This window comes from Salvia splendens, chromosome 13, assembly GCF_004379255.2.
Source record: "Salvia splendens isolate huo1 chromosome 13, SspV2, whole genome shotgun sequence".
In the NCBI taxonomy this organism is placed as follows: domain Eukaryota; kingdom Viridiplantae; phylum Streptophyta; class Magnoliopsida; order Lamiales; family Lamiaceae; genus Salvia; species Salvia splendens.
Window position 1 is genome coordinate 23,395,343 of NC_056044.1, and position 144,179 is coordinate 23,539,521.

At 38.9% G+C, this 144,179-nt stretch overlaps 11 protein-coding genes, 1 long non-coding RNA gene and 1 pseudogene across 14 annotated transcripts in view; 5 read left to right on the forward strand and 8 right to left on the reverse strand.

Moving 5' to 3' along the window:
• Positions 1-8,269: 8,269 nt before the first annotated feature.
• On the reverse strand, positions 8,270-9,099 carry LOC121760729. Its single transcript, XM_042156355.1, has 2 exons — positions 8,950-9,099; positions 8,270-8,842 (listed from the first exon to the last, which is right to left on the reverse strand). The coding sequence occupies exons 1-2, from the start codon at positions 9,097-9,099 to the stop codon at positions 8,270-8,272; spliced, it is 723 nt and encodes a 240-aa protein (XP_042012289.1).
• An 11,476-nt stretch (positions 9,100-20,575) lies between these two features.
• Positions 20,576-22,363, reverse strand: LOC121761853. Its single transcript, XR_006042112.1, has 3 exons — positions 21,037-22,363; positions 20,863-20,941; positions 20,576-20,610 (listed from the first exon to the last, which is right to left on the reverse strand). It is a non-coding gene; the product is annotated as an uncharacterized LOC121761853 (long non-coding RNA).
• A 13,543-nt stretch (positions 22,364-35,906) lies between these two features.
• Positions 35,907-36,590, reverse strand: LOC121760731 (putative disease resistance protein RGA4). The gene is made up of 2 exons (XM_042156356.1): positions 36,503-36,590; positions 35,907-36,433 (listed from the first exon to the last, which is right to left on the reverse strand). The coding sequence occupies exons 1-2, from the start codon at positions 36,588-36,590 to the stop codon at positions 35,907-35,909; spliced, it is 615 nt and encodes a 204-aa protein (XP_042012290.1).
• Positions 36,591-39,225: 2,635 nt separating this feature from the next.
• Positions 39,226-41,372, reverse strand: LOC121760732 (annotated as a pseudogene).
• Positions 41,373-54,401: 13,029 nt separating this feature from the next.
• LOC121762373 (isocitrate dehydrogenase [NAD] regulatory subunit 1, mitochondrial-like) lies at positions 54,402-57,906 on the reverse strand. Of its 2 annotated transcripts, none has more exons than XM_042158239.1 (4): positions 57,267-57,906; positions 56,012-56,251; positions 55,278-55,356; positions 54,402-55,025 (listed from the first exon to the last, which is right to left on the reverse strand). In XM_042158239.1, the coding sequence occupies exons 1-4, from the start codon at positions 57,750-57,752 to the stop codon at positions 54,751-54,753; spliced, it is 1,080 nt and encodes a 359-aa protein (XP_042014173.1). In that variant the 5' UTR covers positions 57,753-57,906; the 3' UTR covers positions 54,402-54,750. The 2 variants fall into 2 exon arrangements, with proteins under 2 accessions (XP_042014173.1, XP_042014172.1); XM_042158238.1 differs by having other exon boundaries at positions 57,237-57,904.
• Positions 57,907-79,233: 21,327 nt separating this feature from the next.
• Positions 79,234-80,052, forward strand: LOC121760733 (zinc finger protein ZAT3-like). The gene has a single exon (XM_042156357.1). It carries the CDS (start codon positions 79,234-79,236, stop codon positions 80,050-80,052), a length of 819 nt encoding a protein of 272 aa, XP_042012291.1.
• A 4,140-nt stretch (positions 80,053-84,192) lies between these two features.
• LOC121762712 (protein NLP2-like) lies at positions 84,193-88,274 on the forward strand. The gene is made up of 5 exons (XM_042158675.1): positions 84,193-84,516; positions 84,698-85,669; positions 86,077-86,124; positions 86,207-87,119; positions 87,257-88,274. The coding sequence occupies exons 2-5, from the start codon at positions 84,899-84,901 to the stop codon at positions 88,123-88,125; spliced, it is 2,601 nt and encodes an 866-aa protein (XP_042014609.1). The 5' UTR covers positions 84,193-84,516; positions 84,698-84,898; the 3' UTR covers positions 88,126-88,274.
• Positions 88,275-88,443: 169 nt separating this feature from the next.
• Positions 88,444-90,259, reverse strand: LOC121760188 (probable serine/threonine-protein kinase PIX13). Its single transcript, XM_042155824.1, has 6 exons — positions 90,086-90,259; positions 89,743-90,026; positions 89,541-89,676; positions 89,326-89,468; positions 89,128-89,251; positions 88,444-89,047 (listed from the first exon to the last, which is right to left on the reverse strand). The coding sequence occupies exons 1-6, from the start codon at positions 90,150-90,152 to the stop codon at positions 88,608-88,610; spliced, it is 1,194 nt and encodes a 397-aa protein (XP_042011758.1). The 5' UTR covers positions 90,153-90,259; the 3' UTR covers positions 88,444-88,607.
• Positions 90,260-94,611: 4,352 nt separating this feature from the next.
• LOC121759962 (transport and Golgi organization protein 2 homolog) lies at positions 94,612-96,266 on the forward strand. Its single transcript, XM_042155546.1, has 5 exons — positions 94,612-94,757; positions 94,842-95,025; positions 95,138-95,344; positions 95,753-95,941; positions 96,024-96,266. Exons 1-5 carry the CDS (start codon positions 94,675-94,677, stop codon positions 96,165-96,167), a joined length of 807 nt encoding a protein of 268 aa, XP_042011480.1. The 5' UTR covers positions 94,612-94,674; the 3' UTR covers positions 96,168-96,266.
• A 3,731-nt stretch (positions 96,267-99,997) lies between these two features.
• On the reverse strand, positions 99,998-107,582 carry LOC121762392 (protein NUCLEOLAR COMPLEX ASSOCIATED 4-like). Of its 2 annotated transcripts, none has more exons than XM_042158264.1 (16): positions 107,292-107,582; positions 106,473-106,929; positions 106,296-106,388; positions 106,086-106,162; positions 105,739-105,791; positions 105,572-105,620; positions 104,803-104,897; positions 104,191-104,219; positions 103,991-104,092; positions 103,393-103,451; positions 103,135-103,309; positions 102,069-102,242; positions 101,487-101,628; positions 100,710-100,767; positions 100,493-100,598; positions 99,998-100,389 (listed from the first exon to the last, which is right to left on the reverse strand). In XM_042158264.1, exons 2-16 carry the CDS (start codon positions 106,833-106,835, stop codon positions 100,243-100,245), a joined length of 1,722 nt encoding a protein of 573 aa, XP_042014198.1. In that variant the 5' UTR covers positions 106,836-106,929; positions 107,292-107,582; the 3' UTR covers positions 99,998-100,242. The 2 variants fall into 2 exon arrangements, with proteins under 2 accessions (XP_042014198.1, XP_042014197.1); XM_042158263.1 differs by having other exon boundaries at positions 107,289-107,582.
• A 17,579-nt stretch (positions 107,583-125,161) lies between these two features.
• Positions 125,162-130,055, reverse strand: LOC121760734. The gene is made up of 3 exons (XM_042156359.1): positions 129,351-130,055; positions 125,407-125,784; positions 125,162-125,248 (listed from the first exon to the last, which is right to left on the reverse strand). Exons 1-3 carry the CDS (start codon positions 130,053-130,055, stop codon positions 125,162-125,164), a joined length of 1,170 nt encoding a protein of 389 aa, XP_042012293.1.
• Positions 130,056-139,285: 9,230 nt separating this feature from the next.
• LOC121760735 lies at positions 139,286-140,507 on the forward strand. The gene is made up of 2 exons (XM_042156360.1): positions 139,286-139,657; positions 139,998-140,507. The coding sequence occupies exons 1-2, from the start codon at positions 139,286-139,288 to the stop codon at positions 140,505-140,507; spliced, it is 882 nt and encodes a 293-aa protein (XP_042012294.1).
• Positions 140,508-143,178: 2,671 nt separating this feature from the next.
• The window catches only part of LOC121760736 (B3 domain-containing protein REM10-like), a 2,639-nt gene continuing 1,638 nt past the window's right edge, over positions 143,179-144,179 (forward strand). Inside the window, exons 1-3 of the mRNA XM_042156361.1 lie at positions 143,179-143,265; positions 143,348-143,636; positions 143,699-144,119. Of these exons, the coding sequence (XP_042012295.1) occupies positions 143,179-143,265; positions 143,348-143,636; positions 143,699-144,119 (797 nt within the window). The remainder of the gene's footprint in view (positions 143,266-143,347; positions 143,637-143,698; positions 144,120-144,179) is intronic.

Genomic DNA, 144,179 nt, shown 5'->3' on the forward strand with positions numbered 1-144,179 from the left:
GGGTACTATCTTGCCGACGACATCTACCCGAAGTGGCCAACCTTCATGAAGACGTGCAACAGGCCTGTGAACGCAAAGCAGGCTCTTTTTGCGAAGAAGCAGGAGGCTGCTCGCAAGGATGTGGAGCGGGCGTTCGGGGTTCTCCAAACGCGCTTCAACATTATCAAAGCCCCGTCTCGTACGTGGTTCATGGAGAGCATGGTCGACATCATGTACACGTGCATAATCTTGCACAACATGATTGTCCAAGACGAAGGACCCGAGGCGGGAAATTGGTTCGATCCTGAAGCCCCCGGAAGCTCAACCGCAAGTAGTCCGCCTCGCAGTGGAGTGCATCCGTCTATACAAGAACGGTTGTCTATTCGGGCAAGGACACGTGACTCTACCGCCCACGCCCAACTCCAAAATGATCTAATTGAGCACATTTGGGCAAAATTTGGCAACCGGTAGACGCACATCATCGCCGGTAGAAATTAAATTATGTATTTTTCATTTTTAGGATTTTTAATTATGTTTTTCTTTTAATTTTTTTAAGAATTTAATGTTGTAATTTTATTTTATTTAATGAAATGTGTTTTTATTAATTGAATTTGTTGGAAATAAAAATAAAAAATGAAAATGAATGAATAGTAATTTAAGAGATGGTTAAGGGGCAAATAAGAGATGAAGGGTTGCAGGTGTATGTCCATTAGTTAAGAGATGGAGTAAAAAGTACAGTGGGACCCAAGAATAGTAATTTAAGAGACGTTTAAGGGACAGATAAGTGATAGTGTTGCGGATGGCCTAACTTATTCAAGAATAGTGACGTTCAGTCTCTTGATCTTTTGACTTTGGATTGATTGTGGAATATCATTGAGAAACTGGTATTCGCTTTATCAAATGATTTTCTGCGATTATTTATAATATGGAATGAGTCAATCATCCGAACATCAAATAAGAAGAGTTTCCATTTTTTTCAAATGAATAATTTGAAGATCTATTAATTCTAACAACAAATTGCAAAGTTGATAATTCAAACCTTTCCATCTATTCACTTTTTAAAATATCTAACATTAGTGGAGAATGGATTACAATTATATAATATTCTCATAGTTCCTAATTTTTTAATATGAGATAGTACTTGAACCCAATTTAGAGTTCATCATTCAAACATTTCCATTCACTTTCTAAAATATCTCATATTAATGGAATAGGGATTACACTTATATAATATTTACATATTTTTTAATTTTTCAATATGAGATAGGTTGAACACAACTTAGAGTTGATCATTCTAACCTTTCAATTCACTTTCTAAAAATATAGTCTCATTTGTAGATGAAACGAGTTTTAATGAGTAATTGGTAAAACAAGAAGAGGAGGAGAAAAAGTTGGTAAAGTAAAAGAGATAAGGAGAAAAGGTGAATAAAGTATGAGAGATAGAGAAAAAGTAGAAAAAGTATGAGATAGAAATATTTCATATTAAGAAATGTGACTAATTTTCGTAGACATCTTAAAATGGCAAAATGAGACTATTTTTTCGTGAATGGAAGAAAGTATTAATGGAGTAGGGATTACAATTATATAATATTCACATATTTTCTAATTTTTTAATGGAGTATGAGAATGTTTTGAACCCAACTTAATAAAGATAATTTTACAAGGTTTTTGTCCTCTTTTGGAATGGTATTTTTAAGATTAAATATTTAAGTTTGATGAGTAAGATTTATCACATCCTCAAGGAGCAAATATATGGGATGAAAAGAAAAAAAAAATATTAGTTGTAGTTACTTATATATAAGAAAAAATCAATGTTTAAGTATGTCCTAGTAAAAGTATATTTAAAGTCGTTCAAAAGAAAAAAAAATACGCACTGATAAGTAATTGTATATTTGAACACTAGATGGAAATAGATAAGCTTGAAGTATAATTTCAGATAAATCAATATTTTTAAAGTCGTTCAAAAAGAACCAAAAAATGGACACCTTATCTCCCACTATATAAAGGTTGAATCTTTCTTCTTTCTAACACGATATCGCAAAGATATTCAGTACTAGTAATTAAAGTTATAAAATAAAGTTCTACATTTGAAGAGTTAGTTCAGAAGTTTGAATTCCAAAAGGATAAAACTATTCATGATTAAATTTTGATAATTTTATAGGTGTATCCACAGTAAAATCATTGTCAACATTATTTCGAAATTGAATTCAATCATCCAAGCTGCTTTTTTACATCCAGATATGCCATCACTGGAAAAGTTCATGAAATTATGACATTTTGCTTTTGCCAAGAATCAATTCACAAATTATTAAGAGTGATCATGCCTAACATGAAAAGCATCAATTTTCTTGAATTCGAAAAAAAGAACTAGAGTATTTTCATGATCAATCGATCAGGATAAGAAATGTGGTTTTCTTGTGTTTCAAAAATCTCAATGATTATGTTGGAAGTTGCTAAGAAAGATATTTAACCTAGATGTAAAACGTTAGATAGAATTTGAATAAAAAGAATGTAAAAAAAAAAGAAGAGGAGCATAATTAACATTTCATTTTTGGTTGAATAGCATAGCATTAAAGTTGAGGATTCCTGCAATCTGTCACAATTAAAGCAGCATAAATTTTATTTATGACACAAGATCACCAACTCAAATCTTTCAAAAATAGTTTCAATATTTATTTGTTTAAAATTAATAATCGTTTGTTCAAATATTCGACAATGGTTAATTGGCAGATAGCTTTTGGGGTCCTTCAGTAATGTACTGTCTACTGAAGCAAAGACATGAGATAAAATAAATAAAAAATAAAGTATAATTTGCAATCTCTAAGTATATATGAGTAAATTCTTTTTTATATCAGATAAAAATGGACACGACAGATAGGCAGGAAAGTGAGTTGAAAATGATGAATTACAGTGTGAAAAAGAAAAGAAAAATGAACACATGCATTAATATATTGAAATAAAAATCGGTTAAGTTAAGAGAATAATACTACTCTCTCCGGCCCACAAAAGTATGCATTTTTACATTTTTAGTTTGTCTCACAAGAGTATGCACTTTCTAATTTTGGGTTATTTACCCTCTGATAAAGTGAGACTCATTCTTCACTAACGATGTTTTGGTTACTTTTACAATTGATATCTCTATTACTTTACCAATTGTGCATTAAAATCTATATTCAATAAAAAATACTCCCTCCGCCCCGTGCTACTCGCACGTTTGCTTTTCGGCTCGTCACAAAGTCCTTACACTATTTATAATTTAAGTTAGAATTAATGCATTTAATTAATATGTTAGTTTAAGTTAAGAGCTCTTTTATTAAGTGATGTCTCATTACACCTAAAATTCTTTTTTAATTACACAAAAAAATCAATCCCAAATTTACGGACTAAAATGAAAAGTGCGAGTAGCATGGGACGGAGGGAGTACGTAGTTTTGTGAGACGGAGGAGTAGTATACATAATTTGTGATGGGTAAGTTTGTAATTCCATGGGGATACATACTAAAGTGAGATAAAAGGGGTTGAGAATATCCAAGAAGTAAAGTAGTGAGTATTTTAGTTCCCCCACCATTCTCACATTTCTAATCATAATGTCCTTTTAGGAATTTGAGAAAGATTAATAAAGTGCATTATATCCACAATACTTTTCTGCTTTTTAATTTTTTATTATTTGATCATAATGTTCGTAAGGATAGCATTAAAGCTAAGGCTTGAGTGATTCAATTGATGTTCATATAATTCCCAGTGCGTAGCCGTCCGTACGAGACATACATTCACAGTTTGTAATTCACCATTACTTAATTAGGACGTATTTCACATTTTGATTAGATTTATTCATAACAATTTATTTAAGATGGGCCAGTGTGCATCGCAGTGGTTTGGATAGAACGAATTCAAGGTTGTAATAAGCCCTTAATAAACGCCTCGAAACAATAATGTCAAATTATATAAGGCATTAAATTTTAAAAAAACAAGACCTATTTATAAGGGTGTAATCTGTCATCTATACTAATATAGGGCGGGACTTGGAAAGAGGCGAAAACGCGATTAGAATGCGGATCAAGTTATATGGAATGATAACCGAACCGGTCGGATCAGTTAGCAAATTGTCGTTGCCACTTAATCACTGCAGTCTTGCTCTCGCTCTTTCTTCCTTGCCAAAGTAATTTATAAACTCCCAATTTTGCACAACTTTAACAGTAAAGCGGCAAGTTCGGGGTCGATCCCACAGAGAAGTTGGTGTGTCGAGTATGTGAGTAGTGAACAGGGGGGTTGGCTGCTGCCACGCTTTAACTAGGGAGTTTTTAACTATTGTCTTTACTCTAGGCATAATTTAACTAGCTAGCTTGATCAATGGAACTTTAACTACTGGGTCAAGTGAATTGCAGTTAACAGCAGAAAAATAAATGCGAGAATGTAAACGAAAATAACTTTGATTAAACTAAAAACTGAGTACAGCGTGAAATTTAAACTAAGCTAAGACTTCGGAAGCTAAGAAAGCGGTAAGAACTGAGAAGAATCTCAGTGGGAAACTTAAGATAACGCTAACAGAAATGAGTATTCTGCAGCGCTCCCTTCGGTCGCCCTTTTAACTAAGCTATCTAAGCTAAGCTAGAGAACTGAACTAAACTAAGCTAGAGAGCTGAACTAAACTAAGCTAGAGAGCTGAACTACGCTAGATAACTAAGCTAAGCTAAACTAGACGGAAAGTAAAGTGTCGGATCCCCTCTTTGTGATGGCACACCCTCTATTTATAAGCTCGATTCGGCCTCCAGCTGGATAATGATCTTGACAGGGAATATTCGCTCGTACTGAGAATGAGCGACTCATTGATTGCTACGTGCCATTTCTTCTAGAATGACGACGCTTTTGAGCAACATATTCCTGACCCAGCTCCGTCCTTGCGTCTCATAAGCTAGCACGTGTCCCATTCTAGAACGTCGTCCTTGATAACAGAATGGTGCGCCATATCCAGCTCATTTCCTCACGTGTTCTTCTTCTAGAAGCCAGCGGTCCCCGCCTAACTGCTTGATCACTCCCCCCTGATCAACTCCCCGATTCTTGGCCTTTTATCGCCTTTTGTACTTGCTTGATTTGTTCGGCCTTGCTGCCTTTGTCAAGTGGTATTTCTGCACATTTAACACTTGTTTTGCGCGATAAACCGATCAAGTAGCATACAATTTAGTCTTAAACCGATGCATGAAATGAACCTTATCAAACTGCTCACACTTAAAATATACTTGTCCTCAAGTATAAAGAAAACGAAAAAAAGATAACGCAAATTTCAGGCATGGTTTACTTATTTCACAAGTAAAAGAAAAAACGAAGAGAGAAACAAGACCTTAAGATAAAAACACGTATTCACATGCATGCATTAGACCGGATAATTTTCCGACAATCATACCCGAGGCCGAGGTCAATCCATTTGCAAGTAGCTTGTGTTCCTTCTCTTTCGCTTTTGCTTGATCAAGGTGTCAGCTTGTCAAGACTGCTCAATTTAAAAACCACTGTTGGATTCACTCAGTCACTCATTTCTCACCAGAGATGTTAGGACTGTTCACTCGGTGTTGCCATAAATTTAATACTTTGAATCGGACTGCACACGATAGTCCTTAAGGTCTTTGTTTTGGGTTGTAACGGGGCTCAAGGGTAGTAACATATTAGGGTAGGGTCCTAGGGGTTCTAAGTTCAAAAATAAAATTTTAAAAGAAAAATCACGTGAGTCGAAAAGCCAAAGATTTGACTAAACTCGCTGGACCAGATTTGGGATATTTATTTCTTCCTCTTCTTGATGCTCCTTCTCAGTCAAATTTCGACCTTTAGCCTTATAACTTTCGGCTTTTTTTTTACTTTTGATTTTCTGGGTCATGTTACAACTATTTCCTGCCCCTTTCTTTTTCTCAAACCTTTTCTTCATTCCTAATTTTTTTATATGATCAACCCGACTGTCTAACTTGATCAACCCGGCTACCCTTTATTTTGAACATTCTATCGCCATCCCCTTTTGTTATATTTCATTTCTTTGACCCTTTTTTCTCACGTGATGTAAAGCGTAAAATTTGGTTTTAAGGCTTCAAAGAATGGGTAAAAGTGTATGGGCTCAACGTGGTTAACTAAGGGGTGCCTTGTTAGTGAGGCGGGTTTGTGGAACAAAGGAAAAGAAACGGCTCAAGTGGTTAAGTCCTAATGCCTTTAGTCCTTACTACTTGTGCAATTTTCATCTCAATACTAAAAGTCAGCCTCTCGTAAAAATATCTTTTGTAAAAATAGTAGAAAGTGTTCTACTTTTGGCTTATAACTCACATATAGAGAGGCTTCACAGTTGGTTTAGAAATTGAGCGTTTCCATCATACTTGCGTCGTTCAAATTGATCAAGTTTTTGTAATCAAGTTTTTACATGCGAGCATAATGAATCATTTTTCTAACTCTTCCAAAAGGTAATCAAGTCTTCCATTTATCCAATTTCATGTATATTGCCTAATTTATTACTAACTGGAATTTGTTATTTTTGAAAAAAATTAGCATGTATGATTCTATTGTAACTAACCCGTCCCTCCTCCCTACTGTATATGAACTCGTCCTCGAGGGACTGGATGCAGTGGAAAAAAGGGTTAGGCACAGGCAACGGCACAACAAACAAGGGAAACTTCTCACACTTAGACCAGACACTGGGCTAAGTGTGAGACAGTGCCAGCGATCAACGCATGCTAACAAATAAAAAAATATACAAATAGGCAAAACAGACAACAACTTCCATAAACTTCTCACACTTAGTCCATACACAGGACTAAGTGTGAGAACGGAGTCAAAAACACAATTTACACAAAGAAACAGAGTTAAGGGTAATACTACTGCCTTCTAGATGGTTGAATCAGGGGATGTTGCACGCCTTCCTTATTGCCTCCATTACACAGGCCTTCCTTATTGCCTCCAAGGCATTCGCGCTTATCGGAGCTCTTCCTCCTTGGTATTTTTATTCTTTTTCTCCTTCGCACGGGGAAGCATGCTGGCAGCGTTAGTAAGCCCCATACCTTGGTTGGTATGGTGGCCCATTTTAGGAGAAGGAAGGATACTTTCTTCCCCCTTCCTCTTGCTCCCTTCCTCTGCTCTCACATGGTTGCTCTCCACAGTCTTACTTGTTTCAATGACTGCTCCGGTCCCTTGGTTTTCTCCTCATCCGCTTGCTGCCTTGAACCATCAGCTTCAGGAAACAACTGGTTCATTGTCTGGTGGCGCGTCCTTCTCGGGATGGAGTCTTCCTTTATAGTCGAAGAAAGGTTAAATTCTGCCTCCTTTCGTCCTAGAAGGAAATCACTAGGAAGAGGCAGCCCTTCTGTTGGTGGTGGCGGAGCAGGGTCCTTAGACTGAGAAATTCTTAGGCGAGCTTTTAGGGCAGTGTAAATCTCCACGGGCTCAACGCCGGTGGGAAAACTTCTGAGTACGGAGTCCACACGCCTTATGTCAGCCGGGTCCACATATTGGAGCGGGCCGATGAATCTAGGAGGCAATAATGGGGTTCTGGTGGTTGGTGGACTGGATGGTAACAAGGACCACTGATTATAACTGTTGATGCCTGCTCCTGAAGAAAACGAGGATGTATTGGATGTCTCGAGTTGATTGCCCTGCATTTCTTTCTGATTATGTTTGCTGGTGATTTGAATTTGGAGATAATTAGATGAGGATAACACAAAGGTTCTGAAGGTAGTTGATGGAAAGTGAGATCCGGAAGACCCTTTTTATATTGCAGCCCCGACTGTTGAGATTCCTGCCTGTTTGAGATCTCTGCATTTGTTCAGATTTGTGCGACTCTTCACGTGCAGGCGCACCTTTTTAGAGTGCCAGGTGGCAAAGCTTCTCCGATACGCTTCCTTCCTCTCTCCAGGACGTCCTTTCATTTCAACAGTCGGCACCGCCTGACACCTCTCAAATTACTGCGCACGTCTTATCATCACCTGTTCTTATCAACTCAATCACTGCACCACCAATTAAATTCAAATTGAATTGATCACATGGATCATTAAATCCCGATGACAACTCACATAATTCCACTTAATCAGTTTCTTTCCTCCACGTCCGACTTTTGATTAACTAAGAAAAACTTAACACACTAAAAAAACTATTTACACTAACAAGGATTTGACCGGGTTTCCTTGGAATGTCACTTGATCATATTAAGAGATTTAGAATCTGTCGCTTGATCAAGCAGACTATCCATGAATACCCCGATCACTCCTTCTACCTGTTTACTGACATGAGCTAGGCATTAGTAGTGAAATGTCGTTCACTACAAAAGCCTACATTCCGTTCCTACCGGGTAACTCGCTTTTCTCCAAACTGTCGGTCCTTCCTGCGAACTTTGCCCTTTTTGGTGCAAGTTGCTCCCAGCTTCTCTGTTTACTTTGATCAATCATCCTTTCCTGGCAGATCCGCTGTCCTTCAGACTTCGACTTGATCAGATGCAGGTGCCCTTCGGGGAACTTGTCTGGAATGGCTTCCTTATTTTCTTTTTGCAGAATTCGGCGCAGGTGACTCGCCTCTATGTTTTCACATCCTTTCCTATCAACTGCTTCCCACTCAAACTCCTGTAGAAGGAGTAACCATCTGATCAAATGCGGGTTTGATCTCCTCTTCGACGATAGGTATTTGATGGCCGCCTGATTTGTATACACTATCACTTTGGAACCAAATAGGTGCTGCCTGAACTCCCCAAATGCAAAGACTACTAATAGCATTTCTTTTTCGGTCACATCATAGTTCCTTTGCGCCTGACCCAATGTTTTTGATGCGTAGAGGACAACATAACTTTTCCCCTGGATTTTCTGACTTAGTATTGCTCTCACAGCACAGTTACTAGTCTCACACATCACCTCAAAGGAGTGATTCCAGTCAGGGCCACGTATTATAGAATAACTCATCAATCGATCTTTCAGAAATGGGAACACGGCCTTGCAGACATCAGAAAATTTAAACTTACGTCATCTTGGAGAAGCTTCGTCAGGATCTGGGCTCTCCCGGCGAAATCCTTGATGAGTCCTCCATGGGCCTCAGCGTGCCTTAACAAGGCTCTGATCTCCTCCTGGTTAATAGGGTACGGAAGTTTTGCCACATGTGTGTGCCTTGCCATGACTGTTCGAGGGTCCGACCAGTTTGAACTTCGCTTCTTGGACATCAGCTGGGGTTGATGTTCGAAGAGTAGTTCTTCCTATTTTTGCAATCTTGGTTCGACTGGTTTGTGATCTGTCTGGCTGGACAGGTTCTTGAAAGCCATCGGCGATGCTGGTACGGAAAGTAGTTGATTTGTAAGCGAGGGATCCTTCTTCAGCATTCCTTTTAATGGGGCAGCTTGGTCAGGTGGTTTTTCGACCCTTCTTGGTTGAGTAATATCTCTTGCCTCGGCTGGTTGTGACGGCTGACAAAATTTCATAATTGCCCTTCTAATGGCTTGATCATCCATTGCTCCAGTCATTGTCGTATCAAACCATTCTGCTGCCTCTCTCTTGAGCTGTTCACCTTCAGCGGAACCAGAGGGTGTCTCTTTGAAGGATTCCTTTTTCGAATACTTCTGTTTCCGAGGGCTGATAGCGTCTACTATTTGTATGCTCTCTCTGTCCTGTGGCCTTCTTGCAGCTTCATTAATGTCAACTGTAAGTCGCTCTCCTTTAAACTCCAGATTAATTGTCACATGGTGGACGTCAATGACTGTGTTGGCGGTGGATAGGAAAGGTCTCCCCAAAAGGATTCCAATAGACTCCTCCGCTCCTGGTTCCGTCATTTTTATAACAAAGAAGTCGGCGGGATATATAAATCTGTTCACCTTTACGATTTCATCTTCCAGAACTCCATCGGGGTAAATGCAACACCCGTCTGCTAGCTGTATTTCCATATTGGTTTTGACGAGCTTAGCATTCTCCAGTTTCTTGTATATAGAATATGGCATAATATTGATGGAAGCCCCTAGGTCGCACATTGCGTGCTCTATTTGAATGTTTCTGATGGAAATTGGGAGCGTAAATACCCCTGGGTCAGTTCTCTTGGGGGGGAGATCACCAGATTGGATCATACCGGTCACTTTTTCTGCTTCGACCCTCCTCCTCTTTTCAGCGCCTTGTTCACAAATGTTAGACTCTTCTTTCGCTTTGATTTGATCAAGGGCGCTGGATTCAAGGCTTTTATTAAGACTGGTCCTGGGTGCTGGAAAACTTGCAGTCGAGCTCTGATAAACTCCTTCTGATTTCAGATAGACTGTGTTGACATTCTCTCGCTCTGCTGGAGGTTGCACTGTAGCCGGAATCTTTCCTTCATTACCTTTCAGCTCGCACAGTGACATGGCGACCTGAGATAACTACTTCGTAAGCATTTCCAATGCAGCTCTCTGTTCTCTCTGGGCTTCCTGTATTTCTCGCACAGCATCATGGGGTTGGTGTGGGATCATCATATCCCCTGGACCTTCATTTTGCTGCCTATTATTTCTCTGATTAAATCGGCCTCCCCCATGGCCTTGCTGGTAGAAACCGGAGGGTCCATACTCTCCTGGTCGGTCTTGGGAAAGATGATTTTGTTGGTTTTCTTGGAAATATTGTGGGTTCCCTTGATTTTGCTGGTTTCCTTTGTGGTACTGCGGAACATAACTCACCATTTGATTACTTGGTTGCCTTCCCTGGTTGCTATACTGAGGGGTTTGGTGTTGGTACCCCCATTCTCCTTCCTGTTGTCGGCCTGACCAGCTAAGCTGTCCTCCACTTGACCAGTTCCCTTGAGGTCCACTTGACCAACCTGCATTCTATTCCCTCCAGTGTTTGGTCTATCCAGGATTCGAGCTGGCCAGTTGGACTGCCCGTTAGAGGGCTGTACCTGTTGTGTAGCGGTTAGTTGTGGTTGGCTTTGATTCTGATCAGTCCATCTGAAGTTGGGGTGGTCCTTCCATGGAGCATCTCTCTGCTTTCCCCTGGATCCAGTTGCCATTTGTGTTCCAGTGGCATACGGCGTTTACTTGCTCTACCTCAGGGGGAAACTCGCAGTAATAGTAGTGATGCTCTTCTGGCGGTGGAGGCTGCAGCACATACTGTGTCTCCTTCGGTGCAGGCGGTGGCGGCGGTCTCGTTTTTTCTACTGCTTCCAGTAGTTTCTTCTCCATCTGCTCGAATCGAGCCTCCAGCTTTTCATCGTTGCGTGCCTCTGCTGCGTGCACTGCTCCTCTCTTGTACTGCCCTCGAGATGTTTCGTACGACCGCTTAGCCTCAATCAGCCTCTCCAAAATATTCTTAGCTTGGCTAGAAAGGGTTTTTGAGAAATCCCCTTGTGCTGCGAGGTTGAGGTCGTTCTTGCTCTCCACAGTGAGTCCGCCATAGAAGATCGAGTAGATCTCCTTCTCTCCCAGCTTGTGGTTAGGGAATGCTTGAAGCAGCCCTTGGAACCTATCCCAGTACTGGCCGAGGGGCTCGTCATACTCCTGTCTGACTTATGTAATTTCCCTTTTCAGGGCACTTGTTTTCGATGCTGGAAAGAAACGATCGAGGAATATCATGCGGAATTTGGCCCAAGTCCTGATGGATCCTTCTGGCAGCCTAGACAGCCAGACACCCGCGTCCCCCTTCAAAACGAAGGGAATAGCCTTAAGCCTGTAATCTTCGGATGTGGATCAAGCTGGCACGGGCTGAATATCACAGTATCGACAGAATTCCTCCAGAAAAGCATACGGACACTCCTTCGAAAGGCCGTAGAAGTGAGACAAAACGGCCAGTACTCCTGATTTGATTGCGATGGTACGCATCCCAGGAGTAGCGGCGATGGCATGTGTGGGCTCTCTCTCATCATGAGCGTGTAGAAAGCCGATTCCCGAGTCGTCAGGGACAAGGGCCATTTTTACTTCTGCTTGTTCAGGTGGTGGTGGGTTTGTGTTATGCTCGGTGGCTGCTGCTGCTTGTGCGACTCTGTAACGAGTGGTCACTACGCCGGCTTCCTGGATTCTCCACTGAGTGTTAGTTCTTCTGTATATAAAGGGATGACTCCAGTAATCTCCTTGGTGGTACCTTCTCATCAAAAGCAGGAAAAACAAATGAGAAAAGAAAAAAATAAAACTATTTACTCCTACGCACTACACACAAACATAAAATAATCTGTCATCTATACTAATATTTGTGATGGGTAAGTTTGTAATTCCATGGGAATACATACTAAAGTGAGATAAAAGGGGTTGAGAATATCCAAGAAGTAAAGTAGTGAGTATTTTAGTTCCCCCACCATTCTCACATTTCTAATCATAATGTTCTTTTAGGAATTTGAGAAAGATTAATAAAATGCATTATATCCACAATACTTTTCTGCTTTTTAATTTTTTATTATTTGATCATAATGTTCGTAAGGATAGCATTAAAGCTAAGGCTTGAGTGATTCAATTGCTGTTCATATAATTCCCAGTGCGTAGCCGTCCGTACGAGACATACATTCACAGTTTGTAATTCACCATTACTTAATTAGGACGTATTTCACATTTTGATTAGATTTATTCATAACAATTTATTTAAGATGGGCCAGTGTGCATCGCAGTGGTTTGGATAGAACGAATTCAAGGTTGTAATAAGCCCTTAATAAACGCCTCGAAACAATAATGTCAAATTATATAAGGCATTAAATTTTAAAAATACAAGACCTATTGATAAGGGTGTAATCTGTCATCTATACTAATATATGGCGGGACATATATGGCGGGACTTAGAAAGAGGCGAAAACGCGATTAGAATGCGGATCAAGTTATATGGAATGATAACCGAACCGGTCGGATCAGTTAGCAAATTTTCGTTGCCACTTAATCACTGCAGTCTTGCTCTCGCTCTTTCTTCCTTGCCAAAGTAATTTATAAACTCCCAATTTTACACAACTTTAACAGTAAAGCGGCAAGTTCGGGGTCGATCCCACAGAGAAGTTGATGTGTCGAGTGTGTGAGAAGTGAACAGGGGGGTTGGCTGCTGCCACGCTTTAACTTGGGAGTTTTTAACTATTATCTTTACTCTAGGCATAATTTAACTAGCTGGCTTGATCAATGGAACTTTAACTACTGGGTCAAGTGAATTGCAGTTAACAGCAGAAAAGTAAATGCGAGAATGTAACCGAAAATAACTTTGATTAAACTAAAAACTGAGTATAGCGTGAAATTTAAACTGAGCTAACACTTCGGAAGCTAAGAAAGCGGTAAGAACTGAGAAAAATCTCTGCGGGAAACTTAAGATAACGCTAACAGAAATGAGTATTCTGCAGCGCTCCCTTCGGTCGCTCTTTTAACTAAGCTATCTAAGCTAAGCTAGAGAACTGAACTAAACTAAGCTAGAGAGTTGGACTACGCTAGATAACTAAGCTAAGCTAAACTAGATGGAAAGTAAAGTGTCGGATCCCTTCTTTGTGATGGCACACCTTCTATTTATAAGCTCGATTCGTCCTCCAGCTGGATAACGAGACAGGGAATATTCGCTCATGCTGAGAATGAGCGACTCATTGATTGCTACGTGCCCTTTCTTCTAGAATGACGATGCTTTTGAGTAACAGATTCATGACTCAGCCCCGTCCTTGCGTCTCATAAGCTAGCATGTGTCCTCTTCTAGAACGTCGTCCTTGATAACAGAATGGTGCGCTATATCCAGCTCATTTCCTCACGTGTTCTTCTTCTAAAAGCCAGCGGTCCCCGCCTAACTGCTTGATCACTCCCCCCTGATCAACTCTCCGATTCTTGGCCTTTTATCGCCTTTTGTACTTGCTTGATCAGTTCGGCCTTGCTGCTTTTGTCAAGTGGCATTTCTGCACATTTAACACTTGTTTTGCACGATAAACCGATCAAGTAGCATACATTTTACCCTTAAACCGATGCTTGAAATGAGCCTTATCAATATAAAAGGGGAGTTTTGGGAGGTTTTGAATAGTCATTTTAACCCAGGGATGTAAATGCAATTTAAAATATTAAACTACCTTCCTCTTTGAATCCATTTAATTTTTGAATATTTAAGAATTGTGGGCACATTGTAAATATTTATAAGTTATATGTTTATAATTTACGTATTTAAGTGAAGAATGTTAATTCCATTAAATTGGTATAACTATACATTAATATCCACTAAAAGTATCTAAATCATTTAGGCACTTATTTTTGAACAATATGTCATTTGCCTTAATTTAAAGAAAAACGGCAAACTGAATTGAAGTCATTTGGGTAATGGAACAATACAACTCTGTCAATATCAAGAGGAGTTTCTTTCCAATTAATTCGTTTTCTTGAATTTTTATTTTAATGGTGGAACAAATAATCATGCTTGCCAATAATCATGGGTGAAGCCAATAATTATGCGTTGCCTGATTAATTTCTTATTAACTTTTACTTAGTAACTATCATTAATATTTAATAGGGTATATATAATTTAACAAATCATTACTTTTTAACGTAAGAACCTCCAATATTATTTTTAATGCGGCCCTTAAACCCAATTATACTATAATTTCATCCATTTATGATAGCTTCTTTCTACTTTTTATCTATAAATATGTTTCATTTGCTAGCTTCTAGGAGTAATTCATTTCCTCATTACCTTCCTCATCACGAATTCTCTGCAATAATTATACATTTGTATGAGATCATTTTGTATCAATTATGTTAGTTCATATTAATTTTTTTTTTAATGTTAGTTTGGTTTATTTTTTTTATTGGTTTTCTTAAGCGGCTGATTATTAATAATAGTTTGAAGCTATAACATTGCATATTTGTTGCTAACTTTGTCATTTCCACAATTTGATGCAGAGAAAACACCATGCAGAGAAAACACCTAAAGTCAACGAATTGGCGAGAGGAAGCAAAAAAGACGAAGATCATAAACTATCACATTTGTTTTCGCGCATATGCACAAATCATTAATCTGGAGATAAATGAAAGAAAATAAGACATGAGGAGACAATAGGGGATTGGAGTTTGTGTTTCATTAGTATTTATTTTTTCTTTATTTTGCTATTCTTATTATTGTAAAATTAAGATTTGTTTACAAATAAATTTTTTCATGGCTTGTGAACTACTATTATTGTATTTTTCTAATGTTTATATGTGTATTTTTTTTAAGTTCCATCATTTTATATATGTATGGCACTGTCATTGTCCTCATTATATTTTTTAGTTATATATTAAGTATTTTATATCAGTCTAATATTAATAGTATTTTAATATTAAGTATGTAGTATGTTGTAAAAGATGATTTTTTTTCTTTGCTATAGAGATCTATAAGTATAGTAATTAATAAATATTTTTATGTTGATTTAATTTATATTTAATTTAATTTTATATTTATAATTATTTAACATATTGTTTTAAATCTTATGTAATGAGTTTTGAGAATAATTACATGAATGTCATTGATAATATAAAAAGATTTTTCTAATATACTTACTATATTATTAAATTTAGGTATCGAGTTATGTAACCTAAATGAAATATTAATACTATGACTCTTCATCTTTTTCATGATTAACTACCCACTAATAACATTCATTGCCACTTACCCACTAACCTATTAGAGCATCCGCAATGGGCGGACGATGGCACGCCCGATGGCGCGCATCGTCCGCGCCATCCATCGTCCGCACCCATTGCGAGTGCACGCCATAGGGCGCGGACGATAGTCGCGCCCTATACTTCGGTCGCGGAGTATAGCGCGGACGATGGCCACCGTCCGCGCCATCGTCCGCCCCATTGCGGCTGTCGCGGACGATGGCCGCGTACGATGGCCATCGTCCGCCCCATTGTGGAGGTCGCGGACGATCGACCGCGGACGATGGCACGCGGTTTCGTTTTTTTATAAATACCGTTCATTTGTAACATTTCATTTCACGCGATTTCATTTTCGAAACTTACATTTACGTAATTGCTACAAAATGGATTCAAGCCTCAATAGTCCTACGTTTAGCGCAGGGTCGCATTGGCCGGGTACAGAACCCTCAAGAAGTGTACCGACCCCGACGAAGCCGAATATCTCAGGGCGTTACTCGATGAGCTGCGTCGGAAGTTGAGAATTAGTCCGACTTAGTTTTATTTTTTTTTATTAGTTCAATGATGTAACTTTTTTTTATTAAAACTTCGCCGTTTGTTATTTAGACCGTTTTTTATTTACTCGTTACTTGTTATTTGAAAACAGTTAAATTAATTAAACAAAACAATAAAATGATGATGTGGCGCGCCATAGGGCGCACCTTAGGACGCGCCTTAGGGCGCCCCACTGCAGGTGGGGAGGTAGGAGGATAAAACTGCTGACGTGGCGCGCCTTAGGGCGCCCCATTGCTAATGCTCTTAACTTTGGGATTTATATAGTCGTCAATGTTGGGTTACAGACTTACAGTGTAAGTACCGAGGTATTCTTTCAGACTTCTGACCTATGAAATTATAATTAGTATAATAAATGTACAATCATGAGCATTATTGAAAAAAACGTACTATAGTAATTTTTTAATAAAATTCCAACGTGATTAGATTATGAATGACATTAATTTACAATTGCCAACTCATTAATTAGGTTGTGTATTATATTTGACTCGTAATATAACTGCCGTTACTTTATAGTATTTTCCATTAATTTATAACCGTGATTAGATTATGAATGACATTAATTTACAATTGCCAACTCATTAATTAGGTTGTGTATTATATTTGACTCGTAATATAACTGCCGTTACTTTATAGTATTTTCCATTAATTTATAACTGTCAAGAGAGTGGATAATTATGATAATTAATTCATAATCATTTTTTATATTTGTATAGAAACTGCCGGATGTATTTAAATTGTGCTTACGAAATTTTATGAGTTCAAAGTGAAAGATAATTTAATAGTTTCACTTAATTGCGTTTACCTCCTTTGCACAGCATTATTATTCAAAATGTCCCAAAACTCGTCTTTTACATATCTATAAATAGATTGTATTCGTGTATTCTGTTAACCATGATTGAGTTACAAAATTGTATCCGTGGATTCTGTTAAGATTTGAAAATTAATTCTACAATAATTACTTGAACTAATTTATTTTTGAATATAATATTGACGTTAATTGACTATGTATTATTTTAATTTCTTTATTTTGCTATTCTTATTATTGTACTTTTGGGGTTGTTTACAATACTTTTTTTCATAATTTACGAATTAGTATTATTTTATTTACTAATGTTAAGTTTTATTAATATTTATTTTAAAGTTAAGGGTTTAGGATTTAAGTTTCATGGTTTGGGTTTTTACTGTATAAGGTCACTATATTGCAATGAAATGAAGCTCGACTAGGAAGTGTCTCACCAGTGCAATCTTAAATTATAGCTTTTGATAAGCAATATCTTAGAACTCATTCGGAGAAGTGATAATTATACAGTCTTTAGGTTTTTTTTGTTTTGTGTGATGTAAATTTACTTTATTTTTTAGTCTCACGGTCAGAGTCATTTTTTTATTTTATAAAAATAATGTACAGTATTATTTTCCACGTGTTTATATTTTAGCTGAATCTTAACTTCCTTCGTTTGTTTTTACTAAGCAGGCCATATTAAAACTTAAGCTAAAAACAAACGTTTTTATGAAAAAAATGGAGTAATATATAGAGAGTTTAAATGATTCATTTTTCAATTTTAAATTCAAAACGGTTAATTCATATTTTTATAGAACTAAATGTATCATTTTCAAATTCGTTATTAGGTTCAGTTTCAAATTGGTTATTGTTTGTGCTGTCTCTATGCTGAATTAATTGCATAGTTTTGCTTGTTTTGTGTGCATTCATCTTGATGATAATTAAAATTGTGATTTATTAATGAATTTGTATCTTTAACAACGACAGTTTCATATATATGTATAAATGTAATTTACAAGAAAATAATAAATGTACACATCCATTTAGAATTCTTTTACTACAATTGATTGCATATTAATTAGAGAAAATAAGTTTCCATCATTATGGTGCAATTGTACACAAACCGGCCGCATCAATACAAAATCAATTGATTTAAATTCTTTTTTATTACTAATAGATTATAATGTGAAAGGTCAAACAATTTGTAACTCATTTATTAATAATTTAATTTATAACAAATAATTTTAAAATTATTTACATTCTAAAATTAATATTTTAGTTAATTAATTACATTCTAAAATAAATATTTTACATTATTTTAGTCCGTGCATAGCACGGGTGTAATACTAGTCATTATATAAAAAGTGAGTTTTGGTCTTACTTTTGAGTATTTATGAATTTTAAGCTTAAAATTTAAACTTAACCTTAATTACAGAGCTCAATCCCCTATAAATCCATAAAGATTTTTTTGTTCATTTTTGTGCTTAATTAATTCAAGGGTAGTGAATGTCTCTATACCACGTCATATCCATATTTTATATGGTGACTAATTTACCCTAATAGTATCATATTAAATGGATATATATCTAGTTAAGGAAAATTAAATCAAATTAAATACATTTATCTAAATGCATATTCATTAATTAGAGATAAACTTGAATCACGCATTAAAGTTATAAATGAATTTCAAAAAAATTCATATGTATGCATATACTTTTGTCATGTTAATTTAATACGTATTTAAAAAATGTTAATTCAGATTATAAATTTATCATTATAGTAGTATTAATTATCACACCATATAACTAAAATATTATATTTAATTATAAAATAATTTGATAACTTAATATAGTACTACTATTCTTTTATAGCTTGTTATTTTTTTTAAAATATTCTGAAATATACAACAATGATATCACTTATTTTAATATATGAAATAAATAGAAAGTAAAAATTAAAACATTTTTCTTATTCAAATTTGAATTGTATAATAAAATAATATAGTTATTGTGATGAAGGACTTTTTTGCGTTACCGTATTTTTGTGTTATTTTCTATAGCTTTTGTTACATCTAATAATTTTTTAATTTTAATTGACTAGTACTAGTAAGACTCTGTCACTCAAAATAATAATTTAAAGAAATTATACTGCTCCAATCATATATCAAATTTTAATTTATTGCTGATATAGTGAATAAACCAAGAGCTCTAATATTTTTCAAAGAAAAAGAGAAAACATTAACTATATATCTTTAGAATATTAAATATTACATAAATTAAGAATATGTAATTATTTTTTTAATTGAGATCAACACAAAGTTTCAAAAATTAAGAACTTAAAAGATATTAAAATTTTTAATATAAAAAATTAAAATTATGAAACCTCGAAATCAAAGTTGTAAACCTAATTAGTATAAATATATAATATATCAAATTCTAATTTGTTACAAAATATAGTGAATTGAGTCAATAACACTAATATTTTATATAAAAATGAGAAAAATATAGTATTAATTATATATCTCTAAAGTATTAAATAGATGAGTTAGAACATGTGATTTTTTTATCGAGCTTCAACATAATGTTCCAAAAGTAAAGAATTAAAAGAAATAAACATTATAGAAAGTAAAGAATTAAAATTGAAATTATGAAACTCTTAAAATCATAATCTTAAACTTAATTAATACTCTCTCCGTCCCATAAAAGATGTCACACTTGTGGGACGGCATGAGATTTTAGGAGGTTTTGTTTTGTGTGTTAAATAGAGAGAGAAAATATAATTTTTATATTAATGTGAGAGAGAACTTATTCCAAAAATGGAAATGTGACATCTTTTGTGGGACAAACTAAAAGGGAAAGTGTGACATCTATTATGGTACGGAGGGAGTACTTCATATATCACACTATATCAAATTATAATTTGTAGCATATTAACAATTTTTTGAGCTAAAAACTCTAATATTCTATAAAGAAAAATATAAAATATTTAGTATAATATATCTTTCAAATATTAAATAGATGAGTTAAGATAATGCAATTATTTTTTGATCAAGGTTCAACATAATGTTTTAAACCCCATTATGGCATTGCATTATGTCTCTAAATCATTTCTGTTAATTCAATTGCTTAGCTACCAATTGAGTTTGGTTACCTAGATAATAGTAATAAAGAGATACCTAATTAGGAGTGATAAAAGAATGAACAACACTTAAATAATCTGCACTCGAGAAAGGGGATCGTTTGTGAGGGCCTGTGCCTTTTATTTCTTGGAGTTAATCTAAACATATTAGAAGGAGACTTCAATATTAAGGGTAAATCAATGGGGTGAATGCACTCGAGAGAGGGCTCAACCTAGACTAACGACTTTCTTAGTAATCCTAGAGACATAAAATGGGTAATCGGAGTTGTTGAATTAATCGCATGACGTTTCCATTGTAGTTGGATCCAAAACTCTACATTTCTCTTTGTGATACTTTTCTCTTGTGTTAAACTTCGTATTTCTAACTTTTAATTCTCTTTGCTTACTATATGCTCTTAGTAGTGTTAGAACAAAATAAAATCCTTTTCGATTGCTTAGATAGTAGTCAACATTTATTCGTGGTACTTAAGTTGATATAAATTTGTCTATGTGGGACATGATATTCTTGCTTACTAATTACTACATTAGCCCCGTACACTTACAAATATTATTTATGTGAAAATAAGTTAAGGCATGCACATATTATGTGTATTAAAATAAGTTAAGTCTAGCACCTTGCTCAAAAATGGCATGATCAGCCCCTACATTCCCTGAAAAGCATCAAAGACACACCTATTATTCAGGTAATATGGAAGAAATACCACACTAGTTCTATTTTATAAGTGTGCATGACTAACAGTAACTATAAGACATGCAGTGCTCACAAACAACCACCATCAACATGTCAAATCAGAAATATTAGTTCTGTAAACACCCTACCCTCCCTACTTATAACGTGTCTTGCATACATAATTTAAGCACTCAATAACAGAAATTCATAAATTTATTGATAAAATGCCTACCTCCAGGCATGACACCAGTTCCACCAGCAATACCTGCAGCTATATTGGAGACCAGGTTCCCATAGAGATTAGGAGTCACCTACAAATTAGAAAATCAGATTAACAAGCTGCAGCCAACAGACTTAAATGAGAGTGAACTCAGTGAAGGACAGTTAGGATTATACGTGATCTTACCAGTGTGAATTTGAAGAATGTTTGATTGACAATAATTCCTTTTTATCTTCTCAGTCTTTGGAAGCACCTCAAACTCAAACTCAAAACTCAAACTCAAACACAAATCCTTTCGTCTTCTTCTTCAAAATAAAACGAAAAGATAGTGTATGATGTATGTAATCTCGTTGAGAGGAAAAGTAGCGTTCAACTAACCATTTTTGGATAAGTGTGTGCAACTTAGTCTTACAAGTTGATCAACTAAAAAAAAGATTAGCTCCAAACAAGTTGCAATTAAATCGAAATATTACAAGTTCATATCTATTTGACTTTAACTTAAAATTTGAATTCTATCAATTTTTTTGGTGTTTCCAATCACAATACGAAAAACATGCATATTTATTTCTTCATAGACACGACTCACAATCCTAAAGATCATTGCCAGCCAAATGACTCCCAAATGATAATTGGATATTGTCCAAAAGAAGCATCTACTACAAACCATGCATAGAGAGCAGAGGCAGAATCAAAAAGAAAAAGAAAAATCACAAATGATCATCTCATCACACCATATTTTCTGTGGTGGAAAGCATGGAAAAACATTATCCCACTAATATAACATGATGATATTATCATAAATTGGAGTTAGAAAATATAAAATGGGGAAATGAGTTGAGAAAAATACCCACCTTACCAAATTCTAACTCCTTCCATCATTTATAGAGTCATTTTGACTTGACATGACTTTTAAAAAATTATTTGACTATGTGAAAGAAAAATAAATGGAGAAAGTAAGTGGAATGTGACACCCATTTTTAGTAGTTAGTTTTATAATAACTATGTGTGATAAATGTCAGTGGAATATGAGATCCACATGCCAAAAGTGGGAAAAAATATAAGATTTTTTAAATCGTGGACAAAATGGCAAAATGTTTCTTTAATTGATAGACGGAAAGAGTATTTCAAAAGAGTGAAAAAATGTGAAAAATGTATATCATCCATTAATTTCCATCAAAGAAAATACCCCTATAACATAAACATCAATATTAAGAATAGTAAATACTCACCTGCAGGGTTACCTGAATCCAGCAATGTACGTAGTTTCTCTAACGACATCCCTGTATAACACAACAGATGATAAGATGAGATCCAATATTTGTTACTAGTACTCCTTTTGTACCAAATAAGTTGATGAAAAATTTTTGGGCACGGAGAATAAGAAATTGGGTTGAATGATAGGAGAGATAAATAAAGTAGGAGAAATAAGAGAGAGAGATAAAGTATGTGATAAAATAAAGTACAAATGATTGGATATTTTGTTTTGTACTTATAAAAAAAGGAAATTACTTAACTACATATCAAAAAAAAATACTACTCCTACTGAAGATGACTCACTTTCCTTTTTGGTTTGTCCCAACCAAGATGAACTATTACTAAAAATGGAAATACATTTATCTCTACTTTATTTCATCTCTCTTACTTTACTCTCTCCACTTTCACACAAAATAAAGTTGTATAAATTCTCGTGCCGCCTAAGAAATGGGTTATCTTCCTTGGGACGGAGGGAGTATGACTCAACTTAGTTGGTTAGTTGGGATAGATATAGTATTTTATAAAACATAAAACATAAAACATAAAACATTATGCTTATAAAATCCAGCAAACCGGAACATATTTTTTCACTGTAGATTATTTGTGCAGTTTAAATTTGTAAGTTGGTCTACATAAACAAAGAGTAAAATATTTGATTATCTAATATTTAAGGAAAATGTCGTTTCTATAAAAACAAACAAGAAAAGATATTCATACTCTCTGATTTGATATCCGTTAATATCAAAATTTATACTGTTGTCAACTGGGCTGCTTTCGGTTTGTATACGACTGATGAGGCTCGTGTCATGTGTTCTATAGTAAAACTGCCTCAAATTCTATAAACTAACAACCATTTTTAGCCAGGTGTATGTGAAAACCGTCATATTCAGAGGAAGAAACAAATCAGTAGGGCGGACGAACGGATCAAGAAAAGAAGGCAAAAACTGCTGCATTAAGTTGATCAAGTCAAAAATCAAGTGGAGCCAGTAGGAGTTATGCATTGGGAGATAGAGCTAAAGACCCTACCACCAATTGTTAAGGACAGGACCGACATTTCAGAGAGGATGGTACCCTAGGGATCAGAGCCCTACGCCTCTCTATATAAAGGAAGCCCGACACAATAAAAAGAAGAGTCCCAGCCAATAGTGAAAGGGGGGGTCTCATAAGCTTTCTTAGTTAGAATATCTTTAGGAATTCGGCTCTCTTCTAGGGTTGAAATAGGAGCTCTTTTCACTTCATCTTCTTGATTTCGTTGCACACACACTTGGTCTTATTCTAGTTTAGTTAGCTGGTAGTTTGGTGGTAGTTTACTGCACTTTTATCTTTCGGTTCTGTTATTCCACTCCGAGAAGGGGTGATGAAACAATCTACTGCTTTCCTGGTTCGTTTTCTGTTTACTTTTGGTATTATTGGCGCTTTGATGTTTTTGATTTGGTAAATTTGAAGTTATGTCTTCATTTCAGCTGATGTTTTCCGTTTCATGCATGATGTGTCTGATCTGCTTTCGGTTTCCTTTCTATGTCACATGTCTTAGCTTATAAATGTCTTGTTATGTTTCAATTTAGCCAGATCTGATGTTTTATGTTTGAAAGTTTTTAGGATATTTAGATCAAGTAGTTTCTGTTTCGTTTCATGCATGAGTATGAGTTAGTTTTCTTGTTCACGTCATAGCTTAGATTTTAGGAGTAGATTTAATTTTATGAGTTGTTATGGTGTTTCGTCTTCCATAGCTTTTCAGATCTGTTCTTTACTCTGCTTTTTGTTAGCTTGCACCCGCTGATTCTACTTCCGCCCACTCTGTTAGCTTATCCATCACTTTCAATACGAGCCATTCGAGAGCTGGAAAAATAATACGTGTCTCCCATTTCTCTATACCATAGAATGAACAATTTATGGATTTCACATTCCTCAATCCTACTAAGTGGAGACTATTGAGATTTGGCAAACTGCCCAAACATTGGGATTTCTTCACATTTAAAGCAATTCATGAGGCATACCCCAATCAAATTGTTAAGTGGTACATTTCCAACTCCATCTTTCGAGTTCATAATGGAAATCTTTGTCCCTCGAATCCTAGAATCTTTAACTTCTTCAAATTTGAGTGTGGTTGCAATCCTTCCAACACATCCTCGTCATTTGTAGTTTCACCTTCTCTGTTTTGATCCCATCTCAAACACAATCCAATAATTTTGATTTGGCAAATAGACTTGCTTTCTCAGCCTCTTCCTTTTTATCAACTCTTTTAAGCTTAGAAATTTCCAGTTTTCCTTTGAGACCATTCAAATTTCCGAGCTCTTTGATTTTCCATCCATCTTTGTTGCCAACATTAAAATACTCCAGTGTTTGTAGAGAAGTTAATCTACCAATATTTGCAGGCAACTCTATACTATCATTAATATAAAGATGTCTTAAGTTAGTCAAGTACTTCAAAGTACTTGGAAGCTGTCTAAAAAATAATCTATTTGCTCTCAGTGTTTGCAAATGAACGAGTTTACCAATCCAATCCGGAAGACATGCCTTTCCTGATTTGTTAATATCAAGAACTCTCAAATGTATCAACTTCGTGATTGAACTTGGCAAATTCTTAACTTCATAACTTCCAATAGTTAAAACACGAAGACTTTCGATGTAATATCCGAAAAAAAAAATGATGTTTTCTTTTATTTAAGGTTTGAATTTTGTGAATATCTTGGTTAAGATATGTGTGGAAAGTCTTAATTGATTTATATTATTTATGTGTGTGGATATTTAGTTTTTATGATTAATTGAAAAACAAATAAAATCCTAATTAACAATTAAATCTCTCTCTCTCTCTCCCTCTCTCTCTCGGTTTCTCTCCCTCTCCCCACTACTTCCTCAACCTCTCCCCACTCCCACTTAACCGATACACTCTCTCCTTTCCAATCTCTCCCCCACATCGGTTTCTCTCTTTTCTCTCTCGCAATCGTTCTCTCATCACGGTAAGGTTTCTCTCTTTCTCCCTCTCGGTTTTTACCTTTCCTCATTCACCCCCTCTCATCATCCACTTGGATTCTTCAAGGTGTTACGCTCTCTCGTTGTGAATCGGAGTCGGAAGAGGAAGTAAATCGTTCGAACTACGGTTGAACTCTCCGGGAAAGGTAACCCAAGACCCTAACTCGTGATAATTTCGAAAACACATGCATATAGGACGTTTTTGAGTTGTTTAGATGCTGTATAGGACTTGTGGTTATGTGTTGTTGTTGAGCATGTTTTGGTAGTAACTGACAGTGGGTTCCGACCCCTTTGTGACTGAGCAAACGATCCCCTTTTGGTACGAAATTTTAACTGTATAAACTTGGATGTGTCTTCTGCGTGGTGTGTAAATTTCAGCTTCATTGGGTGTCGGTTGATTTTATAATGATTTTTGTAAGTGAACTGCGCTTTTCTGATGGATGTATGTTTTTGGGTGATGTATTTATGTGCAATGGGTGTGAATCTGAGTGTGTGGTCTTTGGGATGTATGTGGGTGTGTTTGGCCAAGAGATGGCTCGGGGAAAACAGCGTTTGGTTCGGGTGGTTTGTGTGTGTTGGCCGAGAGTTTTGGGGTTCGGCCTAGGGCAGTGTTGTGGGGAGTTTTGAAGGTTTGATCTCATGTTTTCGGGTGTGTTTTGGGTTGTGGAATGTGTGTTGTGATTGTCGTATAAGGTTTGAGAATCGTTGGTTGGGGGAAAGTTTGTGTGCACGTGATCGAGCCAGCGGCCGAGACGCCGAGCCAGATGTCGGGCCAGGTGCCGAGCCAGTGCCGAGACAGGTGCCGCGCCAGGTGCCGAGCCAGGCCGAGACACCGAGCCTTTTCCGAACCTTTTCCGAGCCAAGTGAGCCGTTTGCACAAGGAGGGTATACCGGGAGTACGGGTGTTTTGGGTGTGTGTCGTGTGCGTGTCGGGTGCGTGCGTGGTGTGTTTCGGACGTGTGTTTTTGTGTGATTGACTTATAAGATGTTGTTAAGTGTGCGTACGTGTAACGTGCTAGATGTCGAAGTCATCCACGTAGGATTCATGCATTGTCGTTTAAACCCCGTCTTTCCTGATTCTAATTATGATACTTATTTATCTTTCAAAAGGGTGATCTTTTACGAGGAAATTGTGGTTGAAGAAGGAAACTGTTTAAAAGCTAAGCAATCGAGGTGGGCTTTTCTACCCTACTATTTTTGTGGGTTATTTTTACTACGGACGTTGTTCCGGAAATGTTTATGGAGGTGAACTGTTTGTCTTGCCAACTGTTTTGTTTTGAAACCTATCTGAAGTGGTTTACCACATATGTTTAATCGAATTCGGGTCTGTTGGGCTGCGAACCCTCAGGCTAGTGTACACGAGATCGGGAGCCATCTGAGAGCAAGTTGGCCGGTCTAGTTGACCTGGGGTGTGGCCACGCCCCTTGTCACCCGTTGGATCAGATAGTGTATGATGGTGGGAATAAGGGTGGCAATATCTGAAAATGACTGCGCAGTCGAATTTATGAAATATGTTTTAGTGTACTTGGGTTATTTTTCTTACACTTAAAACCCCAAGGTTACACTGATATGGCATGACAAACTATGATTTTGGCGTGTGTCCACTGAGTGCAATAAGTACTCAGCCCTGCATGTTGTTTTCTTAATGTGCAGGTTGAGCGACGATGGGGATGACGGATGTTGAGCAATTAAAGTCAAAATTATGTTTTTACTTTGCCTTTTGGATGGTGTCGTGTCGTCATACCCGGCATTATCTATCTCTTGGTCTGTTCCGCTGCTTTGTAATCCGATACAATGTTTTCATTTAAACTCTGTTTACTTTAACTTTAGAAATGTCGCTACAGTACTTTGTTTTGAAGTGAACTTCCTCTAATTAAACGTTTCGGGTCAAGTATTCTTGTTCTCCCCTTTCTTCCCCGCTTCTTTATTCCTCCCCTAGTCGCGGTCCACCGTACTTCCTATCCTTAGGAAATGCGGGCGTGACAGAGTGGTATCAGAGCCTAGGTTTTCTTTCTGCTCTGGATCCAAGAGTCTTTTTCTGTTTTGAGTAAGTTTTCAAAAGTGTCATTGGCTCAACATCCGACTCATCGCACTCAACCTGAAATGCGGTAATGAAAATTTTGAATTTTTGGAAAGTATATGGAAGTGGAGGAAATTGTGATTTTGGGTTTTGAAAATGATTTTTGGAAAGTAAGTAAATATTGATGCATGTGGAAGGGTACAAAGTGATGTGAAAAGTGGAAATTGTTTGAATTATGAACTGTTATTGTGTGTCGAATGTACATGAAAGCATGTGACTGATGTGTGACGATATGGTGACGTGAATGTTGATGTGAGCTTTTATGTGAGTATGTGTTGGCCTTTTGAATGTTTGAACTTAGACGTGATAGGATTTCACTAGTGCTTCTTGTACCTATAGTAGATAAGGACTTATGGCCTTTGAACACCAACGGGTTGGAGTTAGAACAGCGATACGTCTGCATACACATATCTCTCTCTTCTTCGGTTATGCACCCTGTTTTTATATGCGAGGCGATTGTTTCTGTCTTTCTATAGATGGCGCGTATGTTCCGAACCCCGCGACGGAGTGATCGTGATAGACTTAGGGCACAGAGGGTGCTCAGGGAGTATAGAGTGTACCGGAAGAAGGATCACATACCGTTGATTGAGTTCGTAGCGCACTTCGATACCCTCTGGAGGGCAGCTCAGGAGTTCGGAGTGACAGAGCATGACGGCATTGAGAAGCTAATAGAATTGCTCCCTGACAGCTGGAAGGAGTGGGCTGAAAGAACGGCGAGGAGGTACACGTGGCATGAGCCTGTTACCGATGACATGGTGGGCGACATGGCTGGCTTTCGGAAGGCCGTGTATTGTGCACTGGTAGACTCTCGAGAGGAGCAGCCCCCACAGGATGTGCAAGAAGGGATCGTGTATCAGGACAAGTACGTGAGTATGTACGAGGATGAGCAAGGGTTTGAAGATGACTATGAGGAGGAACCCGAGGAGGCTCCGCAAGGGAACTCCGAGGAGGACGATGACGAAGACCCAGAGGAAGGGCCTATGGATGAGGATGATCGAGTCGTAGTCTAGAAATAGAATAGTTGATGTCTTGTTAGTTTTGTTTTTAGTACGATCTGCTCTTGGGAATCAACGTTTGACCTCCTTTCTTTTAATGAGAATTTGATTTTGATATATATCCTATGTGTTGCATCTTACTACTTGAAGATTATGAGAAAATTTTGAGAAAGTGGTAATTTTGGATGAGAATTGTAGTAACACTTTTTGGATTTTGAATCAGAATGCCGCCAAGACGTGAACGCCGCCCACAACAAGGACCCAACGCTGAGGCACCACCTCCACCCCCGCCTCAGCAAGAAAGATTCATAGTTACGTTCTCCAGGCAGAATCCCCCTAAATTCGATGGACAAGGAGATCCATCAAAAGCTGAAGAGTGGATACGCGGCCTCGAGCGTATTTTCAGGGTCATGGAGTGCACAGATAGGGAGCGCATTGCTTGCGCCACCTTTCAACTATCAGGTGCTGCCGATTACTGGTGGGAGACTCGGCAAAGAACTATGAATCCTGCACGCTTGGAAGCGTTAACATGGGAGGAGTTTAAAATGGAGATTGATAACAAGTATGTCCCAAAGACGTACAGACGGGCCAAGGTGGTAGAATTCCACACGCTGAGCCAAGGCCGAATGACTGTAACTGAGTACGACCGAGCCCTCGCGCAGATGGCACGATATGCGCCCGAGTTGATGGACACCGACGAGAAATGGGCGGTGAAGTTCCGGGCCGGGCTCAAGGATGAGATAAAGGCCGCATTGGCTTGTCGAGGAGAACTCTCCTACTCGGAGATCTTGACTTGTGCACTGGACGTGGAAGATGCACTCCCTAAACCAAAAGTGGTGGCGACAACAAACGCGACACCCCTACAAGCTCAGTCAGGTCATCAAGAGAAGAGGAGGTGGGATGGTGATCAAACTCAGTATGGTGGCAAGAGGCCACAACACATGAAGAACCCACCCTACAATGGCGGGAGACAGAATACCTATCACCCGAGGGCAAACTTCCCGCCAAGGAACCCTCAATGTGGAAGGTGTTTCAAGTATCACACCGGAGAGTGTCGGGACCCCAGGTGCTTCAACTGTGGTGGAAGTGGCCATTACCTCCGAAATTGCCCGAGTAAGAATATGGGAATGAGGCAGAACCAGCTAGGTTTCCGTCCGCAATCTCAGGCACTACCTGCACCTCAACCGCAACAACGCCGCCAAGGACTGCCGTCGCAAGCAAGAGCCTACGCCTTGAAGGGGAAGCAGCCGGCAAACGGGAAAGAAACCTTTGGGCAAGGAAACTTGGCAGGTATGGGCACACTTCTCAACACGCCTATAGTTGTCTTGTTTGATACGGGTGCATCGCATTCCTTTATATCAACTTCTTGTGTGGATACATTAGGATTACCTACTGTTAAGACCGAACCCACTATGAGTGTGACCTCACCTGTGGGCGGGACTATAGATATATCCCGATCTTGTGCGTGTGTGAACTTTGGAATAGGTGAACTCAGTTTGTTGGCTCATAATTTACAAGTAATGACGATGGGTAGCGTAGACATAATCTTGGGTATGGATTGGTTAGCGGAGAACCACGTTACCCTTCATTGTAGAGAAAGGGAAATTTCGTTTGAAACCCCAGGAAAAGAGCCGACGAGGTTTTACGGAATCTCAATGAACCGACGCAAGTCCATTGTCTCCGCGCTGCAAGCCACTACAATGATGAGGAAGGGATGTCCAGCGTACCTTGTTTATTTGAATGGGGAGGAGAAGAAAGACAGGAAGATAGAAGATGTGGCGATAGTGAGTGAATATCCCGATGTCTTCCCCGATGCATTGCCGGGACCCCCACCCGACAGGCAGGTAGAATTCACGATCGATCTGGAGCCCGGATCGGCACCAATATCCAAAGCACCTTATAGGATGGCGCCAAAAGAGTTGGAGGAGCTTAAGGTGCAACTACAAGAGCTACTGGAATTGGGATTCATTAGACCTAGCGTGTCGCCATGGGGAGCACCAGTGTTGTTTGTAAAGAAAAAGGATGGAACGATGAGGATGTGCATCGACTATCGAGAGCTAAACAAACTGACGCTGAAGAACAAGTATCCACTACCAAGGATAGACGACTTGTTTGACCAACTTCGAGGGGCAGGAGTCTTCTCTAAGATGGATTTGAGGTCTGGGTACCATCAGCTGAGGGTTCGGCGAGAAGATGTACCCAAGACGGCTTTTCGAACAAGGTATGGTCATTATGAGTTCGTTGTGATGCCTTTTGGACTGACGAACGCCCCGGCAGTGTTCATGGACCTTATGAACCGCGTGTTCCATCCGTATTTGGATCGGTTTGTTCTAGTTTTCATCGATGATGTGCTCGTTTACTCGAAGAACGTGGAGGAGCACAAAGAGCACTTGAGAACCGTCCTAGCAACTCTAAGGGACGAGAAATTATATGCCAAGTTCAGTAAATGCGAGTTTTGGCTCAAGAAGTGAACTTTCTTGGACATGTAGTAACCTCAGATGGGATTCGTGTAGACCCGGCCAAGGTGGAAGCTGTACAGGAATGGAAGTCACCTTCTACACAAAATGAAATTCGAAGCTTCTTAGGACTGGCAGGCTATTATCGAAGATTCATTGAGGGATTCTCGAAGATAGCAAGGCCAATGACACAACAACTGAAAAAGGGAGTCAAGATGAATTGGACACCAGAATGTGAGGCGAGCTTTCAGTTGTTGAAGGAGAAATTGACCACCGCACCAATTCTAGCTGTGCCGGAGTCAGGGACTGACTATGCGGTGTATACGGATGCGTCGAAGGTGGGACTTGGATGTGTGCTTATGCAGAAGGGGAAAGTGATTGCATATGCATCGAGACAATTGAAGCCCCATGAGCTGAACTATCCGACACATGACTTAGAACTGGCAGCCGTGGTACATGCACTGAAGATCTGGAGACATCATCTCTATGGAGTCCGTTGTGAGATATACACGGACCATAAGAGTCTAAAGTACTTCTTTGAGCAAAAGGAGTTGAACATGCGCCAGCGTAGGTGGCTCGAGTTGGTGAAGGACTACGATTGTGGTATAAACTACCATCCGGGAAAAGCAAACGTAGTGGCCGATGCTCTTAGTAGGAAGTCTCAATCTCAGCTGGCCACCTTTCTTACTACCGAGGAGAGTCTAATCCAAGAGTTCAGTAAGATGCGGTTGGAAGTAGTGAGAATGCCCGAGACTGTGGAAGGAATAGTAGCCACGTTGGTGATGGAATCCGACTTAAGAGCCAGAATTATGGAAGCTCAACGGCGAGATACGTTACTAGAGAAGATTCGCTCGGAAGTGAGGACGGGTGAACCCGGAAACTTTCGTGAGGCAGCGGATAATGGTCTCACATACAAGGGAAGGTTGTGTGTGCCTAAGGATGAAGGCTTGAGGATCGAAATCATGAGAGAAGCACATGAAACCCCATACGCTGCACACCCAGGAAGCACCAAGATGTATCAAGACTTGAAGAGGCAATTTTGGTGGAACGGTATGAAAAAGCATGTTGCAGCTTTTGTGGAGAGATGCCTAGCATGTCAACAAGTAAAGGCGCTACACCAACGGCCCTATGGGAGATTGCAACCCCTCGAAATTCCAGAATGGAAGTGGGAACATATTGCAATGGACTTCGTGATAGGACTGCCAAGATCTCAGCGAGGAAACACTGTGATTTGGGTGGTTATAGATCGTCTCACCAAATCTGCTCATTTTGTACCGGTTCGTGCTACCTATGGATCCAACCAGTTGGCTAAGATATATGTGCGGGAGGTTATACGTCTGCATGGAGTACCAGCGACAATTACATCCGATCGCGATGCCAAATTTACTTCTAGATTTTGGACGAGCCTGCAGCGCGAGTTGGGGACTAAATTGAATTTTAGTACTGCCTTCCACCCACAAACCGATGGGCAGTCAGAGAGAACGATTCAAGCCTTAGAGGATATGCTGCGAGCCGTGGTGCTAGATCGAGGTGTAGGTTGGGAAGAAGTATTGCCATTGGTTGAGTTCGCGTACAACAATAGTTACCAGGCGACTATCAAGATGGCTCCATACGAGGCATTGTATGGAAAGAAGTGTAGATCGCCACTTTATTGGGATGAAGTGGGTGAGAGAAGAATTCTCGGACCAGACTCTATAAAGGAGATGATAGAGATTGTCCGACAAATTCGTGGGAGGATCAAGGAGGCACAGGATCGACAGAAATCATATGCGGATGTTCGAAGGACCGATTTACAATTCGAGGTCGGAGAAAAGGTCTTTCTGAAAGTTTCCCCTTCTAAGGGAATAACTCGTTTTGGAGTGAAAGGAAAGCTAAGACCCCGATTTATCGGTCCGTACGAGATTTTGGATAGAGTCGGCGTGGTAGCATACAGATTGGCCCTACCACCAAGCTTTGGGAATGTGCACAACGTCTTCCATGTGTCACAATTGAGGAAGTACGTGTTTGACCCTGCACACATAGTTCACCAAGAAGAGATGATGGTCCTAAATCCCGATCTAAGTTATGAGGAGAAGCCCGAGGCCATCTTGGATCGAAGGGTGCAAGAATTGAGGAATAAGTCATTTGCTTCGGTGAAAGTGCAGTGGAGGAATCATGGAGTCGAAGAAGCAACATGGGAATCAGAAGATAGGATGAGAGAGAAGTTTCCAGAGCTGTTTGAGTGATCTAGGCAAATTTCGGGACGAAATTTTCTTTTAAGGTGGGAGGAATGTAATATCCGAAAAAAAAAATGATGTTTTCTTTTATTTAAGGTTTGAATTTTGTGAATATCTTGGTTAAGATATGTGTGGAAAGTCTTAATTGATTTATATTATTTATGTGTGTGGATATTTAGTTTTTATGATTAATTGAAAAACAAATAAAATCCTAATTAACAATTAAATCTCTCTCCCTCTCTCTCCCTCTCTCTCTCGGTTTCTCTCCCTCTCCCCACTACTTCCTCAACCTCTCCCCACTCCCACTTAACCGATACACTCTCTCCTTTCCAATCTCTCCCCCACATCGGTTTCTCTCTTTTCTCTCTCGCAATCGTTCTCTCATCACGGTAAGGTTTCTCTCTTTCTCCCTCTCGGTTTTTACCTTTCCTCATTCACCCCCTCTCATCATCCACTTGGATTCTTCAAGGTGTTACGCTCTCTCGTTGTGAATCGGAGTCGGAAGAGGAAGTAAATCGTTCGAACTACGGTTGAACTCTCCGGGAAAGGTAACCCAAGACCCTAACTCGTGATAATTTCGAAAACACATGCATATAGGACGTTTTTGAGTTGTTTAGATGCTGTATAGGACTTGTGGTTATGTGTTGTTGTTGAGCATGTTTTGGTAGTAACTGACAGTGGGTTCCGACCCCTTTGTGACTGAGCAAACGATCCCCTTTTGGTACGAAATTTTAACTGTATAAACTTGGATGTGTCTTCTGCGTGGTGTGTAAATTTCAGCTTCATTGGGTGTCGGTTGATTTTATAATGATTTTTGTAAGTGAACTGCGCTTTTCTGATGGATGTATATTTTTGGGTGATGTATTTATGTGCAATGGGTGTGAATCTGATTGTGTGGTCTTTGGGATGTATGTGGGTGTGTTTGGCCAAGAGATGGCTCGGGGAAAACAGCGTTTGGTTCGGGTGGTTTGTGTGTGTTGGCCGAGAGTTTTGGGGTTCGGCCTAGGGCAGTGTTGTGGGGAGTTTTGAAGGTTTGATCTCATGTTTTCGGGTGTGTTTTGGGTTGTGGAATGTGTGTTGTGATTGTCGTATAAGGTTTGAGAATCGTTGGTTGGGGGAAAGTTTGTGTGCACGTGATCGAGCCAGCGGCCGAGACGCCGAGCCAGATGTCGGGCCAGGTGCCGAGCCAGTGCCGAGACAGGTGCCGCGCCAGGTGCCGAGCCAGGCCGAGACACCGAGCCTTTTCCGAACCTTTTCCGAGCCAAGTGAGCCGTTTGCACAAGGAGGGTATACCGGGAGTACGGGTGTTTTGGGTGTGTGTCGTGTGCGTGTCGGGTGCGTGCGTGGTGTGTTTCGGACGTGTGTTTTTGTGTGATTGACTTATAAGATGTTGTTAAGTGTGCGTACGTGTAACGTGCTAGATGTCGAAGTCATCCACGTAGGATTCATGCATTGTCGTTTAAACCCCGTCTTTCCTGATTCTAATTATGATACTTATTTATCTTTCAAAAGGGTGATCTTTTACGAGGAAATTGTGGTTGAAGAAGGAAACTGTTTAAAAGCTAAGCAATCGAGGTGGGCTTTTCTACCCTACTATTTTTGTGGGTTATTTTTACTACGGACGTTGTTCCGGAAATGTTTATGGAGGTGAACTGTTTGTCTTGCCAACTGTTTTGTTTTGAAACCTATCTGAAGTGGTTTACCACATATGTTTAATCGAATTCGGGTCTGTTGGGCTGCGAACCCTCAGGCTAGTGTACACGAGATCGGGAGCCATCTGAGAGCAAGTTGGCCGGTCTAGTTGACCTGGGGTGTGGCCACGCCCCTTGTCACCCGTTGGATCAGATAGTGTATGATGGTGGGAATAAGGGTGGCAATATCTGAAAATGACTGCGCAGTCGAATTTATGAAATATGTTTTAGTGTACTTGGGTTATTTTTCTTACACTTAAAACCCCAAGGTTACACTGATATGGCATGACAAACTATGATTTTGGCGTGTGTCCACTGAGTGCAATAAGTACTCAGCCCTGCATGTTGTTTTCTTAATGTGCAGGTTGAGCGACGATGGGGATGACGGATGTTGAGCAATTAAAGTCAAAATTGTGTTTTTACTTTGCCTTTTGGATGGTGTCGTGTCGTCATACCCGGCATTATCTATCTCTTGGTCTGTTCCGCTGCTTTGTAATCCGATACAATGTTTTCATTTAAACTCTGTTTACTTTAACTTTAGAAATGTCGCTACAGTACTTTGTTTTGAAGTGAACTTCCTCTAATTAAACGTTTCGGGTCAAGTATTCTTGTTCTCCCCTTTCTTCCCCGCTTCTTTATTCCTCCCCTAGTCGCGGTCCACCGTACTTCCTATCCTTAGGAAATGCGGGCGTGACATTCGAAGTTACCATCGATGTTATCCTTGGACAATAGTGTGCGCGTATATTTTGCGTTTTCTTTGAGAACATTACTCGACTTTTCTTCGAGAAACTTGTATCAAACATGGGTTATGCCATTTGCCTTATGAGACCCGCTTAAAATAGAATATGCAAGATCATGCATCACAAAATATTCCACATTTCCATAATCATCTCTTGTTGCAATTTGCAGTAAAGAGTTGCATAGAAGAATATCTATAAATTTGTCTCCCATAGATTCCATGTCATTGTTTCTATCGGTGGCAAGAAATCTTTCTGCCATCCAATACTCAATCAATTCATGTCTTTTGATTGCACAACCTTTAGGAAAAATTGAACAATATGCAAAACACTTCTTGAGTGATGGTAGAGACAAATTATCAAAGCTCAACTTTAATATCTTTGTGATATAACCTCCTTCATCGCTTGAATGCCAATTCTCTTTGATCAAATGCCATTGTTCTTCATATTTTTTATGGAGTAGTACTCCAATGACTACGCTGGCAGCTAATGTCAAACCTTGACATTTTTGTGCAATCTCAGTCCCAATGGCCTCAAAACCTAAAGGAACTTTCTCTCTTCCAAAGGTTCTTTCTTTAATTATTGACCAACAATCTTCCTTTGATAATCCTTCAAGATTATGTCTATAAAGTGCCCTCACAGTCGAAGCGACCTTCAAAGTTGTCTTCCCCAATCCTCTTCTTTTAGAAGATTAAAGACTTTCCTAGTCAAAGTTGTCTTCCCCAATCCTCCCATTCCCACAATGGCATAGATAGAAGCACGTTCATCGAATGTGATACTATCGGAAAGAATCTCAACTAGTTTTGACACCTCCTCGTCTCTTCCAATAAAAATTGGATCAAGAGTGAATGAGTTAGTTTCAAAATTAGCATCAGGCAAAGTGGGCTCATTGGTGGACTCCAATTTGAGGCCAAGGTCGGCAGCCTCTTTGTTAATGGACTCAAAATTATCATTGATTTGTTGAATTCTAAGAGCCATACTTCGGGAACATGAATAATTAACGCATGGTGAGAAGCATGATAGTACCTTTTGTTTGATGGGTTGGATGGGTAGTATGGGCTTGATTTGTTTGCAAAGTAGATGATAGTTGAACTCATCCAAGACGTTGTCAGCATCGAATGCCACATTTTCAAGCTTCTTGAGCCACATTTTGACAGAACCATCAGGAATGGTACGCATCTCTGCATCATTCAAGAATGCTTGAAGGGTAACCTAATGCTCAGTTAGTTTAGCTGCTTCTTTGTTGAGACCTTGAACAAGTAAGAACCCTTTCTTAGAGTGGTCGATGAGGTTTTGAACTACAACTTGAAGGACGGCGGCTGCAGCTTCTCCCTCCATTCTTTGAGCTGACAAATGTCTGGGAGAGAAGGGTTAGAGTTTAGGAATGGAAATGGATTATTGGTGCAGTGAGAGAGATAGAGAGAGCTTAGGAAACAAAATGGATAAGATGTGAAGGCTGATGAGCTCCCAGTCTTTCATTCCAGACATTCCTTTACTTTTTCATTTTCTTTTGTTTCAAACTCTAGCCGACAATCTAAACTTTAGTTGTCGTTTGATTATCAATGATATTGGACCAAACTTAAGAATTTACATACAATTAACCTTCATTGATATGACTGAAAAAAGTTATTATTAACTTTAATTAAATTCTACTTTCCTCCGTCCATAAAAAATAATTTTATTCACGAATGACAAGAATTTAATGCAAAATTAATGACAACACTCTTTTCGTTCTTACTTTACTTTCTCTTACTCTGTTTTTTTCTACTTTATTCACTTTTTACTCTATTTTCTTTACTTTTTTCTCTCTCTTACTTTTTATATGTCTACTTCGTGCCAAAAAGTTCCGCCCCAACTATGAGAGAATGGAGAAAGTATAAGAGATAAATAAATAAAGCAAATAAATAGAAGAGAAAAACAGAAATATGGCTAAAGGAGAGAGAAAGATAAAATAGTTGATAACAAATTGAGATCAACTTTTCATTTTTAGCATGAGACTAATTTTGATGGACGAATAAAAAAAATGAGACTATTTTTTTAAATGGATGAAATATTAAAAAATACAAAATTTGAATTTTTATTAATAAATACTACTTTCATGCCAGAAAAGTATGAACACTTTAATTTTGAAAACTCAAATACATTACTAATAATGTGGACCCCCACTGTCCACTAACACTACTTTCACTATCATTTCGAGAGATTTCAGAAAAAAAAAAAAAGGGTCTCAATTTGCAGAACTTTCAAAATTTGGGATTAAATTGGCTTACCTTTCGAAATATGGGATCGTGACATGCGAATTTTTCGGAATAAAGGATTTTTGAATTTTTATGTATTTTCCTTTTTTTCTTATTATTTCTCTCACAATATTTACGATTTGAACAAATTATCCCTAATATTTTCACCACAATTTTGATACTCTCTTCGTCCCGCAATAGGAGTCCTACTTAGTTAAGGCACGAGTTTTAGGAAATGCAAAAAAAAATGGGTTGCATAAGTTAGTGGAATATGAGTCTCACTTATATGTATTAGTTTTATATTGAAATGTGGGTGGAATAAGTTGGTGGAATATGGACGGACCAAAATGGCAAAATAGAACTCTTATTGTGGGACGGATGGAGTATTTTTTTATTCCGGCCTCAACGTCTTGGTTGGCGTGGTTCTTGTCAAACAGGCGATGGATCATAGCCCGATGATGAGCCCGGCCCAGGCCCCAGGTGCCCGAGCTGCAACGGCATTGGTCGGGGTCTCCTGCAAGTGCACGCGCTGGAGCGACGGCGATTACGGCTGTCAGACCTACGTCCTGGTCGGGCCGGTTGGGTTATAGCTGCAGCAACTACGGTGGATCAGGGACAAGCTGCCCGATTCCAGTTCAGATAACGGTTCTCCCTCGCCCGCCCTTCTTGAGGATTGTTCGGGTTTGTCTGTTTGTGTTGGATGTACGTGTAATTTGTATTGATTTGATTGTTCTTGGAGAAGACAGAGAGAGATGGTTGTTTTGGTGACTAAAGTGTTGGAATAATTGAGTGAATAATTACATAAAGCTGTCTATGATGATTAACCAAGAAAGACAGAGAAGGAGCAGAACACTGTAGAGCGAAAGTGTACCCTGATCCATAACGAATTGAAAGGCGGAATTGCTTTACAGTGGCTATGGATCTTCCAGACGATTAGAGACCTTCTTCAAAATAGTCTTCCAAGAGAATACAGAGATATGAAACGTTCTTCTGACGTCTGGGGACTATAACCCTAACTTATATTTATATAAAATATAAGCCCCTTTATTTTCTATTCGGTCCCTTATCAAATAAAAAATCTTATATGGTATCTACACTTATTTCCATAACAAATAAATACAATTTAGCCCAAGTTTTAATCTTTATTGGATCATTTTAATTGGCAACTGAAAGATAGCCGTACACATTAAAGATAGTCCAATTAGTCATGTGTGTGAAATGTGTCTAGCGTGTGTAGTTTGTGAAATGTGTGTAGTGTGTGAGGTAAGTGTGTGTGTTGTGTACAGTGAAGCTATTTCACTTTATGACAATTTAGAATTCCAATTTTTTTACTTTTAAAATGAAATTCAAGAATTTCAAGAATTGAAAGATTTGAAATTAGAATTCAATTTCAATTCCATATATTTTCCACCCCTCCAATTCCATTGTACTGAATGTCAAGTGTGTGTGTGTTAGTTAGTGTTTTGCCCCCAACTTGTATGCATGTCAGTGGTAAATATGATATGGAAATAATTGTGAGCAACTAATTAGTCCAACAGTTTGAAACTGAAGAATCAATATCATCTCAAACTTTTTAAAGATGCTGCGTTATTTACATACACTGACCCCTACCCTACCCCCCCCCCCCCCCCAATAAAAAAAAAGGAAAATGAAGAATCAACAATTATTTACACAAAGCAAGAAGATTGGACACTTGTTATCGAAGCATGCTTTCTTCCATGAGTCCAATAGCTTTTTTAGAAGTTAGTTTGGGCATTACCATCATCAGCATATTGTGTTAATGCCAAATCTTGATCATCTTCTGAGAATGCTTCATCACTCACTTCACCTACAAGCAACCCTCCACTTCCTTCCACTTCAGAGCTTTTGCATATGCAAGAGTAAGGGTTCTCGTGGAACGAGCCTCGCCCCACCTCAGCCGCTAGGCTCTCCCATGAAACCAACTTGGACGTCCAAAACACGCGATGAGAACTTGCCCCATCCCATCTTATCCCGATTAAGGAACAATTCGTGTAGCCTTTTCGCGTTGGGTCGGATTGTTGGTTTGTGACCAAAATATCTCCTGCTCAGTATCAACACAAAGGCTGTAAACTACAACAGTTAAAAAAAGCTTGAAATTATTATACTCACAAACATATATAATACCTTCTTCCAGCAAGGATCTTTGCCATGTTTCCATTGTTGTTGGCAACAAAAACATCACTCTCGTCACAGACAAAGAAATCCAATGCAGCCAAGCGAGAGGAGTAAGACGAGAATTGGGCTAATTCTTCCTTGCTGGTGATGCTCTCTTTGGTGTGGAAATTTGGGAACAGAGCTTTCAACGGCGCTAGTGCTTCTTCCCCACCGTATATTTCTTCTGAAGCGACGTATAAGTGGACATCTTCTGCAAAACCCAACGCCCTCAGCATCAGCCCGATTTCCTCAGGAGTTAGTTAGTAGGCATTTTCCTTGCCTTCTTTCTCTTTCCGGATCCTTTGTCTGCAAAAAACATGCCAATGTGTTTAGACATCTTTCCTTAGCTTCTCCAAATCAAGACTGCCTAGAAACCGCGACTCACATGTAAGGTTTTCCACCTCTTTCGCAGCGCGCTTAGCTCTTGCATTTCTTTCTCTCCTCCACCGTAGTAGCAACTAGAGAATGCTAACATATCCGGTTCATATCTGCAGTTTTCAGACAAATATTTCAAACCAGCCAAAGAAAAAGAGAGAAAATGTTGATAAAAGTTTGAACATATATATATACCTCAAATGCAATGCAACAAACTGGTTGCTTTTCATTCTCATTCTATCAACTAATTTCCTTCCCATTTGAAGAATAGGATCAGCAAACCTGAGAGCATGGTAGTTAACCCTGCACCTCAGTTTCTGTAAGTCTTGATCAAGCCAATTAGACAGCCTGTAATCAAACTTTGTAAGCTTCACAGCCTGCACCAAGTCCAATACACAAAATCATTATAGTATATTTTAATTTTGAAGAATGAAACTGGAGATAGAAAAAGGCATACGCGCTTTTTGTTGAACAGAGGCAAGACGCGCGTTTGGTAGCATCTTGCGTCGCATTTCCTAGGAACGCGAGCATCTCTGACGTCCCCTGCCTCTTGGGGTATCTGTTGTACGATCTTGACGTCTTTAGAGAGGTAGACACGAACCAGTCCACGTTGAAGATGTCAGAGAAGTTGCTGGAGTCCTTCCAGAACGAATCTTGGTCGAGCTTAGGCACGACTAGTGTTGCGTTCAAGATGTAGGCAGCAACTACGGCATCTGTTATCTGTCAGGCCAAATGTCTCAAATTCGAATACATATTGGCGCCATCTTTAAATAAAAAATAAATAATGTGTATACCCCTGCTCTTTGTTGATTCATGCCTCCACTAGTTTCGATCAGCAGGTATCTGTTGGGTTCTGTTTTCATTTCTGCAGCTGCAATATGCATAGCTCTCTGCATTAACCATCTCATTTAAGCTTCCATTTCAACTGGAAAAAAAGAGAGAAAAGAATAGAAACCTACTTTGAAAGTTAGTGCTGGCATTGCTGCAGCCATAAAAGAGAACTGAACTGCGCAATTCATGGTCTAAGCTTCTTCCGTTTATCTACGAGGTCATCAAATCCAACAAATACTCACTCACAAATGCCTTGGAATACAATTTTGAACCGAAAATTGAATGTGTGAATATGTTTCAAGTATAACTACGATGGACATACTGAGGTGTTCAAGGGGAGGCGGAGGGAAGAGAGGGATGCGCAGAGAAGGAGCATGCAGCCGCAGGTGGCGGAGAGCAGAGGGAGGAAGCTGTGGCGGCTGCGCTGCCAGCGGCGGCGGATGATGAGATTATTAAAAATGTGTAGTCCGATCAAATTGTTTCTGTGACTTTTCTTGTTCATCATTCTGGGAAGCAATGTTTTGTGGAGATAGAAAATAAGTGATCGGACGCAATGTTTATTTGTAGAATTGGTAAGAAAACTACACAGCAACTGCACAAGGTAGCCATCGTCGGTTGACGACGGTGACTATTTTTTCCCTTCAAGTGGCATCAATATTGTAACTGCAACAAACTTAACCTTAATAACAGGGCTCAATCCCCTCCAAATCCATAAAGGTTAATGTAAACGGGAATTTGGAGAAAGACGTGGAGGCCAATAAGCCTATATGTCTTTGTCTTCTCTTTTTTTCAATGACCATATTTATATGAACTTATTTAAAAAATGGTCATGCTCTAACACTTTCCCAAATTGCAAATTTTATATACTCATATTATGACCTAACTTATTAGTATTATATAGTTACTCTTTCTGTTAGGCAGTTAAGTCGCAAAGTTGAATATTGAAAATTACATTCTTTATTTTTCAGTACTAATTGATAATTAAAGAAGGTCAAGCTTGAGCTAAAACAAAGCAAATTAATGACAATATAAAACACCTAATTTATATTGAAAAAGTCAAATATTAAGAGCATCCACAATGGCGCCGGTCCCGGCGGACGTCCGACCGGCATGCCGGAGTTCCGCGCGGGACGTCCGCCATTGCGCAGAGGTGACACGGATACGGACGTCCGCTGCGGACACCGTAGTTCCGCGTCGTTCCCGGGACGTCTGTCGCGACGTCCTTGCGGACGTCCGCCATTGCGTTGACCCCACGGACGTCCCGATTATATTATATATTTTTTTTAATTCTATAAATATGGCTCGTTGAACTTCATTTCATTCGCACCACTTGTATTAAAGAGTATCTCTCTCTCTCTACGTTTCTTTTATATACCAGAATGGCTGGTAGTGGTAGTGGTAGTGGCTTTGGTGCGGGCGGTAGCGGTGCGGGTGGTAGTGGTGGGAGTATGATGACATAATGAGGCGAATTCATGCACGTGTGCGGGAGGCAGCGGAGAGGGAGATACAGGCGTCCTTGGCGCCGACGGTACCTCGACCCATCCATCGTCGATCTATAGTACCCCGGGACACCTCGCTGCACACCGTCAGTTGTACGAGGATTACTTCGCTCCGGAGCCACGATTTGGGGAGAACATGTTCCGGCGACGTTTTAGGATGCATCGTCCGCTTTAGAGCGTCGATACGGGTATTTCAGGGTGCGGGAGGATGCGGCTGGTAAACCCGACCACACTCCGATTCAGAAGTGCACTGCCGCAATCAGGCAGCAGGCATACGGAGGCGCGGCTGACATGTTCGATGAGTACCTCCACATCGGCGAGACGATTGCCCACGATTGCCTAAAGTATTTTTGTCATGGCGTTAGAGAGATATTCGGGGATAGGTATCTTCGGAAGCATACCCCTGAAGATTGTCAGGCTCTGCTGGATATGCACGGGACTCAGCACGGGTTTCCGGGGATGCTAGGCAGCATAGATTGTATGCATTGGGAGTGGAAGAACTGCCCCGCTGCCTGGAAATGGGTGTACACTACGGGTTTCAAGGGCAAGAATCCCACGATGATCCTTGAAGCGGTAGCTGCATGCCTATTTTGGAGTAGCCGGGTCGAACAACGTCATCAACATCCTCCACTCGTCGCCCCTTTTCAACGACCAGTGCATGGGCGTCGGTTCGACCGTCAATTTCGTCGCCAACGGCAACCAGCACAACATGTGCTATATTTGGATGATGGGATATACCCTATGTGGCCCGTCTTTGTGAAGACGATCAGATGCCCAACAGAAGAAAAGAAGGTATATTTTGCGGGTCGTCAGAAGGCAGCGCACAAGGATGTGGAGCAGGCATTTGGTGTGCTCCAGGCTCGATGGGCGGCAGTGAAGGGTCCATCACGGCTGTGGTATGCTGACAGCATCGCCGATATGATGTACGCATGTATTATCATGCATAACATGATTGTCGAAGATGAAGGTCCAACACTGACGGATTGGACCAATGATGATGTTGATGCTGCGGGTCCAAGCCACGGCGTGGCCATCGGCAATGTACGTATGGGGATACCCCATGACGAGGTCGAGCGAGTCCGTGCATTTGCCGACATGCACCAAAAACAAGACAATATTCGACTCCAGAATGGTATAATTGAAAAAGTACGGCAGCGGAGGGGTCGTCGTTGATGGAATTTGTATTTAGTGAAGTGTACTTTTTTTAGTTTTTTTTTTGTTGAAATGTACCTTTCTTTTTTTATTTAATGAAATTTTTATTCCGTAATCGTAGCGAAATTTTAATTCCGTAAATTGTTTAATTTGGTGAATTTGTGAATTTTTATTATTGTGGGAAGTCCGTCGGGATGTCTTTGGGGATGTCTGCCACTGTGCAGTGGGAAGTCCTTATGACGTGCCAGGAGGTGTTTTTGGGATGTACGCGAGGATGTCCACTAGGACATCCGCACCAATGTGGATGCTCTAATACATATTGTTGGTTGGTTCAAAACATGAACCCCGAGCCAAGCTATAGGGATGATGTGTGATGGGATACGAACTAAACAACTAAACAATAATTGCGAGCCCAATAGCAGTGACGGCCCATCAGCCCAAAACCCAAGAAAGAGTATCAGTTCGGCACAACCAAAGAGTTCGGTCACAGCCTATAGCTCGGTAAAAGCCGACCAATCGAGCTCAACTCTCAGATCGGCAAAAGCTGATCGGCAAAGTTCAGCAGTTCGGTCTCAGTATTCGACCGAACAAGGAGATAGTGGACCCATGCAGGATCTCCACGACCTCCATTACACCCACGATCTATTTAGTGGTATTAAGCAGTTATCAACCCCCCTACCAGGGCTGCAAACCACGATCTTAGTTCGAATGTATAAATAGAACTTAGATCAGATAGACCAGGGTTAAGTTCTCTAGATCCTGAATCTCATATAGCAAATCAGTATTGTAATCTGTAAGCTAGATCAAGCAATACAAATTTGCCCTCTATTCTTCCCGTGGACGTAGATTTACCTCAGTAAATCGAACCACGTAATTTTCAGTGTTGTGATCTTCATTTATTACTTGCATTTATTCCCATCAAAAATTCGCTAAATCATCACTGGCGCCGTCTGTGGGAACACAGAAAACCAAAACTGTGATAAAAGCGAGTTTTTGATCCTCTTCCACCAAAAAATGCGTACCAGATCACATAATACCCATACTTCCGTCCGTGATGAACGTGAGGAAGCTAGTCCAGCCCGTAGGTCTGGAAAACAGCCTCTGGAGAAATCTGCCTCCAGTTCTCACGGTGAAAGAACAAACCACTCAAAAAGTCATCGCACCGAGCCTCCCCAGCAGCTCGATTTGAATGAGGCTGTCAAGTTGTTCTTGGCTGAGAAGCAGGATGAGTTCTTAACATTCCTGCAAAAGAGCCAGAAGCCGGAGAAGAAAACGACGGATTCTCCCTCCCCCTCCAGACATGAAAGTCACTACCGCAGTAGTGTCGTATCTTCCAGGAGAAAGAATCCTCACCACCGATATGTTCCTTCTCCTCCTTGTTACCGAAATCACAGGAGAACTCCATCTCCACCATACCGTAGAGATGTCGGATTCGCTATGTATGGAGCGCTGAAGACTCCATTTTCGGATGATATCACCAGAACTCCGTTGCCACAGAATTACCGAACTCCGTCAGTGACTTATGACGGGTTAGTGGATCCTCATGATTTCCTGGGACGCTATCAGTATAATATGGCGAACCAAGGTCTCAATGAGGTTCATATGTGTAAGCTGTTTCCCGAGCTGCTCATCGGGAACGCAAGAAGGTGGTTTGATAGCCTCCCTCAAGGCAGCATTAGATCTTACAGAGATCTAATGGATGCTTTTCATAGGAGGTTCTTCCAGAAAGCTGAAACCCGAATCACTTCGGCTCAGCTGCTTTCTATACGTCAAGGTCGCGATGAAAAGATTAGCGACTTCATGACAAGATTCCACAAGGAATGCCTACAAGTAGATGATCTCAATGATCTACTTGTCATTTCGGCATTCCAAAATGGAATTCTGCCAGGAGCTCTCTACAGAAAGCTCGTTGAATGCAGTCCGCAAACAGCTCAAGAGATGTGGGACATTGCGGACCAGTTTTCTCGTGCTGATGAGGCAGACCGTCGAAAACGGTCTTTAGACAGCTCTTCCAGAGGAGACAAGAGGAAGCCCGATCATAGCGATCAGGGACATCCTCGCCGAACTCCTTTTGAAAGAATTCAAAGGGCACCGGTACAAGACAGATTGGGACCACGTCTCAATCCTGAGAAACCACCCGCTCAGTTCGTACCATTGAACAAGTCGAGAGCGGAAATTTTCGAACTGCATTCTGATATGTTTGAAAAACCAAAGCCGATGACGAAATCGGCCACGCGCCGAAGTCAGGATAAATATTGCTCCTTCCATCAAGACCACGGTCACGATACCGAGGAGTGCCGAAATTTGGCAGCAGATATTGATGTTCTTGTGAAAGCAGGGACGTTAAAAAAATACCAAAGCAAGCCACCGAAAAAGAATAAGAAACAGAGAAGTGCGAACTGCGCTCCTCAGGATCCTAAAAGGCAACAGGATCCCGAAGACGATGACGAGCCGCAATATGATGGAGTAATCCAGACTATTGACGCTCTCCCAGCCGGGAAGACTAAATCGTCTCTAAAATCAGAGCGCAGAGGCTTCAATCGAGAGGAGCCAACACATAAAAGGCTGAAGAAGGAGGAAGTAATTACATTTTCAGATGCAGATCCCGTCCCGGCCATTTCTCCTTATCAAGACGCTATTGTCATTCAAGCTGGAGTGGCAAACAAACTGATCCACAGAGTGTTTGTGGATACAGGAGCGTCGGTTAGCATTCTTTTTAAAGAATGTTTTGATAAACTGGAAGTGGATCCAGCTCGGCTCAGTCCGGCCCCACTTCCTCTGAAAAGTTTCGCCCAGGAGGACACCCGCCCTGAAGGTATTATCAGCCTTCCGATTACGGTAGGAAGAGCGCCTACTAGCTCCAGTACGGTGATCGAGTTTTTTGTGGTAAAAGCTCGACCCCCGTATAACATTATATTGGGAAGAGACTGGCTCAACACAGTTCGGGCCATTTGCTCTACTTATCACCTCACAATCAAGATCCCCACTAAAGGAGGGATAGCAGTCATCCGAGGTGATCAAAAGAGAGCAAAAGAATGTTTGCAGATTGCGCTTAAAAGTGCCGAACAATCAGATCGGCACCATCAAGCATAGCAATCACAGCAGCCGGAGTCAGAGGCAGGCGAAATGAACGAAGTCACACCGGAGCCGAACTCGATGAAAGTTCAGTTATACGAAGATGATCCATCCAGAACGGTCAAGATCGGTTTCACGGGAACACCTCTACTCCGGGAAAAGACCATCCAGCTCCTCAAAGAGTACAAAGATGTCTTTGCGTGGTCTCTGTTGGACATGACTGGAGTGTCTCCCGAGGTAATTACACATCGGTTAAATATTGATCCTTCAGTCCGGCCTATAAAACAGAAGCAAAGACTCTTTGCGGCAGAAAGAAATCAAGTCATCCATGACGAAGTCCGCCAATTACTGAAAGCGGATGTATTATTTGAAGTAAAATATCCTTCTTGGGTGGCCAATCCTGTGATGATCAAGAAAAAAGAAGGAGGATGGCGGATGTGCATAGATTTTACGGATCTAAATAAGCACTGTCCTAAAGATTGCTACCCCCTTCCCAACATAGATAAAAAAGTAGAAGCTCTGATAGGTTTCGAAATTTTCTGTTTTCTTGATTTGTATAAAGGATACCACCAAGTTTTAATGGATGAGAATGATGCTTCAAAAACGGCTTTCATTACTGACTTCGGTATTTTTGCTTATAAAAAGATGCCATTTGGTTTAAAGAATGCCGGAGCCACATATCAAAGGATGGTAGATAAGCTATTTCGGCACCTGATCGGAAAAGAGGTTGAAGTATATGTTGACGACATAGTTGTTAAAAGCAGAAGCACTTCGGAGTACGAAAACAATCTCAAATCCACTCTCGACGTGCTCAAAAAAGCCAACCTCAAACTCAATCCCCAAAAATGTACCTTTTTGGTAGATTCGGGAAAATTTCTGGGTTGTTGGGTTTCAAAGGAAGGACTCAAGGCAAATCCCCTAAAGGTTCAAGTTGTTCAGAACATGGCAATGCCGAAGTCCATACATGATGTGCAAAGGCTAACTGGATGTCTAGCCGCACTGAATAGATTCCTTTCCCAAGCAGCCGAAAAGCAAATGCCGTTCTTCAATGTTTTGAAGAAGGCACCAAAGTTTGAGTGGGGAGCCGAACAGAAAAAGGCTTTTGACGAACTCAAAAGTTATTTAACCGAACTTCCTACTCTCTCTGCTCCAACAGATGCCGAAGTGATATTCTTATATTTAGCAGCATCAGATCAAACCATTAGCGCGGTGCTTGTACGAGAAGAAGGCCTAAAACAGCGTCCTATCTACTTTACAAGCCGAGCATTAAGAGGTCCCGAAACAAGGTATCAACCTCTGGAAAAAATTGCTCTGGCATTAGTAAATGCAGCAAGGAGACTGCGGCCATATTTCTATGCTCACAAAGTATGCGTCTTAACCGATCTTCCACTTCGGCAAGTTTTGACTAAGCCAGAAGCATCAGGCAGAATTGCCAAGTGGGCCATAGAGTTGGGAGAACATTCAATAGAATATCTACCTCGGAAAGCCATCAAGGGACAAGCCTTGGCAGATTTTCTTGTAGAGGCAAAGTTCGATCAGGCAATCCCTATTATTGCCGAACAGAAAAATCCTACCAATGATGAACTAACACAGCCCCAGAAACCCGAAGTAGAGCCGCCGGACTGTTGGATTGGATTCGTAGATGGAGCTTCGAATAAGACAGGAAGTGGAGCTGGTATTCTACTTATCGCTCCCGACGGACACGAAGTAACTTATTCACTTCGGTTCTTATTCCCAACCACTAATAACGAAGCCGAATACGAAGCCCTTCTTGCCGGACTTCAGTTAGCGCAACGTCTACTTGTCAAATCTCTCAAAATTCATTGTGATTCACAAGTCATAGTGAATCACATGCTGGGTACAAGTGAAGCCCGTGGTGAAAGGATGAAAAAATACTTGGACAAAGCGCAAAGTATTAGCCGAAATTTCTCTTATTTTCGGATAATCCGCATTTCCAGAGCGGGAAATAGCCGAGCAGATACTTTAAGTAAGTTGGCCTCATATCCGAGCTCAAAGGTGGAGGAATTACCGCACAGAAGCATTGATGAAGCTGAAGTACACTCAGTAACCAGTTCACCAAACTGGATGACGCCAATATTAAAGTATCTAGATCAAGGACAACTGCCCGAGGATAAGAGAGAAGCAAGGAAAATCACATGCCGAGCACGTCGGTATGAACTTCATGAAGGAGTCCTATATAGAAAGTCCTACCTTCAACCGTTATTGCGATGTGTAGGACCAGAAGAGACGGATTACATCCTTAGAGAAGTTCATGAAGGATCTTGCGATAGCCACATCGGAGCTAGAGCATTAGCTAAAAAAGTTCTGAGATGGGGATATTATTGGCCAACTTTGGTACAAGAAGCAGTACAGCTAGTTAAGAAATGTACGAAATGCCAAATCCATGCAAATATCCCAAGGACGCCGCAGACTGATCTATGTGCTATGCAAAGCCCTTGGCCTTTTATGCAATGGGGCATAGACATAGTAGGACCACTACCACAAGCTCCCCGGCAAATGAAATTCTTGATCGTTGCCGTGGATTACTTCACAAAGTGGGTGGAGGCTGAACCATTAGCTACGATAACAAGCTCAAAGGCATTAGATTTTGTCTGGAAGAACATAGTTTGCCGATTTGGCATACCCCATATCCTCATTTCAGATAATGGGACTCAGTTTACTGACAAAACATTCAAGAATTGGTGCCAAGAGTTGAATATTCAACAGCGGTTCACTTCAGTCTCTCACCCACAAGCAAACGGACAAACGGAAGTAACAAACCGTACTTTGGTGAAAGGATTAAAAACTCGGTTAGAACAAGCCAAAGGACAATGGGTAGAAAATCTTCCTCAAGTCCTATGGTCTTACCGAACTACACCAAAAACCTCCAACGGTGAAACTCCGTACAGTCTAGTGTACGGCACTGAAGCCGTAATTCCGGTTGAGATCGGCATACCCAGCCCCCGAACCCTTAATTTCTCAACAGAACTGAATGACGACGGACTGAGAGCCGAACTAGATCTTGCCGAAGAAAGAAGAGAATTGGCCTTCATAAAAGAAGCCAAGTACAAGGAGCAAGTAACCCGGTATTATAACCAAAGGGTGAAAAAGCTGCAGTTTCAAGTGGGAGATCTCGTATTGAGAAACAATGAAGTAAGCCGAGCAGAAAAGCTGGGCAAACTTGAACCCACATGGGAAGGTCCGTATCGGGTGTCAGAAGTCCTGGGAAAAGGGTCTTATAAATTAACTCACATGTCAGGAGAACAAGTACCCCGAACATGGCATATTTCCAACCTCAAGAAGTTCTATTTGTAAGAGACAAGGTCCGGTCAGTCTTGTGTCTAGTTCGGTCCTAGGGTTATCTTGCTCACTCATATTCACAACTCCTCTACGAACTTCAGGGCGTTCTTGTCTTGACGTTTCCGGTTGCTCCTGAGTCCGTTGCTGATTTGGAGTAGAATTTTGAGTAAGTGGATTAGAGGTTTGAGTTGGAGTGTGAGCATCTGTTAGCGGGAAACGGCTAAGGAATCTCTCGATTGAGGGACGCCGGGAAAGAATGATGTCGTACAGAGAAGCCAAGCGCCGCAATGATTTCACAACTTGTTGGCAAGCCGAGCTCTCCAGCACATTGTTCTTCCGGAGTACATGAAGCTTCTCCCACAGTTCATCAACTTGATTCTGAACTTCAGATATAGTCATTCCCCCGCGCCCGCAGATGAAATCTTCATATGCAGTCCTCTCAGCGATGACAGTATTCAGCTCGGCCTCCAGATCTTTCTTTATGGACTCTAAGTCCTTATTGTTGGACTCCAGCTCCACTAAACGAGCCAAGAGTTCATCATACTTCATCTGGTCGTCTATAGCTTTTTTCTCAGCTTCATTTAAAGCCAAAGAGTATAGCCGTTTCCAGTGAAGTACCTCCAGCTCCTTAGAGTTAAGAATACGAAGCAGCTATGTCAGTTCGGCATTTCAGTTTACCGAGCAGGCAGTAAACCACAATAGGAGTAAAAGAGATTAAGAAAAGCTATAAGGAAGACACGAGTGTAGAAAGAAGAATTTTTTTCATTCACAAGAAAAAATTTACACAAGGAGGGCTTCAAGGCCATTTTACAAATAGAAAGAAAGAAACTAAACTAAGAGAAGGGAGACGAAATCATACTCCGCCAGTTTCGTCTCCGGCTTCCCTGTGGGTTTCAGCTTCTTTCTCCTTGTCGACCTCGGTCTCAGCCTCGGCCTCCCTCCTCCCTCCCTCCTGCTCGGCGCCCCCATCGCCGATCTGCTGCACCTCTTGCTCGGCGTGCCCATCGCCGGTCTGCTGCACCTCTTGCTCGGCGTGCCCGTCGCCGGTCTGCTGATCCTTCTGCTCGGTCTCCTTGCCGGCCTCATTTTCCTGCTCACCCTCTTCTTTGAAAATTGAAGCGGGTGAAACAGGCCCCAAGGAGGCAAAGATGGCCTCCATGTTCTCGTCACGGTCAGCACGGCAATTACGGACTCGTTCAGCAGAAAGCAGGACCGATGAAGACGCAAGCTCCTCAAGGAGCGGCAGACTCTGGAGACGCGCTGCAATCTCTCGGCCATACAGCGGCAAGACGACTTCGGGTTCCTGCTCAACATTATCGGTCATCAATTTCAGCAGATCACCGATAAGGGCCGAAAATTGATTGCTCAAAAAGAGTTTCTCCGTGTAAACACGGAGAGCCTCCCCCTGAGCAACCACGGCAGCCGCCTCCCTCTGTTTCGACCGCTCTCTCTGGATGATGAGCTGGTCTTTGGCACGCTGGGCTTCATCCTGAGCCGAGATCATAGCGGCCCTTGCCCTCTCAAAGTCTGCCCGAGCCTGTTCGGCCTGGTGACGAGCAGCATTCAAATTCCTCTGCATCTCATCATAATCGCTGGACGCTTTAGAGAGTTCAACTGTGACGAGTTTGCAGAGCATATTGTTCCTCTGAAAATGGAAAAAGGAAAAAGTCAACAGAGGGGCCACAAAAAAAATATAGGAAAGAAGCAAAGCCAGAAAATCAAGAAGAAAATTCACCTCTACAAAGTCCTTTGGCCATAAAAAGGGCTCAGAGATATGTTCCGAAGTGGCCGTAACCACTCCTGATCCATAACCCCCCTGGACAATGTCTCTCTCTGGCACTTTTGGGAGTTTCTGAGTCTTCGCCTTCCCCCTTGCTGAGGTCGATCCCGGCTTTTTTGGATCCGAAGACTGACTCGAAGAGGTCTTCTGCCTCTTCGGATTCTTCTCGGCATCAGACGCCAAGCTGGTGGTTTTCTGTTTCTCCGGCTCCTTTGATTCGGAGGATTTGCGACCAAGCTTGCTTAGCATGTTCACTGCCAAAAAGCAAGAAAACAAAGTTAGTTTTCGCCGCTAAAGCAGTAAAGCATAAAAAAGAAATCCTCACCCTCAGTCTCTTCGTCCGAAGACGAGGAGTCGAACACGAAGTCACCCTTGACGAGCTCAGATTCCAAATACTGTTTCCTAATCATGGGAATCTTATTGAGCCCGCCCTCGAGCTCGTCCAACGGTTCTACCCGAGGATGAGGAATTACGGACTTCGGCCCTCTCCAGGAAAAGTCCGGAGCCGCTGTCCTATTGTAAAAAAAGAAGCAATTTTTCCACATCGGCCATTTGGTTTTACAGAAGGCTCTAAAGGGCTGTAAAGGGATCAAATAAAACCAGGATCCCTTTCTCTTAAACTGAGAGAAATTAAGGATTGCCCTCAGAGACAGATCCTTTTCTAGTCTACGCAGCTCGGCAGCAAAGGCCGATAAGTGCCTCCAAGAATTTGGAGTCACCTGACCTAAAGGAAGTTGGAAAAAATCAAGAAGCTCTACAAAGGCGGGGGGAAGAGGGAAACGAAGCCCGCATTCTAAGCAGGCTTCGTAAACGGTGGCATAACCCTCCGGCGGCGAGTTAGCCCTATGAGTGTCGTCGGGAATCACCACTAACCCCCCAGGAAGAAAATATTTTCTGTGTAAGGATATCACAGTATCCTTACTCAAAATGCTGTGAAAATATTCTACCGTCTTCTCCCCGGACTTTTTCCGGCCAGAAGATCCCTTACCCCCCTTCCTACCACTACCCGATTCAGAAACAGTTTCAGAAGAAGAAGACATGATTCTTACTCTTTGATGGTCGAAAGTCTCTGAAGAAATTCTTGAAGAAGCGGAAGAAAATTTTACGAAAAAGAGAGAGAATGCAGAAGAAATAATCGCAAAAGTGTTCCAATGATGAAGAAAGGAAATATTTATCAGATTCGCAGAGGCGTTTCAAATTCGTCGCACCGTTTCAAATCCCACCTTTTCTGGATTCTCTGGCCGGATTTGCTGTCACATTTAATGCAGACACGTGCAGAGCACGTCCCCTGACGTCAGCCTCCCCCTTACACTTATCCAAAATGCCGAAGTGATTCACTTCGCTTTTCGGGGGGGTGGTGATGGGATACGAACTAAACAACTAAACAATAATTGCGAGCCCAATAGCAGTGACGGCCCATCAGCCCAAAACCCAAGAAAGAGTATCAGTTCGGCACAACCAAAGAGTTCGGTCACAGCCTATAGCTCGGTAAAAGCCGACCAATCGAGCTCAACTCTCAGATCGGCAAAAGCTGATCGGCAAAGTTCAGCAGTTCGGTCTCAGTATTCGACCGAACAAGGAGATAGTGGACCCATGCAGGATCTCCACGACCTCCATTACACCCACGATCTATTTAGTGGTATTAAGCAGTTATCAACCCCCCTACCAGGGCTGCAAACCACGATCTTAGTTCGAATGTATAAATAGAACTTAGATCAGATAGACCAGGGTTAAGTTCTCTAGATCCTGAATCTCATATAGCAAATCAGTATTGTAATCTGTAAGCTAGATCAAGCAATACAAATTTGCCCTCTATTCTTCCCGTGGACGTAGATTTACCTCAGTAAATCGAACCACGTAATTTTCAGTGTTGTGATCTTCATTTATTACTTGCATTTATTCCCATCAAAAATTCGCTAAATCATCAATGTGACAAGAATTCCCTGCAATAAAAAATGTTCTTTCACAAAGTTAAAAATTTATCACTGTGTTTTTCGAAAAAATGATACTTCGTGTTATAAATATAGTATTACGTAAGCACCACTCTTATTTAATGTATATTTATCCTTGTTTATTTTATTTTATAAACTAATATTTTTTATTTTAATATATTAAAAATTAAAATTTCTAATTTCATAAATATCAAATATATTAGACAAAAAAATAACTTCAAAGTGTATAAAAAGTAGTAGGAATTTCTGAAAATGATTCACACGAATGGGAATCTTCAATTTATGAAATAAGATATGGGATTTGAATAAGATTTTTTAATGCAAATTTTATGAAATAGATTTGGAAAGCGAAATCTCCTTCATATAATGTCAAATTTTCGGAAATAGATTTGAGGAAGGTTTATTCTTCTTGAAATTTATGCCAAGTTTCCTTTTAGAAATGAGATAGTTTGTACATTACATTGTACCGTTTTGAGAAAAAAGCCCAGATTGTTGATGAGGATACAGAAGTGGGAGGGAGAAAAAAGTAAAGCAGAGCATGAATACCTAAAATTAGGGTTAAATAAGCGTAACTAATCCTATGAGTACGATCTTCTGCTTGAATAATATCCCCATGAATCTAAGATAATTCTGCAAAATTTCACTATGCTTGCAGAAGTTAATGTTGTGCCAAAACTATAATCTGGGCACAACAAAATAAGCAAAATAGCAAACAATGTTTACAAAACCCATACAAAGTAGAAGCCCGATTATGTCCAAAGCTGAACAGAAAGTCAACCCTGCACAAGATATAACTGTGCAAATATATTACTTTTCCACTAAAAAAGTTAAGCAGCATACATCATTTTCTGCAAATCCCACAAAACGTAAGAATTATAAACTGCACAATTTGGAAATATCATAAAGATTTGGGGCAAGAAGCAACAGGAAGGAACAAAACTCCAGTATATATCTTTGCTTCTTTTATGCCAAAATTGGTATATCCTTCACAAGAAGACTCAGCAATCATTATTATTTTGCTCATTGGGGGCACAAAAATCAATCATATGAAATGTAAATGATCATTACAAGAAGAGTGGCTTCCTGCCAAGCTCTAAATGGTCCACCAATCCCAGGAGATACTCATTCGAGATTAGCAATGACAGTATCCACAACTTCTTGGGTGGTGCTAGTGCCACCAAGATCCTTTGTCCTGTATCCACCTTCTAATATGACACGTTTCACTGCAATTTCTAGTCGATCAGCAAATGAAGGAAATTGCAAGTGCCTCAGCATCATGGCGGAAGAAAGAAGCAATGCTACTGGATTTGCCTTCTTTTGCTCTACTAATTTCTCATTTCCTACATTACCCGCAGAAGCACCTTGCTCAAAAATGGCATGATCAGCCCCTACATTCCCTGAAAAGCATCAAAGACACACCTATTATTCAGGTAATATGGAAGAAATACCACACTAGTTCTATTTTATAAGCGTGCATGACTAACAGTAACTATAAGACATGCAGTGCCCACAAACAACCACCATCAACATGTCAAATCAGAAATATTAGTTCTGTAAACACCCTACCCTCCCTACTTACAACGTGTCTTACATACATAATTTAAGCACTCAATAACAGAAATTCATAAATTTACTGATAAAATGCCTACCTCCAGGCATGACACCAGTTCCACCAGCAATACCTGCAGCTATATTGGAGACCAGGTTCCCATAGAGATTAGGAGTCACCTACAAATTAGAAAATCAGATTAACAAGCTGCAGCCAACAGACTTAAATGAGAGTGAACTCAGTGAAGGACAGTTAGAATTATGCAAACAAAAAATTACATTAAAGAGGACAATATATCATGCTGATCGTAAAGCATACATTAGAATGGTACAGTTAGACCCCAGAACCCAACATCTTTTTCTATACAAAGAAACTACGGAAAATATGATTGAGTTCAAAGATTCCTCCCCCTAAATAAATTTTCCCTCCAACTTAGGTAAATGAAACAGTAAACAAAAGTACAAATGATAGATAACAACAGAAAAGAACTAAGGTTAAAAACTTCAAAATTACGATAGAGGGCCAAGTTTTATTAGTATAGTTTCACTATAGTGTATTCAAAGACACCAGTAAGATACACTTTCTTGTGCAACTAAGCATCTTGACTTCAAGTTATATGTTCCAATTGAAAGTACTATTTCCTAATCTTGCAAGAAAAAGGACACCTCATCTTTGTAACTGTTAATCTGAAAACGTCATGCTAGCAATTTAAACCACAAAAATATAAGGCACCATTTATGTGACTCAGAGAAATATCAAGTACTACTACCATCTGACTCGTCCAAGTGAGATGGTTCAAGTATAAGGAAAAAACGTTTTACTTTAGCTCCTTACCATAACATCAAACTGCTCTGGCTTGGAAACGAGTTGCATGGAGCAGTTATCAACAATCATCTCATTGTACTTGATACTAGGGTACTTGCTAGCTATTTCTCGACAGGATTCCAAAAATAAACCATCTGCCAGTTTCATAATATTTGCTTTATGCACAGCAGTCACCTTCTTGCGGTTGTTGAGATAGGCATACTCAAAAGCATATTTTGCAATTCGTTCAGAACAGAACTTTGTTATCACCTATGATTTGGGATACATCGGAGTGAGAGATCTTTTCAGATAATCAGCTTAACCATGCACAGTCAGATGAAGATTTGAAAACAATATACATAAAAGTCGCAAATGCACCAAAAAATGACTAGACAATATAATTCAAAGTCATATAATAGGAAGCAAAATGCTGCACATTTTACTATATGAAAAGATAGAGGACATGAATAAAATAGATATGAGTAAAGGCCTAAACTGGTCCTGAACATATGTCAATTTTATGATTTTGGTCATATACTTTATCTTTCGAATTTTTGCATCCTGAACATTTCAACTCGGATCACAATTGGTCCCCTACACTAACAATTCCGTCAATTTTTAAATGGTTTTCACCCGATTTTGACCGATTTTTAAACGGTTTAAACCCGAATGGGACTGTTAAAACCATCAAAATCGGTCAAAATCGGGTTAAAACCGTTTAAAAATTAACGGAATTGTTAATGTAGGACCAATTGTGATCCGAGTTGTAATGTTCAGGATGCAAAAATTCAAAAAATAAAGTATATGACCAAAATCATAAAATTGGCATATGTTCAAGACTAGTTTTGACCTTTACTCAGTAGATATTATTAGAATCAGCAATCATATGTAGATTATTGACTCTCAGTTTATGTGATCATCAGCAAACTCAGTACTAGATATACATATTGAAAAAGCATACAATATCCAGAAAATAAAGTGCTAGAACTATGTGAGCAAATGCATAACTAAGGACCAAATTCCATCGTTTAGGGTATGAACTTCTATTTCTACATCCAGATAATAATTGCATTTTGTCATCTATTCCTTGTCGAATGGCATATGATCGTAATAGAACATTCTGACTCTGTCTTCAAACAAGTACGATTTAAAAAGCTTTACTAAAATTAGCAAATTGATTAGCCAAAAAAAAACAGCAAAGCTAAAGAGGAAAAGCAGCAAGTAGCAAAAGAGAAACAAAAAATTCCAAAAAGACCTTCAAGCTTTCAACGACTCCAGGAACAACCTCGTGCTCGAGGCCGGCGTACTCGCCCTCCGTATTCTCCCTAATGACGACGATATCAACGTTCTGGTGGCGAGTGGGAAGCCCCTGAAGGTTAAAGCAGTGCACCAGTGAAGCATAGAGATCGAGCTCCTTCCTGAGCAACACGTTCAGGGAGCTCACGCCTCCACCCACCGGCGTCTTAAGTCCGCCCTTGAGGCAGACTTTATTCTTCTTAATCGACTCAATCAGTTCCGGCGGCACGGTCTTCATATCGCCATGGACATCGTATTTCTCGAAGTAGACCGGCGCGTGCATAGCCTCCATGACCTGCTCGACGGCGCCAGTTACAAGCGGGCCCACGCCGTCCCCGGGTATCAGTGTGACGGGGCGCGGGGTTCCATCGCCGGGTCGGGGCATGTACGTGACGGATCGGGTTGTGGTTGTGGTGGTGGTGGATCCGCCGCCGGAGAGGAGCTTTTTGAAAATTGGAAGTGTTCGCCTCGACATGTTGCTATCAAAAAGTGAAACAAGTTTGGGAAGAGATTTAAATCTGGGTATTAGGGCGACTATTGGAATTGGGGACGAGGCTGCTATGCTGAAGGTGGCTCGTCAACAGGCTGGAGAAACAAAAATCAGAGGGTGAAATCGCGTGGAAAGATATTGGCAAAAAATTTCCCTTTTAGATTTTATTTTACAAAATTTTATTCATAGACCTAATTTAAATTATTTAATGACAAACTATCTTTTGTTTGCACAATATTCGGTAGTGTTGTTGTATAGAGTACTTTTATACTCCTTCCCTCCCTTAAAATTTGGCACCATTTGATTCGGCACAGGTTTTAAGAAATATAATAAAAAATTGGTCGAAAAAGTTAGTGAATGTAGGTCCTACTTTAATATATTAGTTTTAAAATAAAATATGAGTAAGAATGAGTTAGTGGAATGTGAGTTCTACTACCAAAAATGGTAAAAATGAAAGGTGACAAATTTTTAGGGACGCACGAAAAAGGAAATAAGTGACAAATTTTCAAGGACGGGTGGATAAATTCAAAATAATAGAGTTGAATAATAGTGTTTTTATTTTTAAAAACAAATTATTCTTATTACGATAAACAATAAAAAAATTAGATTTCTTCATTATGGTTGGCAGAAAGTAAAGGTTATTTGGAAAAATCATTTCTAGGATTATGATTTCTTGGATTATGATTTCAGATTTCTGATTCTTGGAATATGATTCCAGTAAATATGATTTCTTATTATATGAGAATATTGTGTTTGGAAACATTCAGGATTGTGTTTATATTTCATTTAGTAAATTATAAAATACAGTGCAAAATATGTGACGAAAGATTATTAAAAAACTACTACTCCGTCCCCAAAAATTATGTACTTTGGGTTCGGTACGGGTTTTAATGTAAGATTGATAAAATAAGAGCGATGTAGAGAGAAAAAATAATTAAAATATTGTTAGTGGAGAATATGTCCAACCTTAATAGAGAGAAAGAACTTTTCAAAATTAGAAAGTGCATATTCTTGTGGGACTGACTAGACTTTTCAAAATTAGAAAGTGCATATTTTTGTGGGATGGGCTAAAAAGGAAATAGTGCATATTATTTGGGACGGAAGGAGTACTATTTTAATTAAGAGTGAAAATCTTGTCGAAAAATGCATAAATGATCCCTAAAAAAATTTTATACTATCATTTTTTGTACGATAAGACTAAAATAACCCTAGGCACCACTAGTGTGAATATTTAAAGTTTTGGGGCATTTTGGACCTTTCTACTCTCTTTTTAATTTTTTTCATTTTTTCTTCCATCACTATTTTCTTTTATAAACTCAATTATACTTTCATTTAAATAATATTTGATACTTTATGATTTCAAAAATTTAAATAAGAAACCAAATGTTATAATTATGCTTTATTTATTTTTAAAATTAAATATTATTTATTATACAGTTTAATCTGTATGTTTGCGAAGAAAAAAAATTACATTTAATAGTAACATTTTTTAATATAAATATTAAAGTGGATTATAGAAAATTCTTTGTGGGATTTATTTTTACTTCAAAAATTTACTTAAATTTTTTAAATTTGAGAAGAAAAAATATTATAGTGAATTATAGTAATTTTTATTTAAAATGATACTTAAATATTTAAATGTTACTATACTTAAGTGAAAAATAAATATTTTAATTACGTTAATTAAAATATAGTATAGTGAAAAATATTTTTTAAATATAATAATTAAAATTTAAGTGAATTATATCTAATGTAAATTAAAGCGAACTCTTGCAAGTAACATTTTTTTACTAAAAATATTAAAGTGAACTATAGTCAGTAATTTTTTCATTATAAAGCTTAATCTATACGTTATTCAAGTAATTATTTAAAAAATTTAAGTGAATTAATTCAAAAGAAAATATATTTTGTTGTAAAAGGTGCTTTTATGTATGTCCAAAATAATTGCATGAAGAAGAGGTACCAAAACTGTAATTTCCAGATACCAAAAATGCCCTTAATGGCATTTAGGAGATTTTTCGAATGCAGGTGGGTAAAAAAGACTGTAAGGTACCCAAAATGTAATTTTTAGTGCCCAAATAGACTATAAAAAATTTTAGGGACCATTGATGCATTTTTCGACAAGATCAAGGACTTATTAGTGTAGTTCACTCTTTAATTAATTAGATATAATAAAATCGATGGCGTTACCCATTAAGCAAGAATCAATGGCGTAACCCAATTAATGGAATTAAATTGAGTAACCAAATCCAAGGATCCCATTATAATTTCAGTTTTCATGAGCAATATTTGTCACGCCCGCATTTCCTAAGGATAGGAAGTACGGTGGACCGCGACTAGGGGAGGAACAAAGAAGCGGGGAAGAAAGGGGAGAACAAGAATACTTGACCCGAAAACGTTTAATTAGAGGAAGTTCACTTCAAAACAATGTACTGTAGCGACATTTCTAAAGTTAAAGTAAACAGAGTTTAAATGAAAACATTGTATCAGATTACAAAGCAGCGGAAAAGACCAAGAGATAGATAATGCCGGGTATGACGACACGACACCATCCAAAAGGCAAAGTAAAAACACAATTTTGACTTTAATTGCTCAACATCCGTCATCCCCATCGTCGCTCAACCTGCACATTAAGAAAACAACATGCAGGGCTGAGTACTTATTGCACTCAGTAGACACACGCCAAAATCATAGTTTGTCATGCCATAACAGTGTAACCTTGGGGTTTTAAGTGTAAAGAAAATAACCCAAGTACACTAAAACATATTTCATAAATTCGACTGCGCAGTCATTTTCAGATATTGCCACCCTTATTCCCACCATCATACACTATCTGATCCAACGGGTGACAAGGGGCGTGGCCACACCCCAGGTCAACTAGACCGGCCAACTTGCTCTCAGATGGCTCCCGATCTCGTGTACACTAGCCTGAGGGTTCGCAGCCCAACAGACCCGAATTCGATTAAACATATGTGGTAAACCACTTCAGATAGGTTTCAAAACAAAACAGTTGGCAAGACAAACAGTTCATCTCCATAAACATTTCCGGAACAGCGTCCGTATTAAAGATAACCCACAAAATAGTAGGGTAGAAAAGCCCACCTCAATTGCTTAGCTTTTAAATAGTTCCCTTCTTCAACCACAATTTCCTCGTAAAAGATCACCCTTTTGAAAGATAAATAAATATCATAATTAGAGTCAGGAAAGACGAGGTTTAAACGACAATGCATGAATCCTACGTGGATGACTTCGACATCTAGCACGTTACACGTACGCACACTTAACAACATCTTATAAGTCAATCACACAAAAACACACGTCCGAAACACACCACGCACGCACCCGACACGCATACAACGTACTCAAGACGCGCACACGACACACACGCAACACTCATACCCCCGGCATACCCTCACTGTGCAAACGGCTCACTTGGCTCGGAAAAGGTTCGGAAAAAGGATCGGCGTCTCGGCCTGGCTCGGTGTCTCGGCCGCCTGGCTCGGCACCTCGGCCGGCTGTCTCGCCGCCTGGCTCGGTGTCTCGGCCGACCGTCTCGGCTGCCTGGCTCGGCACCTCGGCCGACTGTCTCGGCCGCCTGGCTCGGCACCTCTGCCGACCGTCTCGGCCGCCTGGCTCGGCACCTCGGCCGACCGTCTCGGCCGCCTGGCTCGGCACTGGCTCGGCGTCTGTCTCGGCATCTGGCTCGGCACCTGGCGCGGCACCTGTCTCGGCATTGGCTCGGCACCTGTCTCGGCATCTGGCTCGGCACCTGGCGCGGCACCTGTCTCGGCACCTGGCGCGGCACCTGTCTCGGCACTGGCTCGGCACCTGGCCAGACATCTGGCTCGGCGTCTCGGCCGCTGGCTCGATCACGTGCACACAAACTTTCCCCCAACCAACGATTCTCAAACCTTATACGACAATCACAACACACATTCCACAACCCAAAACACACCCGAAAACATGAGATCAAACCTTCAAAACTCCCCACAACACTGCCCTAGGCCGAACCCCAAAACTCTCGGCCAACACACACAAACCACCCGAACCAAACGCTGTTTTCCCCGAGCCATCTCTTGGCCAAACACACCCACATACATCCCAAAGACCACACACTCAGATTCACACCCATTGCACATAAATACATCACCCAAAAACATACATCCATCAGAAAAGCGCAGTTCACTTACAAAAATCATTATAAAATCACCAGACCTCCAAAGAAGCTGAAATTTACACACCACACCCAAGACACATCCAAGTTTATACAGTTAAAAATTCGTATCAAAAAGAGATCGTTTGCTCAGTCAAAAAGGGGTCGGAACCCACTGTCAGTTATCACCAAAAACATGTTCAACACAAACACATAGCCACAAAACCTATTCAGCATCTAAACCATCCAAAAACGTCCTACATGCATGTTTTTTTCGAAATTATTAAGAGTTAGGGTCTTGGGTTACCTTTCCCGGATAGTTCAAACGTAGATCAAAAGCTTTCCCTACTCCGCTTCCAAATTCGGTACGAGAGAGATACCTTGACGAAACCAAGAAATAAATGAGAGGGAGTGAGAGGGAAAGAGAACCGAGAGGGAGAAGGAGGGAGAACTTACCGGCGAGAGGACGATAGCGAGAGAGAGAGGAGAGAAAACGATTATGAGGGAGAGATGAGAGAAACCGATAGTGAGAGGGAGAGATGAGAGAAAAGAGAGAGTAACGGTTGTTGTGGGAGTGGGGAGGTTGAGAAATTTGTGGGAGAGGGGGAGGGGTTTTCGAAAAAGAGAGAGGGAGAGGGAGAGGAAAAGAAATTAATTAATTAGGAGTAATTTAACCCATGACTTAATTAATTATCCCCCTTTACAAAAAGCTTAGGTAAATAATATCACATCCACAACAATAAAATAAATCAATTAAGATTTTCCACACCATATATTACACAAAATCATCCATTAAGTAAAAAGAAATAAAAAAAAAAAAAATTATAAACTTTCGGATATTACATTCCTCCCACCTTAACAAAATTTCGTCTCGAAATTTGTCTAGATCACTCAAACAGCTCCGGAAACTTCTCTCTCATCTTATCTTCTAATTCCCATGTTGCTTCTTCGACCCCATGATTCCTCCACCGTACTTTCACCGAAACAATTGACTTATTCCTCAATTCTTGCACCCTTCGATCCAAAATGGCCTCGGGCTTCTCCTCATAACTTAGATCGGGATTTAGGACCATCATCTCTTCTTGGTGAACTATGTGTGCGGGGTCAAACACGTACTTCCTCAATTGTGACACATGGAAGACGTTGTGCACATTCCCAAAGCTTGGTGGTAGGGCCAATCTGTATGCTACCACGCCGACTCTATCCAAAATCTCGTACGGCCCGATAAATCGGGGTCTCAGCTTTCCTTTCACTCCAAAACGAATTATTCCTTTAGAAGGGGAAACTTTCAGAAAGACCTTTTCTCCGACTTCAAATTGTAAATCGGTCCTTCGAACATCCGCATATGATTTCTGTCGATCCTGTGCCTCCTTGATCCTCCCACGGATTTGTCGGACAATCTCTATCATCTCCTCTATAGAGTCTGGTCCGAGAATTCTTCTCTCACCCACTTCATCCCAATAAAGTGGCGATCTACACTTCTTTACATACAATGCCTCGTATGGAGCCATCTTGATAGTCGCCTGGTAACTATTGTTGCACGCGAACTCAACCAATGGCAACACTTCTTCCCAACCTACACCTCGATCTAGCACCACGGCTCGCAGCATATCCTCTAAGGCTTGAATCGTTCTCTCTGACTGCCCATCGGTTTGTGGGTGGAAGGCAGTACTAAAATTCAACTTAGTCCCCAACTCGCGCTGCAGGCCCGTCCAAAACCTAGAGGTAAATTTGGCATCGCGATCGGATGTAATTGTCGCTGGTACTCCATGCAAGCGTATAATCTCCCGCACATATATCTTAGCCAACTCGTTGGATCCATAGGTAGCACGAACCGGTACAAAATGAGCAGATTTGGTGAGGCGATCTATAATCACCCAAATCACAGTGTTTCCTCGCTGGGATTTTGGCAGTCCTGTCACAAAGTCCATTGCAATATGTTCCCATTTCCATTCTGGAATCTCAAGGGGTTGCAATCTCCCATAGGGCCGTTGGTGTAGCGCCTTTACTTGTTGACATGCTAGGCATCTCTCCACAAATGCCGCAACATGCTTTTTCATACCGTTCCACCAAAATTGCCTCTTCATGTCCTGATACATCTTGGTGCTTCCTGGGTGAGCAGCGTATGGGGTTTCATGTGCTTCTCTCATGATTTCGATCCTCAGGCCTTCATCCTTAGGCACACACAACCTTCCCTTGTATGTGAGACCATTATCCGCTGCCTCACGAAAGTTTCCGAGTTCACCCGCCCTCACTTCTGAGCGAATCTTCTCTAATAACGTATCTCGCCGTTGAGTTTCCACAATTCTGGCTCTTAAGTCGGGTTCCATCACCAACGTGGCTACTATTCCTTCCACAGTCTCGGGCATTCTCACTACTTCCAACCGCATCTTACTGAACTCTTGGATTAGACTCTCCTCGATAGTAAGAAAGGTGGCCAGCTGAGATTGAGACTTCCTACTAAGAGCATCGGCCACTACGTTTGCTTTTCCCGGATGGTAGTTTATACCACAATCGTAGTCCTTCACCAACTCGAGCCATCTACGTTGGCGCATGTTCAACTCCTTTTGCTCAAAGAAGTACTTTAGACTCTTATGGTCCGTATATATCTCACAACGGACTCCATAGAGATGATGTCTCCAGATCTTCAGTGCGTGTACCACGGCTGCCAGTTCTAAGTCATGTGTCGGATAGTTCAGCTCATGGGGCTTCAATTGTCTCGATGCATATGCAATCACTTTCCCCTTCTGCATAAGCACACATCCAAGTCCCACCTTCGACGCATCCGTATACACCGCATAGTCAATCCCTGACTCCGGCACAGCTAGAATTGGTGCGGTGGTCAATTTCTCCTTCAACAACTGAAAGCTCGCCTCACATTCTGGTGTCCAATTCATCTTGACTCCCTTTTTCAGTTGTTGTGTCATTGGCCTTGCTATCTTCGAGAATCCCTCAATGAATCTTCGATAATAGCCTGCCAGTCCTAAGAAGCTTCGAATTTCATTTTGTGTAGAAGGTGACTTCCATTCCTGTACAGCTTCCACCTTGGCCGGATCTACACGAATCCCATCTGAGGTTACTACATGTCCAAGAAAGTTCACTTCCTTGAGCCAAAACTCGCATTTACTGAACTTGGCATATAATTTCTCGTCCCTTAGAGTTGCTAGGACGGTTCTCAAGTGCTCTTTGTGCTCCTCCACGTTCTTCGAGTAAACGAGCACATCATCGATGAAAACTAGAACAAACCGATCCAAATACGGATGGAACACGCGGTTCATAAGGTCCATGAACACTGCCGGGGCGTTCGTCAGTCCAAAAGGCATCACAACGAACTCATAATGACCATACCTTGTTCGAAAAGCCGTCTTGGGTACATCTTCTCGCCGAACCCTCAGCTGATGGTACCCAGACCTCAAATCCATCTTAGAGAAGACTCCTGCCCCTCGAAGTTGGTCAAACAAGTCGTCTATCCTTGGTAGTGGATACTTGTTCTTCAGCGTCAGTTTGTTTAGCTCTCGATAGTCGATGCACATCCTCATCGTTCCATCCTTTTTCTTTACAAACAACACTGGTGCTCCCCATGGCGACACGCTAGGTCTAATGAATCCCAATTCCAGTAGCTCTTGTAGTTGCACCTTAAGCTCCTCCAACTCTTTTGGCGCCATCCTATAAGGTGCTTTGGATATTGGTGCCGATCCGGGCTCCAGATCGATCGTGAATTCTACCTGCCTGTCGGGTGGGGGTCCCGGCAATGCATCGGGGAAGACATCGGGATATTCACTCACTATCGCCACATCTTCCATCTTCCTGTCTTTCTTCTCCTCCCCATTCAAATAAACAAGGTACGCTGGACATCCCTTCCTCATCATTGTAGTGGCTTGCAGCGCGGAGACAATGGACTTGCGTCGGTTCATTGAGATTCCGTAAAACTTCGTCGGCTCTTTTCCCGGGGTTTCAAACGAAATTTCCCTTTCTCTACAATGAAGGGTAACGTGGTTCTCTGCTAACCAATCCATACCCAAGATTATGTCTACGCTACCCATCGTCATTACTTGTAAATTATGAGCCAACAAACTGAGTTCACCTATTCCAAAGTTCACACACGCACAAGATCGGGATATATCTATAGTCCCGCCTACAGGTGAGGTCACACTCATAGTGGGTTCGGTCTTAACAGTAGGTAATCCTAATGTATCCACACAAGAAGTTGATATAAAGGAATGCGATGCACCCGTATCAAACAAGACAACTATAGGCGTGTTGAGAAGTGTGCCCATACCTGCCAAGTTTCCTTGCCCAAAGGTTTCTTTCCCGTTTGCCGGCTGCTTCCCCTTCAAGGCGTAGGCTCTTGCTTGCGACGGCAGTCCTTGGCGGCGTTGTTGCGGTTGAGGTGCAGGTAGTGCCTGGGATGGTGGACGGAAGCCTAACTGGTTCTGTCTCGTCCCCGTTCCCATGTTCTTATTTGGGCAACTTCGGAAGTAATGGCCACTTCCACCACAGCTGAAGCATCTAGGGTCTCGACACTCTCCGGTGTGGTACTTGAAGCATCTTCCACATTGAGGGTTCCTCGGCGGAAAGCTTGCCCTCGGGTGGTAGGTATTCTGTCTCCCGCCATTGTAGGGTGGGTTCTTCATGTGTTGTGGCCTCTTGCCACCATACTGAGTTTGATCACCATCCCACCTCCTCTTCTCTTGATGACCTGACTGAGCTTGTAGGGGTGTCACGTTTGTTGTCGCCACCACTTTTGGTTTAGGGAGTGCGTCTTCCACGTCCAGTGCACAAGTCAAGATCTCCGAGTAGGAGAGTTCTCCTCGACAAGCCAATGCGGCCTTTATCTCATCCTTGAGCCCGGCCCGGAACTTCACCGCCCATTTCTCGTCGGTGTCCATCAACTCGGGCGCATATCGTGCCATCTGCGCGAGGGCTCGGTCGTACTCAGTTACAGTCATTCGGCCTTGGCTCAGCGTGTGGAATTCTACCACCTTGGCCCGTCTGTACGTCTTTGGGACATATTTGTTATCAATCTCCACTTTAAACTCCTCCCAAGATAGCGCTTCCAGGCGTGCAGGATTCATAGTCCTTTGCCGAGTCTCCCACCAGTAATCGGCATCACCTGATAGTTGAAAGGTGGCGCAAGCAATGCGCTCCCTATCTGTGCACTCCATGACCCTGAAAATACGCTCGAGGCCGCGTATCCACTCTTCGGCTTTTGAGGGATCTCCCTGTCCATCGAATTTAGGGGGATTCTGCCTGGAGAACGTAACTATGAATCTTTCTTGCTGAGGCGGGGGTGGAGGTGGTGGTGGAGGTGGTGGTGGAGGTGGTGCCTCAGCGTTGGGTCCTTGTTGTGGACGGCGTTCACGTCTTGGCGGCATTCTGATTCAAAATCCAAAAAGTGTTACTACAATTCTCATCCAAAATTACCACTTTCTCCAAATTTTCTCATAATCTTCAAGTAGTAAGATGCAACACATAGGATATATATCAAAATCAAATTCTCATTAAAAGAAAGGAGATCAAACGTTGTTTCCCAAGAGCAGATCGTACTAAAAACAAAACTAACAAGACATCAACTATTCTATTTCTAGACTACGACTCGATCATCCTCATCCATAGGCCCTTCCTCCGGATCTTCGTCATCGTCCTCCTCGGAATTCCCTTGCGGAGCCACCTCGGGTTCCTCCTCGGGATCCTCTTCGGTTTCCTCCTCATAGTCATCTTCAAACCCTTGCTCATCCTCGTACATACTCACGTACTTGTCCTGATACACGATCCCTTCTTGCACATCCTGTGGGGGCTGCTCCTCTCGAGAGTCTACCAGTGCACAATACACGGCCTTCCGAAAGCCAGCCATGTCGCCCACCATGTCATCGGTAACAGGCTCATGCCACGTGTACCTCCTCGCCGTTCTTTCAGCCCACTCCTTCCAGCTGTCAGGGAGCAATTCTGTTAGCTTCTCAATGCCGTCATGCTCTGTCACTCCGAACTCCTGAGCTGCCCTCCAGAGGGTGTCGAAGTGCGCTACGAACTCAATCAACGGTATGTGATCCTTCTTTCGATACACTCTATACTCTCTGAGCACCCTCTGTGCCCTAAGTCTATCACGATCACTCCGTCGCGGGGTTCGGAACATACGCGCCATCTATAGAAAAACAGAAACAATCGCCTCGCATATAAAAACAGGGTGCATAACCGAAGAAGAGAGAGATATGTGTATGCAGACGTATCACTGTTCTAATTCCAAGCCCGCTGGTGTTCAAAGGCCCTAAGTCCTTATCTACTATAGGTCCAAGAAGCACTAGTGAAACCTCTCACGTCTAAGTTCAAACATTCAAAAGGCCAACACATTCACACGTAAAAGCTCACATCAACATTCACGTCATCATAGCATCACACATCAGCCACATGCTTCCATATAAATTCAACACACAAAAACAGTTCATAACTCTCATAATTTCCAACTTTTCACATCACTTTGTACCCTTCCACATGCATCAATATTTACTTACTTTCCAAAAATCATTTTCAAAACCCAAAATCACAATTTCCTCCACTTCCATATACTTTCCAAAAATTCAAAATTTTCATTACCTCATTTCAGGTTGAGTGCGATGAGTCGGATGTTGAGCCAATGTCACTTTTGAAAACTTACTCAAAACAGAAAAAAGACTCTTGAATCCAGAGCAGAAAGAAAACCTGGCTCTGATACCACTCTGTCACGCCCGCATTTCCTAAGGATAGGAAGTACGGTGGACCGCGACTAGGGGAGGAACAAAGAAGCGGGGAAGAAAGGGGAGAACAAGAATACTTGACCCGAAAACGTTTAATTAGAGGAAGTTCACTTCAAAACAATGTACTGTAGCGACATTTCTAAAGTTAAAGTAAACAGAGATTAAATGAAAACATTGTATCAGATTACAAAGCAGCGGAAAAGACCAAGAGATAGATAATGCCGGGTATGACGACACGACACCATCCAAAAGGCAAAGTAAAAACACAATTTTGACTTTAATTGCTCAACATCCGTCATCCCCATCGTCCCTCAACCTGCACATTAAGAAAACAACATGCAGGGCTGAGTACTTATTGCACTCAGTAGACACACGCCAAAATCATAGTTTGTCATGCCATAACAGTGTAACCTTGGGGTTTTAAGTGTAAAGAAAATAACCCAAGTACACTAAAACATATTTCATAAATTCGACTGCGCAGTCATTTTCAGATATTGCCACCCTTATTCCCACCATCATACACTATCTGATCCAACGGGTGACAAGGGGCGTGGCCACACCCCAGGTCAACTAGACCGGCCAACTTGCTCTCAGATGGCTCCCGATCTCGTGTACACTAGCCTGAGGGTTCGCAGCCCAACAGACCCGAATTCGATTAAACATATGTGGTAAACCACTTCAGATAGGTTTCAAAACAAAACAGTTGGCAAGACAAACAGTTCATCTCCATAAACATTTCCGGAACAGCGTCCGTATTAAAGATAACCCACAAAATAGTAGGGTAGAAAAGCCCACCTCAATTGCTTAGCTTTTAAATAGTTCCCTTCTTCAACCACAATTTCCTCGTAAAAGATCACCCTTTTGAAAGATAAATAAATATCATAATTAGAGTCAGGAAAGACGAGGTTTAAACGACAATGCATGAATCCTACGTGGATGACTTCGACATCTAGCACGTTACACGTACGCACACTTAACAACATCTTATAAGTCAATCACACAAAAACACACGTCCGAAACACACCACGCACGCACCCGACACGCATACAACGTACTCAAGACGCGCACACGACACACACGCAACACTCATACCCCCGGCATACCCTCACTGTGCAAACGGCTCACTTGGCTCGGAAAAGGTTTGGAAAAAGGATCGGCGTCTCGGCCTGGCTCGGTGTCTCGGCCGCCTGGCTCGGCACCTCGGTCGGCTGTCTCGCCGCCTGGCTCGGTGTCTCGGCCGACCGTCTCGGCTGCCTGGCTCGGCACCTCGGCCGACTGTCTCGGCCGCCTGGCTCGGCACCTCGGCCGACCGTCTCGGCCGCCTGGCTCGGCACCTCGGCCGACCGTCTCGGCCGCCTGGCTCGGCACCTCGGCCGACCGTCTCGGCCGCCTGGCTCGGCACCTCTGCCGACCGTCTCGGCCGCCTGGCTCGGCACCTCGGCCGACCGTCTCGGCCGCCTGGCTCGGCACTGGCTCGGCGTCTGTCTCGGCATCTGGCTCGGCACCTGGCGCGGCACCTGTCTCGGCATTGGCTCGGCACCTGTCTCGGCATCTGGCTCGGCACCTGGCGCGGCACCTGTCTCGGCACCTGGCGCGGCACCTGTCTCGGCACTGGCTCGGCACCTGGCCAGACATCTGGCTCGGCGTCTCGGCCGCTGGCTCGATCACGTGCACACAAACTTTCCCCCAACCTACGATTCTCAAACCTTATACGACAATCACAACACACATTCCACAACCCAAAACACACCCGAAAACATGAGATCAAACCTTCAAAACTCCCCACAACACTGCCCTAGGCCGAACCCCAAAACTCTCGGCCAACACACACAAACCACCCGAACCAAACGCTGTTTTCCCCGAGCCATCTCTTGGCCAAACACACCCACATACATCCCAAAGACCACACACTCAGATTCACACCCATTGCACATAAATACATCACCCAAAAACATACATCCATCAGAAAAGCGCAGTTCACTTACAAAAATCATTATAAAATCACCAGACCTCCAAAGAAGCTGAAATTTACACACCACACCCAAGACACATCCAAGTTTATACAGTTAAAAATTCGTATCAAAAAGAGATCGTTTGCTCAGTCAAAAAGGGGTCGGAACCCACTGTCAGTTATCACCAAAAACATGTTCAACACAAACACATAGCCACAAAACCTATTCAGCATCTAAACCATCCAAAAACGTCCTACATGCATGTTTTTTTCGAAATTATTAAGAGTTAGGGTCTTGGGTTACCTTTCCCGGATAGTTCAAACGTAGATCAAAAGCTTTCCCTACTCCGCTTCCAAATTCGGTACGAGAGAGATACCTTGACGAAACCAAGAAATAAATGAGAGGGAGTGAGAGGGAAAGAGAACCGAGAGGGAGAAGGAGGGAGAACTTACCGGCGAGAGGACGATAGCGAGAGAGAGAGGAGAGAAAACGATTATGAGGGAGAGATGAGAGAAACCGATAGTGAGAGGGAGAGATGAGAGAAAAGAGAGAGTAACGGTTGTTGTGGGAGTGGGGAGGTTGAGAAATTTGTGGGAGAGGGGGAGGGGTTTTCGAAAAAGAGAGAGGGAGAGGGAGAGGAAAAGAAATTAATTAATTAGGAGTAATTTAACCCATGACTTAATTAATTATCCCCCTTTACAAAAAGCTTAGGTAAATAATATCACATCCACAACAATAAAATAAATCAATTAAGATTTTCCACACCATATATTACACAAAATCATCCATTAAGTAAAAAGAAATAAAAAAAAAATTATAAACTTTCGGATATTACAATATTAAAATCGAGATGACGATGGAATTAGTGAGTAACCAAATCTATTAGTCCATGATGGTTGTGATGATAATGGAGATGAAGATTGGCTATTTGGGAGCAAAGGTAGATTGAAACTCTTTGATATAAATTCGCGATCAAACTGGTTTGCTAAGAAGATAACTGAAACTCTTTAAAAGTCGATGATATTTTTAGTGATGAAGAAACAATAACTACTGTACAAATTAAAACATTTAAAAAAAAGAGGGAACATCACTTTTGGTCCACGAACTTTACCAAAGTATCATTTTAGGTCCGTGAACTTTGAAAATATCATTTTAGGTATGTGAACTTTGAGTTAGTATCATTTGAGGTACTTTTTACTATTTCCAAGTTTTTTTGGACGAAAATACCCTCAATACCTTAAAGTGTATATATTTTTAATAAATTTATCATATACTCATAATTTTTTATAAATATCTTTACAAGATATTTTTGACAAAATTTCTAAATATAATTTGACCTTAAATATTATCACTTACTTTTGTGACATGCAAGTAAAATTGCTTCTTCAATTTTTTATATAAAATTTTTTTAAAATTGAATAAAGAACTTTTCTTTAATAATAAAAAAATTGAATAAAGATCTTTTCTTGCATGTCACAAAATTAAATGATAATATTGAAGGTCAAATTATATTTAGAAAATTTGTCAAAAATATATTGTAAAGATATTTATAAAAGATCTTTATTCAATTTTTTATTATTAAAGAAAGTTCTTTATTCAATTTTTAAAAAAAATTAATATAAAAAATTGAAGAATCAATTTTACTTGCATGTCACAAAATTAAGTGATAATATTTAAGGTCAAATTATATTTAGAAAATTTGTCAAAAATATATTGTAAAGATATTTATAAAAAAATATGAGTATATGATAAATTTATTAAAAATATATACACTTTAAGGTATTGAGGGTATTTTCGTCCAAGAAAACTTGGATATAGTAAAAAGTACCTCAAATGATACTAACTCAAAGTTCACGGACCTAAAATGATATTTTCAAAGTTCACGGACCTAAAATGATACTTTGACAAAATTCGTGGACCAAAAATGATTATATTGACAAAAGAGAAAGTGAAGCATATGAGATTGCCGAGAAAAAAAACAGAGCAATGCGGCAGAATGAAATAAATAAAGAGATCTGGGCTAACAACCGAGAATCAAATTACTTTTCAACATCAGAATCCATGTCAAACAAACATGGCCAAAGGCTAAAATGAATCTATCTTTTTCGAGATGGATACGAAAGAGTTCCAATACTCCCTCCATTCGCGAATAAAAGTCATATTTCTTTCCGGCACGAGTTTTAAGAACTGTTAAAAAAATGAGTACAAAAAAGTTAGTGATATATGACTCTCCAATTGTATATGGAGTAGTAAAATGAAATATTAGTAGGATGAGTGAAATGAGTTAGTGGAATATGTGCATATTACCATTTACATTAAAATGAATCATAAATTCTATTCGTGGATGAACCAAAACAGAAAAACGAGACTCTTATTAGCAGATAGAGGGAACATAGTGTGGCACCCTGCCACAGCAGAAACAAGAAAGAAAATAATTTTTTTCAAGCAAAATAATTACTATATCAAAGAATTAAGAATGAAGTTTAGAATAATGTACTCCCTCCGTTCAATGTTAATAGAGTCATTTTTTTATTTTGAGAAGTTCAAGTTAATTGAGTCATTTCTATTTTTGGCAAAAAGTAATTTTCTTTTTTACTTTATTCTCTCTTCATCTTTCATACTTTATTCTCTCTTACTTTTTCACCATACTTTTTCACCATACTTTTAACACAGTATTCTTAAACTCTGTGCTAAAAAGAATGTCTCTATTAACAAGAAACACAGGGGGTAATATCTACTTAGGGTGGGTATTTAATTTTCCATTCGATGACAGCCGACATTATTCCAGTGTCTTCCACAGAGAATGTTCAATCTGGTTGGCGTTTGAGCATAGAAAAATAGGTCAGCCAAAACTTTGTCAACTCATAGTGCCCCTTAGACCATCCACAACGGGTCTCGCCGGCGTCTCGCGTCTCGTCTCAGCGAGACGAGACCCCGGCGAGACGCGTTGCAGCCTCCATCTCGTCCCGTCTCGTCGCGCGTCTCGTCGCGCGTCTCGCCTCGGCGAGCCACGAGACGAGCTGTCTCGCCACGCGCCTAGGCGACGTGGCGCAGCCCGGCGTCGTGCGTGACGCCCACTCGCCGGCCCGCGAGTGGGCGTCGTCACGTGCTGACGCAATAAATATTTTTTTAAAAAAAAAATTCAAATTTAAATAAAAAAAAAAATTTTGTAACGGTATTATTACCGTTTTTTTGTTTTTTTTATATATTTTTTTTGTTTTTTATTAAATTTTTTACTCTATAAATACTCCTAAACTCATCCTCATTTACACACAACTACACATCTATTCTTCCTATCATCTAAATTTTCTCTCAAATTTTCGCTGAAATTTTCATAACCCAACTCAAGATGTCCGGCGACGGCGAGGGCAACTATGGCGGCTCCGGCTCCGGCGGGTGGGATCTCAACTCATTCGGCGATTGGGAGAACATGATCAACACATCCGGAGGATGATTAGCCCTTCCGATTAGTTTTTTTTTTATTTTGTGTGTTTTTTTATTTTGTGTTTTTTTTAAAATTTTTTTTTTTGTGTGTTTTTTTTATTTTGTGTGTTTTTTTTTGTTTTAATTTTAATGAAGTGTGTTTGTTTAAATTGAATTGGGTTTTAAAAAAAATTATAAATTAAATTGAATGAATAGTAATTAAGAGACGGTATAGAGACGGTTAAGAGACGGAGCGTTGCAGGTTCCGTCTCTTAGTTAAGAGATGGAGGAAAAAAGGACAGTGGGGCCCTCAAATAGTGCTCAAATAGTAGTTAAGAGACAGTTTAAGAGACGGTATAGAGACAGCGTTGTGGATGGCCTTAATCATCTACCAAGGGTTATTCTTCCTATCCAATAATACAAAGATATCTAGTCACTTGAACCAAAAGGTTTTAGTTATTGGTACAAGTTGAACTATAGAACTACTATTCCCTCTGAGTATTTCTTTTCAACACGAAGATTAAGAAAATGATGTGTAATATATTAAATAATAAGATAATAAAGTAATATAGAGGAAGAAGTAAAGAGAATAAAATAAGAGAGAGGAAAAGTAAGTGAGAAGAAATATGTTGACTTTTACTAAAAAGGAAAATGACTCCACTACTATGGAACGTATCAAAATGGTAAAATGACTCCACTACTATGGAACGGAGGGAGTATTAACTAGTAATTCCTCTATTCCATAAGAATATACACCATTTCCTTTTTAGTCCGTTCCACAAAAATATGCATTTTTTCTTTATAGTTCATACCACAAGAATATGCACTCTTTCATTTTTAATCCATCCCACAAAAATTTGTACTTTCTAATTTTAGAAACTCTTTTCTCTTTAATGAGGTATGACTCATTCTCCACTAATAATATATTAATTATTTTTTCTCTTTATACCTCTCTTACTTTACCAATTTTGCATTAAAACTCGTGACGAACTCAAAGTGCATGTTCTTTTGGGATGGTGGAGGACTACTATAAGGTTAGTTTAATGGTTATATATGTGTTAAAACATTGATCGAGACATCGAAGAGAAAGATAACATTGAACTCTTTGAATAAGTGTTATATTTAGAACTTCTAAATTTTGGAAAGATGATTAACTCATTTATTATAGTTGATTGACGGTTTTACTACTTCATCATAGATTCATAGTGGTGTTTTGATGGCAAACACATTTAGAGTTTCTAGACGGTTTTATTCCTTCATCATAGTGGTGTTTTGATGGAAACACATTTAGAGTTTCTCGTACCGATATATTTTATTTCATTTGATTGTCTATAAATTTTAATTTTATTAGATATTTGTACCGATATATTTTATTGGATCTTTTATAAAAAAAAATTTCAAGAAGGACCATTAGATGTGTTTTGCTTTTTTTTATTAAATGAATATAAATTTAAAGGTAGTGTTACAGCGGACTCGAACTTGATACCTCTGGCATCTAACATTAACTATTTTATCATTTGGTCAACATAGGCACACATCTTGATTTATTTTCTTATTTGCCAACATTCTTCCTCAAGCTTATTTGCCAACATTCTTCCTCAAGTTGAGTAATAGGATCACTGATAGTGTGTTACTCAACTTGGAAAGAACGTTTGTAAAACTTTTAAAATTCACGCTTTTAGTTAGAATGTCAACAACTTGAGTTTCAGACGGTATTAAATGGTAACTCCACAATGCTCGATTTTATTTTTCCTTTATCAAATTTCGGTCTCTTTCACTATGTTTGGTCATTTCATGTTGAACACAAGTTAAATTAATGGTATTGTATGATGATTTCTGAAAATACATGAATTAATTTCACGAAATTAATATCTAAACTAGAACGCAAGTTGACAGACAATAAACCAAGTAAAAGGACGGTGCTAAGGATAACAGAATACCTTTTAATCACGATTTTCTTTTCATAAAAGATAGTCTACTACTTAGACCATCCACAACGCGTCTCGCGCCGGGCTCGCGTCTCGTCTCGGAGAGATGAGACCCCCGCGAGACGCATTGCAGCGCCCATCTCGTCTCTATCTCGCGCCCGTCTCGTCGCGTAGCTCGTCTCGGCGAGACACGAGACGAGATGGCTCGTCACGCGCCAGGGACACGTGGCACGTCCCCATGCGTGCGTGACGCCCACTCGCTGGCCCGCGAGTGGGCGTCGTCACTGATGACGCAATAATTCATTTTTTTTTAAAAAAAATCGATTTTTAATTAAATTTTTTTTTTTCAAACGGTAATATTACCGTTAAATTTTTATTTTCATTTTTTTAATTTTTTAATTTTTTTACTCTATAAATAATTCTATTTCATACTCATTTCAAACACAAACACACATCTATTCCTCTCAAATCCTCTCTATCACTCCAATTTCCATCTTCAATCAACTCAAACAAATGGATCCTTTTGAGCAAATGCGTCAATTAATGGAACAATCACTCGAAGAAGATCGACGACGAGAGGCGGAGGAAGCCGCACCACCCCCACGACGCTCCCGGAAGTACATCAATCGGAATCGGGAGGAAGCCGCCGCACGGTTAGTACGCGACTACTTCTGCGATAACCCGATTTGGGGAGATACCTATTTCCGTCGCCGTTTCCGCATGCGGAAACCGCTATTTCTCCACATAGCGAATACTTTGGCGGCCAGGGAGGAGTTCTTCCGAGAAGGGTTCGACGCGGTCGGTCGTCCCAGCCACACGACGCTGCAGAAATGTACTGCAGCCATCCGGCAGCTTGCGACTGGACAAACGGCCGACATATTCGACGAATTTTAATTTTGGCGGAGAAGATTAAATTATGTCATTTTTATTTTTTTAGAATTTTAATTATGTCTTCGTTTTTTTAATGTTAAGTTGTAATGTTGTTTTAATTTTAATAAAGTGTGTTTGTTTAAATTGAATTAGGTTTTAAAAAAATTTATAAATTAAATTGAATGAATAGTAATATAGAGACGGAGCGTTGCAGGTTCCGTCTCTTAGTTAAGAGATGGAGGAAAAAAGGACAGTGGGGCCCTCAAATAGTGCTCAAATAGTAGTTAAGAGACGGTTTAAGAGACGGTATAGAGACAGCGTTGTGGATGAGACGGTTTAAGAGACGGTATAGAGACAGCGTTGTGGATGGCCTTATGTCACTCCACAGGTTGAATTCAACCTCGAATCTTCTAACCAATTCCATGTACTTAAAAGTTTGAATATTACATAGTCAATAAATTGTTTAAGCTTTAAATCTAAGAGAGAAAAAATATCACAGCTTGGGAAATTTCGAATAGCTGAAACTTATTTAAAATTTCAATCCCAACTCTCATATTTATAGGTGAGTTGATCGAATCATATCTTTAATTGGAAACTGAATTATCTCATTCCTTTATTTTCATTTCTATCTCTGATGTATCCAATTGGAGATAGAATTATCCCATTATTTTATTTTCATTTGTATCTATAATGTATATCAAGTATACGTCACACATCTGTATTCTGTACAGATCATCTATTGTGATCTGCTCCTTCACATTTAAAGAGTATTTATTGGGATTGGCTAAGGATCCAAGAATATTACAATGTCTTATTCTAATAGGCTTTTACTTAGTTAGATCAATCTTGTTCTAATTAAAGTCTTTAAGGAATATTAATCAGTGTTAGATTAATACTGATTCAAACTCCAACACTTCAACTTTAAATTTTCAATTTTCATCTACTTTTTTTTATTATTATTATTATTATTATTATTATTTCCTAGTAATACATAAATTCGTTTAGAGACTTTAAAAGTTTAAACTTCAATGATCTAAAAACTTTTCTACGATAATTAAGGGAAGGGATATTTCATTTTCTAAATAATGTTTAGGCATTTTATTGACTTTGAGATATTATAATTGAAAGTGACACAAATTAAAAATAAACTTTGACAAAATTTGGAAGTAAACTACATTATTTTCTATTGTGATTTGTGATGCCACGTAAAGAAGTGCAAAATCAATGTAATATAGATATGAAATTTTAAAAGTATAAAAATACTATAGAAGTTTATTCATTAAAAATATAATTGAATTAAAATTGAATTTAATTTCAAGAAAAAATGGAAACCGGTAGCAACCCGAACACCATGAATATCGGTTATCGGTTAACAGAATAACCGGGAATCGTTTACCCACCCCTATAATGTATATTATATTGAAATAAATTCCAAGTAGTTAGATTTATACACAATACAAACTTGACCAGAATATGTTTCTAGCCAATATCAACACCAGCATAGTTGAGGCACGAGTCAATAAACTAGCTCTTCCGGTATGTTGATTACCGCTACCCAATTTGTCATGGTAGGTATTTAGCATTATATATATGAGACATTGTTAGTTTTTAGCACCATTCAATAAATATCAAATTATCTATTTTTCCTTTTACGCTTTTTCGCATTTTATTTCAATCTCAATTCTCGATCGGTTGATCGACGGACTTTGCTTCTGGTCCTTTCTTTGTTCTACGTGCTTGTATTACTACATTTAATTATTGACGAAAATTTTGTTCACAAAAATATAAATTAAAGCAACTCCATATTTAAGAACTCGAGGCAACTAAATTAACGAGGGCTTCTTTGTAGTTGTTCCTCTGTTATGTAGATTTTCTATAGCATTTGTAAGCAGGTTATAGGAATTTCAGTCTTTTCTCGTTTCTGTAAAATTGGTGTTGTTTTTTTTTGGCGATGTGAAATTGGTGTCATTTAATTGTTAATTAGAGTTTTTTTCTCAAGAATATAAATTCCACGAGCTCACTTTTAGGATTAAAACAAAATCCGATTTAAATCCGTGGTTGTCACTTGTCACGATTGCCTCTTCTATTTAATTCAAAGGTCAAAAAAAAGAAGAAGAAAGATTAGACGAATAGAAGTGGGGGAGGGAGGATCAACAATTAATGATTCTGTTTAATCAATTTCAGCACGTGCTATAACAACCCTCAAAGTCAAACGGTCAAACCCAAATTAAAAAGAAGCAAATTCGAATTCCCGTAGAGAAGAGGGGGGAAATTGTGGAAAGTGATAGATAGAACTTATTAACTGAAACATAACCACTAATCTGAATGTGAGAAGTGGAGAACAAAAATAACCGCCGGCATTACATAATCCCACACTCCCCCATTTCTTACACTTTTTTCGATTCCACAATGGATACCACCAACATCGATAACTACCTCTTCTCCGATTTCCCCCCTCTGACGCTCTCCTCTCTCCACCCTGAGTCCAGCCGCCGCGCCGCCCCCAAAAACCCTAGAAAGAAGCGCACCAAGTTCCTCCGCCTCGGCCACCCGCTTCCCAAGCCCAAACCCTCCAGGAAACCCGACCCCTCCGCCCCCAAAATCACACCCCCATGCACCGAATGCGGCCGCCAGTTCTGGTCCGACAAGGCCCTCTTCGGCCACATGCGCTGCCACCCCGAGCGCCAGTGGCGCGGCATCATCCCGCCACCCACCCTCCGCCGCCCCCCCGACCTCACCGACGACGACTACGAGGTCGCTGCCTGCCTGCTCATGCTCGCCAACGGCCCCCCGGCGCCGGATGACGTGGCGGTGGCGTCCAATTGCGGGCGGTTCGAGTGCTCCAGTTGCAAGAAGGTCTTCGGGTCCCACCAGGCGCTCGGGGGCCACAGAGCAAGCCACAAGAATGTGAAGGGCTGTTATGCAATTACCAAGACTGACGGGGAGGAGGAGGGCTGCTGCTCCAGCGAGATGATGGTGATGATGCTCAGGGATAATTCGAGCAGCAGCGGCCACAAATGCGGCGTTTGTTTTAGGGTTTTCTCGAGCGGTCAAGCTCTGGGCGGGCACATGAGGTGCCACTGGGACAAGGCGGAGGAGCCGTCGTCTACGCTTCGTGATTTTAATCTCAATTTGGCGCTGCCGCTCCAAGATGACGATGATGCGGACGCTTCGTCTTTGCCCTATCCTCCCGCCGGCCTCGCTTTGGATTTGAGGTTAGGGTTTTGAATTGCTGCTAATTCGGTGTTGTATTAGGATATATGTTGTGTTGTGTGTAGCAAATATGAAACCGCTTTTTTAGGTTTTTTGAATCCCCAAATTAGGGTGTTCAATTGGAATGGATATGTGTATAGCTTGATGTCGATATATACAGTTTCGCATATACAGATTTAACAACTTCTTTGTAATTACTGTCTAATCGTTTCTCTTAGATCAAGTTTATATAGTTGATGAATGAGGTATTTTTTGCTGATGAATTTCTTAAATTTCATTGCTTTTTAATTTCTTTTATTATGAGAAAGAACTTAAGTAAAGTAGCTACTCATTAGTATTAGTTAATCTGTAGTTCGAAATCAAGCTACACAAACTTTACTAATTCTTCGAAAACACATGACTGCAAGATTTTGCACATGGTGATACAACTGTCAAGTCTAAATTCAAAATTTGGATTCTTCGAAGAACGTTTGCAGATTGATTACAATCAATTGATTAGCTGATTACAGAGGAAGTTTTGGCCAAATTTGTATTATACCTTTAATGCTTTTAGTAGTAATAAAGTAAATTAAGCTAAAAGATTTTCTCGCCAAATCTTGGTAATCACGTATCGCCTCGGATCTTTTGAATTGTAAATATTATAATAATTCATTTGATCCCATTCAAGATGACCACCTTTCCTTTTTTGTTTGTCCCATTCAAGATGGTCACTTTCTAATTTTAGAAATAACCTCATCTCTCTTCATTAAAATATCCAATTATTTTTTTCATCTCTATTTTATTCCACCTAACAACACTTCTTAAAATCTCGTACCACTCAAGAATATGACCATCTTGAGTGGGACGGATGGAGTAGTTAAATAGCCTTATCCTTCCATCTATATATTCATTATGTGATTCCACCCCATGCTACTCTAAATGCATTCATGTATGCACTCTCTCCTTGATCATTGCTAGAGTAGCCTCCGAAACTTCGAAACATACATTCCTTTTTTATTCAATTTCTCAAATGTACTACACCTTCCGTCCACAAATATAAGAGCACATTTGATCGGACACGAGTTTTAAGAAATGTAGTAAAAATGAGTTGAAAATATTAGTGGAAGGTGGATTCTACTTTTATATAGTACTCCCTCTATCTCATTAAAATGAAACATTTTACTTTTTTTGGATCCCATTAAAAATGAAACTTTTACTAAAATGGAAACAACTCTATCTCTACTTTTTCATCTCTTTTACTTTACCCTCTCTTCATTAACTCACAAAACAACACTACATAAAATCTCGTATTGATTCTCAAATGTTTCAAACTTAATAGGACAGATGGAGTATTAATTTTATAATGAAATGTGAATAAAATAAAATTAGTGAAACGTGGGGTTCAATACCAAAAGTAATAAAAAATAAATGAAAAATTTATTGAAAATGATAAAATGAGAAGTTTATTAAATGGAAGGGGGAGTAGATTTTTTCTCATAATCCTCACTTACAGGTACACCCCCATTTGATCTTTAAAATTTGGTAAGTTAACAATTTTTAATTTTATAATGCATTACACATTTTTTTTCGTCTGTTTCCATTTAATTTGGTGTTAGTGTTTCAATAACTATTATTCTACAGCTTGAGCACAACTATGATATCACATCGTTCATGACCGCATGACATCTAATTATGATGACTAAGATTATGATAACGTGAATGACTAAGCTTATCTTTCCTCTATAATCCCTCCGTCTGTCCACCATTTATAGTCTCATTTTGATATAGCACGAATTTGAAGAAATTGTTTTACTTTATAAAAAATGGGGAAATAAGTTAGTGGAATGTGGATCCACTTTTATATATTAATTTTGAGTGTAACGCATTAGGTAAATGGTAGAGTCCATTTACTTAGAATGAAAAAAAAATACTGGTACTTTAAATTGCGGACACTCCTAAATGGCAAAATGAGACATTATTTCAGGGACGGGGGAGTACTTTACTTGGATTTGTTTATGTGCTAGTATTAGCTATTTTTTCGATTTTTTTGAAGGAGAATCGTCGATTAACAAATTTCACTAACCATGCACAAAATTTGGTGAGTGGCACGAAATCTCATTCTGGATTACATTTCTCGCGACTTACGTAAGTGTTTCACCTTAAGAGAGTCCATTATTCTATCAATATCCAGTTACTCCACTCGTCCTTTGCCCTCATCACTTAACACCCAATACCTTTTCACTATTTCCTTTCATCCTATCTCGTCATTTGATATATCTCATTTTTTATTTTTTTTAATTCTTTCTTATTTTGTATAATTTACAATTCTACATTTATGTATCCCAATTAAATTGACATGTGAAATATTAAAATTTAAAAATTAAGTACAAACTTTCTTGTTTTTTCGAGAGACGCGAGAGATAGAATGTGCTTTTGTAGTTGAGTCTTGTTCTTCGCAGGCAAATCTTTGACATTGATTTTGAAGCACAAATCTTGTAACAATATAGTACTCACATTTTCAAGGCGTTCCTTGATACCCTTGAACTCGTCCAAGACCGCAGTCAGTGGGTATATATATACAATACTATACAGTATACACCTCATTTCAAAACAGCATGAATAATTCTTTATATTCCTTTTTCTAATTCTAATAGAATGTTGCATATTTAAGGGATTCATTTACTTGCATCTTTACACGTCCTTCATCTCGTCCTAATAAAAGAGTGGTGGGGTTCCTTTCTAAACTAGTTGGAACTATTTAAATAACTAGGCTTGAAGATTATGCGTGTGCGAGTTTGTAATGTGTATTATATATTTATATAAGACTATATATAAGGACGAACATTAACTTTTTGGTGTAAAATTAAACTTTGATACGGTGTAGGGAGTGAGTGTATATGGTCATACTTATATAGATACGGTGCAAGATTATGCGTAGATTTGTTTCAATGTAATTTAGTGAATAGTTAAATCTGAAGTATGATTACATTTGGAGGTTTTTTGGAATGTGATTCTATGAGGAGGCAACGTGGACCAATGGACTTCCTTAATCAAATAGTGCGAAAGCTAAATAAAAAATTGTCGCGTAGGAAATTAGTGTTTCCTCGTAAGCAACAAATTAAACCGGAGCTGCTTTTTTCTTAATTTCCACCAACATTGCAAAGTGCGTAACTCGGAAGATTAAATAAAGTGGAAGATTAAGATTACACATAATTCCCATATTAAAATCGATGGTGGTGTGTGTCTATACGTGGAGTGGAGCTGGACGTGACAAACTAATTAACGACTAAGTTAACATTAATTAAGAAAATATAGTATGAGTTACAAGTCTTAGAATAGAGTGTAGCTAGAGTAGTATAAGAATTAGTGAGGTCAAAAGCAATACCATATAAATATGAAATGATATTAATTAATTAAATAATAGTAGTAATACTAATACATAGGGTGTCATGAGACGCGGCTAAGTGGTAAATGGGGACGAGAGGGGGGCGTCTGTTTTGGCCTACCACGCGTTTGAGAGTCATTTTGATGCTTACATTTATTTATTTTTTCATTTATGGGACTACATGTATCTACTATTCCAATCTGACCTTTTAAACCAAGATTCCTTAATTGAGTGGTTGACGTCATGATCGTGAGTAAAAGCACTCTAGTTTGTAAAGCTAAACTTCTCCAGAACTAGATTTTAGTAGTAATAAAATTCCAATTATATAGTACTATTGAGAAAGGGTGGGGCGTTTGATGGAGTGAATTAATTATATAGGGAAAAGAGAATGCAAGTATAATTATAAAGAAGGTGGGTTAATTAGGTATATACACCCTCCCGGAGCCGAAGAAGACGATTAACATTAGAAATAATCCAGTTTCCGCGCGCGCCTCCGTCTACTTAAACATTGTTTTAAATTTTAATTAGGTTAAAACACAACACAATTATGGCGATGTGATTTAAAAATGAGTTGAATATAATGCAGGAGGCGAGATTGCGTAAGCCACATCAATTATTAATATAATACTATTACTAAATTTATTGGCTGGTCCACACCACCTCACCTATCAAGACTTGGCGATCGAATTTGATATGTCCACTATCTTCCTGACGTCACATTAATTAAACTAAAGAATCTTTTCGTATATACAACACACACACACACACACCTGGAGTGGAGATCCAATTGCTAATGCAAACGAACAAATTTGTGTCAGTTCATCCGCCATGATCATCGTTTAAAAAGAGAACTAGTGTTGGTGGGCCCCAAGGCAAACGCATTGCGTCTGAATAAAAAGAGATTCCACGTTCCCCATTTTATTCTTTCGTTTCGTTTCATCTCACTTTTGTGTAGCGCCTCCTCCTCTCCTTTCCACCCTTCACCTCTCAACATTCACTACGTCTCACGAAACTCTGCCCTTTTCCTATTCTCCTTCCTTCTTTTCACACACACACAATTAATGGTCGTGTTTCTCAGCTTTTTGTTGTGGATGGACTCGTTAGAATTATGAGAGGTAACATTATAGTATACACACCCATTTTAATTTCTTTTTGCTCTTTCTTCTCAGCAACCGTCTCACTACTGTTCTTAAATTTAATTTTATACCTATGCATATCTCATTAGATGCTTTTAGTTTAAACCGATCAACATCATTGATTTTATCTAATACGATCATAATGAATTTGTAATTGCAGTTGGAAATAAATTGTCATTGATGATGTTTGGCGCAAGAGTGATCGGTTTTTGGGATATCAAGGAAAACAATCCTCCGTGGAAGAGAATTTTCTTGTTCTTCATATTCAGACTGCTTTTGTGTTTCGGATCCTAAATTCTTTTACTAGTATCACTTTTTCTTGAATATATAGATAGATGAATGAGTATTACTAATATCAATCATGGGAGATGGTGCCCTGTCACCTAATATTTCAGACAGCGCCATAGATTTTGATCTCATACATGAACTCTTGTCCGATGGATTCTGGTTAGAGGCCACTGATGCATCCACAGATTTCAATCATCACCAACAACAATATTTCTCAAAAGCAACTGCAAAATCAATCTTCTTTAGTCACAGAGCTGTTACCTACCCGAAAATGGATGAATCCTCTTCACACAGCCATGGAAAGCAAGCTGCAACATTCCCAGACGAAGAATCCCAAGTGACTGCGCGGTTATGGGTTGGACCGAGACATGATCAGTCTGTAAAGACGAGGTTGGTGCAGGCCATCGACTTCCTTAAAGAGTCGATACGCGACAATGATGTTCTTGTTCAGATCTGGATTCCTGTGAAGAAGCAAGGGAAGCAAGTGCTCACAGCTAGCAACCAGCCGTTTTCACTCAACCCGAGTTGCAAGAATCTTGCAAGCTACAGGGATGCTTCCCTGACCTATCAGTTCGTGGCGGATGAGAGTTGCACAGAGTTTGTTGGCCTGCTTGGCCGCGTGTTCTTGCACAGGTTGCCTGAGTGGACTCCGGATGTACGCTTCTTCAGAAGAGAGGAGTATCCACGTGTCACTCACGCGCAGGAATGCAATGTTGGAGGATCGCTTGCACTCCCAGTGTTGGAGCATGGCAGTGGTATTTGCTTGGGGGTGCTTGAGATAGTCACTACTCATCAGAAACTCGATTTTCATCCTGAGCTACAAAACGTCTGCAAAGCTTTGGAGGTCTTGTTTAGCTCTTCTCGTGTTTTTTTATTACTTTTCTGTGAATGAAGAGTTGGAATCCAATGCATGAGCTTTTGATTTAGGATCTTTCCTACTGGAACCTTCCATTTATATGCAGGAGTATGTTGTTACTGTATTTGTTATTGACGCGTTTATGCTTCTGATATGCATCTCTTCTATTGCATGTTTTCCTATCTACTAAGATGCATTGGTGGTGTAAAATTTTATAGCTTCACAATCATATAGATGGAACCAATAGATATGACCTGTTTTACCGCGTCCCTTTAATGATTTGTAGTGTGTGTGAATATTAATTTCTGATCAGAAGAAAGTTACTCATGAAATATATTGTGATGATAGTGTAGTTTTAGTTAAATCCCTCTATTTCCAATTGTTTTCTTGTGCAGGCTGTTGATTTGAAGAGCTCCAACATTTTGAGTCCTTATAATATTGTGGTAACACACTCTTGTCCTTTACATATTAATACCTCAAAGTCTCTGAACTTGAGAGTTATACTTGATACATGTTGTTTAACAGGAGCACGACGACTCCTACCAGGCCACTCTGGCAGAGATCAGAAATTCCATGAAATTCGCATGCAATGCATACAAACTGCCTTTGGCACAGGTGTGGGCGTCATGTCTTCGCCAGCAAAGAGGTGGTTGCCGCCATTCTGATGAGAACTATGCGCACTGTGTCTCAACCATCGACTCAGCCTGCTACATTGCTGATGCACGAGTTAATCGCTTTCATGAGGCATGTTCACATCACCACTTGCTGAAAGGTCAAGGTGTTGCTGGGAAAGCATTCCTCACCAATCAGTCATGTTTTGCTGAGGACATAACAGCTTTTAGCAAAACGGAATATCCTCTTGCGCATCATGCAAGGGTGTTTGATTTGTGTGCTTGTGCAGCTGTACGCCTGCGAAGTATATGCAACGAGACCACTGATTTTGTGTTGGAGTTCTTCCTGCCACTGGATTGCAAAGGTGCTCGAGATCAAATGCTTATGCTTCACTCCTTCTCCTCTGTTATACAAGAAATGTGCCGGAGTTTGAGAGTGATCACAGATGAAGAGTTGATTCGAGAAACTTCAGGCAGCACCTCAGCCGGTAAACAAGATGACGAGAAGCAACAACACAAGCTGCTTTCTCCTTCCAAGAATTCCTCACATGAAGGAGGTTCTATTTCTTTTAATGATAAACGAGACTGTAAGTTTAAGGTTAACTCCGGTTTTGACTTGCATCATCTTCCAGCAAGTTTAGAACAGAGCCAATTTCAGCAGGATTCTGGACCAGGAACGAGTGTTGAGTCCTTCACTTTTGGGAATAATGCTTATGGTGCTAAAGCAAGCGTAAGGAAACAGAAACGGAGTGACAAGATTATTAGCTTGGAAGTTATTCGACAACATTTTGCTGGGAGCTTAAAAGAAGCAGCTAAAAGCATTGGAGGTACAACAGCTTTTCTTTACCCATGATTAGAGCTTGTTGATGTATCAACCCTGCAGTATTTAGTGATATATGTATTGGCTAGTTTATCGTGTCCTATTGCTTACTAGTTGTCAATATGGCTGCTTTTCCTGTTTCAGTATGCCCAACTACCTTGAAAAGAATATGCAGATATCACGGGATCACACGATGGCCTTCACGAAAGATCAAGAAAGTTGGCCACTCGCTGAGGAAGCTTCAACTCGTGATTGATTCAGTCCAGGATGGTGAGGGTCCCATTCAACTCAGTTCCTTCTACAGCAATGTCCCACAACTTGTGTCGCCAAATGTAGCAGGAACTAGTAATCACTTGTCGACTATAAAGACGAGCCAGCAGGAGAAGAATCCAGCTGAAGGGAACTTGTTGACTGCTGCTACCACTTCTTCCTCCTCTGGCAGTCAAACCTCCAGTTCTAGTTACTGTTGTTCTACTGGTTCGAAGCAATCATCTTTCCACGTCAATGGCTTTATGCCTGAAGATGCTTTATCCACAGAACAGAATGGAGGGGTGTTGAAGAAAGCAAGGAGTGACGCGGAATTGCATGGGAAAGGCCAAGAGAAAACTAAGCTTATGATCAGATCATACAGCCACAAGCTTCTATGTGAAGACCCTGTTGCTATTGGAGCTTCAGCTGTGCCAGTGGATAGCAACCGGGAAAATGACGAGGCTGCTTTTAGAGTAAGAGTTTCTTTTGGGGAAGAAAAGATCCGGCTCAACCTGCAACCACACTGGGACTTTAAGCATCTACGAGAAGAGGTCTTGGCACGCTTCAGCATAGAGAATGTGGCTGATGTTAACTTGAAATATCTTGATGATGATGCTGAGTGGGTGCTTCTTACTTGTGATGATGATCTTGAAGAATGTAGGGATATACACAGATCTTCAAAGAGCCCAACTATTAGGCTGTCTGTAATTCGGACCTGCCATCCCAATCTTGGAAGTTCATTCGGTAGTGATTGGCCATACTAGAGTGGCTTTTGCCATGCATCAAGGTTGTTTGATGTTTTTTATGGAAACCATATGTTTGTTTGTTTTATTTGAAACACCAACTTGTGTAACAATATGTGCAGAATGCTATAAACAAGACATAAATAAATGTTAATTTCCAAGTTTCTACATGATTTTATGTTTCTTTTACAAATTTCAATGGCTTGAGGCATACTAGTATAATTCTATGATAACGGTAGGTCAAAGCCATGGAGATAAATAGACTAACAGCTTGTTCTACATAACTGGATCTTCTAATCAGTGATTCACCATACAACGACTGCTACTGTTCCTCTGTGATTCAAAAAAATGAAGTGTTCATTTGTCTGTAAACTAATCACGATACATGTCCGATAAATAAGGCATTCTCTCTCCTAAGTTTTACAACACCATTCCCTTTGCAAGCTAAAAAAAAGAAGGAAAAAAAGAGCACAAACGAAGAGCACTCTCACTACGCAGAGTAATTAGGCGCGTGGTGGGAGTGGATAGGCTCTATTCACCTCCTGCCTCGGGTGATTTTGGGAACGATACTGCTGGGGCATGCGTCTATCAGAAGCCTGATAACTAGAATGTACTCTAGGCTGTCTAGGCCTCTCTTTAGCAGTTTCAATTTCTTCAAGCGTTTCAACGATATCCTGCATGGAGGGTCTGTTTTTGGGATCACTCTCAATACAATTGAGAGCAAGGTGAGCTATTTGCAATGCAGATCTTGAAGGATATCTCCCTTCCAAATGTGAATCCATCACACCCTTCAACTTCCTTCTGTCTTGCAAACTTGGCTTTATCCAATCAACCAGATTATGCTGTTTTTCTGGGCGATTTGTGTCGAGAGCACGCAGCCCGGTTAGCATTTCTACCAAGACCACACCAAATCCATAGACGTCACTCTTCACATACAAATGCCCTGCACATACATATACAAGAATATGATGAGAAAAATGATGGTTTATCTGTATATGCAAAGATGGGTTCACGATCATCTACCTGTGGCAACATACTCCGGGGCAGCATAGCCATGTGTCCCCATAACCTGTGTGGAAACATGGGACTTGCTTGCTGTCGGACCCAATTTTGCCAGCCCGAAATCAGATAACTTAGCGTGGTACGACTGATCAATGACAACAATATCAGAACACAGTCTCATAGTGATAGGCATGAATGTGAGGTAAGAGAGATTGATACCGAATCGAGTAAAATGTTGGAGGCCTTGAAGTCTCTGTAGATGACTTTTCTATCAGAAGCATGAAGGAAGGCAAGGCCACGAGCTGCACCGATCAATATCTTGAGCCTTGTATCCCACGGCAGTGGCTGAACAGCAGCACCCCCTAAATTATCATCAGTTAGTTTAAACTACAAATTTACAGCAATTAATAAATATTGAAAAGGAATCCGCTTACTTCCGAAAAGATGGTTTTCTAGGCTGCCTTTCTGCATGAATTCATACACAAGCAGTAGTTCTGTATCATCCCAGCAGTAGCCCAACAGCTTAACCAGATTACGATGAGAGAGTTTCCCCAAAAAATTCACCTCCGACTGCATATGGAATCAAAAATTTAATATCAAATTTGGAAATAAATAAGCGAGCTAGCGAAGAAAAACCTGCCACTCTTGAAAGCCCTGGAGGCTTTCAGAATTCAACTTCTTAACAGCAATGACGGTTGATCCGCTTTTGGAGTCGAGCCAGCCTTTGTATACTTTCCCAAATCCACCCTCTCCGACAACTGTATCGTTTCGGAAGTTTCTAGTAGCCGCGCGAAGCTCCGCGAACGTGAAGATCCTCAAAGAGGGGTGCGGCAGCATCTGAGCTACCGGGCTCGGGCTCCCGCCCGCCGCCCAGAACCCGCTGCTGCCGCTAGACGACGTCGTCCCCTGCGATATCGCCACTGCAACACAACATCATTAGCTCTTCACCAAACGGATCATTATAAAAACTCGTACATACCTGAACTAAGTTGGCCGGTGGTTTGGGGGCTTCGATCAACGGTTTTAGAGCTCCAGCATATTCCCATGATGAAAATGCAGATTTTGATGGTGTTTGATCAAATTACCACGCGTCTTCTTTATGAATGGATTAGGCCCTTGGCATGACTTGATGGTATTGCCTCAACAGATCGAGTTTCCTGTTGGTTATCGACAATGGAATGGACGGAGTCATGGGTGTGTATTTATATAAATAAATAAATAAAATATTTAAAAGAAATGTGGAAAAATAAGCTGGTCAGGTCAAAAGTCAATTGCCCAATTTTTCAACCATGGACGGAGTTACGTTTATCTGTTACTTCCATTCCATGAATATCATTCCTAATATGCCAACGCAGTTTTCAATCACTCTCACTTATAAAGTCAAAACTTAACATGTACTATCTTTCATATTTAAAGCAAGCCCAGACTATACCATTCACAAAATATTAATACTATATACACTTTCAAAATCTTTCGAGTAGATTCAGACTTACCAAAACAAATTGTTACTTTTTTAACAGGACTTATTTTCGCTTCCTTTAGTTGATGGTCCAAGCAGTCACTTTTTATTTAAAAAATTGAATTTTAGACGTTGAACTGGATTTTAGCTAATTTGTGTTACTTAATGCGATCAGTTGTACTGATAGAATATTATATACTCCCTCCGTCCCATAGAATTATGTCACTTGGAGTTGGCACGGATTTTAAAGTGTAATTGATAAAGTAAGAGAGAATGAGAAAAAGTAGTTGAAATTGTTTAGATGATGGTAGGGTCCGTTAATGATGAAGTAGAAGTGAAGGAAAAAAGCGACTGTCATAAATGGATATGAACTATTTATATGAGACGGACGAAAAAAATATGAAATATTTCTATAGGACGGAGGGAGTAATATTTTGACGTTAAAATAATTCAATTCACTCAGATTTTGATCTTGTGAGTTCCCCTCAAGTGGAAACTTGTATATTAAGAAATCAAATTTTAATTATTTAGAGTTAAATGTTACTAGCATTTTTGTTGTGAATGTGAGTTCAGTCGACATTGTAACTGTGAGACGCTAAATTCCCCAGAGCTCAAGAAATAGGAAAGGTTCACATTACAAATTATATTTGCGGTGTTTTTCTCCATTGTTTTTGTGGTTTCGCTTTGCGTGGTGCACGGATATTTTGTTGGGTAATATTTAATGCCATGGCGAGTGGAGGAAGAAAGTTGTTTGTTTGTCATTGACTTTGCTAAATATTCAGACAATTCACGTCGTTACATCACTATCCATATCGAAGAGTTGACACTAGGCCTACCACTAAGCTTATTTACAATGTATTTATACAGATAATACATGTGTTTATACAGATACTCTCTCTTCCACATAAAAACTAATACTACAATCTAGTAACTAATGTAAAGCAAATCTAAATACTTTCACTGGCGTCTGGCGTGGTTGGCCGGCTGATCGCAATTAGTAATAATTTCATTGTTGATTATGAATTAGAATTACAAATTAATAATAATTGAAATTTAAGTGTGTAGTTCATTCGAATGTCATTAGACAGTGCTTCTAAATCTACACGAGGACAAAATTACCACAAAAGAGACATGATGTGTGATTTGATATGTAAATTTGAAATGCATTATGCATGCTGAGATAAAATAAAATTATAATAATTGTAACACATATATAGTTTTGTGTACGGACGTGTGCTGCACATTCACCAAATAAATGTAAAAAACGATGAAATTTATTGGAAATACTCAAGTGGTTAGCCCATGCTATGAATTGGTCATATAATAAGGAATGTGACGAAAATGTCAAATTAACATACTTCAAATTTCAAGTCTGCGTGCCTTGCCCCTTGGAATGGTTAGCTACGCCTACGCCACATTAATATTATTTTCCAACAGCATTTATAAGTAGTATTTTTAAACTCCAAAACTTTGACTAAAACATTTTTTTTCGAGATGTATGACTAAACAATTAAATCCATCTTCAAATAATTAGTAATTTTATACATACCCAACCACCCTATGAGGGAGGCGACAGTTGACATTCACCATCATACCATATTAATATATTGGACTATAGACATCAATGTTTGATCCTCATAAAATATCTCTGTTTTAAAGCTAGAAGGTTTAAAATAAGGCTTAGAAGTCCTTCGTCTATAATTGGCATTAATGTCAGAGAGTAATAGAGTTTCTAAGTTAGAAAAGAATATAATTGGATCTTCCATTTCTGCAATATTTTCTTTTATGTCTATGAGCTATTGAAACTAATAAATGTAAAAAAAATGGAAAATCTATTGATATGCTGTGGATATCTTAGTTATAGAGTTGTAGTAAAATAAAATCATTTGCGTGAATTTTCACGGACGAAAAATTGTACCAGCAGTTTATTTTCTGACATGCGATCGATGGCAACAAAATGATGCTATAGAGTAATACAATAGGGATGGGATTACTTGTTCAAAGTAGTAAAATTTAGCTGTTACTACTACATTCCATCAACCTGAATCACTAATTAATTACTTGTGAATTAGTTAGAGTGGCAATTTAATAATTAGAATGTCTTAGTTTTAGAAAGAGCACAGAATACATAATATTGATTTCAAATTTAAATATAGTCTCTAATGGATACTGATTTAGTACTAATAATTACAGTTACTGATCTAGCTATTTTCGCACATTGTACAAAGGAAATTATAAAGTATGGCATTCAAATTTTGGCGACAATAGAACAATGGACAAGTTTGTTTGTTTGTTTTGAGTAAAGAAGATATTGAAAATTATCGAGTTTACTTTGCATTAATTCAAATATTCATTGCAGCTCAAATATTCAGTTATTCTCTTAACTTTCGATGCACTTTCTATAATTTGTTTAATATATTCTTGACTTTATGACATAGAGCCCTAATAAAACGTTTAAATGCTATAGTTAATGCAGACTATTAAAATGTCAACACCGTGGATTATGCTCCCGAGTGCACGGATTTGAGTGCACACTAGGGGTGAGAATTCGGATTTCGGTTCGGTTTTTTGCTCAAACCGAACCAAAACCGAATTTAGTTCAAAACCCAAACCGAACCGAATCGAAAAACCGAAAAACCGAAATCCGAAAAACCGAACTTCAAAAATCGAACAAAACTGAAAAACCCGAAATTTTCTCCGATAAACTGAAAAAAATGGAATATACATTAATATATATAATATTTTATTTTATATATACTAGTAGAATATAATATATATATTATATAAAATTTAATAGAATATATATATAGTGCATATTATATATTAAAAGAATATATATTATACATATGATATAATATATTAAATTAATGGAATAAATATATATAATATTATATTTAAAATATAATTCGGTTTTTCGGTTTTATTTCGCCCGAACCGAAAAACTGAAATTTTTGAATTTTCAAAACTGAACCGAACCGAATTTCAAAATTTCGGTTTGGTTCGGTTCGGGTATTCGGTTTTCGGTTTGTTTGCTCACCCCTAGTGCACACAGTTAAATCTTGAATCTTGGATTATTCATTATTAATTCAGTAACTGGGATTCGATTATCTACTAATTAGGGAAATCATTATGCTAATTGTGATCATTTGTGTATCGCACAAATAATAGTTTCAACTTTATTATTTGTCCACCGTAAATATTTTAGTTACACTCCTTTGGACGTGTATTTTATGGGTTTGGATTCGCTACTATCTATTCAGCCACCAAGAGTGCTATTACATATGCATAAGTAATATTAATGTATTGATATTTTATTAACAACACCCATGTTGTGGCTGAATGCCGGGTAGTGAATCCAAACCCTTACTTCATACATTATCCGTCTTGAAATTGTTTTCATTTTAGTTTTTACTAAGGATCTTTTAAAAGTATAATCTATTAATACTACTCCTATTACTTTTTTTCTTCCTTTCTCTAACCTTATCTAATTTTCTCTCTATATCTCTTATTTTATCAATTTATCTCTCTTACTTTACTAATTATATACTCCAGTCATCCCATAATAGATGACATAATTGGAGAATGACATAAAAGTTTAGGAGATGTTGTTTTGTGTGTTAAGTGGAGAGGGAAAACAATATATTTATATTAATGTGAGAGAAATTTTTTTGCTAAAAATGAAATGTGATATCTTTTGTTTGATAAACTAAAAAGGAAAGTGTGACATTCATTATGAGATGAATGAAGTATTAAAATTCAAACCGTTTCAGAAATTTCTATTTTTCAAAGATGGAAGTAGTAGTTAAAGTTTATATTTTTAATATACATATTTTTTTGAATGAGTAAATTAGGTATAATAAGCATTTTTGTAATTTTATGTTTCCCGGTAAAAAGAGAAATTAGGTATAATCCAGGTTGACGAATTGAATTTGGCTTCACTTTCTTGGTTTAGTGACACGAACTGTGGGTGAGTGAATAATATTTTCCTTGCATACTTTCAACTTTCTGAAATACGAATGCCTAAAATAGGCATAAATAATGGAGTCAACTAATTTGGATAGCAATTTTAATAAAACAAACCCTAATAATTCAGAATTACATCCCCAAATATGTGCATAGCTGCGTTCGCATGGAAAATTCACCCAATCCACCCCCTCATTTTATTGCTCAACAGAGACGAGTACTACGATCGGTCTGCTCATACCACTTAATTTCCACAAATTAATTTCTCTTCTGCTTTCTTCTTCGTTGCTGTTGTAAATTGTGTATATGACAGGCCGACGACGCCGTTGGGGTGGTGGCCGGACGGCTTAATACTCGGCGGAAGAGATGAGCAGGCCGGCGGAACCTGGATGGCTTGCAGCAGGGATGGGAAGCTTGCTTTTCTCACCAACGTCAGGGAACCCTTATCCCGTTCACAACTCAAAAGCAGAGGTGATCTCCCCGTTCGCTTCTTCACGGTAATTCAATTTAATTAATGTTATGTTCAATTTGCTTCAGCTCCATCACAGTTTAATTGAATATTGAATTTTCAATTGGCTATTATTGTTCTAAGACTGCATTCTTTTCCAGAGCGGGAAAAGCCCCAAAGAATTTGGTGAGGAGGTGTTGGCAGATGCTGATGAGTTCAATGGGTTCAATCTAATCGTAGCTGATCTTTGCACAATGAGCATGGTTTATATTACCAATAGGCCTGTGGATGGTGGTCTCTCTATGGAAGAAGTTTCTCCAGGTATTCACGTGCTCTCCAATGCAAAGCTCGACACGCCCTGGCCTAAGGTTACATAGTCCTTTCTTTCTCACTCATGCTTTATTTCTTCTTCAATCCCAACTCTAACAATACATTCTCAGGAGCAAGGTGATGTTTTTAAAATGAATTGCAATAATTTTATTTATTCCATTAGGTCTGACACATGATGGAAGAATGGCTTGTATCAACACTAAACACTTGATTTTAGTGATCTTTGTTTAACTTGAGACACCCATAACATCTGTTTGTGGCTGAAAGATCTTACTTCTTCTAACCTTATTGCCAAGATGTTACAACTGCTGATTGTTTTGCATCACTAATATCTACTGAGACAGCACATAAAACTATTCCTTTACCTGTACATTTCCATTGTATAATGATTTATCCTGTGTATTTTGTGGTAACATGTTTAACGTTCCTTGAGCAATGGCTCGCAGGCTCAAAGATTAAGGCGTGGTTTTGAGGACGTGCTGGTAAAATATTCTGAGACAGAAATCTCACTGAAAGAGATAACTAAAATGGTAATGAACGACACCACTAAGGATGATAGCGAGCTCCCTGGCATTTACTCTCGGGAGTTCGAATACCTCACTAGTTCCATTTTCGTGGAGGCAGACACAGCATCGGTAATACTTTGTGCATATTATTTTGTACTGTGATTTTGGACACTATGAATGCATTAGTTGATAGCACTCAACTCAATCACAGGGACGATATGGTACGCGAAGCACTTCTGCAGTGGTTCTAACAACCGACGGAGCTGTATCCTTCTACGAAACGCACCTAGAAAATGATGCATGGAGGGACCATACAATAAACTTCAGTATCCAAACCGATAAAACTGCACCTTAATTTAGCCAAGCACAAGCTGTCCATATATGATCTTGTTACCCTTCGTTTGTACTATATTAGTTATGGATATGTTTGCCTTTTAATCCATTCATTTCTGCATTTATGTTTGTTCTTTAATTGGTAGCATTAAATCTTGTTGTGGGTTGGTTGCTGAGCAGAGAGAGAAAGGAAACAAGAAACCACAAGAAAAGGATTGATACATCATATGCTTATTCAGATAGTAGTAGTACATAAGAAGGCTAGGTAGAGTGATCAGGCTGCGCATGTAGGGCAGGTGCAGCCCGTGCCGCACCTGCAGTGAGCCTTGCCAGTGCCAGTGCTAGTGCTGGTGCCGGTGATTTTGGTGCAGGTGCAGGGGTTGCAGCCACAGTGTTTCCCGCACGAGCACTTCTTGTGGTCCACGGTGGAGCCCTCTGCTCCTGTGCAGCTACAAGCCGTCCCACCGGGGCACGGCGACAGGCAACCACAGCTCTCATTGCACACCACACCGCTCCCTTTCATGTCCGCCATATTTTTCATTCGTTTAGTGCATGGGTTCGGTAGCGGCATATTATGTTGGTTATTTTAGTGTAATTGGATAAACTTGATTGATCAATATTGTTATAATGATACAACATATAAGTTTGGGAAGTGCGGAGTGCACGCTTATTTGAATTTATTATGATTAGACGGGGTTTGACGGCAGTGCCCCTAAGTAGCGGGGTCCAAGGGCAGAGCTCCTGGTTGGGGTCGAGCTGCCAGGTTTAGCTTGGAAATTTTTTATTTCCATTAAAGTTGCTGTGTAGAAAATTCATCCGGAAATATAATTTCTGATAGACGAAGGACTAATTTGCAATTTTCAAAACCTTTTGAAAAACAATTAAAATCGGTTAATATCCGAAGAGACGCGACGTTTCGTTTCAGACCTCTTCTTATTGATCATTTTCAGTTCAAAGTGGTAAATCACAGAATTAACATACGAAATCTTCAAAACCTTGATTTGATTTGAAAGTGTTGTTCACGTTTTTTAGTATATCCGATTATTCACATTTGAGTAAATTTCTCTTAACATATTATATATATCCCCTACACCGACTTGTAGTCCGAACGTGGCGAAGCAAACTACACTTGTCGCGGACACTGGATACTTAGTCATTCATCTTTTATCTTCATCTTAAATTTGACATTTCTGCAGTCGTGGGCCTGCCGCTTCTTACAAGATTTTGATCCATATGGGTTGATTATACTTTCTGTTTATAATAAAAGTATGTATATGCAGAAGAAGGCCCAACATTATTAGTTTTTGGTCCCCCCACAAATTTCAAACCTCCGCATGTTCAATTTTAAACTAGAATTTATATGACTTGATTCAGTAAACGTCTTTGTTTCTATAACTTGTTTACGATATATATATATATATAATTTAGGACATAAAATGAATGTGAAGTTAGGACATAAAATTAGTCTTTGTTTCTATAACTTGTTTACGTATATATATAATGAATGTGAAGTTAGGACATAAAATTTGGACATCTTGGATAGCCAATTCTATTCCATACTTTGGCCATTTAGTCATAAGGCATCATTAACCCCATCCCCATTTCAGGCCCCAAGTCCCCTCCACGTCATCATTCCCCTATAGTTGCGACCCAAGCCCCAACTGCTCTAACCCTGCAAGCCCCAACTCGAGCCGCAACTAATAAATGACACTATTCACAACTTCAACATATTTGACTCGTAAATGCAATACGTTGAACAATTGAAACCGAGAAAATGCATTGTTCATTAGAAATTCACATTACAAAGACAAAACAAATTAAAAATACAAGTCATAGAAACCCGGGCCACAACCAGTACTTTTTCATTTGTGTTCGAAGGTAGGCGATCATCTCACTGTGCAACTCGAGATCGAACTCCGACATTGTCGAGGCATCCCTCGATGTCAACTCCGTCAGCTGGCCCATCTGCCAGGTAATACTCATCTCCGACATAGAGTCAGAGATCTTATCCAGAGACTGATTGGGCGGCGATGGCGCCATAGCGAAGTTGCTTGCGGTTGCCTTCCCTTTGCTTTCTTCTTTGTCGTCTTTGTTCCCATCGGGCGACTTTGAACGCTAGGAGATGAGACGTCGACGTAGTTCCTGGCAAGCCACATTATCTCTTGCGGACTATACTTCTTCGGCCCCTCATCTTCGCCGACCTTACCCTTGCCCCGCCCTTGAGTGGGCTCCATCTCACTGATCTCGAACTCATCGGTGCTGACCGGCGATGTTACGTCGATGTTGCTACCGACTCCCGGACTAGGCGTCGGTTGCGATGGTGGTGATGCCGGCATGTACCAATTGTTCGCGTTGACGAACTCGTCCATCTGACGTTCATCGCTGTTAAACCAATCCATGGACGCCGAAAGAAAGGGAATAAAAGAGGATTGAAATGGATAATGTACGTAAGAATGGTGCACAATAGTTTTGTATTTATAGACACAAAATCGAAAAAAATGAAATAAAATTTTGGGGACTTGCGGCCCGGCTCGGAGAGCATGCAACGCCGGGCCGAGACTTGCGTTTTGCGGCCCATGCCCGATTAACGCCAGACAGGCCGGATCGCGGGACCGTCACTGGGCCGCAACTGCGGCCCTGGGACCGGCCTGGGGTGGAACTTCCTCCCCTCCAACGCTTAGGACGGGCCGGGACTCCAGTGGCGTATCCAGGATTTTCGATATGGGGGTGCAAAAAAATTAGACTTAAATTTCACAATGTGACTAATCAATTTTGTTCTCTTCGTTATGTTTTCTTAATTATTCTAATATTTAAAATGAAATATGTCTTTATTTTTTACCCAAAACTTTCATTTTAAATAAATAAAAAAATATTTTATAGTGTCACGTAGAGAGTCATTATGCATATGAAATACAAGTATCCATGTTTTGTTACTTAGCAATATTAATTATATTAATATATATAATATAATGAGGAGGCTAATTTTATAAATATTACTTTATGATACTTATTTCAAATTAATAATTAAACCTGAGTTGTTTGTAAAATATTTTACTCTATATTAGTCATATAAGTATCTATTAAAAATAATTAATAAAAATTAAATATGAAAGAATATAAAATTAAGTTAAAAAAGAACAAGTTAGTGGTTAAACTAATAAATGTATGTTAAAAACGAAACAAATAATGAAACTTAAACATGAATGGTGAAGGAGATATCGATTAAAACAAAATTAAATTGATAAAAAGGTCATATGGATTAAAACAAAGTTAATTTGAGAAGATAAACAAAAGAAACAAGGGATGCAGTTGAGAGGGTTAGATCTCGAGTATCTAGTATGGTAGGCGAGCGCATTTTCCACTAGGAAAGAAATCAATTTTGTTAAATTAGTACTACATATAATATTAAACCACGTTTTGGGGGTACAGTTGTACCCCCTTGTTCCCATGTGCATATGCCAGTGCGGGACTCGCGTTTTGCGGTCTGGCCCCTACCGTTAATGATGCTCTAAAAGCTCTATTTTTTAGTAATAAGCTTTGGTAATTGTATTTCTTTTATTAGATGTTCCATAAGTGGGTAATTTTCTTTTTTTTTGTTAAAACCAAATTCTTCTACCTTATTCTCATTTACTTTATTCTCTCTTTAATCCTCTACGTTATTCTTTTTCCCACTTCGTAAAAACAATAATACATCATTTTTCTTAATTTTTGTACCCAAAAGTGTTACCTCAGTTATGGCAAGACGGAGGAGAGGGAGTACAATAAATCAAAATTAATAGTAGTACAATTAATGTTAAGTGCTTTTTGAGTGCCATATTCCTGGCTGAACTTCATATGCTCTCATTAACTCTCTAAAAGCAAAATAATGGATGTCCATTTCAAAGGTCCACAGAGTTGGAGATTTGAAATTCTTACATCTTGTACAGATACTACATTGGAGATTAGAAATCCTTACATCTCGTATAGAGACTACATTGCTTCATCACATGGTCCTAACTCCTAATCATGCTGGTATATCACTTTCGACTATGAGGTTCAATCATTAAACAAAGGGATAAAAATTTCTTGCTCAGAAATAAACAAATAAAGATAACATTCTATACTGAATCGATCCTTTTCCGTTTTGCAGATGTATCTTGGTGATCGTCTTTGAATGTCCAACCAGGAAAATCCAACTCTGAAAACAGACATGCGGGAGTCATTTTGTAGAATGCCAATGGCACCTGTTTGACCCTTCGCCTAATCTGTAAGGTTTCCAAAACAATTACTAATAATGCCTTTACACCAAAGAAAATAAAATAACGCCCCCGAAGTGATTCAGAAGATCTTGTGAAGCGGATTAATTACCTCATCACCAAATATGGTTGCATATGACCCCGAACTAAAATCGCTTACTGCAATTTCAGGAATTCTGCTTCTTACAGCCAAATCATTCACCACAGACAAAGCGAATCTGATCAAATGAGACGAATACAATAGTCAACAGTAGAAAGAAAGTTGAAGACATGGCCAGGATACAGGCAATAGCAGTAGACAGAAGACAGTGAGTGAATTTAGTGCAGACCTTGACACCGGAGGGCTGTAATGATGACGAAGAGTGTCAATCTCCCAGAGAGAGCTTCCTGCTCAGACATTGCAACAATTACATCAGTTTCCTATTAATAACATAATCAGCTATGAGCGAAATGAAGTACAATTCAGTTCACATCCTCGAAAGGTTTGCTTCAGGGAATAAGCATCACATGGACATTTAGATTAGTGATTAGTTCTGATTTGCATACCATTGCAGAATTGAACTGTAAGAGATTTGTAGTAATGTCACTTAGTTTCTAAGTATATCATAAGTTTTTATCATCTTTAGCTTTAGATTCAATCCATTTCCAAAAATTCATGTCATTTCAAAAGATGACTAAGTTAATAATTGCGCCATAGACTCAATTTACAAGGTGGTCATGTGGCAACATAACACAGCATGAAAAGTGTAACCACCTTGGATATATTGCAGCATCAGAAAGGGTGGTATTAATAGTTTGTTTTTATTGTTCTTATGATGTTGGAATTTTATGTTTTTAGATGGGTGGGATGAGGGCTTGGGGTTTCTTTTTTTCAATTTTTCCTTGGTTGGGGATAAGATAAGATTTTATTGCAGCACTTGAGAACTATGTAAAAATCAGAAACCCCAACTCATTCTCTGAACAAAAGAGAGACATAATTTCATTTAACAAAAGATAATTAGAACAGAAATAAAGAATGGCAATAAGATGAAGAGCAAATAACAGCAGGCATATGTGGCAGTAATGTATATATACAAGCAACACAAATAAAATAGAAAAAAGCTTACTCATAGCATTGGTATTTTTGGGATCATTTTCCTCATTTTTGAAGTGATCCATTCCTGGCTTCTCTTCAAACAAATCCCTGTTCGCGCCATCGGTACTGTTTTTTTCTTCCGAAGTATCTATTGCAGTATCCAGACCTATTTCCTACACAGTGGATGTATTATGCATCACTAAATGGAATTGTCAATAAATTTATGGAATGCACAAGAATGGGCTACATTGAAAAATTCTCTGCTCTTTGCAAGAGTCTAGACATGAGGATGGATTCTAAGGTCAGTATCCTATCATACAAACATGAATGATAGACTAATTACATGCTTTAGCAGTCGAAAGCTTGTATAGGTAGTTGAAAATTTCCAGAGATACTTCATGTCATGGAATGCATACATATCTACGTATTGTTTAAAACTGCTTATAGTACTAAGTTTTCCAGGTTTCTGGCATGTTCATTCAGAAAAGCTATCATACAGTGCACAACGGTTATTGGCTTTCATGGAAAAAAGGTATAAATTACACAAAGTAGAGATCTCCACTGATATATAACAAAAAATGGGTAAACAAAAGGAAAACATGGTTGCTCTTACCCTGTGCACCAGAAAATTAATTGAAGGATGCCTTTGTAGAAGGTTGTGAACCAAAGCAATGATGACGAGTGCTCCTGAAGGTGGAGCAGACAGTGCAAGTCTACTCAATTTCTTGCAGAAAGCAGCAGCAAGATATGCTGGAAGCAGTGATGATTTCAAGCACGAGTCCAGCAGCTGAGGATAACATATTATATAAATTTGAAATTAGCACTATGGAGATGTCTGATAAGAACAACTATATACAAAGAGTACAAAGGCATTAAAATTTTCCATACTTTAAGCACACATGCAAAGCTAGGAACAATTACATTTAATCAACAAAAATTAGAAAAACGGCACAAACTTATAGGCTTTTAAAGTAATTTCATGAGTTCTCAAACATATTAGCTAAAACCTTTTTTTTATCAAAATCCCACCATCTAGACAGCACAAACCATTCTTTACTTTTGATAGCAAAATGGCAATGATTCTAGTGAAAGTATGTGTACCTACTACCTAGTTCATAAGACTTGGACAATTCATCCATGTAGCACATTCTAGTGTCCTTATGTATGCCATGGAGATTTTCATTCCCGTTGTGCAGCCCTTTTTGGTTAAAAATGAATTCGCTAAGTTCTTGAATACTGAAATTCTTAAAAGGATTCGCAGAATAGTCAAAGAGGTTCATATAATCACCTTTACGTAGTTTTTGCTCATCATTACCATGTACTGAAGTCTAAAAGCCATTTTGGGTGGTCACCTCAGCTACATTATTAGGGGACTATCTTATAAACTAAGTTGTTTAATCGAAACATCCTAAATAGTTTCCGCAAGGTATTTTAGTAGATGAACAAAATTATAAAGACAAGGAAGAAAAGGGCAGTAGCTTTGAAAAATTGCTAGTATTAGCATATCAACATTTGATATCTCATATACATGCCTACAACCATTACTCTTCAACATCTCTAAAGATGAGTACAACTTGGCCATAACTACTGTCAAAGAGAAGTTCAAAAACCAGGCAGTGGCTAGCTTAAAAGATTCACATCAAATAAATACAAATTCAATGAGATTGTATATCACTTACCTGGAAGAATTTTGATCTATGTTTTGCCATAAACACAGAGGGTTCCAACAGAGCATAAAGTTTATTATAGAAGTTGGGGTACTCAAGGCCATGCTGTGTCATCAGTATAAACAGGCTGCTGAGAGCCATGACACTCACAACACCACCTATGTCATAGGATCGCGTCAAGAAATCACTGCAGATGAACAACACCACAATATTCATCAAGTATGAGAAATATTGATAAGACAAGACCTGACAAAATTTAGTGTAATTTACCATAGCATGATTGGGTTTGAGAGGTGAGAAATGACAGATTGGTGAAGTGTTACAAGAACCTGTACATGAAGTAAATATATAAGTGGAACTGGGATATCCATTTAAAAAGTAAAAACAAAGAAAATAGTATACAGATTTGGTGGAATTCAGGTCTTAATGTGTTATCGCAATGAATTTATAAAATTAAAATGTAAGAAAATAAATAGACAAAATAGGTTAAAATATAAAAAGATATTTATAGAATGATGTTAACTATTAATAAAACTCATTGAGCATCAATGCATCTTATAAACCAAAATGTTAAAGAGCAATGTATTTGAGATTAAATACTCCCTACGTTCCACAATAATAGAGGCATTTCATTTTACGCACTCATTTTGAAAAAATAATTATAAATAGTTAAAGTGGAGAAAAAGTAAAGTAAGAGAGAGAATATTGTAGATTTTACTCTCTCTCCACTTTAACTATTTAATATCATTTTTTCAAAACGAATGCAGAAAACGAAATGCCTCTAACTGTGGAACAAAGGGAGTATTAAAATGAAAGAATTCAATATAGAGCAGTTCATGGACCCATTGACATTCATACTTAACCTTACCTCTTTGTAAACATCAAGAGGAAGAGGCAAACTGAGGAATGAAATCCATGATTTAGTAAACATCAGTTTCATTTTCTTTGCAACATTTTTGGAAGATAAAACCTGTAAAGTTCCAATATTGGGGATGTTTAGTAGGGAGAAGTGAAACATGTATTTTAAAGATGCATAACCACTGTTCTAAAATTTACCAGAGAACTTACCTTGTCATTGTTTTTCCCAAGTAAAGTTCCTGCTATATGCAGAGAAGAGGAAACAACACTGTTGTTAGCAAAAAGTTCACCAAGATGATTAAGATGCATTGGAAACTTGCAAGTAACTGAAGTGCTTGCAGAGTTAAAATGTGCGAAGTGCACCATGCTCAAAAAGTAAAATGCATTCAATGCTTCTCCTCGATAACAACTCTAATTATCATTAGGAACGTCAAAACCAACAAAATGGGGCAAGTACTAACATAAAAATATCAAAATCTGTTAATTTAACAAGATATTTGTCACAACAATCTTTGTTGGATAGTGAATTGTTACAACCAAATTGGCATATTTTATCTAATAGACTGGCGATTGTTCCATCTTATCAACAGAAGAAGAGGAGTGATGTTTTAACTAACTCTTGCATCCTCATAGTGTTTCGTGCAGTCAAAAAATAGGATATGGCCACCTCAATTCTTAAATCAGAATAAAGAAATCAATGGAAGTAAGAGAAAATTTTCCCATAAATTCAAATGCCAATTTAATGAAAAGTTGCATAGTACTTAAAATACTACGATACATCAACCACAAAACTCAAATGACATGATAAATTAGCAATGTGACCTGAATCGTTCCACATCTCTAACTTCTCCTCTACAGCTTCCAACGGTTGGATGCAGGCTAATAACTTATACATCTTTTGAATGGAAAGCTCAATGCTACATATACAACAGGAAAATAAGTATAAGCACATAAAGAGTTAAGATTATATGAAAATAGAGAAAATGTATCATCAAACACCACCTTTCAGCTATCATATATCTTAATCTAACAGGTGATAAATTTTCTTTATTTTCCAGGAGTATTCTTGAACTAAAATGTAAAACTCTTTATATGTATAAAGTATCAGTATCTTAGAAAATTAATCTTGCATCATATGCAAGTCCTGCAGGTAATGGATTTTCCACAGGTACAGAACCAAAGTTGAAGAGAGTTTTAGCATGTTAACATCTGCTTAAAAGGAGGAGAAACCAGGTTCTATCTTGACTGACAATATTTAATGCTAGACTGCTAGTTGGTGCATGAGCTATGTGGTGCATGGGCATGTTCTTTGTTACTTAGAATTAGCACCTCTTCACTCTGGCCAAGGTTGTAATGAGATATGTGGGGGGAAATAATGTTACTTATAATCACCCTCACTGACTATTGAGCATTTTCTACCAAATTTTAACTTGAGGAAAGGGAAATATCTACAATAGTAACGCTGAGCCATACATCAGTAAATAACTAAATGTTCTATAGAACTGTTCAACACATGTTGAAAATATAATACTACGATTTACCAATTCCAGTCATTTCAGACAACAACTTCCATGAGAAAACATTCACTAACCTTGGTCTTGAAAGCAGATCATTCACATCCTGACTTGCATCTTTGTTTTCTGTCACAGAGAACACAATTATATTAACCGAGAAACAAATATGGCTCTATTAAGGCCATATGATACCACTAGTCCTATGCCCATTGATGAGTATCATAATAGTATAAAGAGAATGGACCTTCTTTCTCCAAAGTCCGAGCCAGCTTTTCAAAGGAACTGCAAGTGACGAGCCTGTACAGTACAATTGTACCATGAAATGAGGTTCATTAGTAAGTATATTCACAGGAGGGGAGGAGAGAAAATGCTCCTAAAAATAGGTGCAACACTTTGAGCAATAACAAAAGCACAGGATTAAAAATGTGGAGCTTCTTCAGCAGTCAGTATAGTGTAAAACAGAATTCCAAATGTGAACATTAATAGCACCATTGGAAGAACTTTAGCTACACATTACATCTTACTTATAATGTTAATCGAGATCATTTGTGCAATTGGTCGAAAGATGTGCTCGAGAAATTTGGAACTTACCTAACATCAACGTAATTGAAATACTTCTCTGATAGCATATCCAGCACAATGTCATCAACATCCAGTTCAGACCGAACCTTCAAGGATAAGACCATTCAAAAGTAAGTATGAATCAACAAACATGGACTTAATATGAATTTCAGATGGATGACAGAAGATTATGAAAAAGAAAACAACCATAAATAGGAAAGAATATGAAACCAAACTTACAATAGCACGGAGAAGCTTGTGATAAATAGCAGTATTGAACTTTCCCGCATTGCCCACTTTCACAAATTCCATTATTGAATCAAGCACAACATCCTGCATAAAACAGATAATCAGTCATGAAAGCATTGTAGAGCTGATAAAGTCTAGGAAAATAAAAAAATTGATGAGTGATTGTACCCGAAGTGCGCCGTCGGATTGGGAGGAGACGACGAGATCAATGAGGGAGTGCGTGAGCTCGTCGAACTTGGAGCGAAGCCACGTGGGGTAAATGAATTCAGGGTCGGGGTTGGGGTCGGAATCGGGATGGCTGGATGAGGAAGAAGGGAGCTTGGGGATGAGAGGAGTAAAGAAGGATTGGAGAGAAAGGAGAGATTCGAGGGCGTATTGTGGCGGGGAGTTGGGGTTGATGAAGGTTAGGAGAAGGGGGAGGTTATTGACGTGAGCTCTAGAGGTAAGTAGCTGCTGTCCCATGGTTTTTAACTCGGATAGACTATGCTTATTTCTCTTCTTTTGCTTCTTCTCCGATGTGACGGACGCCATGGCTGCCGGTTAGGAACTGGTACGCGCCAAGAAAGAGAGAGATGAAAGGGTTTATGGGTTTAGCGGCTTTGTTGATTGTTGTTTAGGAAGGCATCTGTTAGATTGCAAAAAGATAAACAATGAGGAAATATTTATTTAATAAACATGACATTAGCAATTGCTTTATTTTTGAAGGAAAACAGTGCGCATAATGTAGTCAACAGTTGATGAATCTGCATTATTAATGACTCATTTTCTAATTTTCTGATTAAAATTTTCTGATTGCAGCATAGGAGGTGGTTCTGCTTGTAATCCGGCGATGGCTCCGGCAACAGCTCCGGCAAAGGGATAAACATATCAAATTAGCATAAAACTATGTAAAATCTTTCGATTTACATCTTTATGAAACTTTGAATAACTAAATATTAGTTTTAAATTACATGAAATAAAATGAAACATGAAAAAAGATAGTACTACTTCACAGGGGATAAGGCCGTCGACGCGGCTATGCAGGCGGGCCAGAGCAGCGATTGAGGAAGGCGAGGCAGCGGGAGAAGGAAATTATGAAAAAGAGAGAAGCGCCGGCGTCGGGAAATGAGGGAGCTGGCGGGTGAGGCGGCAGGAAGCTGGTGTTCAGCACGACGATGAGCGCGGCGTGAGGTGCCTGAGGCAGTAGGGGAAGAAGAGGATTGGTAGGCACAGCAGCGCGGCTGCAGCAGCAGGGGGAGAGGAGATGTGGAGGCGTAGGTTTAGTGCATTAGGGTAGGAGGCTAATTTGTTGTATATCTATGTTTTTATTTTGGGCTTTTAGTATAATAAATTTTAAAATATGGGCTTTTAATATTTATGCTCCGTAGGATTTAATTTACATTGTTGTGTATTGTCCATATTTTTAAGATTACATTTGTTAGTTAAATACTTCCTCCATTCCATAGTAGTGGGGGCATTTCTTTTCGGCACGGAGATTAAGAAAGTAGAGAGATGAAGAGAGAATAAAGTAAGAGAGAGTAAAGTAAGTGAGAAGAAATGTGTTAACTTTTACTAAAAATGGAAATGACTCCACTACTATGGAATGTACCAAAATGGCAAAATGACTCCACTACTATGGAACGGAGGGAGTATATTAATTTAAGTAAATATGTTGAAATTACTTATAAATAGATACTCCTTATTAAATGTCTCATATTTGATTGATATAAGTTTTGAGAAATATTGTTTGAATTTATAAAGTAAAGAGGGTAGAAAAAGTTATTGGAATGTGAGACTTAATTTTATATATTTGATTCATAATAAATTGTGAGTGGAAAGTAGGATCCACTTACCAAATACCCTCTCTATCCCACGATAGGAGTCACTCTTATTGTTGATACGAGTTTTAAGAAATATAAAGAATAATGAGTTGGAAAAGTGAAAGTGAATAAATAGAATGTGAGTGAAGTGAATAAATAGAATACGGGACATGCTTACCATTTTATAGTAGTATAAAATAAAGTGTGACTCTTATTGTGAGACAAAGGGAGTATAGTAAAAGTGAAATAAAATATTTATTGGCGGACGAACAAAAAATGAAAAAAAATTGAACATTTATTGACGGACGGACGAAATATTTATATTCAAGATATCGGAGTATAATTCATAAATATATTTATATTTAAATTCTAGAAGTAGTATGCATAGTTATAATTGAGTTGATTTCGATTTATTTTACTAGGTAAGATAATCTATACTAATTTAAAGTGCAAGTTTGATGAAAAGTCCTTAATACCCTTTTTCGAGGGAAAGTGGAAAGATGAGGTGTCTTCTATTCAAAAATATTTTTTTAAGGCAAAAATAATTGGACAAATAATAGCCCAATAAAATGCTAACTTCTTGAAGAAGTGTTAAAACTTAAAACACATTTAAATAGTGCACTACCATTAAATTTTTTTTTATAATTAAGTTATTAAATTTATATATTAATTAGCCTTATATTTGAGTTAAATTGGAATTGTGCTAGAGAGTTTAGTTTGTCTTGCATCTATTTAGGTTAAAATTGAGATTTAATCATTTATTGCAATACCTTTCTCCGAATTAATTCACAAGCTAAACGACAACACATATATGTAATGCTTACAATTTCCATCCTATATTTACTCAATTAAAGTTTTTAGTTCTTATATTTTAATTCGCCTCTAATTAAACCATACTACTAAATTTATAGATTAAACTAAGGAATAAGATGACATTATATATATTTAAAACTAAATCTAACTTAGTATAACTTCTTAATATAAAGAGTAGTGTAAATTCACACATTATTCAAAACAAACAAGATGCATAAAATATTATCGTTTTTTAAGTGATAGTAGTAGTAATTTACTTTTTATACGTATATGTGGAGGGAAGTAAGAAATTTATTCTTTCCAATATAAAAAATTTATTTAGTCTTTGGCAATGTATATCAAGTTATGATATAGTCTGAAATTAAAAGAAAGAAATACACAGTCAACTAAAATGTGATTATTGGACAATACATATTTTCTAACTTGACTTCTCAAAGAAGTTTTAAATTTATATGATTTAAATTATTCATATATTTAATGTGGATATGTTTAATATTCCATATATTTTTTTAAAATTAATTTTTTTATAAATTAAGCTATTAAATTTATATATTAATTTACCTTTTATTTGGATTAATGACTTGCATAGGACTTTAAATAAACATCTTTACTCACACATATTTTCTTTATTTGTATATCTTATTCTAATTAATTCATACTCTTTGATCATTACTCACACATCTTATTTTTGTCATTAATTTTATTGTTTTTACTTCACTTAGATTATAAATTAAAATTGCATAAATGTTTCATTCACTGGGGAGTAGTAAATTCTTCATTTTGAGTGGGACAAGATAAGTACATTTATGTTTTATCTCTATACTGCTTTCGATTCTTATTTTCTATATATTTATTGTATTTTATATTCATTATTTGAAACTCTTATGTCCCGTGCATAGCTCGGGTGTTAATACTAGTTTAATTGAAATGCTATAGTCATGGGTACAGATGCCCAGCGGTTCCGGTTCCGGCGGTTAACCGTCCGGTTCCGAACCGGAACCGTGGCAATAATCCTGAACCGGAACCGTCGCAATTCGGGTCGCGGTCCGGTTCAGGTTCAAGATATTTCGAACCGAAACCGTCACCGAACCGGCGGTTCGGGACGGTTCGGAACCGGCGGTTAACCGCGGAACCGTCGGTTCGGGTGCGTATATCGAGGCATGGGGGATGGGGCCGGCAGCGGCAGCTTTTCAGTAGCAAAACCGACGGTTAACCGTGAAAACCGGCGGTTAACCGCCGGTTCAGTGGCTTTCGAGGCGGCGCGGAACACGAGGCGACAATGGCGCAGCTTTTGCAGACGGTTCGTTGACCGAACCGGCGGTTTTATCCCGGAAACCGGCGGTTTTGTCCCGGAAAACGGCGGTTCCGGCGGTTTTCCGCCAAAACCGCCGGTTTTGTGAAATTTCAAATTTTTTTTTTTTCAAATTTCAAATTCGAATTCTTCCATTTTCCCCCTCATTTTTATCTATAAATACCCCCCTCTATCCTCATTTACATTTACCCCACTCTTGTGTTAATAAGAGTTTCTCTCTTCAATCTCCCAATTCTCTCTCTTTGTCTCCAATTTCTCATTTGTGCTATTGTGCTTCCATTTAATTACTCAAGTGCTATTCTTATTAAGCATTGTTATACGCTTTATATTTGTTCTCGTAGTTCTATAAGTTGTCTTTCGTTCTCAATTGCTAAAAAAAAAAATTATTCCATATTTCTACATTTCTACTATATATCAAGATGTCTTCATCCCGAGAAGGTCGTGTTGATAAGGGAAAGGGAAAGTCCAAGAGGCCATCTCGGAGATCCGTTATTGATGAAATTTCTCAAATGAACATGGATGCTTGGCAGGTTAATATTTATTATCTACTAATTTAATTAATTTTGAATTACATTACATTATTGTTCATAATTTTATTTGAAATTTACAATACAAATATTATTTTGTAGACTCGAGAAGAGCAAGATGTGGCACATGCTATTGCTCTTTCTCGCTCTCAATCCCAAGGCGATGCTTATGTTGGTACCGGTAGTGGTGCTCCCGGTCGCGGTGCCTATTCTCAACAAATTCCAACCCCTGTGAATGTTGATGAAGACGATGATGATGATGATGACGAGGAGGAGGGGGAGGAGGTAGAAGAGGTTCAAGAAATGCCACCCCCACCACCACCAAGGAGTCGCCGTGGCCGTAGTCGTGGTCGTGGACACTCTCATCAACCTCCTAGACCAGTTGAACGGTCTTTAAGCTCAAACATCATGGTGAAACATTTCAAGAGGGTACAAAATACTAACGATCCTGACACGTATAATGTGTATTGCAACTATTGCGAAAACGTATACACACTCCGAAAGGGTGGAGGATACGGTACGTTTACCCGTCACATGGAGAAAGCGCATCCGGTCGAGTTTGGTATCGCTCCAACCCAAACTCAACTCAACTTTCAACATGTCGGGACCGGGAGTGGGACGGGTTCATCCCAAACATCAGGTATGTGTAGCAATACTCTTTTGAAATATGATCACAAAAATGCTCTTAATGTGATGTCTAGATTTGTCGTTATGAAACATTTTCCATTCAATGCTTTTGATAACGATGCTTTTGAGTTGAGTATGCGACAAGTTTATAATGCCGCTGCAAGGAAGTTGAGTCGAACTTCTATGACTCGAGCCGTTGTTAGACAATGCATGGAAAAGAAAGCGCAACTAGGTACGTTTATTTTTAACTTAGGGCATAAGGTTTCTATTTGCTCTGATGTGTGGACCGATTGTTTTTGCAAAAACTCCTACATGGGCATCACTGTGCATTTCGTTGATCACAGTTGGACTTTGAACAAACGTTTGATTGCATTTCGTGAATTTCCCGCACCACACACTGCACAAGCAATTGCTCAATTGATCATTCAAGTTTTGAATGAATTTCAATTGATCGATAAAATTTTTTCCATTGGTTTTGACAATGCTAGCGCTAACACTGCTAGTATAGATGAACTAATCAGTGCATGTTCTCCTGTTATTGATGGCAAATATTTTCATGTGCGATGTATTGCCCATATTTTGAATTTGTGTGTTCAAGATGCTATCGATTTGTGGCAAAAGTATGTTGATCCTATTAGAACTGCTGTGAAGTTGATTCATAACAAAGCTCATATTGGTAGAGCTTGGAAGAGATATTGTCATAGCAAGCAATGCAGGTACACCAACTTCAAATTGGATGTTTCAACTCGTTGGAACTCGACGTATGATATGTTGGAGTCGACTTTGAACCACATTGAGTATTTATGTGATTTTTTTAGAACTTGCCCTCATGTGCCTTCTGATTTGCTTTTGATACCCTCTTGTTGGGACCACAGCATGGATTTGTTTCGATTATTCCACGCGTTCAAAAATGCCACTGTTGAGTTATCCGATGTTTATTATCCTACTTCTGTGCGCGTTTTGGAGCATTGCATGTATGTGGCAATTGGTTTTAAAACATGTGTGAAAAATACTCAATTCATTGAGTTGAAGGCTATTTTGTTTTACATGGTTGAAAAATAGTTAAAATATTTTGCTCGTATTCCAAATGTGTTTTTGATTGCAAAATGCTTGGATCCAAAGTGGAAGTTGCATGGTGTTTATAAAATTTTAGACATGTACTATGGTTGTTTGCACGATTTGGATTTTTCACAACTCCGCGAAATGGGCTTGACAAGAGGAGAATGCTTCGAACTAAGTATTCCGGATGTTGATGAAATCAAACTAAGGTTAGATAGTGCACTTCGTTCTCTCTACGCGGAATATGAAATGTGGTATAACACCGCTCACCAGGTACGTGCTCCTCCTAGTCCTTCTACATTTGATTTTGGTGGAGGGGATTTTACCAATGTCATGATCGATCCCGACGTAGTATCACAATTGCAAGATCTATACGGTACTACAACCAATAGGACTAGAGCGACTAGTGAATTAGATATATATTTGGAATCACGCTCTATTTTTCAAGATGCAGGTCCTCCTACTCAACAAATTGACGTACTTAATTGGTGGGGAACACATGACAAAGAGTTCCCGATACTCTCCATCATGGCTAAGGAGATATTCGCCGTTCCCGCTTCCACCGTCGCCGTTGAACAAGCTTTTAGTGTCGGCGGTTGTGTCCTAGACGACAAAAGGAGCAATCTCTCCGCCAAGAACATGGAAGTCACTATGTTACTTAACGATTGGGCAAAGGCGGACATGAGAGCACAAGAGTCGGATTTCGACTTCCGTGTAGAGAGTGATGGTGAAGAATTTTCTTCCGATGGCGATGACGAGGTCAGAAGCGAGAGCACTCAACATTAGCAATGAGTCGACGGGGGGCGGTGAACGGCGAGCACAGCCGACCAAAAAGGTAAGCAAGGTAAGAGAACTACGTGGGCTTTGATTCCTCAATAAAATTGTGGATACGTAGGCACCTCAACTTAAATTTGAAAAGTTTAACTTCGAAAGTTTAAGTTGAGCTCAAGCCCTTTTCAATTATTTTTCCCCCCCATTTTATGTTTTTTTATTTACGTTCCGAGTCCGACGACACTTGTAAATTATATTACATTGTTGTATCACTGTATGTATTGTAATTGTAATGTATCGTTGTTGCGGCTAAGTTGTACTTGAAGATCATTAAAATATATTCCCCATTTGATAAATATCTTATTGGTGAAAAAGTGGGTATCTTTGGGGCAGATGGTACTGGAACACAAATTTATATATGGAATCTGGATGAATGAGGATCAGATTATAGTTTAAAATGGGAAGCTGGGTTAACTGACCGCCAATGAACCCAACTTCCCATTTTAAACTATAATCTGATCCTCATTCATCCAGATTCCATATATAAATTTGTGTTCCAGTACCATCTGCCCCAAAGATACCCACTTTTTTACCAATAAGATATTTATCAAATGGGGAATATATTTTAATGATCTTCAAGTACAACTTAGCCGCATCCTGAATGATCTATGAAAATTCTTCTCGGAATCAACCCTTTTTTCTTGCAAAATATTGCCCATTTTCTAAGCAAACACATATCAGCACGCCATATACACATTGCTGCATTTCTAATAGGGGCAATTTGATCTTCCAAAGCAATCAATGCATCTCGAACACACATAGTCAGAACATTATTCAAGCATCTAGCATGGAAAAATCAGAACAAACTATCTATTAGTGCTAATTTTTTCCATGCTAGATGCTTGAATAATATTCTGACTATGTGTGTTCGAGATGCATTGATTGCTTTGGAAGATCAAATTGCCCCTATTAGAAATGCAGCAATGTGTATATGGCGTGCTGATATGTGTTTGCTTAGAAAATGAGCAACATTTTGCAAGAAAAAAGGGTTGATCCCAAGGTAAGAGAACTACGTGGGCTTTGATTCCTCAATAAAATTGTGGATACGTAGGCAACTCAACTTAAATTTGAAAAGTTTAACTTTGAAAGTTTAAGTTGATCCCAAGCCCTTTTCAATTTTTCCTTTTTCCCCCCCCATTTCATGTTTTTTTTTATTTACCTTCCTAGTTCGACGAGGCGACGACACTTGTAAATTATATTACATTGTTGTATGTTGTTGTATTGTATACTTATGTATTGTAAATTGTAATGTATCGTTGTCCGTTACAACTCAAAATCAATAAAATTTATTTCATTTTCTCCTTATTCGTCTTATTTGTGCTTGAATTATGCATTGTCTTGTTCCGATTTGTTGTATAAAGCCAAATTTCAAATTTAAAAAAAATAAAAAAATAATTGAACCGCGAAACCGCCGGTTCGAAAACCGGAACCGCCAAAACCGCCGAAAACCGGCGGTTCCGAACCGGAACCGGAACCGCCGGTTTTCGAACCGGAACCGGAACCGTGAAATAGCCTCACGGTCCGGTTCCGGTTCCGCCTCCGCCAAAACCGGAACCGGCGGTTCCGAACCGGAACCGCCGGTTTTCGAACCGTGGGCAACACTAGTCATGGGCGGACATGTTAAAAAGAGGAGGATGAAGAGTGAAGACCGATAAAAATAGAATAATATATTATCATTATTCCAGAAACTTATTTAACTGTAAGGTGTCTCCACAAACGTGCAATACACTATTGAATAAGAATGAAAATTATTAATATTTAGTGTAATTAACATATATTATTAACTTTTAAACATCATTATATTATCCTACTCCTCTTTTGTTTAATCTACTTACCTTAGAATTTATTTTTATTATTTGAAAAATCATATGTCTCGTGAAATATGCAATATTTCATTTAGGTTTTGTGGACTAATTTTTACACATATTCTTTTTGTCATTAATTTTATTGTTTTTACTCCACTTGAATCATAAATTAAAATTGTATATAAATAATACATTCATTAAGGAGTAGCAAATTCTTCATTTAGAGTGACAGAAGTTAAGGTCATTTTTTTAAAATCTTCACATTGCTTTGAATTCTTCTTTTATATATTTTTATTATATTTTGTATTTTTTATTTGAAACTCTTATGTCCCGTGCATAGCACGGAGGTTAATACTAGTTACATCTTAAAGGCTCATAAAATATTTCATAAGATATAAGAAATTATAAGATGTGTACAATAAATTTAATCAAACATATATTTCATCTATCTTTATCATTTATGCTCATAGAGTATTTGTCATTTGTTATTAAAAATGAAAAGGAAATATTTTGGTGGTCTTTGTTGTTAATAAATTAAAATAAATGAGACATAACTAACGTTTTAAGTAAGAACTTCTCCAAGCCGAATTAGATCGGGAATCAGACATAATACTTGTTGGCTTGAAGAAAGTGTTAAGATATATTGGTAATACACTTGTCTTGCTTTACTTGATCAATTGGATGAAAATATAAATTATGACTTGTGTGGACGATAGGGCCCATAAGATATATTGTGTGGATGAAAATATAAATTAAGAAGTTTAGTATAGTATTTGTGATTAAGATGAAGAGTAAGATTATGATTAAGATAGAAGAGTAAGATTAGTTTTCAGTTGCAGTGAAAAAGTTTTCATAGTTGCAAGCTGGCAAAGCATCTCCTTTTGAGTTTCCTTATTCAACATAATTAGAAGTAGGGATGTTAATCGGGCCGGTCCATCGGGTTTCGGGTCGGTCCTACTTGGGTTGCGGGCTAATCGGAGTGGACTAATCGGGTTGTGATTTTTTTCGGGTTATAGAAGCTCAATCCTAACCCTAAAATCTCGGGTTTCGGGCTAGCCCAACGGGTTAATCGGTTTACTACCGATAAGATTAACATGCGATCAATCCAATAAATAATGATGAAAATTAGTTCTATTCATAAAGTATAAAATATTTAATTATGATAAATATGAGATATATGCTCAAACCCAATCATAAACATGATCAAATACTAATTTTTGAGATATTTCGTGAAATTTTAATGCACATTTTAAGAATTTAAATATTTTTTAAAGTGAATTTGAAGTTTTTAGTTATTTATTAACTATTATATTAATAAAAATTTAATATATATTTTTTAGGGATTCGAATCGATGTAGGAAATAGGGCTTTGCCCTTTTGCGTTGTTTTCTTTATTTTGTATCCAGTTTTTATCAGGCCCAAATTACATTTTGGGCTGATTTAATCTGAGCTCAAAATAATTAGTTCGATTCTAATTTGTTGAGTGGACCCAAATTACACACTCCAACGTATAAGAGTAGTTAAATAAATGTTTTTCATATTTTTTATTTGAATTGAACAAAATATGAAATTGAGGCCTTTTTAGAACAAGGAGAACTTTTTTTTGTTTAACCATTGTGTCGCATAGATGTTGAAACAACCTATGAGACCAATGGAGGAGACCATCAACGCCAATGTGTAGGTGACTATGATGGCCTGCAAATGGGCTGCGTTAATGTGCTAACTAATTTACAATTATACCCCATGTCCTTAAAAATTTGTCACTTATTTTCATTTGAGTAAAGGTCAAATTGGTCCTGAACATATGCTCATTTTATTATTTTGGTCCGAAACATTATCTTTTGAAATTTTTGGTCCTGCACATTTCAAATCGGATCACAATTGGTCCTCCGTTAACAATTCTATTAATATTTAACGGTCAATGATTTTAATCACAATTTTGACCAACTTAAATAAATTTTAAGTATTTACTCATCAAAATTATTTTTTAAAATAAAATCATAAATTATTTAATCCAAATAATTACATAATTTTTAAATAATTAATTATTTATTCCAACTTAAATAATTTTTAAATAACTAAATTATTTATGATTTTATTTTAAAAATAATTTTGATGATTAAATAATTAAAAATTGTTTAAGTTGGTCAAATTGTGTTTATCATCAAAAAATCATAAATTATTTATTCCAACTTAAACAATTTTTAAATAATTAAATTATTTATGATTTTATTTAAAAATAATAATTTTGATGATTAAATAATTAAAAATTGTTTGAGTTGGTCAAAATTGTGTTTATCATAAAAAATCATTAATTATTTATTCCAGCTTAAACAATTTTTAAATAATTAAATTATTTATGATTGTATTTTAAAAAATAATTTTGATGATTAAATAATTAAAAATTGTTTAATTTGGTCAAAATTGTGATTAAAATCGTTGACCATTAAATATTAACAAAATTGTTAACGGGGGACCAATTGTGATCCGATTTGAAATGTCTATGACCAAAAAATTTAAAAGATAAAGTTTAGGACCAAAATGATAAAATGGCATTTGTTCAGGACCAATTTTGGCCTTTACTCTTAAAATAATAATTAAACTTGATTTTGTAGTAGAATTATCTAGATTTGATAAATATCTAGATATCATATAGAATTCTTTAGAATTATGTAGTAAAACATCTAGATATTATATAGAATTCTTTAGAATTATGTAGTACAATATCTAGATATTTTAGTATAAATATCTAGATATTTTAGGAGAATAGTCTAGATTATAAATATTATTTAAGAAATATCTAGATTTTTATAGAAAAAAATCTAGATATTTAGAATACAAAAGTATTAAGTAGATGATTCTATAATAGGAAGTGGATGCCTATAAATATGGGTAAGTTGTAACATTTTGTATGAGTTGAGAACTTGAGAGAGTTTGAAAAATAAAGTGTCCTTAGTTTTCCCATATTACATTTCATAATTTTTTTAGACAACCTTGGCTCATGACCTTGAAGCCATACACAACTTTTATCTATAACTCCAAAGATAATTTTGCAACATTGACAAAACCAATAAATATATAACAAAGCTGACTGAGTGATAGATATCAAATTTAAGGTGAAAATTAGAGAGAAATGCACCACAAGCACGATCAGGACCCCCACCATACTGCAAATCGCATCCCATTTTGTCCTTTTTTTGCGTTCATGTACAGTAAAGACTCAAATATGGCGTTGCACTGTAGCAAACACAAAATTGCTTTTACAGTTTCTGATATTGCAGTTATATCCCCCTCTGCTAGTGTATTTTTAAATCGAGCAAAAGAAATGCATACCTGGTCCAATTTTGGCGACAAATTGGGAGGAAAAACTCAAGGAGCTTGTTGATAAGTGGTACGCGAGGGCTTCATCGTGGAGGGTTACATGGAACGGACAGTCTTCGTACCAAGTGTCTGGGCCGTCTGGCCAATATGTCGTCAACATGTGCGATTTTACTTGTTCCTGCAGATTGTGGCAGCTAACCGGAATCCCGTGCACGCATGCTATCGCAACAATCAACAAGAATGGCGACGATGTGACGCGATTCGTTTCCCGGTATTATTTGAAGTCAACAATGATCACGCTGTACGAGAATGTCCTCTACCCCATCAATGGGGCAGCCAATTGGTCGAAGAGCACTGCGGATGGTTCAGTGGAATTGGCGCCCCCAAGGTCAAAGCGACAGCGTGGTAGGCCGAAGAAACTGAGACGTGAGGATCCACAGATTCGTCTTCATGCAGATGGATGTGAGTCATTGCGTCGCACATTCGTGATGAAATGTCGTCGGTGCGGTCAACAAGGTCATAATAGGAGGACATGCAGCAATGATCCTCAGACAGATGCCCGTGCTCAGGTTGGGGAGACATCGCGTGAACATATTGACAGTACTTTACCTGAATCGTCAAACAATCCCCAAGGCCAAGCGGTACTATGCAATAAGCATATACAACTATATTATGTAATTGTACACAGTGCTTAAGCTTAAGCATATATACTTACTACACTATTAATTGTTGCAGCCTGATGTTTCGAATCGGAGACCAAGCACTCGGACAAGGACTCAGCCTCAGAGATGCGGCCGCCGCGGTGATCAAGATTGATGGCCTTTACTTAATCTTAAAACGTTGTGTTTGTTTGGGATGGGTGTACAATTTGTGGCAGTGATGATATGAATATGTATGTTTTGTATGGTACAGACTATTTTGTAACATATTAGTATTTTGGTGGAAGTATAGTTCAGTGGAAAAATATCAGGTAAATTTTGGTGGTATTTTGGTGGATAGCGCACTTCGTCGGTTTGTGATTTCAATCATATTTGATAAACTTCATTTGTGATTTCAGTCATAGTCGGATAGTCGGTTAGTATTCATTTGGTATACATGGTTTGTGATTACAGTTATAGTTGTGTAACCTCATGCGTGATTTCAAACATAAATGAAAACAACAAAGCAAAACGTAGTGGATCAGGATCAGGATCAGAAAATGAACGACGGAGTGAACACTACATAGCATTGTTATAACAGTAGAAAAATTGCAATACATAAGAACAAGATTGTGATTTTCAAGCGTCGGAGAGTTGTTGCCATCTGACCAATTTTCACCCCCAACGCGTCACACTCTTCAGTTTTCATACCCAGTTGTAGCTTCAAGTCTTCAAACTCCACGGTTTTCAAGCTTAATTTCTCGTGCAGCACACCTTCGAGTAGAGATTTGCTTCGAAGTTCAGCTTCGAATTGGTCTCGCTCAAGTTTCACTCTCTGAAAATAACTGTCTTGACTTGGGGATAGACTCGCATCAAACCATCGAAAAAACTTGCAGTCATCGTCCTGCATAATAATTTCTCATTAATCTTTATGCCAACTAAATTAATTGACAACACGATCAAAATACATGGTTTTAACCTTCCATATAGGGCAGCGATAGTAACGTCTACCCGGGTTAGCAGCCGTCCTAGATGTAACGAGCTCGGCCTCAAGATCGTGATTACACTTCACAATTTCTGGACGAGGCCAATTCCAATTGAAGCTTGAGCCGAACGATTGAGAAGAAGAAGAAGAAGACATTGCGTAACGACCTGAATTCAGTTCGAGAACACAAAAATCAAATCGACCAAGAATTGCAAAAATAATTTTCAATTTCCCGACAGTAACCATACAACCAAAAAAATCAACCAACAATTGCAAAATAAAATTCAAGCTGAAATCGCCTAAAACCCTCTTTGATACCCTAAATTCAGCAAAATCAAGATGAAATCCCCTAAATTCCAGATCCCGAACGGCTAGCGAAGATATGAAATCCCCTAAATTGCCCGATGCCGAAGAAGTTAAAATCACGTATACTGTTGTGAGGGAAATCAAAATTTGAGTAGAACTTGAAAGGGGTGGATGAAACGAAAATGGAGGGAAGAAATAATGAAACAGGATTGAAAAATATAAATGGAATTATGATTATACAGGTGCTTGACAAGACAGCACCTGCAAATGCAGTCATAGGGGTGCAGCCTAATGCAATCGAAAGGTCTAAACTGCCCTTCAGCCCATTTGGGCATTTTCGTCCGAAAATTGGCAAAATATACACGATTTGTGATTATATGTTTTGTCAGATCCCTGTGGTGGTATTTTTAAAAGTTAGGGGCCTTTGATGTTACAAGGCGAAAAGTCAGGGCCCTTTGGTGCAGTTCACTCATGAAACAAAAGGCAGTTGTTTTGTGGGGCATGTGGTGGTTGGAATAAGATGATTTAGATTATGTAGTTGTTTGTTACCTAGTGAGCTTTGGGTAAATTAAAACATGATGTTAGAAGTGCAGATGGACTGTCTTATGAGTTGGAACATGGTTTTGTTAAACCTCAAATTTTGTGTAACCATGTGCTTCCAACGTCATTTAGTTTAGTAGTAGTAATATTTCTTGATCAAGAAAAGCTGCCCACTATACAAATCTCTGGCACCAAAAGAATATGTTACGTAAAAAAAAAAAAGAAGAATATGTTACGCCCTATTATTTCCAGTCGCGGCTTTTCTTTTGTCAGTCATGACTAATTTTTATTTCGAAATAAATCACTACCGTAAACCATATACTATGTAGGAATGTTTTGATGCCAATTTTTTTTCTAAAGCAAGAAAAAAATAACATGATTGTAAATTATAAATGAATAACCAAAATAAAATAAAAATAAGTAAAGTGATGTTATTACATAAAATTACAACCAAAGTTTGGAATGTACATTCAACTAATTTAAAATGTAAATGTGTACACATAAATGAAGATTTGTGCAATCTTGAAGAGCTAAATATTGAAAGTTCAAGATTCCAAGTGTGTTTTATTCAAGGAATGCTACATTAGTAACAAATGCTCAAACAAATCCCACATCCATACAATGACGATACAAGTAATATAGCATGAAAAAAAAGTAATAGTATTTCAAGATGTAATCAACGCCGTTTATTGGAAGAGAAGAGCAAAAGCTATAGCGACGACGGATGCCAAGCAAGTCGGGACGAAGACGGGGGCGGCAGAGGTAGGGGCCGGAGCTGGAGCTTCAGCGGCGGAGGAACCATTGACGGCGGATATCGCCACCAATACTACGAGCATGTATGCAGCAACCATCATTTTCTTGGCCTCCATTTGTATGTATAGAAAAAAATGTGAAATATATATATCTATGAATGCACACACCAAAGGTGTATAGACTATAGAGAGATGGTGTTGAGATGAAGCAAATTGTGGGTGTTTATATACAGCTCAAAAATGGCCAGCTAGATTCTTCGTTGCTTCATTCAACAGATAATTATGCTAGTACAATTTTCCATGAGACAAGAATAACTATATACAAATAGCAACAAATTATAATTTCTCCTTAAATAATACTACTACAATTTTAAAAAGTCATTTTGACTTGGTAACGAATTATAAGAAATTGTTTAACTTTGTGAAAGAAAGTTTATGAAAAAATTAATAAAATGTAGTACGAGTATTAAATTTATAATAGGCTAGCTTGAGTGAAAAAATTAATGAAATATGAGATTCACGTAACAAAAGTAAAAAGTAGAATTAATTTTTAAATCGTGGATATCCCAAAAAAATAAAATAAATCTTAAAATCAAGAACTGATATTAATTGAAGGTACGCACAGCTGTTTCCACTTATCAAAGCAAAATACCACATAGCATAAGCTGGCAATTTTACCATTGTTTTTGTTCTTTTCCATTTCGCCTTTTCGACTAATTAATTAAAATTTTACTTAAGCATTATACACTTGGCTTTTGCTTTTGTACCTAACGCCACCACAGTCCACGCCACTGCTTTAATTTGTCACCTTACGTTTGAATTTTTATTAATTAGTAGTATTATATTTTTTGTAAATATTATCCTATTAATTTTCAAATTATGTTCATGTGCCAATTTTGGACTATGCCCTAGCTATGATCTGAATTCTGAAAATGTGTTTTTTTCCTTCAAATTTAAAGATGACTTTTCTTTCAAGTTTTACCTCATTTTCTAAAGAAAGACTTAGATGAATATGCTAAGTATTTTGTAAGACTCTTATGAATCCCTCTCTTTTGTGAGATTTATTAATTTCGTTATTGAATAGTTGTTTGCTTAGTCTTAGGATTATTGAAGTAAATGTATGGATTTGGATCCCCTGCTGTGCTGTGCACACAAGGGAGAATAAAAAAAAATTATTATTAAAAAATTGTTTTGTGAGTGTGCACAGCAGTGCTGTGCACCGCAGGGGATCCACCCCCGTAAATGTATACAGCTCTAGCTAGTGTTAGATTTGTGGAGCCAATGTGATATTTGCTTTAGTGAAAATTGTCTAAAATAGTTACTCCTATTTCCATTCATTATTAGATCATCTTAGAGTGAACTGCATGAAAGGTCCCTAACTTTTGAGTTTGTAACACCGGTGACACCTAACAAAAAAACACCACCGCAAGGGTCTAACAAAATATAGAATCACAAATCTTATGCTTTTTGCCATTTTCCAGACGAAAATGCCCAAATGGCTTGAAGGGCAATTTAGTCTCATTATCCCCCAAACCTACATAACTCTGCACACCTACTTTGTGACTACAACCTGATGTGTAAGAGATGTCTAAAATCATACAGGCTATTATTTCCACTTTCCTATTGTTTTTCCACTTTCTTATGATGTTTAACTGCGACTATATTAACTCTCTCTCTCTCTCTATTGATTTCATTCCTCTTACTTCTTCCCTTTCGTTTTCTTCTTCTTCTTCTTCTTCTTCTTCTTCTTCTTCTTCTTCTTCTTCTTCTTCTTCTTCTTCTTCTTCTTCTTCTTCTTCTTCTTCTTCTTCTTCTTCTTCTTCTTCTTCTTCTTCTTCGTCTTGTCAACCCCACGCATCGCCATCCCTAACTCGAGTTAGTGTGATTCTGTTGATTTTTTATATCATGTAACGTATGAGATTTCCCCTTTAGGCTACTCAATTGACAACGCGAATTAGGGGTTTAGGGTTCATAGTCGGGCAACTCAATATAAGATTTTAGGGTTACCGTGCTATGCAAATTTTGAGGGATTTCATTTGAGAGAAAAAAAGTAATTTGTTATTGTTTTTTTTAAGCATATGATTCATATTATTTTGCAATTCTGGTTTGAATTTTGGCAAGTCGGGCAACTAGATTTATGGTTTTAAGGTTACAGTGGTATGCAAATTTTTGGGGATTTCATTTGAGACAGAAATAGTGATTTGTTGTTATTTTTTTAGCATATGATTCATATTATTTTGCAATTTTGGTTGGAATTTTGGCAAGTCAGTCAACTCGATTTATGGTTTTAGGTTTACTGTGCTATGTTTCGTCGAACTTGCAATGGTGATTTGAATTTTGTAATGTTGAATTCAATTCAGGTCTCCTCCTCCTCCTCCTCCTCCTCCTCCTCCTCCTCCTTCTTCTTCTTCTTCTTCTTCTTCTTCTTCTTCTTCTTCTTCTTCTTCTTCTTCTTCTTCTTCTTCTTCTTCTTCTTCTTCTTCTTCTTCTTCTTCTTCTTCTTCTTCTTCTTCTTCTTCTTCTTCTTCTTGTGATATCTAGGACGACTGCTAACCCGGGTAGACGTTACTATCGCTGCGCAATATGGGAGGTTAAAATCATGTATTGTGTTTTCATATTAATTTTTGTTGGCAGGAAGTTTAATGACAAAGTATTCAGCATGAAGATGATTGCAAGTTTTTTTGATGGGTTGATGCGGGTCTATCCCCAAGCCAAGACAGTTACTTTCAAAGAGTGAAACTTGAACGAGACCAATTTGAATCTCAGCTTAGAGCCAAATCGTTAATTGAAGGTGTTCTTGAAGAGAAATTGCGCACGAAAACTGAGGAGTGTGAAGCGTTGAAGTTACAATTGGCCATGAAAACTGACGAGTGTGAAGCTTTGACGATCAAAATTGCTAAAACAACCAAAATGTCCCGAAAGTTTAAAATCACAATCTTGTTGTTATGCATTGTAATTTTTCTACTTTTGTAACAAAGCTATGTAGTGTTGACTCTTTCGTTATCTTGTCATGTTGATTACATTTTCCATTTTCAGATGTCATATGAATATCAATCGAATATCATACGAATATGATACAATCAAACATTAGTCACAATTCAGGCACACAAACTATGCACATAAATCACGAATGACGTATTTGTATGAAATAACATAAATCGCGAATGAAGTATTCAAATTTGTATGAAATAACATAATTCACGAATGAAGTATTCAAATTTGTATGAATAACATAAATCATGAATGAAGTATTCAAATTTGTATGAAATAACACACTATGTACACAACTGAAAAATAACCAACGAAGTACTCCATCACATGAATTTTCATCAAGTACGTGAGTAATTAAACATACATATCACCGCCACCAAAATATTTACCAAAAAACAACCATTCAACATACGGACACCAAAACAAAAACCATCATTCAACATACAGACACCATACTGTTTGACAAAAACCATCTCAAAAACCTCCAAACAAAGACCAAGTTTTTAGAGTAATATGTAACTTTTCCAATGCTGCTTCAGTAAGTAAAGTTGTCAATCTTGATCACCGCGGCGGCCACAACGCTGAGGCTGAGTCATGGCCCTGGTCCGAGTGCTAGGCCCCGGAGCCGAAACATTAGGCTGCAACAAATAATATTATATATGAGAAATCACTTCGTACGAGTAGAGAATATATATGCGGCTACTTAATGAATAGTACCTCTTAGAGTTGAATCGTTTGACGATTCGGGCAAGTTACTCCCATCTGTCAAACGCGACCCACTTTGCTGTGAACTCACCCCAACTTCAGAACGAGCATCTGTCCGAGGATCATTGTTGCATGTCCTCCTGTTAAGACCTTCCTGCCCGCACCGGCGACATCTCATGACGAAGGTTCGTCGCAGTGACTCACCTCCGTTCGCATGAAGACGAATTTGGGGCTCCTCACGCCTCAGTTTCTTCGGTCGTCCACGCTGTCGCTTTGTCCTCGGGGGTGCCAGTTCCAATCCATCATCAGAACTCTTAGGCCAATTGTCCACCCCATTGATTGGGTAAATGACATTCTCGTACATCATCATCACTGTGGACTTTAAATAATTGCGGGAGACGTATCGCGTGACATCATGGCCATTCTTGTTGATTGTAGCGATAGCATGAGTGCACGGGATCCCTGTTAGCTGCCACAGTCTGCAAGAGCATGTAAAATCGCGCACGTTCACAACATATTGACCAGACGACCCTGATACTTGGTACGAAGCCTCTCCATTTCATGTAGCTCTCCATGAATAAGCCCTCGCGTACCACTTATCCACAAGCTCCTTGATAACATGAGGGATTACGTGATCGTAGCTTTTGATCCATTGGCCTCTGATTTGAATCCTTTCCATCTGACTCGTTCAAATGTCCTCCAACATACTGATAATAGCTTTTTCTCGAGCCAATGCAACCTTCGAATTAAATGTCTCACAAATATTGTTGAGGAGCACATCACAACAAGTATGCGGGGAGAAAAATGCATTCACCTATTTTTATTTGGGAGCAACCCCGGAAAGCCACTGATGTGCTTGGGAATACTCAGCCCGCAAAGCATCCATCTTGTCCACATAATGTTCGAGGGTTGTACTTGCGGCAATCTCCCACAACCGGTCTTTGAAATTTTCCCCGACGAATCTCTTCTTGAAATTCTTGTATATGTGTTGAACACAGAAGCGATGCTCGCTCTGTGGGAAATCCTCAAGAATCACTTTTGCAAGACCCTCCAGCCACCGAGTGCAACACAACACAACACAATTACCACATAGTCACACTGATAGTACTGAATGTATTGATAAAATCACCGATAGAGTATTAAACTTTAATCACATCTGAAGTATATATGTAATAGTGAAATAACATAAACCATACTGTAACACCCCGAAAATTTGTGACTTATTTTATTTTATTGATGTGGATGTTGAATGGGAAATGCTTTTATGAAATTGATTTCTATGTGATTATGTTAACGATGTGAAATTAATGGTTGAGAGTTATGTGGAATAATATGATATGTTTTCCAATGGGGGGGATTTAATTAAATGCGACCATGCATAATTATTCTAGCCATTTTATTGGAATTTTCGGCCTTCCTATTTATTGGAAATAATACTTTCTTTCTTGGATTTAATTAATTGCTTTGGGATATTTATCCAAATTAAATCCAATTCAAATCTTTCCTTATGGAACTTTCCATAAATTTCGAACCCTAGCATTTTTCCTTGTGAAATTTTCGAAACCCTTCTATTTATTAGTAGATGGATTTGTTTTGTGGATTTAATTAATTCTTTGTGTTTATCCTTCTTAATTAAATCCAACCATATCTTACCATATCTTGTCAAATCTCTCCATATCCTATTTTAATTAGGATTTGATTCTTTCTTTCCCTATAAATCAAAAGAAACCTAGCCCTAATCTTTATAATACACATTTTTTTTCCTCCCTCTCCTCCCAAACATTTTTTCCCTCTCTTCCTCTCCTTCTCCACCAATCCTTCACCAATTGCTTGTTCTTGCATCATTGTGGAGTTGGAAATTCAAGAGTCATCGAAGAATCGCATCATTCGTCATTCCTACCGATTGTTTTTCAAGAGAAAGGTATACTTTGATTCATCTTTCTCCTTCTTCTCCATTGAAACCTTGTTCTTGATTCCCTCATGCATGTAGTGAGTGTAGGAATCATAGATCGCAAAATTAATCGGTGGGAATTTGTGTTTGCATGAGAACTTTGATGAATATGCGATTTTGAATGAGTTTATGTGAAGTTTGATTTGAATCTTTGGTGAATGATGTGAGTTTATGTGCAAACATGATTATGAGAACCTTTTTAAGCATGATTGTGTGTTATAAGCATGAAAAATTGGTATTTGGATGAATGAAGAAGAAACCCTAATTTTGAATTTGTGAGCCTGAAATCTGTGACGTTCAAACAGCGGTTTCTGATGTGTAATTGACCTATCAAACGATCGAATTTTGACATGAAATTTTTACTGAGTAAACTTCAAGGTGTTTTCTGTCTCTCGTGTGAATTTCAGCCCTTTTTATAGAAAATGGAATTTTTAATAAATTTTTGAAGTTGACTGCGCAAATCTGCCAGAAACTCGTGTTCTCGCCAAGAATTTTTCGTTTTCTGTTTGATCGACCAAATGACCTCCTATTGATGTGATTCTTGAACTATATAACAATTTGAAGTGTCTTCTGAGTCTTGTTAAATTTTCAGCCTTTTTGGGCATTGGATGAATTTATGGTGAATATTTCAAATGAACTGCGCAGTGCTGTCAGAAATTTTATGTTCCGACCAGAGAGTTTAATATTTGATATGACTGCCTAAACGACGTGATTTCAGTGTGAAAATTTGTATGGATGAACTTGAATGTGTCTTCTGTGTTGTGACCAAAATTTAGCTTCATATGAGGTCGGGTGAATTTATAGTGATTTTTTACAAAATGGTCGCGCAGTTCTGCCAGTTTTCTGCCTTGTTAAAATGACACCTAGTTTCAAGTTTAAAAGTATTATATGATGCATGTATGTCCAAGGAACGTGTTTAAATGATGTGATCACGTGTGATAAGTTGAAATGTGTTACGGTGTGTCCTTCCATCTTTGTGACGTATGTTGGGTTGGGAATTTAAGAAAAACGATGAGAGAGAAACGATAGGACATGCATAGTAATATGTTTTTGTGGAAGGCTGACTTGTGTTGTCGTTAACAAGGGTGATTGTGTATTCGTGAACTCGAGGAACGAGAGTTGCCATAAGTTGGATTGTGAATTGTTAAGCGAACGAGGTGGGCTTTCTTTAACTAAACTCTTTTATTTTTCTGAAGTATGATTGTGGAGCTATAAGGGTGGTTTAAAGTGTTATGTCATGCCGTGATTGTTTTGATATTGAGATTGTGCTCGATGCCTAGTTCGTTTGAGCTTGCTCCGTTAGGCTATAGAGCTATGTTGAGATTGTGCTTGATGCCTAGTTTGTGAGTTCGCTCCATTAGGCTATAGGGCTATGATAAACGAATTCGGGTCTGAGTAGGGCCGCAAACCCTATCAGGCTGTGTACACAGGAAAGATCGGGAGCCGTCCTTGCAAGTCGGCCGATCTCGTGGGCGAATAGTGTGGCCACACTTTCGTCGCACTATTGTAAGAGGATGTGAATGATTGATTGTTGAGAAAGTGGGGAGATTGTTTTGCCTGGCCAGGCTATGAAACTGTTTTTGTGATACTCGTGATATTTCTTTAATAAACGTAAAAACTCGAGTTCACTATGGTATGGATGACATAACTTTTATCAAATGTTTTGGCGTGTGTCCACTGAGTATATCAAGTACTCAGCCCTGCATATGTTTTCTTTATGTGCAGGTTGAGCGGGATGTTGCGGCGGATGTTGAGTCGAGCCTTAAGAAATTCTGGATGCGTCGTGCCTTCATACATAGGCGTCTCCCTTTGACTCTCTTGAATACTTGTTTTTTCGCTGCCTTGTTTTGAATTGTTCTTGATAAAGTCTTTCGTTTAGCCCCACACTACTTTATGACATTAATTACCTTGAGATATTAACCCATTGCTTAATTGTTCAATCGATTGAAACTTTTCTTTTGAAGCTCTGTTTAAGATGTTGTCTTTCATTTGTTTCCCCCTCTTCTTCCCCGCTCCTTAGTCCATCCTCTCGTCACGATTTCCCCGTCTTCACTATCCTTAGTGAGGGCGGTTGTGACACATACCTTTTGTTGGTCAGACATAAACACATATCTTGGGCCATTTGCATGCAAGTCAAGGTCATCAGACAAGTATTCCAGAAACCACTTCCACTGGACATAGCTCTCCGCCTCAGTCACAGCCCAAGCAATCGGCCACCAGCCATTGTTGGGATCAATTCCCATTGCTGTCATTAGTTGTCCTTTGTACATTCCTCGCAAGAAACAAGCGTCCAAGAAGATAATTGGTCGACATAACCGCATCCACCCATTTTTCAATGGTCCCAAACAATAATAGAACCTCAGGAATCTCAGCCCTACGACGCCAGAATCCCTCGTATTCTCATAATGTATATGCATGCTAGAATCAGGGTGTGTCCGTTCCAATTCGGCTTTGTAGTAGAACAAGTTCCTGTATTGGGTTGCCGCAGAGCCGAATATGCTGTCCAGTGCGTGCTCTCTTGCCCGATATGCCTTCATCCTACTAATCGTCAACCCAAAATCTTCATCGATACACTGATGTATAGCTGCCAGTGGAATGTGAGGGTTGGCTTTGATCTTCTTCATGTAACGCTCACCTAGCCACTTTGCCGTGAGCCATTTCTGATCCAACACTTGGGAACATGTGTGCGCGTGATCCCATTGCATATTAATCACCACATAATCCTGACCGTTGTGTGTTTCGATCTTCCTCAAGTACACATACCACTCACAACCTTGCCCTTTACACATGGCACGGAGTTTGTCGCCGTCAATATTTTTCACGTGCACCCGCCGTCATTTTTTTTTCACATGCACCCGCCGTCTGGTCATTATTGCATACTCCCTCTAGACACCATAGAAGAAATCTCTATGCTTAAAAACATCACCAGGCTTCCACAATGGAAGCTCATTAGGCAGGAGCTTGAACGGGATATATTTTATACTCCCTCTGTCCCATTAGAAATGAAACGTTTTCCTTTTTGGTCTGTCCCATTAAAAATGAAACGTTTCTAAAAATGGAAACAATACTCTCTCTACTTTTTCTTCTCTCTTACTTTACTCTCTCTTCATTAACTCACAAAACAACACTACATAAAATCTCGTGTCGAAAAGCAAATGTTGCATATTTAATGGGACGAAGGGAGTACCTTTCTTCTTCAAACCCTCCAAATCTTCAAGGTCTTCAATATCTTGTAGCTCGTCCACACTTTCATCCTCGCAAAGTGGGTTCTCTGTCGTGTTCCTCTTTTCCACATAAGGTGAATACTTCCTCCGCCGTTCTCCTCTGCCCCAGTCGGGTCTTCACCTTCCCCCGGCTGGTCTACATTCTCTGGCTCCTGACACGCATGTTGTTGCTGGAAAATGGATTCATAATAGGATGTAAACAACTACTCATCTCGGCACATGTGTGCCAACGAGATAAAATGGTCGATCTCCTCATCTTCATCATCAGTAGGAGGTCCCTCGTTATGGAGATGGCAACCGTCCGGAACATACTCAAATGATGGAATGTATACCTCATCTGGAGGTTCTACTTCCGGTACATCATGTGTTACTTCCGGCACATCAGATACTTCTGCTGTTGGAGCTCCATCTTGCACACGTTCAAATCTTGACATTAGCACTTCATCCAAAATGTCCTCGATGATGGGAACTTCCAACTGCTGTTGACACCAAGGTTCCTCTGAAAATTCCATGCTTGGTTGGTACATATTCTCTTCAACTGCACTTGGCTCTTCCACTGAGTCAGAAACTTGGTCACGTGGATATGCAGGTGAAGGAGTAGGAATTGATAGCTCCGTCGGAGAACTTGTAATACATTGTTCATCTGAAACTGGGGCCCTTGGAACTACAACCTACAATCGACAAAAAGATAAATCACAAATGAATACCAAACATAAAACATAAATCACAAACATAGTTCAAAGTTGTGTAGTAACCTCTGCCACGCGTTCGTGGGTATCTCGTTCAACTACTCTAACTTCTTCAACTTCTTCTTCTGTGGCTTCAACCTCAGGTTGTACATCTGATATAGATTGGGTAAGAATTGATTGCCCCATTGGAGTAGGAAATGATTGCCCAGTTGGAGGACTTGTCATGGAATCAACTGATGACGGTCTTGGAATTGGGACATCCTACAATAGACAAAACATAAAGCATAAATCACAAGAAGACCCAATATTGTAACTCATAAATCACAAACAATACCTTTATCTCTTGCACACATGCATGGACGTCTCCTCGTCCAACAACTCCAACTACTGAATCATTCTCTCCACCCTCAACCTCAACCACAACAGCTTCGGGTTGTGCTCCTTCTGCACTACTACATGATGCAAATGCTTCTATCAAATTCTTATGAGCTGCCTCCTCTTCCCTCTTCCATTGCTGACGTTTGTCTTCTAAACTTTTGGTCAAATACTCTTCAAACTCAACATCCCTAGGGTACTACTCAATCATCAATAATGGTGAGAATGGTTTCCTCTGCTCCTCCTGTTGTTGTCTCTTCCTTTTCGGTTTAGGCTTCAGCACAATTGGTTCAGTTTCGACAATCTCTTCAATGACCACTGCGGATTTTTTACAAGCTTTGCGAAATTTTAGAAACTCCTCCGCTTCTTCCTTTCGCTTCTTGAGTAAGGCGGTCGCCACCGTAATCTCGACGACGTAAATGTGAACTAGCTTTGTGCTAGTAGTCGCGATTTCGAGAAAAGCGGTCAGATGTGGGTCGTCAATAATGGGCAGCAACGGACCTCCTATGTCAACGCCCATACACACTCATCACTATACTTCGGATGAACGTAATAGAACTCGCAGACTATTTTCCTAGCATACCTCAACCTCAACACCATACTGGACAGATGTAAGAGCTCGAATTGGTTAATGTTGCAAAAGTCAAAGAATGTCAAATGACCCCAACATACTTCTTCTGTTCATTGATTTCGAAGATTGAACCACCGTGATGAAAAGCAACGGAAAACCTCCCGGGATGCTCCTCTGATAGGGTTATTAGAAAATTAGAAAAATACCAAAATTAAACCAACAAATACAACATATAAAGTCAAAAAACAGAGCACCAAACGCCACGACATCAAAAGAAATTCCCAAAAAAAAACAATTTTTGGAACCCTAAATCACAGACTGGATCTCTTTGTTGGTGGAATTAAAGTAAACGATTTGTGAAATTGTAAAATACAACTTACTGTATTCCTCATCCGGGACAAAGAAATCCAACTCAGGATCGCGAATGTCCCATGTTTCTGGGTCTACGTCGATTACCTCCGGACCGCGTCTAGGTGCAGCCGCTGGCGGAGGTGGCGGTGGCGGTGGCGGTTGCTTTTTCCACTGTGACGAACTACGGGAGGAGGATGCTCCACAGGAACCAGTTCTGTTTCGTTTTGGCGGCATTGATGAAAATGGCATTAGAAAACCTCCGAAAATAGAGCGAAAATGGAGTGATGGAGTGGAGTGAGATGAGAGAATGAAAAAGAGTGAAAGTGAATTGGAGAGAAGAGAAAATGAAGTGTTTTAATTTTCATAAAATATCAATGCAAGTACATACTAGGTGGCGTATGGGAAGCGAACGGTCTGCATTATTTCGAGGAAGAGAGAGGAGAGAAGACATGACATTTCAGTCATATCATTGGTAGGGTGTCAGCCACAGTGCATGTTGCAGGTGCATGCAGAGCACCTGCATAGGTGTCGTTAGTAAATTGACGAGAATCCCTTTCATGGCCTGAGGATGTTATTGTCCGAAAAAACCTGGTTTGTGATTGTATATTTTGTTAGACCCCTGTGGTGGTTTTTTTTTTGTTAGGGGTCACCGGTGTTACAAACCCAAAAGTTAGGGACCTTTCATGCAGTTCACTCATCATCTTAAATCATTGTTTGACTTCTTGTTTTTATTTTATGTTCTTTTAGTGTCTGCTTGTTTTTTGTATTACACCTTGACGGTGCAGAGCTTACTCCACCAGCGCCGACCATCCCATTTAAATCAGGGCAAAAATATAAGTTGATTCTATGTAGCAAAATAATGGAAAATGAACTACATGCCAAGATAAAAGATAACTATACTAAAAAACCCTCGTCTGAATTAAACCTAATATTTCAAAAATATATTCCCGCACTTGCGCATTTGTTACCTAACCCAACCCCTTGTGATTGTGTATATAATTATTCAATTTCAAACAAATAAAGGTAAAACTGAATAGCCTAAAATCTCCAACTAAACTATGTCTTACCATATAATTAATATCTATTTATTTATGTCAGACCAACATGTTGTGGATTCATATTTTGGTGCAGAATTGTTACTTAGGCGAAAATATACCAGCAAAAAAAATTAAGATTATGCAAAATAGTTGTCCATCTAGTACTTTTTTTATTATTTGCAATAACATAATGAATAGAATAAAATACAGTAATAAAAAAAGAAAGATAAGAAACTAAAATAAGACAAGCATAAAAGATAAAAAATAACATAAGTGAAAACATAAATCATATTAAAAAGCTGAGAGAGAAGATAACAACCTTTTCACTAATGTGAATTTTAGGGATTCAAGAAACATATGTTGATCCGGTACATAACCTTTTAGGAATTTTAGGGATTCAAGAAACACAACTTTTTAGGGATTATGCAAAATAGTTGTCCATCTAGTACTCCCTCCGTCTCATTATAAGTGAAACGCATTCCTTTTCAGTCCGTCCTACTATAAATGAGACATTTCCTTTTATAACAAAAAACAACTCTCTCTCTCTATCTTACTATATCATCTCTAGGGGTGGTGCGGTACGGTATACCGCACCAAGAATGCCATACCGCATACCGTACCTTAAATTGCGGTATGATAAAATGTCATATCTACACCTTACCGAATTTTTCGGTATGACAATTTACGATACCGTTACTATACCGTTTATGCGGTATAACATACCGTATTTCGGTATACCATACCATATTTCGGTATACCGAAATAAGGTATGACATATCATTATACCTGTGGTTCATACCATTGGTTTTAAACTGCAATCACCCATTTCCGTTCTTACTTTTTTGCAATGATCCCAATATGGGCTACCGCTTCTCTTTTTAGGAGTTAGAGGAGGTTTCTCTGTGGAAATTATTTTTAAACTGTATATCGAATGATTTCTCTTTTTGCATTGATCCCAATATGAGATTTAGGGTTTCTAATTTCTATTTCTTAAATTATTGTTAATTTTAAGTATTTATATTAATATATAATTGAAATATATAAATACATATAATCGGTAAATACTTCATTTGTTTATATATACCATATGTTCGGTATAAATTAATAACGGTATGTATGATATCACATAGTCGGTATATACCTCATTTTCGGTACATACCGAATGTGCGGTATACCGCGGTATACGAAAATCTATACATTTACCTTACCGAAGTCTATCGGTAAGGTATCATACCGTACCGCAAATTGCGGTATACCACAAATTCGGTATTTTTCGGTACGGTAAGTGCGGTATTGCGTTATTTCGGTATATTTACCCAGCCTGATTCATCTCTCATACTTTTTCTGTACGGTAACTAAAATTTCAATGTTCCTAAGTCTACCAAGCAAGTGAAGAGTTTTTTAAGCTAATTGACTACTACTAGAAATTCGTGAATGACTATGGGCCACTGGTTCGACCTCCGGTGAATGTTACTTATATGAATCAGGATTAAGTGGAAAACGCCTCTGATTCCCATACCATTTGTTACCAAATATAGAATTCCCGACTATGCGCCTTAGAACAGAAGTGGTCATGGATTGAAGAAACAAATAGTATGGAGTTTTTGAGGGAGAGTGGCAGAAGACACTCCAATGACAATAGAGAGAGAGAGCAGATTAGGTAGAGATATTCTTCATTTTACTATAATCATTGTTGTAATATTTATAAAAAGTTGATATTTTTCCTTGTTTGTTGTCAGACATGTGTTATGCACACATTGTCACAACAAAGATGTATGGAGAAGAGGTCGTGCATAGGAAACATTCTTGTCTTGGTTCAGTTCAGGAGTTCATGGACCATTTGTATCATTTCAAGCGTCCTTCATGTGTTGGAGTTTCGGGTCCATTTGATATCCCATCAAAAGGGTTTGGGGTTGTATGAAAACTGCATTTGATTATGTCAAGAAACATGGATTAGCCCCAGAAACATTTATCAGTGGATGGAAGGCCCATTATATTTAAAATATGAACCTTGTGATGATAACTAGGATTGTGTTGTGAAGATAACCCAATATGAAATAAAATATGTAAGCAAATTTACATTATATGCATTAAAAAAAAACTCTTTATATTGAATTTTTTAATCGTCGAATTTTGGTATAAGATGAAAAAATTTGGGTTAAAGGCTTTGCACACATAAAAATCCATAAAGATGTTGAACAGATGCTGATGCTGCGTAACTGCGTAAGCAACTAGTGACTGGTTCTATTGTGCAAATGAATAAAAAAATGTTAATGTGATAAAAATTACTTTTTTATTTTCTATATTTTAATCTTCCGTTTATTAATTGATAAATTCTTTAAATAAACATTATTAGTGTGTTAAATTTTGTAATTGTTAGAATATTTTGAAAGTTAAACCTGCGTGGAAGTACGAGCCACTTCATGCCATAACCCTTGTTGGTTATGAACGTGAGAGGAGTCAAATAATATATTTGTCAAAATTCATGGGGTCGCAAGTGGGGTTTACAGGTTACTACATAATCTCGAAAGTCTTAGTTGGCCGTGTGTACGTTCCTATGGATACTAGGATTCCAGTTGACGCTTACGGTTCAACTTCAAGCAGGACAAGAAAATGTGAAGTTTGATTGAAGTAAACTTTGTTATTTGTATGCCATATTCATGTCTTCTTTTTTATAATGATCTAATTTTGTTTTGTATATTTATGATCAGAACAGGTTGCAAATTAACATCTCATCTACCCGATGTTTTTTTTACTGTTGTTGCAAGAGAGTTGATAAGATTGAAGTTGCTATCTATTATCATTTTCTCCACTTTAACTATTTATTATTATCATTTTTTTAAAACGACTACAAAAAATATGCCTTTAGTAACGTGTGATATAGTGAGTATTTACTAAATTCTCAATGTTCCTAAGTCTATCATAACCGACTACTATAAGAAACTTGTGAAAGGTTATGGGCCACTGGTTTGACCTCCGGTGAATGTTACCAAACTACTTAAGTTTTTGTGGTAGAACGAGACTCAAGAAGTTTTGATGAACTAAAGAATGTTATGACCTAGACTTAGAGGATGCATTGTTAGTGATTTATTATCGGAAGTATTCATTAGAGCTAACTAACCACATACGAGTAAAAGAAGAAATAGAATAAACATAAAAGATGAAGAATACTACTTCTCTCCGCGAAAAGGAGTCCTATTTCTCCATTTTGGTCCGTCTGCGAATAGGAGTCCCGGTTCAAAACAAATCTGCGGCGTAAATCAATCAAATAAAACTGACCAGTACTGATTCGGTAGTAATCACTCAATTCATCCACATAAAAACATTACTGATACAGAAATGTCAGCAATATATATAGCTATGGTATAGAGAAATTAATCACGTAAATCCTCCCATAAAAACATCGAAAATGAAAACTGATATGGCAAGGAAAATTAGAGTGTAATCGAATGAAACCTGAGCGCCCCAGCTATAGTTTGTATTCTGTATACCGAAGCTGTATATTCGAGTTTCTTAACTGTTGAGGTAAACGAACGGCGGAGATTCGCAGACACTAGTCTGCTAGCCGTCGGATCAGATCTCGTTATGCCTAGGGTTTCTCGCTTAGCAAATTGGCGAGCCATAGGCCCGTTTTATCTTAGTGGACTGGATCTCGTCATTAGACATATATGGGCTTTTGAACAAACTTGTCCTACTACTTATTCTCAATTCGGATCCTGTATTACATATAGCATTATGATATTATATACTCCACTAGCACGTTCCTAGGTAAATTTATAGGATAAAATTGTCAAGTAAATCACGAAAATCAAATTTTAGTTTATCTTTTACTTTTTAAAATTATTGTAAATTATAAATTAGCCCAATATGTATATCAGGCTTCTACCCATCTCGTTCCATGCGTGGTACATCTCCTCTCCCTCACCTCCTTCTCTTCCATCTTCAACTTCCATGAGCGATTTAGCCGCACTCAATCCTGACTCATTGATGACTAAATTCCATGATGACCTGCCATTTTATTTTCGGGTATAGTTATCTTCTCAATAATAAAAATATCTTCTCATTTTTTATTAAAAAAACATATTGTCCCATCAATAGTACTCCACATCAAAGTTTTTTTTAAAGAGATGAAATGTTCCATGGGTTATAAAATACAAGATGCATGACACTTCACAATAGCTATATCTAGGGGCAAACACATGTATAATAAGAGTAGGGCTAAAGCCCTTAATAAAAAAATTTTCTAATTTTTTTTCTTTTGTAAATTTTTCAAGTTTAAAACAAATTATTACTTAAAAGCCCCGATTCAAGTTTAACACAAATTATTACTTTAAAGCTTCGATAAATATTCTAAAATACCTGAAAATATACTTTAAAACAAAATTTAGAAATTTCAACCCTTATCATTATTCATTTCTGCGTCCACCCCCGACTATATCAATGTAAATTTGTAGTGTCCTATAAGGGCCCGAATGGTTTCCATGTTAGCCATAGTTAGTCATGTCTATCTACCCTCCATTCCATGTTTGGTTTCCATGATAGCAATCTTTGTGACCCGCATCAACAATCCCAATACCCGACACGGAGTGAGTTATGGAAAACAAAAAACCAGATAACTCCATCGGCAGTTCATCGTGCGATTGTCCACAATCTACAATTTGAATATTTCGAATTTCAACCAAATTACTTGAATAACCCTTCATTTACACCCTCTCATCTACTACTTCCACATTCATCCGTCAAGTGCAGATCGGCGACGCGTTGGGTGAGACACTGCAGTACGAAAATCGTTTGTGGCTTTGTTGCTCGCGTCGTTGTTTAAGAAATGAGATGGGTTTAACCCAATTCGAATTTCTCACTAGCGTTTGTGGCTTTGTTGCTGGCGTCGTTGTTTAAGAAATGAAAAAGGGTTTAACCCAATTCGAATTTCTCACTAGCGTTTGTGTAAATTCGTATAGGTCGCAAACGAAACACCTGGGTAAATCCATTGGTGAGGAGCCATGGCCGACCAAGGCGCTTCTCAGAAGGTAAGTTCGTTAACACTCTGAACTCGACGAACGTATACCGCGATGCATAAACACATATGGTGTTTTGTATGTATGATGTGACAATATATTTAATTTTGAGTATCCATGGTCACGATTTGTTGCTAAATGGCATCCCGGTGGGTGTAATATGTATACGAGTGTGAGTGTATTTTGTTTATATAGAATCGATTTCCCCTGTTGTTGGTGAGCGATTGAAGTGAGTTTGTTAGGCGATGTTGGAGGTCATCATAGATCGATTGAATGTATAAATTTGTGGGTTTGTAACTAAGCTTCTGTATGAATTTGCTCCTCAGCACCCATGGCATTTGCAATGTGTTCCAATGTGCCCGACTGTATGCTGTTATATGCATATGTGGTGTGAGGACATGAATTTTGTTGCATATATTTGATTGATTCGATGCTGCTACTGATGCTATTGCAGTCCGTATGCTTGTGTAGTTGATTTATGCATCTATTTTATGTCTTTGTGATGACATTGTAGAGTGATTTATGCTATGATTATATGGCATTTGATATGCTGCTATAGTGTCCGAATCAATATGATCAGTCACATTTTACATTGCTCATATAGGTCGATAAAAAGGAAACAACCGAGCTGCTGATTTTGCTTGAGGAAATACTAAGAAACCATCGGTCGAACATGCTCCTTATCATGATGTTTGTCACACTGGCCAGATCTAGTGCACATAAAAGAAAACGGGGTGGATGAGGTACGGCGGAGGAAATGATTGACTCCATCCCTACTCATGTCAAGCAGCTGGATAGGCTCATCCGTGTTTCTGATCGTTCGTGTATAGATAATCTGCGGATGGATAGAAACACTTTCGGAAGATTATGTCGCATTCTGCGTTGTCGGGCTGGATTAGCAGACCAAAAATTCGTCACCGTGGAGGAACAAGTTGCTATATTCTTGTCCATTCTAGCACACCACAAAAAGACTCGGGTTGTTGGCCACGATTTCATGTGTTCTCCTGAAACAGTGTCTAAATACACACATTTGGTGCTCCGTGGGGTGCTCAATTTGCATGAGCTGTTATTAGTGAAACCTGAACCGGTTGGTGATGACTGCACGGACTCACGTTGGAAGTGGTTTAAGGTATGTGAAATACACGAGGTCGCTATACTCTTTAATTTTTTTCCAAGCAATGAACTTACTCCTCTACCAAAATATGTTTGTAGGGTTGTCTAGGAGCGCTAGATGGGACGTACATACACGTACGAGTGCCCATTTCTGACGCACCACGTTATCGTAATAGAAAGGGGCAAGTATCAACAAACACACTTACCGTGTGTGATCGACAGCTTCGGTTCGTTTACGTACTGCCAGGATGGGAGGGTTCGGCAGGTGATTCGAGGGTATTACGCGATGCAATCAGTCGGCCTCTCGGGCTGAAAGTACCCAAAGGTAAAGCTTTCTGACATATATCTTAGTCAAGTGGGAAGGCTTGACCCTCACCATTTCACATTCTGTCCTGTTTTCAGATTGCTATTATCTCTGCGACAATGCGTATGCCAACAGCGAGGGATTCATCACACCCTACAAAGGCCTTCGGTACCATTTGAAGGAGTGGGGTCATGGAACCCAAGCACCGCAAACAGCCGACAAATTGTTCAACTTGAAGCACTCTAAAGCTCGGAACGTGATTGAGCGTTCGTTTGCTGTGCTCAAGATGCGTTGGGGGATACTTCGCAGCCCAAGCTTCTATCCTATCGAGGTCCAAACGGGCTTGATAATTGCCTGTTTCTTACTTCATAATTTTATACGCACTCATATGGAGGTGGATCCGTACGAGGAATTGGTTCTGGCTCAACATGAAGACGGTTATGAGAGTGATCCCGATGACCCTTTGGTGCCCACTATCTCTACCGTCGCGCCAACACCCATGTGGACGAAGAAGAGGGACGACCTTGCTGCTGCGATGTGGGCTCATAGGCCAAACGTTTGATTGTCGTGGTTGACATCAATCGTCCGAAATCAGAAATCTATGTATTACTCAATTGAACTGTGGCATAACTTGTTTATCCCCAAAAATGGTTTATATTGAATTCTTATTTGTGAGATAACTTAGGACATGAAGCTCGATATTTGATGCATTGAACGACCAATATTAATATTAAAGTAACATGGCATTTCATCTGCAATTACATAGGCATCATACATAAGCCAAAAAGACCAGTCTCAGTTGTACATCCCCCCGTCGACAAAACATGAAACACAAGCTGCACCTACATTCGAAGACCATTTCGGCAACTAAAATTACGAAACACCGTATTACTCCGTCAAAATACGATATCAAGACTGGTCGGGGGACAACGTAGATGGTTAAGGGGCTGATTCGCGCGATGGAGCTGCCGGACTCCACGACGCGCACGATGATCCTTTAGGCGATGAGTACAACTGCTTCACCGGCAACATCAGACTTGGATTCATGCTTCCAACAAGTCCAGCAGCCATGCTTGGCGACCCTTGATCAACATTGTTCGACGGCTCATCGAAAAGCTTCCTGCGAACAATTGTACATGGATCGACGATGGGCGAATTCACTTCTTCCGGATCAGCCGGCGAAGGACGATGCTTCCCTCGAGTAGGTGCATATGGTACTGGAGAATCAGTAATCACGATTAGCTCCGTGGTGTCGGATATGGTTATCACTTCGCGCGACTTCTCCGTCTTCCCCCCATGCAGCCCAAACATGGTGGTCAAGCGGCTATATTCTTCCTCGTCTCGGTAATAGTATGCTCCGGCGAACGGGTTTGACTGCAAATAATGGATAACAACAAGATTCTGTTACTTATTTAAGCTTTGATAATGACAACACGGTTCACATGCCAATGACATACCCGAAATATCAACTTCCATGTTGTGTCGTCCGCAACGATCAGCTTTTCGTCAAGGTCCCAACGCACCCCCGGAGTGCTAATAACTTCGTTGAAGGTCTGGTAGCGTACCCAGAGTAGTTCCAAGCGACTGACAACATCCGCACAGGTTAATTCAGCGGCAAAGCGAAGATTAATTACCTCACATGCCTCATTGAGCATCGCATCAGTCACCGAGTCATCCTTCGATCGGCTCCCAATTCGCAGTTTGATCATGGTTGAGAGTAGCAACGTATCCATCGCACCCGTCCATTTTCCCCGGTAGAAGAAGATCGCTTGCGGAGGGATGTTCTGGTTCATGGGTCCAAGCTGATTAGAGGTAGGCCCTGAAGTTGATTTGGTCACTTACTCAACACTACACCTTATGTAATAGCTCAGTCAACAACCGCTTCTACAACTTCATAAATGGTTTTACTATACCAATTACAACAAGTTAGATAAATGTCACATCCTGCAAACTATGACTTACTCTGCCGATCTCGGTTGCTAGCTTACTAGGCATCAACCAAATTAATTAATTGGGAGTTAGATGTCCATTTCAATAGATGTCGACTAACAAATGACAATAAACATGTATAAATCCGTTGCTTAGTGTAACTTGAGATATATGCTTAAACTCAATCATAAACATGGTCAGATACTAATATTTGAGATATTTTATAAAATTTTAATGCATGTTTTTGAAATTTAAATATTTTTTTTTGAGAATTTGAAGTTTTTAATTTATTTATCAATTATTATATTAATAAAAATTCATTATATAATTTTTATATTCAATATAAAATTGAAAAATATTTTTTTAGTTAAAATTAATCAATGAAATGTTGAATTAGGAGTAAAAAAATAGAATAATAGAAATTTTATCGGGTATTCGGGTCTGGCCCTAATAGGTTGCGGGTTAATCGGGTGCGGGCTAATCGGGTTTTGATTTTATCGGGCTAGAAATTTCCAACCCTAATCCTATAAATTTGGCGGGCTATTCGGGCCAGCCCTACGGATTACGGGCTACATTGACATCCCTACTAATGTATATGGTCGTATGTTTCATAGCTTATTTAAAGAGAGGAATAATACAAAAAACCGTGAATTTGCATACCATCTGTTGTCAATTAAATTTGTTCCGAATTATATGAGCTCATGTACCTTATGTTTACATTTACTAAAATCCAAACACATGCGGAGCCGACAATATTAGACACCCCTTTATATTTTTCCATATAAGGTAATCCTTTTATTTTTGCCTATAAGATAATCCTTTAAATAATAGAACTCTAGTTTTTACATTGACTAATATATTACATAGCCTTTAATTTTTTTCCTAAGTCCTACTCCCATTATTTTATGTATGAAGAATCAATGCGAGTTCCTATCACTTTTTTCCCACTGGCACGTAGCCCCCCATCCCGCATAGATTATTGAAAAAATATGGTGGCACAACACATGTGATGACGACGTGTTACTTGTATGTTGAACCATTTGATAGCTCTAAATTCGCGTGATTTTTGTGAATGAGCAGCATAGTCATAAAGTCCCCCCTTCTACCACCACTTGTTAACGTCTGGATACACGCATACGTTTAATGCATGCATCAATTGCAAACCAATACATTTCACTTTTTGCAGTCTTTGCAATGGACGTATCTTGTCATGGTTGTAAATGGGGTGGGTGTTGATAGGGGAAGTTGGCCAATAAATGTGTTAGCCGATTTCAAAACAAAGTTCTTCTTCATTGCAGATATCAATGGCGGACGACGACCCCTTGGTCGCATACCATAGGCTTCCTTCATTCATCAAAGTCTTTTCCGGAGGTCGCAACAAAGACGAGCTGGTATGGTTTCTTTTAACCCAACTTTTTCACATTACCGTGTTGGCTATGTTGAGCTATGTTAACAAGTTCATCTTGTTTGTAGCGATTTCCTCCGCAATGGGTTGCGGAACACGGGGATGACCTACCGTTTGATTGTCGTCTCGTCATGCCAAACGGATCGCGATGGCAAGTCCGCTTACTAAAAATAGCCAGTGGATGCCACTTTTGCGTTGGATGGCCTGAATTCTGGCGTGGGAATAATATTTCCCATGGGGAGATACTTACCTTCACCCTCGTCGACGTGGGGATTTTCCACGTAAAAAGTTACAAGTCGGGGACCGGTTGCCCACCACGGGGTGATCTCGACTGTCAGTATCTGGTCAACCTTTCCGGTTTTTTTTCAATTCGACACTTTCGCCTGTATTTAATCCCCTCACTCATATTTGTATATTAGAGTTGGCCGAAGAGGATGACGATGAAGAGATCTACAACCCCGACTTTGATTCTTCGGATGATTATGCCCCATCCGACGTGGAACCGGAGTCGGCGGAGGACAGTGAGTACGACGACGATCGGGGTGCGCTTGATGACGATGAGTATCCCACATGGACGTTGAAGCTGACCAAATCAAACATCAAGTGCACAATAGAAATACCGACTGACTTTTGGAATCTCCACGCTAGTGCCGCGCCTCAGCAGAATGTGGTGCATTTTCTGGTTGATGGACATACATGGCGGCTGTTTCTCAAGCATAGCCAGGGCAGGATATGGATCAAACATGGATGGCGTCGATTCAAAGAAGCTAACGCTTTGTTCCCGGGTGTTCGTTGCCATTTTAAGCTCGTCGATGCTCAAGACATCCAGTTCTATGTGTGGTTTGATCGGCCTTGAAGAGGAGCTTGTGAATTTGATCGTGTGATGCGCCTTGTTATTAG

Coding starts and splice junctions, on each gene's coding strand:
- LOC121760729 (XM_042156355.1), bottom strand. CDS start 9,099: ATGGCAAGGCACACACATGTGGCAAAACTTCCGTACCCTATTAACCAG. Junction 8,843..8,949: donor CGAAGCTTCTCCAAGATGAC/GTAAGTTTAAAT, acceptor CACTCCTTTGAG/GTGATGTGTGAGACTAGTAA.
- LOC121760731 (XM_042156356.1), bottom strand. CDS start 36,590: ATGGAGGGAGAAGCTGCAGCCGCCGTCCTTCAAGTTGTAGTTCAAAAC. Junction 36,434..36,502: donor AGGGTTCTTACTTGTTCAAG/GTCTCAACAAAG, acceptor TGAATGATGCAG/AGATGCGTACCATTCCTGAT.
- LOC121762373 (XM_042158238.1), bottom strand. CDS start 57,752: ATGTCGAGGCGAACACTTCCAATTTTCAAAAAGCTCCTCTCCGGCGGC. Junction 55,357..56,011: donor CAGAGCAGTTTGATGTTATG/GTAAGGAGCTAA, acceptor TCTAATTTGTAG/GTGACTCCTAATCTCTATGG. Junction 55,026..55,277: donor AACTGGTGTCATGCCTGGAG/GTAGGCATTTTA, acceptor GATGCTTTTCAG/GGAATGTAGGGGCTGATCAT.
- LOC121760733 (XM_042156357.1), top strand. CDS start 79,234: ATGGATACCACCAACATCGATAACTACCTCTTCTCCGATTTCCCCCCT.
- LOC121762712 (XM_042158675.1), top strand. CDS start 84,899: ATGGGAGATGGTGCCCTGTCACCTAATATTTCAGACAGCGCCATAGAT. Junction 86,125..86,206: donor TGAGTCCTTATAATATTGTG/GTAACACACTCT, acceptor GTTGTTTAACAG/GAGCACGACGACTCCTACCA. Junction 87,120..87,256: donor AGCAGCTAAAAGCATTGGAG/GTACAACAGCTT, acceptor TTCCTGTTTCAG/TATGCCCAACTACCTTGAAA.
- LOC121760188 (XM_042155824.1), bottom strand. CDS start 90,152: ATGGGAATATGCTGGAGCTCTAAAACCGTTGATCGAAGCCCCCAAACC. Junction 89,469..89,540: donor AGAAAACCATCTTTTCGGAA/GTAAGCGGATTC, acceptor ATGATAATTTAG/GGGGTGCTGCTGTTCAGCCA. Junction 89,048..89,127: donor CCCGGAGTATGTTGCCACAG/GTAGATGATCGT, acceptor ATGTATGTGCAG/GGCATTTGTATGTGAAGAGT.
- LOC121759962 (XM_042155546.1), top strand. CDS start 94,675: ATGTGCATAGCTGCGTTCGCATGGAAAATTCACCCAATCCACCCCCTC. Junction 95,026..95,137: donor TCCCCGTTCGCTTCTTCACG/GTAATTCAATTT, acceptor ATTCTTTTCCAG/AGCGGGAAAAGCCCCAAAGA. Junction 95,345..95,752: donor TCGACACGCCCTGGCCTAAG/GTTACATAGTCC, acceptor AATGGCTCGCAG/GCTCAAAGATTAAGGCGTGG.
- LOC121762392 (XM_042158264.1), bottom strand. CDS start 106,835: ATGGCGTCCGTCACATCGGAGAAGAAGCAAAAGAAGAGAAATAAGCAT. Junction 100,768..101,486: donor CAAAAATACCAATGCTATGA/GTAAGCTTTTTT, acceptor ATGTCTGAGCAG/GAAGCTCTCTCTGGGAGATT. Junction 100,599..100,709: donor TACAGCCCTCCGGTGTCAAG/GTCTGCACTAAA, acceptor TCATTTGATCAG/ATTCGCTTTGTCTGTGGTGA.
- LOC121760734 (XM_042156359.1), bottom strand. CDS start 130,055: ATGTGTAAAGGGCAAGGTTGTGAGTGGTATGTGTACTTGAGGAAGATC. Junction 125,785..129,350: donor TTATGTCTGACCAACAAAAG/GTATGTGTCACA, acceptor AGACTGTGGCAG/CTAACAGGGATCCCGTGCAC. Junction 125,249..125,406: donor ATGCTCGTTCTGAAGTTGGG/GTGAGTTCACAG, acceptor TATTTGTTGCAG/CCTAATGTTTCGGCTCCGGG.
- LOC121760735 (XM_042156360.1), top strand. CDS start 139,286: ATGATTGACTCCATCCCTACTCATGTCAAGCAGCTGGATAGGCTCATC. Junction 139,658..139,997: donor CACGTTGGAAGTGGTTTAAG/GTATGTGAAATA, acceptor ATCTTAGTCAAG/TGGGAAGGCTTGACCCTCAC.